The sequence below is a fragment of the Lithobates pipiens genome, unplaced genomic scaffold, assembly GCF_037356315.1.
Source record: "Lithobates pipiens isolate NorthernLeopardFrog02 unplaced genomic scaffold, aLitPip1_a1.2 Scaffold_10, whole genome shotgun sequence".
NCBI classification, from domain to species: Eukaryota; Metazoa; Chordata; class Amphibia; order Anura; family Ranidae; genus Lithobates; species Lithobates pipiens.
In genome coordinates, this window is record NW_027507686.1 from 81,460,070 (window position 1) to 81,581,965 (window position 121,896).

General features: G+C 44.0%; 2 protein-coding genes across 3 annotated transcripts; both read left to right on the forward strand.

Moving 5' to 3' along the window:
* Nucleotides 1-22,555: 22,555 nt before the first annotated feature.
* On the forward strand, nt 22,556-31,224 carry B4GAT1 (beta-1,4-glucuronyltransferase 1). The gene is made up of 2 exons (XM_077456239.1): nt 22,556-24,002; nt 29,910-31,224. The coding sequence occupies exons 1-2, from the start codon at nt 22,929-22,931 to the stop codon at nt 30,099-30,101; spliced, it is 1,266 nt and encodes a 421-aa protein (XP_077312365.1). The 5' UTR covers nt 22,556-22,928; the 3' UTR covers nt 30,102-31,224.
* A 28,809-nt stretch (nt 31,225-60,033) lies between these two features.
* On the forward strand, nt 60,034-121,212 carry BRMS1 (BRMS1 transcriptional repressor and anoikis regulator). Of its 2 annotated transcripts, XM_077456249.1 has the most exons (11): nt 60,035-60,183; nt 71,321-71,438; nt 77,273-77,363; nt 84,451-84,578; nt 89,923-90,002; nt 93,199-93,295; nt 96,617-96,709; nt 104,518-104,582; nt 119,330-119,369; nt 119,761-119,884; nt 120,730-121,212. In XM_077456249.1, the coding sequence occupies exons 1-11, from the start codon at nt 60,178-60,180 to the stop codon at nt 120,851-120,853; spliced, it is 966 nt and encodes a 321-aa protein (XP_077312375.1). In that variant the 5' UTR covers nt 60,035-60,177; the 3' UTR covers nt 120,854-121,212. The 2 variants fall into 2 exon arrangements, with proteins under 2 accessions (XP_077312383.1, XP_077312375.1); XM_077456257.1 differs by lacking the exon at nt 119,761-119,884 and having other exon boundaries at nt 60,034-60,183.
* Nucleotides 121,213-121,896: the final 684 nt, after the last annotated feature.

A 121,896-nucleotide genomic window follows, 5' to 3' on the forward strand; every position in this document is an offset into this window, starting at 1 on the left:
TTAGTAGGGGCATGTAATTACAATTTTTGATGCAATGCTTTGCAGCAGGGCTCATTCCTGCACTACAACTAGAGTATATGGGAGAGGTTGCAGTGTCGTGGCACCAGCACCAGTGCCACCAGCCCAATTTTTTAGCACCTGTTTAGCAGGGGCGTGTAATTACAATTTTTGATGCAATGCTTTGCAGCAGGGCTCATTCCTGCACTACAACTAGAGTATATGGGAGAGGTTGCAGTGTATAGGCCCAATTTTTCAGCCCGTTTAACAGGGGCATGTAATTACAATTTTTGATGCAATGCTTTGCAGCAGGGCTCATTACTGCACTCCAACTAGAGTATCTGGGAGAGGTTGCAGTGTTGTGGCACCAGCAAGCAGTGCCTAAGGCCCAATTTTTCAGCCCCTGTTCAACAGGGGCATGTAATTACAATTCTTGATATAATATTTCTCAGCAGGGCCCGTTCCTGCGCCCACCGAGAGTAACTGTGAGGACTTACAGTGTTGTGGCACCAGCACCACTACCACCACCACAACCACCAAAGGTCCTATTTTTCTACCACTGTTCAACAATGGCATGTAATTACAATTCTTGATATAATTGTTCACAGCAGGGCTCTCCAGCGCCCACCAAGAGTCATTTTGAGGGCTTATAGTGTTGTGGCAACACCAACACCTTAGGCCCACATTTATGCAGAGCATATAGGGCAGGCCCCTACTTTCAAAAATCCAACTTACAAACATCTTCTACTTGCAAACAGAAGGAGACAACAGGAAGTGAGATGAAAAAAGACGGACGGCAAAACAAATTATACAGGGGTGATAACCCTTCCCTATGTTTTCCAAAAAGCTTAAAAATTGATTTTTTGACTGGAGCTACACTTTAAAAATGTACCAGTTCAAAATTACAAACAGGTTCTTCTTAACACAAGAAACCTACACAGACCCTGTCTTGTTTGCACCGCTTGTATACTGCTGTTCTGAGTATATAGGGGCTGGGGGCCCCACCCCTTTCCTTTTTTTAATATGGGTATGGGGTTCCCCTTAATATCCATACAAGACCCAAAGGGGCAAGGGGCTGGTAATGGGCAAGGGGGCTACCCATGCAATTTTTCTCAATGATTTTCATCCATATTGCCAGAACCAGATATTACATTAAAACCGCAAGCAGTTTTAAATGACCTTTTTCCGTTAAATGTCATTTTTTGCAGTGACTGTTCTAAACACGGGAAACACGTGGCACTTCACAGGCATACTATAGACACCCCCAGGCACAATATTTAAAGGAATATTTCACTTTTTTTTCACTTTAATTGTCATTAAAATCAGTGCTCCCGAAAAAACTTCAGTTTTTCAAAACATTTTAGGCATTGACCCATGTCCCCTGGGGCAGGAGCCAGTTCCCCAAACCCTTTTTAGGACAATATCTTGCATATTAGTCATTAAAATTAGCACGAACGTTCGAGTCCCATAGACTTCAATGGGGTTCTAAAGTTCGCACAAATTTTTGGTCCGTTTGAAAGTTTTGGTGCGAGCCGAACCGGGGGGGTGTTTGGCTCATCCCTACTACAGATCAGAGAAATACAACTGTGAAGGTGGTCTGTCCTTTCTGATTTTGTGCTGCACGGCAGAAATGCACATCATTGAGATTTGTGAAATCTCTGCTCAGCAGTCCCACTATTGTTTTTTTTTTTTTTTTTTTTTTTATTCAGTACATTGTTTGGCTCTGCGTAACTTCTGCATACTTTCAGCTATTAAAACCATTCAACTTTTAAAATGTTGAGCTCTTTCAGCTAATGATGGGACTTCTTCAGCTTTTTCCCTACTATTTATACTTTTTAAAATATTAAGCTTTTTATCACTTTTTTTAACATTGAAGTGAATGAGAGCATGCTTCAAATCCTTAATCTTCTTCCGCTCCCAAAAGTTTCAGCTCCTTCATACTTTCACCTACAGACACCAAACTTTAAAATGTTAACAAAATATTCAGCTATCTTGCTATATCTTTTCAGTTTGATATCTTTTACAGTTTTTGTGAAAAAGCTGTTTAAGTTTAGTGATCATTTCAGGAAATTTAAATGAGGGCAACCAGGCTTTTGTTGCCATTGTTACCAAAGCTGCTTATACACAGTGATGGGCAGTGGGGGAGGTGGCTGGAGCATCTCAGCTCTGATTATAGGGCTCGGGGAGAGCACAGACACACCATGTACTGATTTATAATAGTGGAATATTATGGGGCAGTTTTGATGGTGGCAATATGATGGGGCAGTTTAGTTTTGATGGGGGCAATTCTGATGGTGGCAATATGATGGAGCAGTTTTAATGGAGGGCAGTTTTGATGGTGGCAATATGATGGGGCAGTCTTGATGGAGGCCGTTTTGATGGTGGAAATATGGGGCAGTTTTGATGGGAGAAGTTTGGTGGCAATATGATGGGGCAGTTTTGATGGGGGCCGTTTTGATGGTGGCAATATGATGGGGCAATCTTGATGGAGGCCGATATGATGGGGCAGTTTTGATGGGAGCAGTTTGGTGGCAATATGATGGGGCAGTTTTGATGGGGGGAATATGATGGGGCATTTTTGATGGGGGCAATAATATGGGGGCCGTTTTGATGGTGGCAATATGATGGGCAGTTTTGATGGGGGCAATATGTTGGGGGCCATTTTGATGGGGCAGTTTGGTGGCAATATGATGGGCAGTTTTGATGGGGGCCATTTTGATGGTGGCAATATGATGGGGAAGTTTTTTTTAATGACATGCCCACATTTTTAAGTTTAGCAACATAAATTTTACACCGATACGTTCACGAAGGTCGTGTGCCTCTAATGGTGAAGTCGCTGTTTCGATAGCTTGTACTGTTGTGGATTTATTAAGGCTTGTTTGAAGGATTCTCTCACGCTGTCTCTCACTCAGGCAGCTAGCAGATAGTGAGGAGATGTTTTTTACAGTGTGTTCAGGTGACAGGCAGCTAGCAGATAGGGAGATGCTATTCAGCATTCCCATGCTTTTTCTCCAGGAAATGCATTTTCTAGCTTTCATTTTTATTCCGCACGTTTTTGGCTCTGCGTACCTACTGCATACTTTCAGCTTTTAAAACCATTCAATTTTTAAAATGTTCAGCTAATGATGGGACTTCAACTTTTTTATACTATTTATACTTTTTAAAATATTAAGATTTTTAACACTTTTTTAACATTGAAGTGAATGAGAGCATGCTTCAAATCCTTAAAATCTTCTTCCGCTCCCATGTTTCAGCTCCTTCATACTTTCACCTACAGAAACCAAACTTTAAAATGTTCACAAAATATTCAGCTATCTGGCTATATCTTTTCAGTTTGATATCTTTTACAGTTTTTTGAAAACGCTGTTTAAGTTTAGTGATCATTTCAGGAAATTTAAATTAGGGCAACCAGGCTTTTGTTGCCATGGTTACCAAAGCTGCTTATACACAGTGATGGGCAGTGGGGGAGGCGGCTGGAGCATCTCAGATCTGATTACAGAGCCTGGGGAACAGCACAGACACACCATGTGCTGATTTATAATAGAGGCATATGATGGGGCAGTTTTGATGGTGGCAATATGATGGGCGCAGTTTTGATGGTGGCAATATGATGGCACAGTTTTGATGGGGGCAATTTTGATGAGAAAGTTTAGATGGTGCAACATGATGGGGCAGTTTTGACAGTGGCAGTTTTGATGGAGGCCATTTTGATGGGGCAATATGATGGGCAGTTTTGATGGAGCCAGTTTTGATGGTGGCAATATGATGGGGCAGTTTTGATGGGAGCAGTTTGATTGTGGCAATATGATGGAGCAGTTTTGATGGTGGCAATATAATGGGGCAGTTTTGATGGGAGTAGTTTTATTGTGGCAATATGATGGGGCAGTTTTGATGGGAGCAGATTTGATGGGGGCAATATGATGGTGGCATTTTTGATGGTGGCAGTTAGGACTGAGGCAATATGACTGAGGCAGTTTGATAGGGGCAATTTTTATGGGGCCGTTTTGTTATAAATTGTGGCTAGGGATGAGCTTGGTGTTCGAGTCGAACACATGTTGGACTCGAACACCGGCTGTTCACCCTTTCGTTGAAGCCAGAACTCTGTGGGCCGTTTGCGCCAAATTCTTGTGGCGCTCACGGCCCACAATGTATTGCTGGCTCATGATTGGCCAAGCATGCACTGTGACCCCCCATGCTTGGCCAATCACCGCGCCGGTAGCGAGGAGAGCCATAATTGCCTGTGGCCACAATCAAATTCGGACACGGAAGCGCTCACTCAGGTAAAACTACTGCTCGTAATCGATATAGCACATTCGTCACGCTGCAATGTTAAAAATTCTTTCATGAAGCGTATTCTCTTGTTCTTTACAATGCTGCAAGAACGAACTTCTTTTGATGCTCATAGTCACACACACTTCTCCCGAACGTATTTCTTCAGTCTTTTTTACTCATTTTAGCAATACAATATTTTAAATCGTCACATCTATATATCTCAGGGAGAGAAGTCTGATCCAGAAGTCCTAGAGATCAGGAAAAGCAGATGCCATCTATGTCCCCAGGACGTGGTTCTTCAAGAGGCTGCATCTTCTGTCAGACCAGACTGAACACAGGCCATCACTCTCTCGTCTTCCTTAGGCAATTCCCGCCAGGCTTCCTTCCAGGCTGTGGCTGGGCTCCTGTAGTTGGGGCAGGAGGAGGAGGAGGGCGATGGTCGACCTCCTGGCTGCCACTTGCCACAGCCTCCCCCCGGCTGAGGTCTTCCTGTGTATAAAAATGGGACATAGTTTTAGTTTTTTGCTCATCAATCACACCATTTTGTGCTCATGACTGTTGCAAATTGAATGTTACCAAATAGAACAGACTATCATTCTGAGCCCAGCATTTTTCATTCTTGGACCAATCATTTTTGATCACTACTGTCTACTGAGATGTAAACCACTTTGTTAAATCACAACTTACTAATCAATAATAATATCTAGTTAACATCACTATACCTTTCTCAAGCTGAGCCCCTCCACATGTTGTTGCCTGGAAGGCCCAGGTTGGACATCGGAAGCCTCAGCTGGGGGTGAAAGAAGCCTTGAAGGAAGACTGGAGAGTGGTGGCCTGGGTTCCCCCTGGTCTGCCAGAAAATGCAGCCTCTCATAGTACAACATCCTGGGGATATAAATGGCATCTGGATCTCCTGATCTCAGGGAATCCTGGAACTTCTTGCGCTCCCTGAGATAAGTGCACCTCAGGGCACCAATTTTGGCCATCACATAGGTCATGTCTGCCGTGGGGAGCATGATCTTAACCAAACCAAGCACTTTCTCCAGCGCTGCCTTCCTCTTTCTTGGGTCCTTAGAAAGGGGTTTCTTCATTTGCCACAGGCAGGGCAGCCCCCTGAGCATATCAATGATCATTTCTAGAAAATGAGGTTCCTTGAAGGGATCCATATTGTCTGCAAGACACAACACAAGACAAAACCTAATAATTTCAGGATAAACTCTCTATAATCTTGTGCCAATATAGGCCTCAATCTAGAAGCAGTATAGGCTAGTGATGTACCAAGTTAAAATTGTACCTTTGTTTGAACGATCCGAGTTTCAGTTCCTCCTTCCTCTACTCACAGATCGTACGTACGACACACGTGTGTTGCGTTTTATATACAGTGCGCATGCGTGAAACTCCGCCCGCCCCTGATGTTCTTTCTAGACTATTCCCCGTCCCTTTGCTTTCGGCGCAGTGGGGAGAGCACATGGCGGAGAGAAAACAGGTGCGCAATCAGAGTTCCACTAACGAGGAAAGCCCGGAGCCTGAAACGTCCCGATCCTGGAAGAGAAGATTTAAGGCCTCAAATATGTATTTTGGAGAGATGTTGGAGTAGGTGGACATATTGAAGAGGACCGACTATGATGGGAAGTATGGACCTTACCCAAACTCAAATATCAGAAATGCCAAGATCATGACTAAAGTTGTGAAGAGTCTTCAGAAGAATTTTGGGGTACGACGATCCAAGGATCAACTGAGAAAACGCTGGTCAGACCAGAAGACAAGTATTTGGCGCAAATCAAAGATATTAGGTTCCCACTTGAAAAAAAGGAGTCTATAAGGTTACATATGGTGAGTGCAGGGAATGCACTACTTTGTCCAGACCAAAAAAAGGAGGGAATAAATGTTCTTTAGTTCATGGAGAGGGGGTGGGGAAAAAGGGATGGGGAGGGGGGGATGGATCCGCATGCAGGGCTGCCACCTTAAAAGAGCTGAAACTTGAGCTCCTGGATTGCTGTAGATAAAGGAGAAAAAGGAGAGAAAGGGGCGCCTCTGGGTGCAGATTTTTTTAAAAGGTTTTATTTTCAGTGTAAAAAACATAAAATTTTGCACTCACATTTAGTAGGCAAAAAGTAAGCATTAAACACCAGGGGTCATCTGGTATATCTGATTTTTGGGACGTCAGCCAGTGGTCCGGTCCACATCTGTCATCTCATCGCGTTGTTCCTGTTCCTCTCACATGCTGTCCACTGCAGGTGTTTTGTATGAAGCAGCCGGCTTGTGGTGGACACGAGATGTGCGTGTCCCCAAACTTGAGGAACAAAATCGCACCCAGCAAATTAAAAACTCAATCCTTTTTTCCCAAAACCCTCCAACTGATACCTCTAACTGGGATGTATCAATGCCACAAAGCACTTTGCAAAACATGCAAATTTGTCAAACACGGACAAAAAGAATTTACCACCAAAGGCAAAACCTATGAACTAAAAGAATTTTACAACTGCTCATCCGATTTCGTAATATATGGTCTGAGTTGTCCCTGTGGTCTCATATATGTAGGGAGAACCATTAGGACTCTCAGACAACGTTTCGGTGAGCATCGTAGACTAATAGAAGGAGGCACAGACCCCCATAGCGTACCCAGACACTTCGCCCTCTGTCATAAGGGGTCCACTTCAGGTCTCAAGGTCTGGGTTATTGAGCAGATCCCCAACCATCTCCCTTCAGCGGAAAGGTTTAAAAAATTATGCTCCCGTGAAACCTTCTGGATCTACACTCTCGACGCACTCTCCCCAGGGGGAATCAACGAGTGTATCGAAATTGCCACAATCCTCTGATATAACCAACCCGTTATCATCTGTTGTAGAGCTCAAACTGCCCCATACCAGACACCCCTTGTCCATAGTGCGGTCTCTATCATACAACATGATTCCACAAAAAATATCCTTCCATCTATATAGATATCCTCTCAATCTATCCGCTTGCTCTAGCTACCGATATTTATGGAAAATATATTAGTATACATATTGTTTCCACCGTTACTGCATCTCTCAAGCGATTATACTCTCTCTTCTCCTTGCAAAGAATCATGCACTGATATTGGCTTGTATATGTACCCATGCATTTCTTTTAGAAAATTATTGTTATGATTTTGTATTTGTGTAATACTCCCATCCCCCCCTCGTCCACCCCCCCCCCTCTTTTTGCCGCCCCCCCCTCTCCCCAGGCCCCCCCCTCCCTCTCCCTTCCCCTTTTTTTCCCCCTTTTTTTCCCTTTCCCCCTCCCCCCCATTTTTATTTCCTCCCCTCCCCCCCCTCGTAATCCACTCCCTCGTACCCCTTTTTTTCCTATCTCCGCGCCCCACACTCATGTATGTGCTCACACACATACACACATGTGTCCATGTAGGCATATATGTGTGCTTTCCTGATTATACTTCTGTTTTTTAATTCTCATTTTATTGTATACAATACGCTTAGAATAACATTATTAATTACATTAAAACACTGATAAGCGTACGTATCTACACGTGTATGTGTATATGTGTCTATACACATACACTATTTTTATTTTTATTCCCTTATAACACATATGTCCTGCACGTCCAATCTCCAATATAATTATATCTACACACTCCATGTATGCTCCTCTCTTTTACTTTCCTTTCTAAGTTTTTTAAGCCTTTTTACCCATTTTTAATATATATTTTTTATCTTCCTTCCATCCCCCTTTGTTTACTCATTCTTCCATCCATTCTTTGATTTTTTCCAAATAGGATTTTATCCCATAGATATCTTTACCGACATGTACATAAGATTTCACCATAGATGTTGACTTCCTCCTTATACTAAGCCGCTCCAGCTCCCTCTCTCTCCCACTTCCCTCTCCCCTCATTACTCATCCCACTTCCCTCTCCCCTCATTACTCATTGTTTTCCTTCTCATACTCGATCGTAGCCATGCCCCTTCACTTGCTCCTAGTCCGCCTCCAGCCCCGCCCACTGCCCTTAGCCTGCCCCTATTTATATCCTGAGTCCCCTGCATTTTTTTCTGATTCTGCCTGATGAAAGAGCGCGGTCGTCCGACAATCTCGACCCGCACGCTCAAGAAACGCGTCGCATACCCGCTGACGTCACAGCCCCACGCCCTGGTCGTCTCTGCCTCCCAAGCCTCGTTTTGAAGACCGCACATCTCGTGTCCACCACAAGCCGGCTGCTTCATACAAAACACCTGCAGTGGACAGCATGTGAGAGGAACAGGAACAACGCGATGAGATGACAGATGTGGACCGGACCACTGGCTGACGTCCCAAAAATCAGATATACCAGATGACCCCTGGTGTTTAATGCTTACTTTTTGCCTACTAAATGTGAGTGCAAAATTTTATGTTTTTTACACTGAAAATAAAACCTTTTAAAAAAATCTGCACCCAGAGGCGCCCCTTTCTCTCCTTTTTCTCCTTTATCTATGGTCAGACCAGAAGCTGAGGGAGCACGATCAGTACAGAAGGATCAAGCGTGTTCTTCAAAAAAGTAAGTAGTTGTCCTGTGTTCATATGATTATTCTTGCTTGCATACTGCTCCATGTGCTTTGATTTCATGTTGTACAGTTTAAAATGCCCACTTTCAAGTTCATGGTTTCAATCGTTCGTAAGAAACATCGCTCTGCAGGTAAGTATTCCAGCTTAACAAAGTGTCCACAATAATGTTCTCATCTTTGAACTCGGCCAAAAAACACAACTGTACCACACTTCCAAGCAATGTTTCATATTCCTATTTCTGCCCTCTGTGTGCTAAGTATTCCTTTTTTACATTCTCATAGGGGAGAGAAGACTCGGGAAGTCTGAGGACACCAGGGAACCCACCCCTCCCAAAGAAGGCGAAATTCCAACACCAGAAGCAGAGGAGGAGGAGGGAGAGATTGTTGAAGTTGGACAAATTGTCACCACAACAGGTGAGTGTCGGAGACCACAGCTTCCGGTAAGCTCATCAATGTATGTCGGCATATTTATAATACATGGTGTGTTTTTTTGCTTTTTTTTGTAGGTGATGTGGAAGAAGAATCACATTTTACCAGTGAAAGTGCCCAGATCCTGATTGGGGAGATAATGGGGTGCAATCGGAATTTAGAAAATATACAGAAAAACATTGATGATGTTCAAAATAAAATGAAGAACATCATTGGTGTTTTGGGGAGAGTGTGAAACACCCCAAACTAGCTAGGGTTTTCTTTTTTTGTTTTGAACAACAACTTTACAAAAAAACAAATTTGGAAGATGCACAGAGTGTGTCAACATGCGCTATCTCCCATCATGGGGGATCAATGTACGTGTTTTGTGGAAAGTGGCTGAGTTGAAGGGGTTGCAGCCCCAAAACATCTACATTGATCCCCCATGATGGGAGATAGCACATGTTGACACACTGTGTGCATCTTCCAAATTTGGCTTTTCCAGGGGTGACACCCCATGTGATGAAGGCAATATCAGCCCAGTTTGTACATACTCATGTTTGATATTGTCTTCACTTTTCAAAGTTGAACTTTGTAAGTTCCTGTGTTCTGTATGTTACGCTTTGATACATGCCTGTTTATACAAAAACACCAAGTTACCCAAAAATGACCTTAAATGATGTTTTTGATACACCCAATATGTTGGTTTGTTGTAAAACCCTTTTATAAACGCACATGTGAATGTGCTTTGATTAAAAAGTTAAATTATCAACAATGTGTGGCTTTCATTTTTCAATGTGCAAAAGCAGTATTTGGAGAAAAAATTTTGTTTTCGGTGACAATGGGTGTTATTTACTAAAGGAAACTTCACTTTGCACTCCAAGTGCAGTTTCAGGTGCACTTTTGCAGTGCACTTGTAGTGCATAGTGGATGTGCCTTTAGTAAATAACACCCACAGTGATGTGTTCATTTTCACAATCATGCCATTTTCATGACCCCACATATTTCTGCCATGGTGCTGAAAATGAGCAAGATTTTGGTCAGTAATGCACTACATACATTAGTTAACAAAAACAAGGTGTGTGTGTAGCAGACCCACAACATAATAGGATTATCTGAAGAAGAGACTGTCACCTCATCTCGCTCAGAACTTGGGTTTGCACTGTTGTAGAAAAAGGCACAACAACAAAAATCAAAAATTTACCTAGGAGACACCTAAAACCAAGCCAAGCAGTAAATGAAAACAAAGATTATTGTAGTTTCAAAGAAAAATGTATTACAAAAATGCCTCTCAGACATTGTCTGGCATATCAATGGCCCCCCTACCCACAAAGTACTCCATGCATGCCAGGACGAGCAGCTTCAAGGGACGTGAGGTTCTCATTTTAAAGCAAGTCTGCATCTTGGCCAACTGAGACCACATAGTTTGCTGAATGTCTTTTTAAGAAATTGTGCAGAACACAGCAGGCAAGCACTATGTGATTTATTTTATATTTCGCCATGTGGATAGGCGTTAAAAAAAGGCGGAACCGGCTGGCCAGTATTCCAAAAGTGTTCTCCACCACTCTTCTGGCTCTGGCCAGCCGGAAATTAAAAATCCTCTGGTCCGAGGTGAGGGTCCTCATCGGGAAAGGCCGCATCAGATGGTTTGCCAGGGCAAACGCCTCATCCGTGACGAAGACGAACGGGAGTCCTTCCTGATTCTCCTCTGGGGGTGGCAAGCCCAGACTGCCACTCTGGAGACGCCGGTAGAATTCCGTCCGTGCGAACACTCTACCATCCGACATCCGGCCATTTTGCCCCACGTCCACATACAAGAAGTCATAGGTCGCTGACACCACCGCCAACATCACGATACTATTAAACCCCTTGTAGTTAAAATAGTACGACCCCGAGTTGGGGGGTGGGACGATGCGGACATGTTTCCCATCAATTGCACCTCCACAATTGGGAAAGTCTCAACGACTGGCAAAGTGGGAGGCCACAGTCTGCCATTCCTGTGGCGCTGAAGGAAACTGTGGAGTGAAACAAGACAAAAAATTTGTGATTTTGCACATCAACATTGCAAGCAGATTAGACACCAAAATTTTTGGCCAAGATCAGTATAACATTTTGGGAAATGAGTATTTAAAGCCTAAAGTATAAGGTCCCCTTATCAGAGTCATCACCCCCCCATCCCTCCCCCACCCCCCATCTGATGGGCCGTTGCAAAAAATGAGGGGGGGATGTTTTGGACAGGTAACCCTCTCCACTTGATTGAGAGCTGAATGCCTAAATAATGTGTGATAATTTGGGAAGCCCCTCCTTACTTACACTATTGGCAGCCCACCGGACAGGTAAGAAGTGTCATAATACCAAAAATTTTAAAAATTGGAAGCACATTTTGACATTCTGCTATTACATATCAAGATAATAAAAGGGGGGGGGGAAATGATAGCATTTGAAAGTATTGAGGCAGGCCCTTGCACTACATGCTTTGGTGAAGTCGTCCATAAATGTGACCATCAAAAAGGTAGGTAGAGTGTGTATTGGGTTTGGTAAAGTCAGCAGATAGAGGATTGCTATCAGCTGACCTAGCAGTTGGGGGGAGGGGGGTTCCTAATGAGTTTGGCATAACCAAAAAAAAAAAGTCACTCTGCATGAATTGAAGCACACACATAACATTTGTAGACATTTTAGGGGGTGTTTAGGGGAAAACAATACTATGGAGCTGACAAAAGATATCGGTAAGTTACTAGACTATAGTTTTATGGGCCAAGAAGAGCATGGTGGGGAAGTTAGTGAGGCAAATATGCATGAGAACAAAGGGGCGCAGAGCATATGAATTAGAGCATATTGCAATCATGGTAATTAGGGAAGGAGGAAAGAAATGCAAGACATTAGCAATCATTAAATACATAGAATGTGATGTTAAAGGATAAAACTTACCTTCATATAGTCCTTCTGCAGGACCTGAATGATGGCAGAACAGGTCTCTGGAATAATGATCCCCAGAGCCTGGGGGGAGATGCCTGTGGAGAACTTGAGGTCCTGAAGGCTTCTCCCTGTCGCCAAGTAGCGCAACGTGTCAATGAGCCTCTGCTCCGGAGTGATGGTTTGCCGCATGCAGGTATCCTGCCTGGTGATATAAGGGGACAGCAAAGCCAGCAAACGGTGAAAAACGGGGTCCGTCATCCAGAGATAATTCCTGAAATCATCAGGTTTATTCTCCCGGATCTCACGGAGCAAAGGCATGTGCGAGAACTGGTCACGCTAGCACAACCAATTCTTGGTCCACAAACGCCTCCCCTCCCTGTTCATGGACCGGGTTTGTGTCAAAGTAAGAACCCCAACACGAAGCCCCTGCACAGCACAAACTGTACGACGCGTACGTACACGAAACATGGTTTAAAACGGACGGCTGGTCAGAACGGACAACAGAAAGCACTGATAAACAGCAATGCCTGAAAGAACGACCTGAATAGCAGAAACAAGCAGACAATAAGAAAATGGTAATCAAAGCGTACTATACCAAGATATAGTCCACAATGAAAAACAAATACTTACTGACTGAACGCCCTGATAATCAGATATGCAAAGACAAGCAGAAACTGAAGAGCAGTAGCGAACTGAATCACAAATCTGAAAAGCGCGAATTGTCTCTCACCATACTTCTACTAACACGCGATAGACACGAGATCAGCAGAAGGAGGTGGTGCTGAACTTCCTTTTTCTAGTGCCGCTGTACGCGGCTTACGTCACTGCGTTCTTGGCAACCGGAAATTCCGACAACTGAGTCCGACCTTGTGTATGCAACATCACTTCCGGACCTCTTCCGGAATTAATCAGTCGGAATAACTCAGACGGATTTGGTTGTCGGAATCTCCGACCGTGTGTACAAGGGCTAAGATATATTTCCTGGCACTTGATCGTATACATTTTAACTTCAGAGGTGGAGTCTTCAATAAGCATTGATGTGAGTTGAGATGGATATTTAATTTACAGGCCACTTCACCACCTGGCCTAAATGAAGCATTCAACCTTAAAGAGGAAGTAAACCCTCTGTAAACCCTTTAAAAAAAAAAAAATAAACCTGCAAGACAAAAGCATAATGAGCTAGTATGCATAGCATACTAGCTCATTATGTATTACCTCAGATTGAAGTCCCCAAAGCTGTCCTCTTCTCCCTCTCCGGCCGCCGACATGTCACCCTGGGTTACTTCCGGGTATCGCGGCTCCGGCACTGTGATTGGCCGGAGTCGCGATGACGTCACTCCCGTGCATGTGCTCGGGGGATGCCGGTGACGGCATGCAGACTGATGCAGCGGCACATAGGTGCCATTGTGTTAGTTTGCTCTAGTGCGCATGTGCCGATGTCATCGGCACTTGCAGGGGACAGGGAATATCTCCTAAACCGTGCAGATTTAGGAGATATCCTGGTTAGCTACAGGTAAGCCTTAATTTACCTCTCACCTGTGGGTCTGTGAAGAGATCTAAAATACATGGACTGTGGGCATTTTGAGAACCAGAGTTCAGTAATCACCAACCTGTACAGTTCAGTAATTTGTCCCTGCTGAAGCCAGCTGTATACAATCTACGGCCAACTGTATAGTGTGGAATGTATAGCTGATGGGTTTATTATAACTTGGTGAGTAGTTCCCCTTCCACCACCTAGATTCTGTTTACATGACCCACACTCTGTGCTATCCTCCAATTTGCTTGCAATGTTTGTGTATTGAAAAACCTTGGTATCTGACGATTCATTGGAGAGCTCTAGATAACTCCAGGAATCCAGAGTGATCGGACGTCCACCTTGCCTTTCTCTACGGTGACCGAGAGGAGAAGCAGGACGTACGACGGTTTCCGGAACTTTTCGATCCAGGATGGTAACCTTCGAATGATCCGCATGTACTCATGCCCTCAGTACTGTGTCGGAACGGAATACACACAAAAGAACCCTGCAGAGGGCTGTCTGCCCGCACTAACGACTCCGTTGGTTTGGAGTCCACCCATTGCGGTAAGAGTCAAACCTTTTTCAGATCTGGACGCGTTAGTGGCAAAGTCAGGAAGGTTTCACCGAATTCGCGAAAAGGACTAATTTTCCTGTTCGTTGTTTTTAGTTGGAACTAAGATTTCTTAATTACAAGGACTCCCTTTTTCTTGATTGAATTTTTTACATGATGCTTTTTTGATTTATTTGTTTTTTCTATATAATTTGTACTGAGTTTTATTACTCTTTTCACTTTAGCTTTCACGTATATTCAGCGCAACTTTATGTATAATTTTTTCTGATTTGATCCATAGTTTGATATTTGATGGTTTTTAGATGCAGCTCTTAGGTTTGCCCCAAGCGCGATATTTTTGTTTGTTTTTTAATTTAGGCTTACCTGTAGCATAAAGTTTAAAAAAAGGGTTTACAACCACTTTAAGTCTTTCCTTCTGGGTTTTGTTTCAGGGGGCTGTGAATTAAACGTATAGCTTCCCTTTAACACCCTAATTTCAACTATATCTTAACTCTCTTGTTCTATGTTATATCATTTATACCATGGTTTCACAGACCCCTCAGCTATATAAATGCCCCTTCTGACAATATGGGATACTATGATTAGTGACACTATGGTTTACCTACACTGTGATGCATTTCTTATAACACAATCCTGTGATCGCATTATTGTCCTCATAATTGCAATGTATATAATATGGATTAATTATTTTTTCAAATTGTGTCTATTTGATAATTCAACCGCTGTGTCCTTCTACTTTCCCTTTTCAATCCTATTTTTACTTATTTATTTTTACTATTTCCATTCATTCATTTATTTCTTGGTTTTTGTTTGTTCTTTGTGATTATGATGTTTTGGCATTGTAAATGCGTTGACTGTCATTTTCCACTCGGTCCACTGGGTAGCACATGATGTGGTCCCTGAGCTGCCTTGTTCTTTCACACCACATAGCTGGTGGATGACAGGGATTCTCCTGTCTCCATACAGGCCATATGTGCGGGGAGGAGCTCCTTTCTGTTCCGCTGTGTCCACGACACAGACGGAGACTTCCTTTCGCCAGTGACACGCCAGCGCGTGACGTTATCACACCTAGAGGCGGGGCTATGCCGTGCGCCTCCACGTCAGGGAGACACACTGAATCTGGCCTTAGCTGTTTTTCATACAGCAAATGAGGCTGGACAACCAGCACCACCCTGGTGAGGCTTGGCTTCTTCATCAGCTGATTTCCTATATATCAATGCTTATACACTGCAGGCATGTCTCGGTCTGAGCACGGCCACTCTGATGTCTGTGATTCCACCCCTATACTGAAAGGAAATATGCTACTCAATTACAGGCAATTCTAGGCAATGTAGGCCTTAGTTTTGCTGCCACATGCACACTGGTTATGTATTAATTCTAAAACCCTGAATGACTTCCTTTCACTTTTATGGTTGTCTAGACAGTATTCTCTATCTTCTGGTGTAGCTATCAGGGTGTCTCCTGTGGATGTGAATCAGTGGCTGGCCTGGAATTGCATGCCTGTCCACCCATGTTGTCCGTGTGGTCTCTCTCAGCCAACGTTGAATCCTCACAATTGTTTTTATTATTTCCCTGTGTCCTTAAATGAACCCTGTATGTATCTCACTATGTAAAACTACTTGCCTTTTATGTACAGTAGTACAAATACTATGTAACTGTATCTATGGTGCAGATAAAGATAAAGTCATCCAAATGTAAATCTCCCCTGATGAAGGAAAAATATATACCAATAAACTGCCGAAACACGTCGGGATGTATGCTACAAATTTTAATGGACTGACCTCAGCTTGACTCTGGCAGTGCCTGGATTATTATCTTTGGGTTTGATATATGTATCTATGTATTAACTGGTTCATTGGTATACTTTGTATATTTTAATGTCACTGTTTATGTCTATAAAATTTATTACATATTATGTACTCAATAAAAGTGGCACTCTACTGCCTTTTTACCTACTCCATTACTCCTATTTCTGCCTTTAAAGGGGGCAGCCCCTGGTGCACTTGTTGCATGTTTCCTCTCTTATGTGAGACTTTTACACAGCTGGCCACATACAGAGGTCCAACATTCAGGGGCCACCATCAGGTGCTCTAGAGACATAAAATTACAAATCAAATTTCCTGACCTATCTCTTACACTTTTGTGAGGCACTAATGAGGCATGAGTGAGCACTGATGTGACATGAATGACCAGTGATGAGCACTGCTGTGTCACAGATGGACATGCATGTGGTACGGGTGAGTACTGCTACAGACTCCTTCCTCTCCTTGCAGGCTGTACCGATCGGTGTGTACAGCGTGTGAGGAGAGAGCTGAACCAGACATGCGCCAGTTTGTTGACAAGTGATCGCTCTGCCATTGGACGGGATCGATCACGTGGTAAAGGCTGTCATTGTTCCTTTACCCTGACTGGTGATGTGCCGGGTCTAAAGGACCCAACAGTCAAGGACATTCCCAGGTGTGCGCCCCGGGTGGATTCTGGGAGGATGTCATTTTACGACCTCCCATGATAACCTGACTGTGCTGTAGCCATCATTCGGCTATGGCCCGGTCGGCAAATGGGTAAAGCATTAAGATAAAAAACCTTCTGTGTGCAGCAGCAGCACTCCCTCAGCCCCTCTAATACTTACCTGAGCCCCTTCTAGATCCAACAATGTTGCAGGAGAGTCTCGGCTGCCTGGGACTCCCTTCCTCATTGGCTGAGATGGCAGTGCCGCGCCATTGGCTTCTGCTGCTGTCAATCAGTCAGTTAGACAATGAGGAGAGAAAGGGGGCTTTGGCTCAGCTCTGTTTCCCCTATAGCAAGCTGTTTTCTGTGGGGACACTCAAAAGAAGGGATGGGCCAGGAGCACTGAAGAGGAACTCAAAAAGAGGAGGATCTGGGCTGCTCTGTGCAAAACCACTTCACAGGGCAGGTAAGTAACATATTTGTTATTCTTAACGAAAAAAAGACTTTAGTATCCCTAATGCCGCGTACAAACGGAGGACTTTTTGATGGACTAGGTCCGACGGTCTTTCTGATGGACTTTTCGAATGAACGGACTTGGCCACACACAATCACACCAAAGTCCAACGCACAGGCAGCAGATGGCCATCAATGAGTACGTGTGTCTATAGCACCAGGACAGGGTCAGGGGAGCTTGTTTTTTTTCCCCACGCCAGTGGGCTATGATCAGGGATGCATGCACTGTCCTGTCACACTCTGAGGAGGCCACGAGGATGGTGAGCAGTGACAGTGCATGCATCAGTGACACTGTCCCTGTTGTCCACCTGTTGGAGCACACACTGCATTGAATAATGGACAGGGCACTTGAGGCAGAACAGAGGGAGGAAGAGGAGGACTACCTTGCCTCTCAAGGCCCCCTTTATCCAGACAGTGTTCCTGCTGGCCCGCCGATCACACAGGAAGAGGAGGAGGATTGTGTCAGCATGGAGGTGGAGCCTAGCACTCAGCTTCAGCAGCAGTCTTCAAGGGATCATTTACAGTCCCAAAAAACCCATGGACTTGTACGTGGCTGGGAGAAGGTGGCTGCGGATTATGTCGTCCTTAGTGACCCAGAGGACTCCCGACTGAATGCCTCAGCAAACTTATGCTGCATGGCCTCCCTGATCCTGCAAAGCCTGCAGTAGGATCCTCGTATTCGTGGTATCAAGGAGAGGGATCATTACTGGTTGGTAATCCTCCTTGATGCACGTTACAAGGGTAAGGTTGTGGGCCTTATCTTGCTGTATCTGTATCAACTAGAGTATCTGTGAGGGGTTGCAGTGTTGTGACACCAGCACCAGAGCCTAAGGCCCAATTTTTCTGCCCCCGTTTAACAGGGGAGTGTAATTACAATTTTTTATGCAATACTTTGCAGCAGTGCTCATTCCTGTGCTCCAACTAGAGTATCTATGAGGGGTTGCAGTGTTGTGGCACCAGTGGCTAAGGCCCAATTTGTCTGCCCCTGTTCAACAGGGACATGTAATTACAATTCTTTATCTAATATTTCACAGCAGGGCCCATCCCTGCGCCTACCAAGAGTAACTGTGTGGGCTTACAGTGTTGTGGCAACAGCACCACCAAAGGCCCAATTTTTCTGCCCCTGTTCAACAGGAGCATGTAATTACAATTCTTGATATAATATTTCACAGCAGGGGCCCGTTCCAGTGCCCACCAAGATTAACTGTGAGGACTTACAGTGTTGTGGCACCAGGACCACCACCAAAGGCCCAATTTTTCTACCACTGTTCAACAATGGCATGTAATTACAATTCTTGATATAATAATTTACAGCAGGGCGTTCCAGCGCCCACCAAGAGTAACTGTGAGGGCTTACAGTGTTGTGCAACACCAACACCTAAGGCCCAAATTTCTGCAGAGTATATAGGGCAGGCCCCTACTTTCAAACATCCAACTTGCAAACGACTCCTACATGCAAACTGAAGGAGACAACAGGAAGTGAGATGAAATCTACCCCTAGGAAGGGAAATTCTCTCCTGTAAGAGTTAATATGGAAAAAAACATGTCTCCTCTCCACTGATGCTTTATCACCAATCCTTGTTTCGCTAGAAAACCCAAATTTTCAAAAAACATTTGTCACTGGGACAGAAAGTGAAATTAAATCTTCTGAAGAGGTGCACAGACAGCAAAACAAATGTTATAGGGGTGATAACACTTCCCATGTTTTCCAAAAAGGTTAAAAATAGATTTTTTTGGCTGGAGCTACAATTTAAAAATGTACCAGTTCAAAATTACAAACAGAATCTACTTAACACAACAAACCTACACAGTCCCTGTCTTGTTTGCACCGCCTGTATACTGCTGTTCGAAGTATATAGGGCCTGGGGGCCCCACGTTTCCTTTTTTTAATTTGGGTCCTACCGCTGTAGCTCAGTTATAGGAGTGTTCCATGAGTGCTTTTACAAGATTGAAGTGATGTGAGTGCAATGATTGAGGATTTCGTTGTTTATTTTAATAAATAATTTAACGGTATCACACTATTGGAAGCACTTTTTTATTTCATGTTTACATGTGGAAATATCCTCTTTTTCTGTTGAACGCTGCTGGAATTTGAAAAGTGTGATTAACCCTGGTGGGCTTAAACAGCATTTATGAGAGTGCAAGGCAAATTCTTTTGGTGAGTGCAGTTTCAAAGAGAGTGGATCACAATTTGTGTGGTAAAAGGAAGTTTAGACATGTATAAGAAGATTTTTCACGAATCTAATTATGTGAAACACATACGCTCTAATTCAATTTTCAATATAAGTGGCAGTATGTACATGAGCGCAGTGATGGGACACTAAGTTTAGGTGCGTGGAACTTGTTGACCGTTATTTTAATAGATTCATTGAAAAATCCCCCCTGGCTGCTTAGACCACACATGCTGTTTTTAGCTGGACATTGAGCTGATTGGGAAGCAACGTATCAAGGTATGTGTATTTACTCCCTCTAGTGGAGACTTTAAGACATAACAAAATTTTACTCATGGAAGAAAAAACCATAGGTAGACTTTTTACAGTTCCTAGGCTTCTTCCCTTAACTTATCTTTGCTGCAGGATACTACTGTAACAGACAGATCCAAACTTCACCCATCACAGCAGGCTGTGTTAGCAAACCTTTGAGGAACGGGTCCCTTTTATAGGGGTTCCACTCCCTTGGACCTGTATTAGCACCCACCAGGAAAAACTTTAGGTAATGTAGGCATGACCAAAAAGCCCTGGGTCCCGGGGTCCAGCCCTGCAAAGAGAGGTGTTACAGCCAAAACCTTGTGCTTCATATGCGAGGCCCGGGTATCATCCACTTTGGCCTCAGTGGCACTTTGGATGGATCCGGTCTATTGAGGCTGTTTAAATCCAGCAAGGATCCCTCCAGTGGGGCTCTTCAGACCACATCTTCATTTGTGACTAGGGATGAGCCAAACACCCCCCGATTCGGTTTGCACCTGACCCTTCGATTGGACCGAAAATTCGTACAAACTTTAGAACCCCATTAAAGTCTAATGGACTCAAACGTTTGAAATCAAAAGTGCTAATTTTAAAGGCTAATATGGGAGTTATTGTCCTAAAAAGGGTTTGGGGACCCGGCTCCTGCCCCAGGGGACATGGATCAATGCGAAAAAAAATCCTTTAAATATCGTGCCTGGGGGGTCTATAGTATGACTGTGAAGTGGTACATGTTTCCCCTGTTTAGAACAGTCCCTGCACAAAATGACATTTAACGGAAAAAAAACTGCTAGCAGTTTTAATGTAATGTCTGGTTCCGGCAATATGAATGAAAATCAGTGAGAAAAATGGCATGGGTATCCCCCCTGCCCATTACCAGCCCCTTTGGGTCTTGTACGGATATTAAGGGGAACCCCGTACCCAAATTAAAGAAAGGAAAGGCGTGGGGCCCCCAGGCCCTATATACTACGAACAGCACTATACAGGCGGTGCAAACAAGACACGGACTGTGTAGATTTGTTGTCTTAAGTAGAACCTGTTTGTAATTTTGAAGTGGTATATTTTTAAAGTGTTTGTAAACCCTCCCCCACACCTTTGTCCCATGTAAATCAGCATAAAAAACCCTAATGAACACTGCTTGTAGATATCTCCTTATTTGCTTAGTATTGTTATAATCCTTGTTGTTCTGTAGAATGAAGTCACTGAGCATGCCCAGATCTCCCCTGATTTAAGGCACACTCTCTATGTCTTATCTATCTGTTATCAGGACTTCCTATGGCACAACACTGAACTCTGCTAATCACTCAGAGCTTCCTCCTACACCCCATGTGATCATGTGACATGACATACAGTCTAAACTTGGTCATTACTGCAGTCTTATCAGCTGATAAGACTGACAAAGGGAAACATTAGACATTGGCACAAGTAAATACTATGAAATAAACAAGTACGCTATGAACAGGGAAGCAGGGTTGCCATAGAAACATTGGATTGAGAAGGAGGCTTGGTTAACAGTACAGGAAGTGCTCAATGTAAGGGCGGAAATACACTCCACTGTGGACTCAGAAAACAATACTTAAGATGGTGCTGCCTATCCCCTGGAAACAAGTTTTTTAAAGTTTCTTTAAACAGTAAGTAATATGTGATTTGGGCTGGATTACAGTGGCTATAGTCTGATAATTACTTATTATAATGGACTAAATGAAAATAAGCATCAGAGTGGGAGAGTTTACTTCCTCTTTAACCTCCCTGACGATATTCCCGAGTCTGGCTCGGGGGTGGAATTTTTATGCCAAAATTGGTAACCCCGAGCCAGACTCGGGACCGCATCGCTGGATCCAGGAGGATGCTTACTTACCTTCTCCCTTGGATCCAGCGTTGTCCCCGCGTCGTCCTCCGCTCGATTCATCACATCGCCAATCTCCGTTCCCTGCGAGCGTTGCGACGCACGGGGACGGAGATCGGCGCCAAATTCAAAAAGTGAAACAAACAGTATACATAGAGTATAATGTAATCTTACAGATTACATTGCTGTATGTAATTATTTCACATCCCCTTTGTCCCTAGTGGTCTGCCCAGTGTCCTGCATGCAGTTTTATATTATAAAAACTGTTCTTTATGCCTGGAAACTGGAGATTGTCAAAAGCAACCTAAACTGTCACTTTACATCAAAAATTATTTTAGACCAGCTAGAAAACAGCAATAATAAATTTGAATCACTCGCAGAATTGAGCGATAGCGATTTGTGGGGAGATCCGTCATCAAATATTGAAAAGTAATGACAGTGACAATTCTGCAACTCAGCAAATTTCAGTGTTTTTGATTTGATTACATTATTGAATAATTTTTAGTATTGTTATATTATTATTTTTTTAATTGATGAATACAGTACTGATTAAATGAAAATTGTTTGTTGTGTTATTGTATGAGAAACATTTTTGTGCTTGTCACTTTGGATAATTTTGCATGAATTGTCATGATCAGCTTGTAAAAGCTGTGTATTAACGATCAGATTATCGGACGATTGCTCTGACAGCAGCATTTATCATCTGATTTTCTTATCATGTGTACTAGGCATTGGGGTGCAGGTACAATGCTTTGACAATATCTGTCTGCACCATTCCTTATGAATTCTAGAATATGTGACTGTACAACCCCTCAGAACACTGTACCCTATACAGACTAGTGTGCTCTTCATATACCAGAAGCCTGTTCAGACAGCTGTGCACAACTTCTATATCTCAACACACTATACGCCTGTTTTCCCCACTTTATCCCTCAGAGCTCATTTCCTTTCAGCCACGCTTCTATGTAGTACTGCAGTGCAGACAGCTCATCACTCCCACCCTGTAAACTTCGCCCGCTAGGAGGTGTCACTTCCGTCTCGTCTCTAACCCGGAAGCTATGTTTGTCTGATAGGTGTGGGCGGGACGGAGGGCTGGGCATCGTGAGGTCACCGGAAGTGCACGCAGTGGAGATGCAGGCTGTATCTTGTTGTGTAGCAGAGCGCTGAACGTTTCAGTTACAATGCCCCATAGACCGTGGTGTACAGTTCAGGCGTTGTATGTAGTGTATTATATGACGATACATTTCAGCTGTGGGTGAAGAAGGACGGCTGGTCGGATGTATTTTGATACACGTGTTTGTATATTATATGGCTGAAGCCAGTATTTCTCCTAGTAGAATGTTGGGATGAGTTAGGTCCAGTAGTGCTGTAGATCTTTATTTGGTGAGGACAGTAGTAGTACAGAAGAGCAGGAGCAGAGAACCCAGAAGGTACTAGAAGTCACTGATCAGGTCAGGCGATGCCAGGCGTAGTGCGTTGCTCTTTTTTCCGAGTGGTCCTGATAGCCCTTCTCCTTGTTGCTCTCCTTCAGCTCCTCTACCTCTCCCTCCTCTCTAATCTGCATGGACAGCAGCAGCAGAAATCAGCTCACCCAGTCCATGCTGGGGCAGCGAATACTGAGCCACAATGGCAGAGGGAGCAGAGAGATCACATGAAGGCGGTATTGGCTACTGGGGGCATTTTGGATGGCAGTGGACAGTACCGGATTTACCGTCACCTTTTGGCACGAGAAGAGAGGCCACCCAAAGCATTGGACCTGGCGCTAGCCTCCCATACTAGCCTTAACAATGTGTGGCATTTGCAGGATCTAGTTGAGCGTTGGGATGGGAAGATTTCCTTGGCTCTGTTTGCTTCTAGCTCTGCTCAAGCAAAAGTTGCCACAGTGTTATTGTTTACCATTGCTCAGTTGTGTCTGTCGGTGAGACAGAGGGTGTCCTTTCATCTGGTGTGCCAGTCTGGAGATCAGGCGGTCTTTCCAGAACTGGAAGACCAGGCTGAGTTTGCACAACTACGTACATGCCAAGCTGTTTTTGCAAAGGCAGCAAGCATGGGATCACATATAGTTAATTATGCAGGCAATGCTTCTTACCCTAACAACTTACTAAGGAATATTGCCAGGGCTGGTACTGGCAGCACCACCTTTGTTTTGGTAGTGGACATTGATATGGTGCCTAGTGAAGGACTAAGATCTAAATTTTTGGATTTGGTTGCTCAAGGTGTAGATACACATACAGTATTTGTGGTGCCTGCCTTTGAAATTAGACACACTCGGCGACTGCCTGGAACCAAAGAGGAACTGCTCCGACTTTACCAGGTGGGGGAAGTCCGAGCGTTTTATGAAGAATTATGTCCCCGATGTCAGGCACCTACTAACTACTCAGCATGGCTGAACTTGCCTGAGAGGTCTTCCAGACTGGCGATGGCTTATGTTGTGGAGTGGAGGGATCCTTGGGAACCGTTTTACATTGGGATTAAAGATGTGCCATCCTATGATGAGAGATTCAAGCAATATGGATTTAACAGAATTAGCCAGGTAAAGGATAAATGAACTAAAAACGAGAAGAGACTAGCTGCAGTGCACTTCTCATTCACTCAATAATATACAGTATATTTGCTGGTAACAGTGCAGTAGTGCAACCCGAATATCAATAACTTTTACTGTGTGTGTGTGACTACACACAGTAAAAGTTCTTGTTATTTGGGTTGCACTGTTGCCAGCAAAAATACTGTATAATATTGAGTGAATAAGAAGTGCACTTCAGATTTTTTTTGCCCATGTCACATCAAAACGGTGAGTCAGCTCTGCTCATTATTATGGAGGTTCTGCCGGGCTGTGATGTAACAAAGTATTGTTTGACTATTGCCAGTTTGATAGGGGTAGCAATTATTTGTTTATGCTGCACAAACATATTTCTAGTTTTTAACCAGTTCCCACCCAGGCCAATTCTGACTTTTCTCTCCTACATATACAGATTAGTATTGTTTTGCTAGTAAATTACTCAGAATTGTATATATATATATATATATATATATAGATAGATAGATAGACATAGATATATCATCACACCTCACATTTTTGTAAATATTTTATTATATCTTTTCATGTGAGAACACTGAAGAAATGCCACTTTGCTACAAAGTGTACAGCTTGTATAACCGTGTAAATTTGCTGTTCCCTCAAAATAACTCAAAACACAGTAGGGGTGCAACGGATCAAAAAACTCGAAAAAAGTTACAGATTGGATCATTTTTCGGATCAGCAAATAATAATTGAATTTGCAAAAACCTGTGAAAATTCCACCACTGTTTAGTCCCCACTGTAATATCCACGTCACCTCCCCCACTGTAATATTGGCTGAGCATGGCTGGGTATGGGCAGGGTATTGGCAGAGTATGGAGGGATGGCTGTGACTGCAATTGTCACAGAGCAGCGCGGCGGGCACTACAGATCCAGCCCACAGCGCTGTTGCCATTCGATCTCTCCCCACAGAGGGGAGAGAGGAACCGGCGTCGCCATGATGCTGGTTTCTTTACAAGTGATCGCTCCGTCGTTTGACGGCGCGATCACATTGTAAACGGCTGACAGGTGCACCAAGGTGGTCGCCACTCCGGAACTAGGCCGAAGCCGCAGCCTTTCCTAAGGCCGAGACCACGGGGCGCTCCACGAATGACCACAGGGCGCTTGATCCGAATGAGGTGACTCATTCGGATCACAGATCGGTGGCGATCCGTTGCACCCCTAACACACGGCCATTAACCGCTTCCCGACTGATGCACGGCAATGTACGTCGGCAGAATGGCACGGACAGGCAAATGGGCGTACCTATACGTCCCTTTAAATTTGCTGCCCTGCCATCGCGCGCCGGTCAAGACCTCCGTGAGTCGGATCGCAGGTCCTGCGGACTCGATACCCGCGATTGTTTCACGGAGAGGAAGAACGTAAACAAGCATCTCCCCTTTCTGCCTAGTGACAGTGTCACTGATCTCTGCTCCTTGTCATCAGGAGCAGAGATCAGTACCTACACCCCTACACTGCCCACCTAGTGGTTAACCCCTTCACTGCCAGTGTCATTTACACAGAAATCGGTGCATTGGTAAAGCACTGATTGCTGTATAAATGACAATGGTCCCAAAAATGTCCGATGTGTCCGCCATAACGTCGCAGTCCCGATAAAAATCGCTGATCACCACCATTACTAGTACAAAAACAAAATTATTAATAAAAATGCCATAAAACTATCCCCTATTTTGTAAATGCTATAACTTTTGCGCAAACCAATCAATAAACGCTTATTGCGTTTTTTTTTTGTTTTTGTTTTTTACCAAAAATATGTAGAAGAATACATAACAGCTTAAACTGAGGAAAAAAAAAATGTTTTTTTTATATATTTTTGGGGAATCTTTTTATTATAGCAAAATGTAAAAAAAAATAGAAACAGTGTGGTCCAATCTACCCGATGACACCATATAGATATAGGCACCTCATCTCCCAATTTATATGAAATTCTCAAGGCCAGGAAGGGGGGAAAAAAAGGGAAAAGCGAGAGGAGATTTTTAAACGGTGCAATTATAAATACTGTTGAGACACATTATAATAAAAAAAATTAATTTATTAATACACATAAAAAACACACTATATTGTTGTGTATAGTGTTATGAAGTACAAAATACAAAATGCGCATTTATTACTAGACTAAAGGGATCCCGGCAAGGCAAGTTGATGAGCCAATAGCACTCGTTCCCAACATGTTTCGCAACAAGCTTCTTCAGGGGAATATGCCACTAACAATAAACATAATATGAAATTAATATAAAATATAACATAAATCAACAATGTGTAAATACAACAATACATGAACACCATATATTTATACAACCCAGGAATGTGTGATCTTGAACAAAATGGCACTTACCACCCATCAATTGATAACCGCACAACCGGGGGCAACCACTAGATGTAATAACCAAGAATTAATAGAATTGGATGTAGCAGTACTCAAGGAGAAGATATTTGGTCGTACCTTTAGTGGTATTTAAAAGCTGAACCCAGTAAAATAATATCAGATTGGGAAATTATGAGAATTTCCCAATCTGATATTTTACTGGGTTCAGCTTTTAAATACCACTAAAGGTACGACCAAATATCTTCTCCTTGAGTACTGCTACATCCAATTCTATTAATTCTTGGTTATTATATTTATAACCTGCCATAGTTATTTTTGTTTTTTTAATCAGTATTAGAGAATATTATTGAAGTGAGGCTTTTTGCCCTATCCCTTCATTTCTTGGAGGCTAATTTATATATGATAATCATACAAGTATATTGCCTATATTGGTGTATTATTTTTCGGTTTCCTTTTGCTCATTCTGTAGTGCTGACTTACCTCCATCTGTGTCCTCCAAAAAGGCCAATTAGCTGCTGATTTGACCGACTGGTTGCACGCATTTTACATCTAGTGGTTGCCCCCGGTTGTGCGGTTATCAATTGATGGGTGGTAAGCGCCATTTTGTTTAAGATCACACATTCCTGGGTTGTATAAATATATGGTGTTCATGTATTGTTGTATTTACACATTGTTGATTTATGTTATATTTTATATTAATTTCATATTATGTTTATTGTTAGTGGCACATTCCCCTGAAGAAGCTTGTTGCGAAACATGTTGGGAACGAGTGCTATTGGCTCATCAACTTGCCTTGCCGGGATCCCATTAGTCTAGTAATAAATGCGCATTTTGTACTTTGTACTTCATAACACTATACACAACAATATAGTGTTTTTTTATGTGTATTAATAAATGAATTTTTTTATTATAATGTGTAAAAAAAAAAAAAAATGTTTTTTTTTTTCAAAATTGTCACCCTTTTTCTTTTTTGTTTATAGAGCAAAAAATAAAAACCGCAGGGGTGATCAAATACCACCAAAAGAAAGCTCTATTTGTGGGGAAAAAAAGACGTCAATTTTGTTTGGGAGCCACGTCGCACGACTGTGCATTTGTCAGTTAAAGAGACGCAGTGCCGAATTGCAAAAAGTGGTCTGGTCTTTGGCCAGCAGAATGGTCTGTGCCTTAAGTGGTTAATGGGTTAATGTCTAAAGCGCTAGCAACAAAAGTGAGTACACCCCTAAGGGAAAATGTCCAATTTGGGCCCAATTAGCCATTTTCCCTCTTTCCCCTTGTTGGTTTTACATGGTCGCAGGTGTGTTTTTATATATATATATATATATATATATATATATATATATATATATATATATATATATTACACACATATATATATACACAGTGCCTTGCGAAAGTATCCGGCCCCCCTTGAACTTTTCAACCTTTTGCCACATTTCAGGCTTCAAACATAAAGATATAACATTTTTATTTTTTGTGAAGAATCACCAACAAGTGGGACACAATTGTGAAGTGGAACGAAATCTATTGGATATTTTAAACTTTTTTAGCAAATAAAAAAACTGAAAAGTGATGTGTGCAAAATTATTCGGCCCCTTTACTTTCAGTGCAGCAAACTCACTCCAGAAGTTCAGCAAGGATCTCTGAATGATCCAATGTTGTCCTAAATGACTGATGGTGATAAATAGAATCCAACTGTGTGTAATCTTGATCTCTCTGTATAAATGCACCTGCTCTGTGATAGTCTCAGGGTTCTGTTGAAAGCGCAGAGAGCATCATGAAGACCAAGGAACACACCAGGCAGGTCCGTAATACTGTTGTGGAGAAGTTTAAAGCCGGATTTGGATACAAAAAGATTTCTCAAGCTTTAAACATCCCAAGGAGCACTGTGCAAGCGATCATTTTGAAATGGAAGGAGTATCAGACCACTGCAAATCTACCAAGACATGGCCGTCCCTCTAAACTTTCAGCTCAGACAAGGAGAAGACTGATCAGAGATGCAGCCAAGAGGCCCATGATCACTCTGGATGAAATGCAGAGAACTACAGCTGAGGTGGGAGAGTCTGTCCATAGGACAACAATCAGTCATACACTGCACAAATCTGGCCTTTATGGAAGAGTGGCAAGAAGAAAGCCATTTCTCAAAGATATCCATAAAAAGTTTGCCACAAGCCACCTGGGAGACACACCAAACATGTGGAAGAAGTTACTCTGGTCAGATGAAACCAAAATCAAACTTTTTGCCCACAATGCAAAACGATATGTTTGGCGTAAAAGCAACACAGCTCATCACCCTCAACACACTATCCCCACTGTCAAACATGGTGGTGGCAGCATCATGGTTTGGGCCTGCTTTTCTTCAGCAGGGACAGGGAAGATGGTTAAAATTGAGGGGAAGATGGATGCAGCCAAATACACGACCATTCTGGATGAAAACTTGTTGGAGTCTGCAAAAGACCTGAAACTGGGACGGAGATTTATCTTCCAACAAGACAATGATCCCAAACATACAGCAAAATCTACAAAGGAATGGTTCACAAATAAACGTATCCAGGTGTTAGAATGGCCAAGTCAAAGTCCAGACCTGAATCCAATCGAGAATCTGTGGAAAGAGCTGAAAACTGCTGTTCACAAACGCTCTCCATCCAACCTCACTGAGCTCGAGCTGTTTTGCAAGGAAGAATGGGCAAGAATTTCAGTCTCTCGATGTGCAAAACTGATAGAGACATACCCCAAGCGACTTGCAGCTGTAATCGCAGCAAAAGGTGGCTCTACAAAGTATTAACGCAAGGGGGCCGAATAATTTTGCACGCCCCACTTGTAATTTTTTTATTGGTTAAAAAAGTTTCAAAAATCCAATAGATTTCGTTCCACTTCACAATTGTGTCCCACTTGTTGGTGATTCTTCACAAAAAATAAAAATTTTATATCTTTATGTTTGAAGCCTGAAATGTGGCAAAAGGTTGAAAGGTTCAAGGGGGCCGAATACTTTCGCAAGGCACTCTATATATCAGGTGTGATCAATTTTTTTTTAGGATTTGCTCCACAGCTTGTAGGCTCTCTAACTTTCACATGGACCAAATAATATCCACTAATTTGGATTATTTTTACCAAAGAAACGTAGCAGTGTAAATTGTTGCCAAAATTTATGAAGAAAAATTTATAATTTACAAAAGTTTATCACAGAAACAAAGAACAATTTTTTTTTTTTTTTTTCAAAATTTTGGTCTTTTTTCATTTATAGCGCAAAAAATAAAACACTCAGAGGTGATCAAATACCACCAAAGGAAAGCTCTATTTGTATGGAAAGAAAGGACAAAAAATCATTTGGGTACAATATTACATTGTCATTCAAAGTGTGAGCGTGCTGAAATTGGGTCTGGGCAGGAGGGGGGTTTAAGTACCCAGTAGGCAAGTGGTTAATTTGTATAAACTTAGACACAGGGCAACATTTATTATTATTATTTTAATACAGTACATTGTAAACATTTTGTAGACCGGTGTACTTATCTAATTTACATATTTTCCCTTTTCCTAAGGCATGTGAACTGAATATAGCTGGCTATACATTTGCAGTCCTTGACTCTGCATTCCTGGTTCACAAAGGCCACAAGTTACCTGGGGATTTTCACAGTCAAAAAGATGCAGAAAACAAAAGAAACCGTCAGCTCTATAGAGGCTTCAAGGAAGAACTAAAGCTGAAATATCCAGATTCCACCAGACGCTGTTAACACAGCTTTACTGTATTATGAAATGGGACTCGTGTTTGGAGAATTACATCAGTCATTAGGTGTGTGATTTGTGGTCTTAGGACAGGATTTCTTAGGTGATTCTGCTGCTTTGGTGCATTACCTCTACATTTAGCAATTTTACGGAGTCCAATGAGATGTAACGTGTAATCCTATTTATTACGAGCCACTAATGGTAGACTGACACTGTATCCATCAGATGTGTTCATTATTTTGTGTTTTTTCTATCTTCTGATAAATTTTATGTTTGTAACATTGTTTATTGTTTGCTCATCTTGCATAACTTTTCCAAATCAAACATTTAAAGTGGATGTAAACCCACTCTCATCCTTTCTAAACGACTGCAATATTGGTTATCTAGAAGGATATGCATGCCTCCTGCATGTATACCTATCTGTCAAATGTCTCCCCTCTGTCTGCTATGAGACCCAAAAAACTGCAGATTTTGTGGGTGGGTCTGTTTTCCAGGGCTCAGTGGTTGGAGTCGTGATGTCAGTAAACTCCCCGCCCACTTCTACACTCCCCCTATCAATATGAAATATGGGTCTCCTGTGTATTTCTTACACTGAATTTCTGCTATGATCACTACCATCCAGTCAAAACCCAGAAAAGTCCCCACATGACTTCAGCATGCCAAATCATTCTGAAGCATGGAACAGCCAATCCTTGCAGAGTAGCAGAAGAAAGGAGTGGGAGGGAAGTAAAAAATAATGCATGTCGCTTATGCTAGTGCACAAGATATGTAAATTGCCTGTCACTCACAGTAAGGGGGAGGATTTTCTCTGTTTGTCAAGTTTTATCTCACTGAACAATAAGAGGATTGCTCGGAGCTGGATTAACTCTTTATGGCTCAAATGATAGGAAATCTTATACTCTACATTCTGATATAAAAAAATAAAATAATTCGGGTTTACATTCACTTTAAGTGATTTATCCTAAAATCTTCAGTGTCTATATTAAAAACCGTGTTTGTGTATAATAGGGAACTGTGCATCAAATGCATGTTGAATTCAGTCCTGTTTATAGTTGGTGTCATTTCAAATGAACCCAGGGAAGCAGCTAAAAAAAAAAGTTGAAACATATATATTTGAGCCATTTTACCTGCTATTTGTATTTGTATTTCTTTCCTAGAGTTCAGAAATATAAAAAACCCTACCAGGCAGCAGAGCCAGGTTGATATCTTGATTTTTCTATACTACAGTTAAGCAATAGTCCCCTCCCTGTGCTCATCCTGCGACAGGACAGTAAAGCAGCAGCAGCAGACAGATGAGTAATCCCTCTGCTCTTTTCTATTAGCAGGATACTTATATTAGAGCTGCCACGACGAGTCGACGTAATCGATTACGTCGACTACAAAAATACGTCTACGTGCGTGCAGGGCGTCGATGCGTCACAGTGCTCAGTATCTATGTCCCGCTTTCCTCCGAGCTGCCGTCTCCCTCTCTTCTCCCCCTCCGTGCATCTGTCCCCCTCCGCGCCGCCCCCTCCCCCTTCTTCTCCCCCTCCGTGCTGCCGCCCCCTCTCTTTTGTCTTCTCCCCCTTCGTGCCGCTCCCCTCTCTCTTCTCTCCCTCCATGCTGCCATCCCCCCTCTCCTTTCTCCCCCTCCGTGCTGCCGCCCCCCCTCGGTATCTCAGGATGGAGAGCGGAGGTAGGAGCCGGTAAACCCAGCTCCTTAGTTTTCAGAATGGACAGAGTCAGTAACCACTTGTCCATTCACATAACTGAAACATTGTAACCTCCTGTGATTACGATGTCTCAGTTAATGAATGGAGATGAACAGCTGTCTTCTCTCCATTCATTATCAGTGTAGCAGATGGGAGATGTCAGAGGTCTGTTAAGACCCCTGATATCTCACCATAGCCTCCCCAACAGGGCTGATAAAAAATTGCAATAAATAAAAATTGTAAAAAATAATAATAAACAAAACACACTGACACTCTCCCTAAATTTATAATTTATTTTTTGCAATGTTTTCTATTTTTAAGGGGGAGGGTGTGTGTGTGTGTGTGTGGGGGGGGGGGGGGGGGCGGCTATGGTGAGATATCAGGGGTCTTAACAGACCTCTGACATCTCCCATTTGAGACAGGGAAAGGGACTCGAGACAGATTCCCCAGTCCCTTTCTCTGCAGCCTCTGCTGCACTAATAATGAATGGAGAGAAGACAGCGGCTTCTCTCCATTCATTAACTGAGGCATCGTAATCACAGGAGGTTACAATGTGGTCAGTTATGTGAATGGACAGAGTCAGTGGTTACTGACTCTGTCCATTCTGAAAACAAAGGAGCCAGGTTTACAGGCTCCTACCTCTGCTCTCCATCCTGAGATACGGAGGGGGACACAGAGAAGAGAGAGGGGGACACAGAGAAGAGAGAGGGGGACACAGAGAAGAGAGAGGGGGCGGCAGCATGGAGGGGGAGAAGAGAGGGGGACGGCAGCACGGAGGGGAACAGATGCATGGGGGGGGGGGGTGGCTAGGGGTGCAACGGTTCAAAAAACTCAGGGATCGGATCGTTCCTCGGATCAGAGTCATGGATCGGATCATTTTTCAGATCAGCAAATAATATTTTAATTTGCAAAAACCTATGAAAATTCCACCACCATATAATCCCTACTGTAATATCCACAATCTCCCCCACTGTAATATTGGCTGAGTATGGGCTGGGGTACGGCAGAGTATTGGCAGGCAGGGTATAGCTGGGTTTGTCGGTATGAAGGGATGGCTGCTTCCATCCAATCCCCCCCCCCTTCCACTGTACAGATTAGTACAGAGAGGGGAAGAGAGGAACCGGCGTCATGACACCGGTTTGTTTACAAGTGATCGCTCCGTCTGAGCGATCACAGTGTAAACAGCCTGGGTGTAGAAAGATGGCCGCCGCGTCAGAGCTAGGCCGAAGCCGCGGACCGCGGCATGTGCCGATCCGAGCGTGCTGACCCGTTCGGAATGGTGATGATCCGTTGCACCCCTAGGGACGGCGGCACGGAGGGGGAGAATAGAGGGGGGCAGCGGCACAGAGGGGGAGAGGAGAGTGGGACGGCAGCATGGAGGAGAGCGGGAGATAATGAGAGATACTGACGCATTGACGCCCTGCACGCACGTCGACCTATTTTTGTAGTCGACGTAATCGATTACGTTGACTTGTCGTGGAAGCTCTAATCCTTACTGTTTGACCTTTTAGATCTTCCCTCCCAGTCTGAGTGCAGTTATGCAGGGGATTATGAGAGGCAGCTACCTAGTAAATACCTGTTAAAATAAGGTACTTAAACTAGTTGTATTTAAAAATGCATACAATTTTTTTTTTTCTTATAAACACTAGACTGTATTAATTGGTAGTAATATATCTGTCTTGAGTTCAGTTTTATTGTTGGAAGAACACAATGCAGATATGATAGCAGTGCTGTTGGCTATACTAATACAAATCTTATTCTGTCATTTGTTTGGAGTTTGACAAACCAAAATGCAAATGGTTTGTCAAACTTAAACTGTCCTTACTCTTAAAAAATTACAACATTAAATAATCTTTATATATGGAGTACCCAATCCTCCTCATCACTCTGGACATATGCGTATCTCAGATGCAGATTCTTAATCTATGGTGACTTGCAGCTTGGCTGCTAAATTGCACAACTTAAAGGATAAGTTGACCTTTCTAAAAATTTTACACCCGTATTAAGGGTGTAATATGTTGAGCATCCACCACCTCACCCCTGATCCATTCCCTCCCATTGAAAGTGGGCAGGGGACCTTCTCCCCGCACCTGCTGTCACAATGTAAACTACAGTTACCACCAGCCATTGCGGCTGACAGCTTGCAGTTATCGATGAACTGCAAGGGCCCTGGTGAGCGCTCTCATAGTCCATTGAGCTTTCTAGACTCTAGACCAGGTATCTCGAAACTACGGCCCTCCAGTTGTTGTGGAACTACACATCCCATGAGGCATTGTAAAACTCTGACATTTAAAGACATGACTAGGCATGATGAGAATTGTAGTTCCTGAACAACTGGAGGGCCATAGTTTGGAGACCCCTGCTCTAAGCAGTAACTGCCTGTCCCTATCGGAGGTATGGGCAGACAGTGTATGGACAGTCTGCAAGAACCCGACATTGCATCCATGCTCTGCTGATCGCTGGTATAATGCTTTTATAGGCTCCCAAGAAAAAAAATTGTAATTGCACATTTTATCACTTATAAGTTAGCAGCAGCATTGTTGCTTAGTCCCTCAATCTTTCCATTAATACATTTGGCGCTGTATTTCTTGATTTAATGCACATTTTTTACCTGCAAAAAATGCATTTACTATTTTTTTTTTAAAATGGTGAACATATCCTTTAACCACTTACAAGACCGGACCATTTTGCTGGTCAAAGACCAGACCACTTTTTGCGATTCAGCACTGCGTCGCTTTAACTGACAATTGCGCGGTTGTGCGACGTGGCTCCCAAACAAAATTGACGTCCTTTTTTTCCCACAAAGAGAGCTTTCTTTTGGCGGTATTTGATCACCCCTGCGGTTTTTATTTTTTGCGTTATAAACAAAAATAGAGTGACAATTTTGAAAAAGACACATTATTTTTTACTTTTTGTTATAATAAATATCCCCCAAAAATATATAAAAAAACATTTTTTTCCCTCAGTTTAGGCCGATACGTATTCTACATATTTTTGGTAAAAAAATTGCAATAAGCGATTATTGATTGGTTTGCGCAAAAGTAATAGCGTTTACAAAATAGGGATAGTTTTATGGCATTTTTATTAATAATTTTTTATTATTATTTTTTTTACTAGTAATGGCGGCGATCAGCGATTTTTATTGTGACTGCGACATTGTGGCGGACACATCGGACATTTTTGACACATTTTTGGGACCACTGTCATTTATACAGCAATCACTGCTATATAAATGCAGTGATTCCTGTGTAAATGACACTGGCAGTGAAGGGGTTAACCAGTGGATGGCAGTGTAGGGGTTAAGTGTTCCTAGGGGTGTGTTACTAACTGTGGGGGGGTTGGGCTTTCATTTAGTGAACACTGATCTCTGCTCCAATCACATGGAGCAGATATCAGCGTCACTAGTTGCTAGGCAGAATGGAGAAATGCTGTTTACATGGCATTTCCTCCATTCAGCCGTCCCGTGCGACGATTGCGGGTATGCCCGCGGCGATCGAGTCCGCGGGACCCGCGACCGGGCTCACGGGGGTCCTGACCGGCACGCGAGCGCGCTGCCGTGCTCGCGATGGCAGGGCGGCATTGAAGATTGGACATACCCGTACGCCAATATGCCTGCCCGTGCCATTCTGCCGACATACATCGGCGTGCGCTGGTCGGGAACCGGTTAAAGAGTAACTCCACTTTTGTTGCAAAAAAAATAACATTCCCCTCTGGGTGATCAATGTACAATGCAAGGATTTAAACAAACTTGATTCCTACCTTTTCTTATTTTGAAGAAATCCCTGTTTGTTTCTGTGTGCACATGGGCAAAGTGAGTCTGATGGGAGTATTTTTATAATTATCCCCCAGCTGCTGCACCTGCAGGCCACTAATGAGGAAAATTGCAGCGTCTGCATCCCTTTTAGACGTGTTTTCCTATTCGTGGTATCTCACCAAAAATGAAAGTTTTGTTGCAGGCGATGCAAAAAATCTGACTTTGTATCTTGAAGTGCAGACTTCTGGGAAAATCAGTGAGCCAATTAAAAAAGCAGGAAATGTTTCCGGTGGGGCGTTCTGTACACCTCAAGGTAGCCACATTGCATTGCATTTTACAGAAAATTACAGAGCTGCAGATTGAAAAGGAAAGGTCATTTTTAATAACATTCAATTACAATGATTTGTGTCACTGTATTATTTTTTTTTTTTATTATTTGCTTTTTTTTTTTTTTCCCCCAAAAAAGTGTAGTTAGCCTTTAACTCTATTCTCCCCTCCTACACAGGCTGTCGGCCAAATGAACTGGGGTGTGCCATCCACAGAGTGGATGCTCAGAACAGAGATTAGACTATATGGAGTAGCAGGGCACACGTGTGTCCTTTTTGTCAGTCTAAGCAGAAACTGTTGTAAAATTGTGCAGTGGAGCAAGCAGGCTACAGTTCACCTTACATTATGTATGCATCTGAGGTGTGTATAATATACTGTATGTCCAGTGAGATTAGTAAGGCTGGTAAATGCTAAGCTCTATATATATTGAAATTGTAACTGTTTTATCTAGGAGTGAGGAGAGAAACTATGCAGCAATTACAGTATATCTAATATTAGTAAGCTACAATTTATTAAATTTTTGTTTTTGGGTTTAAAATCTCTTTTTAACCTGGTCCTGAAGCAAAACAGAATGGATGAGCAATGGAAGAAACTATTCCTTCCTGTGTAGCGTAGTCTTATGGCATCATTATAATATCAAGTAAGGCCTTAAAATTACAGTTCTACTAGGTACCATCAGAAAATATTCTTAACCCACCAGTGTCCCTCTGTTGCTTGGTCCACCACTTCAGTAGTGTGAAATACCTGTGCAAATTCTAGTCTTCTTAAAGTTAGTATTTATGTATGCTTAGTAATATCGTGCACTCCTACCTCACTTTACTGGACTGGGTGTCTGGGGATCGGGCAGCATTCGAGATCCAGTGTTTCTCTTTTTGTTAAAACTGTTGTATTTTTGTGCAGATTTTCATTTGGATTTCTCTTGATACATGGAGGATGACATAAGTTAAACCAGTCTGTGCTGTATGCTGTGCTCTCTCTTCCCTTGGGCAGTTCTATTGAGAATCTTGATCTATTAGGATGGCCATAGCGAAAGGGAAAAATACATATCTCCCAGTTTTCTGAGATGGGATAGAGGGACACCTTTGTATGTAGGCAAATTACACACCCCTGCTGGATCGTGCTAGCTAGATCTTGAAATATGAATGTGCTGGAAATGAAGTGGAAATCCTTTTTACCATTATATTCTCCCTCTTAATGGCTGTGCAAAACAACAAATGTAGGAATTCACAGAAAGGTTTAGCGTACAATAGTTTTTAGTAGCTAAATAATATATTGTTTAAGGAGGTCTATGCTGCTAGACCAAAAAAACTGGACAAATAGTGAGGCAAGAGGGACAGAGAGATTTCATTTTAAAAAGGACAGTCCCTCGAGATTAGGGACAGTTGGGAGCTATGTAGAAGAGGATGTAACAATCATAAGACCAAAAAGATTCACAACTCTCCCTAACATTGCTGATAGAATCATGCGGTTTAAGGGAGGAGGAGAGGACTCACATAGTTATTAGAACTTATTCTTTACAGCACTGCGGTCCTTGATTTGAGTCCTGGTAAGGACACGATCTGCATGGAGTTTGCATGTTCTCCTTCTGCTTTTGTGGGTTTTTTCTGGGAACTCTGATTTCCTCCCAGGATCCAAAGACATGCTGTTAGTTTAATTTGCTCCTGTCCTACATTGGCCCTAGTATAATATTCTACTGAGTGTGCCCAGGATACCTGCCTCACTATTTGCTCCATGAACAGATAAAGTGCTTAAAGTCCTCAGGAAGAAAATTGCTGTGGAAATGTGAACTAAAAATGAATGATGTCGACGTGAAACCATAACAGACAAAGAGCGATCTGAACACCAGGTGGTGCACTTTTCTGTCTATTTTTTTCTGATGCTTAGGCTCTTCCTGCTTCATGTTTATCATATATATATATATATATATATATATATAATACATGTTGCTATTGTTTATATGTGTTGTAAGCATACAGGTGTAAGAATATGTGGGAAGAGAGATCACTTATGTCTGTGTTGTGTATTGACAGAAAAGCCCTTTTAGTTTGCTGTACTCTATAATCTCGCCATGATAAAAAAAAAAGATCACAACACCGTTTTGTCATTGGTAAACTTTTTATTTTGAGGAACCTGAAAATAAGTGATATAGTTCTAAAATCACCAGGCTTTTCTAGGATCTTCAGAATAATCAGAGAATCCAGAAATAATTGACTTATTCCATACCTAATAGAGGAGGTACATTTTAGAGAAATAAACAATTTCTATGTTCAACATAACCCATTATGAGAAAATGATGTTGGCTACCAATGCTGACCTCTCCTTGTGAAAGTATTAGTCTTCTGGCTGTCTTATACGATGGTTGCAATACTAAATCATTAATCCAGAATAAGTTATGCTGACTTTTTTGCATCTTTCAATTTCTGTATGTTTGTTCTTGGTCTGTGACTCAAAAGGGCAGAAATCAAACAGCCAGGCAACTGGTATTTACCCAAGTATAGACAAATATTATATATATATATATATATATATATATATATATATATATATATATAATTTCCCAAATGACAGGTGTGCTTTATGTTTATTGAAAGAAGTTTCCCTTTTTGCTTAAAGAGGTTCCTCACCCGAGAAAAAAAAAAAAAAGAAAAGTCAGCAGTTACAAATACTGTAGCTGCTAACTTTTAACATGAGGACACTTACCTGTCCAAAGATTCAGCGGTCTTCACCCCGGCTCGTTCTTCATTAGTTTCCCGCCACTGGCATCTTTAGTGTGGGAATCCAGCTGTGACCGCTTGTGGCGTCACATGCCTGAACCAAGCTGCACTTTGTGAATGGTCCCGCAGTCTTCTGGGCCCTGTGATGTGTCCCAAAAAGCTACAGGCAAAGAGAAAGGGGCTAAATCTCCACTAAGATTGGCAAAACTAGATACCCAATACCCTTCCCCAAAAAAATGACATGCTAAATGTTGTAGAGGCTTCAGTGGAGATCTTCCCTTTTAATGCCTAGTAGACACTGGCTGAATGTCGGGAGACATTGGCTGGTTCAATAAAAATCTGCTGAAATTTGGCCTGTGTGTATGTCAGCTAGTCCCACAGAAGGAAAACAAGCAGTGGACCGGCTCCCGACCAGAGTGTTCTGGTGGAGGGGCCGTCCCCCTGTCAGCACAATGATATCCCCAGCTGGGCTGTTTTGTTCTATCATTGGGCTGTTAGTTTCTAACCGGACCTGTCCCTTTTTTTTTTATTTCCATTTTTTCCTTCATCCCAGAAAAAAAAACTATTAGTGTGTACTAGGCTTTAGGGTGAAGTTCTGCATTAAAGACATGCACGTTCATAACAACCAATTTACTAAAGGAGTTGAAAATTTCACTGAAAAAAATTAGTGTAAATGTTGACTTCAGTTATCTAATCATGTTGAGAGTATATTCCTGATTACGTATGTGTGTGCAGATGCTTTTCACACAACTGGATAATTTAAAGTAGAATTTGGGACTATCACTAACTAATCTTAAAACTGCTGCCGCTCCTATACTAACAACCCTGTTTACAACCGCATGTCCATAGGAGTAAATGGACCTCCCAATCAAATCTGCTTGAAAAACTGATAGGAACCGCCATGTTAAAGAGGCCTAACTGAAAACAAAATACAAAAAACATTTGCAAACCAAGAAACCTTGCATGGTACTTGCACAGAGGATTGTAATGATATATAGTTTAAAATAAAGAAAGATGCATTAGCGGGAAAACATAATATGTAACTAAATGATTCACTAACTAAAAGCCAATGATCATGCAAAAGAACTAAAAATGGATTGTGGAGGTTACTCTTCTGCACCTTGGCACAAATAATGAAGGAGCATCATCACTTGTAATACTGTACAAATACTAAAAGCAGTCCATTACAAGTAGTTTCAATGAAAGCAACATGCTATTTATTGTAACAATCTATCATTACCAAAAAATAAAGAAAGAAAAGCATCTCTTACAATGTGTATATACAATCCATTTATGGAATTTTTTAATATAAATATAGTACAATTCCACCATCAAGTGAACTACATTGGGAGAAGAGAGCACACTTGGTAGTTCCCGATATCTCCTACAAGAGCACCAGGCTAGGCAGTACAATGGTGTCACTTCTCATTACTGAATGACATCTTGTATGTATTTCTATGGGACACCTAATCCTTTCCTTACTGTGGAGTTTCACTAACCAGAATTAATTCCTAAAGGAAACCTTTCCTGAGAGAAACATGCTGCCATTTCAAATTTCTCATTCTGCTAATGCTAGCTGTCATGCTGATCCAATAGTGCCTATGCTTTAAGTCACTAACCAAGAACAAGTATGTACATAACGTGTTCTGTCTCTGTGTTGCCTTTCCTGATCTGCATACTTATTTTGGGCAATTGACTTTGAAACTGATGTCATAGTATCAACATAACAGCCACAGTCTTCCCTTATTGATAACTATCGTTAACACTAAAAGTGGTTGTAAACCTCTGTCATGAAAAATGAACAAAACATATCCTTCTATAGCATGTATTTGCCTCAATCCAAAGCATAGAATATGAATTTTGTCTGCAGTCTGGTTCCTCTGCTAGACAGGCCTGTCAGACAGGCTGTGGGGACTCCAAGGGGCACAGCCTGTGATTAACCGCCTCAGCTGGGCATGATTGTGTGTGGGGGAGTTGTCCCTTCCTTCCACTCAGCTCCTTGAGTCCACTTTGAGATTTTCAGTGTGTGATATAAGATCCTTGTAAAGTGGGGAGCACCAGCAGTGCAGTACACCCAGATGAAAGGCCAAGTACAAGTATACAAGCAGTGCATTGTCATCAGTGGTCAAGGATCAGAGCCCATACTTGTATCTTGGAGGCACTTTGTAATCCTGTATGTACCTTCAAATTCAGAAGCACCTATAATCCCCTTATTTACAGTGCAGTCAGGCAGAAACCCAAAATTTTACACCCGTTCATTTTTTAAATGTATTTTTCATAGAATTTTTTTTTAAAAACAAATGTGCATCAGTGCAATCTTTCTGTTCAGAAGTATATCAACGGAAATCCCAGCTCCATTTATGTCCGTCAATTTGAGTGGAAACCTGTCACAGTTCAAGAACTTAAAGTGCTTCTTGGCTGCACACTAAATATGGGACTTACAAAAAAAATGAACAGCAGGCATATTGGTCTACACACCTCATATGCCACTTTATTCCTCCATTATGTCCAGGACATGCTATTAAATAATTACAGTATTTCTACACTTCAACGACAAATCCCTGCGCCCTCCCCGAAATCATCCCAAATAAAACAAGCTTTATAGAATTAGGCCACAGATAAATTATTATTTCTCTTACATTCACCAACTGACACAACTCCTTTCTTAGACCATTGGGTCATTACGCCACCTTCAGGAGAGGACTAGGCATAACATGTTAACGTGATAAAAAAAACTAGAACTTTCTAGTTCCGCCCAAGGGGCGGTCCCTTAGTTAACAACCCTGCAGCCTCAGTTTTTTTTCTGCCTAGTGAAGGAGAAGGACCTCAGAACTCTGCGGACCCATCGGTCCATGTTTTTTTTCTGCAGAAATGTTGCTTTTTGCGCAAGATTAAAGATCCTGTGATCTGCTATCTACAGCCAGCTGGGTGACAGGCTGGATACTCTTATCCTTGTAGTCTCCCCAGCCTGGCCAGCGAGCGCATGCAGACCAGAGCTCTGTGCTGGGTCGGCCATGACATGTTCCAGCTCCAGGGGTGGTCGGTGAGCGTAAATGCTCCGGGGCACACATATGACCGGGCTACTGATGTCTGCGTCACAGTGTGCCGGGCCAGCAGTCACCCTGTACTGATTGGAGAGTGGGTCTGTGATGGAATGTCTCCCAGCTCTTCAGGACTGGTAAGTACAGCTCTCCCTGTCTTGGTGGGGCTGAGCAGCTGGGCATTCCCTGGGAGGTCGATTCGGGGGTCCCTCACCTCCCTCTCTTTTCTCCCTTTCCCTATCTTCCCTCTCCCCCTTCCCTGTGGGGGATGCTGCATGGGCTGCTGAGCGGTGTGTGTGCCAGAGACGGGCGCTTCGGGGTGGCTCTCACCTGGAGGGGACTGCGCTGGATGGCTGTGCCCTGGAGGCTGTGTCTGTTGATCACTGTAGCGCTGTTTCACCGCCATTTCTCTGCCTGCTTTTTCACAGTCCCTCGTGGCATACAGTGCTCGGCGGACATTTTTGGTGTGACCAGGGAGCAGCATGCTTGGTCTCCATTTTCCTGTAGCCCGGTGGCCATTTTCTTGAAGCCTGAACACGTTTTTCAGCTTCAGCGCTATTCAAAACAGCTTAGCACAGCGTGGTTTGGTCTCTTATGCATCTGGGAGCTGACACAGGCACACCTAGCTGGATGGCGCAGAACTTGGTCAGGGTGGTGAGTCCTGCGGGAGGAGCCCCTCAGCCAGCAGCAGTTCGGAGGGTGGGACCATCACTGTCCCAAGTCCCCAACAGGTGGCAGACAGGGTAGGGTCAGCATGGCTTCAGAAACTGGTGTTTCTTCCCCCGAAATCCAGGCAGTCGCAACCGTTCATCTGCAGACAGTGCTGTGCCTCTGGATGCTTTGTGGCGGTCCTTAATCGAGCGTTGCCAAGATGGAGGCGGTGCGTGGGCGCAAGGTTGTAAAAAAACGGCCCCTGCCCCCCCATCTTCCGTGGTGAGCTCTGACACAGACATGGGCCCTGCTGAGGCTGGTGACCCCTGTTCTGTCTTTCAGATGACGCTGACCAGGACCGATAGGACAGTGTGGATGAGTCCCTGTCCGGGTCCGTGCGCGACAAAGCGCTAGATTAGGGATATGCAATTAGCGGACCTCCAGCTGTTGCAGAACTACAATTTCCATTAAGGCATAGCAAGACTCTTAGAGCCACAAGCATGACAGCCAGAGGCATGATGGGACTTGTAGTTTAGCAACAGCTGGAGGTTCGCTAATTGTATATCCCTGCGCTGGAACATTTATCACAGCTGTGCATGATACCCTGATAATTCAGGAGCCAGCAGATCCCTCTGCTGATGTGTAGCGGTCCCTTTTGGGTCCTGTAAGCCAGCCCATACACCTAAGGTGTTTCCGTATCTGACTTATTTCAATAAGTTCATTTACAGGAATGGGGGTGACCGCAACGGACGTTTTTAGGTACCAAAATGCATGGCGGTATGTCCCCCCCGCCCCCCCCCCCCCCCCCAGGAAAGGCTTCCTTTTATAAGGGTCGGCTCCTCAGGTCGCGGACCCCCCAATATCCTGGTTAAACAAGTAACCATGATCCCGGTAGAAGGGGTTCCTGTGTTAAGACCCCTCCTGCAGGAACTGAGGCAGTGGCCGTTCCTTATTTATGGTTTGGGGGTCAGCAATGCGCCCAGTACTGACCGCAGCACTTGTGTGGCAGACACTTACTGAATGGGCAATATTTTGCACCGCAAAATGGAGAAGCAGCAGGCTACACCCGTCTGCGTGGAACTAGCAGACCAGTTAGTGCACGGTCGTAAGCACGTTGTAAGGTGGCTCTGGATATGTGTCCTCTGTTATCCAGAGTTTCAGTGTCAGCAGTTGTGCTGAGGTGCTTGATTTGGCTGAAAGTCTGGTTGGCGGACCAGACATTTTAGGTAAAAGCCTTGACGGATTTACCTTTCCTTGGTGAGCGGCTCTTGATAGCCTCGTTGGATGACATTATTAAGAATGTCACAGAGGGGAAGTGTACCTGGCTCCCACAGACCAGGAAGACTGAGGAGCCATGCCGTAGCAAGAGCCCTAATTTTCTGTTCAAAGAGGTTTTTCCGTTAGTCCGGGATTTTGACAAAATGCTCCCAGTCCAGCAGGACGAACCTTGGGGACAGAAACGTCCCTGAATCCGCAAGGCTGACATGCCTACGAAGACGTGTTTCCGCTTGGTTTGCCCCCACACGTCATATGGGTGGGGAGGTCGCCTTCGGGAGTTGAAGCCTGGTGGATCTCTTGGCTACCTGGCCAATGGGTCTGATAACTGATTTCCTTGGCTGCAAGATAGTTAGGTGGCCAACAACAGATCTTCCCTTCCAGCACACCCTTACTCCCAGCTTGCTGGGAGGCCCCATGGGGGCAGTATGGGACCTGCTAAACCTTAGGGTGATAGCATCTGTTCCGGTGTCGGAAAGTTGCCAGGGGTTCTACTCCAATCTGTTTGTAGTCCCCAAAGAAGGAAGGGGTACGTCCAATCTTGGACCTAAGGAGCCTCAGTACCTTGTTATGTACAAAGGCTCAGTGTGAAATCAGTTTGCCCAGTTGTTGCTGCACTCCATCAGGGGGACTCCCTGGTGTCTTTGGACATCCAGGATGCGTACCCACACATACCCATATGCTTCTGGCATCAGGGGGTTCTGCAAAATGCAGTCTGGGTAGCCTACTACCAGTTGTGGATCCCCCTTTGTTGGGTTGACTTCAGCACCCCGAGTCCTTACCAAGGTATTGATTTCAATTTGGGCGTTGTTGAGACAACGCGGGATCGCAATCGTGAGCAACTAGGATGATCTCCTTCTGAGACCATCTTCCGCCTCAATTTGAGGATGTGGCGATCACCATGCAACCCTGCAGGTATTGGATGACTGTTGAACCTAAAAGGTCGGTGTTTTCACCATTCAGTGCCAGAGTGCCTAGGCTTATCGCTGGACTCCATGGAAACAAGAGTTTCTCCCTTCAGACAACTGTAGACTCTCAGAGCCGCAGTAAAGCTATCGCTGATCCGCAGGTGGTCATCGCTGCGTTTCTGCATGCGAGTTCTGGGCCTCATGGTGACCTGCTTTAAGACGTACTGCAAGCCCACGTTCTACCAGAGTCTTGCAGAAGAAGATATTGACACAATGGGACATATCTCCGTTACCCCTGGATCAGCAGATTCAGGTGAGCCAGTCAGTCAGGGACCCCCTGCTCTGGTGGCTGAGGTCCCCGGTACTTCAGTCCGGGAAGTCGTTCCTACCTCTACATTAGACTGTGATCACAACAGACTCCAACCTGACCGGCTGGGGTGGAGTACTGGGAGTACAGTCGACCCAGGGTCTCTGGTTGGGTGAGGAACCCAAGTTGCCGATCAATGTGCTCGAACTCCAAGCAATCAGGATCGCCTCTCCACATAGTCAATGAGACTACGAGGGTGTACAATCTGGATCCAGTCAGACAATGCCACGTTGGTGGCCTATGTCAACCATCAAGAAGGAACAAGTAGCTCGGCTGAAGCACGGGAGGTCACTCATGTCCTTCAGCGGACAGAGCGGCAGGTACCGGTCTTGTTGGCCAATTCATCCCGGGAGGAGGAATCTGGCAGGCGACTACCTAAGTCTTCAGATGATGCACCCAGGAGAATGGGCATTGCATCCAGACATATTCAGGCTAGGTGCCTGCGGTGGGCCACACCAAACGCGGATCTCCTGGCTCCTGTCTCTATTGGGGAGGGCCGAGATCGTATCCAGGATAAGAGATCCTTAAACAGAAGGTCAATCGCGCTGGTGTCTTCATGGGATCATTACCAGCTGATCTACGAATTTCCTCAGAAAAAGCTACTACCACATCTGCTCTGCAGAATGGAAGCTGAGGGGGTTCCAGTAATGTTAATACCCCAGAGGGTCTTGGTGTCTCTGATATGCTGACCTAGTATGCCTGGTTGCGAAGACTCCCTGGCGATTGTCGTTGCGATAGGATCTTTTGTGTCAAGGTCTGATTCTCCATCTTGGTTTTTACTATATCTGGGTTTTTGGTATGGCTGCTGTGAGCCAGGTGCTAAGTTACCGAGACCTATCGGAATTCTTCTTCTCTGAAGATATACCGTCATACCTGGAAGGCATACATCTGCTAGTCCAGTGGACACCAGGCACCCGACGCCGGCACTCCGAGGGTCCTTACTCCCGTGAGATGGCGGGACCAGGAGCTCCAGGAGTCCTCTCCCGCTGGAGATGCTGCTGGGGGTCAAAAGAAAAAAATAACCAATACCTAAGGTAAGCCTTACTCCCCTGCAGAGAGTGTAGCTTTCCCCTGGTTCAGGCACATGCTTCCTCCATGGAGGAAACACAATAACTGAAGCCATGGAGGAAGAGGAGGTGTTTTTAAAGTGGGCATGTGTTTCCTAATTACAAGGTGGAGCTACACTCTCTCCGGGGTTGTCCTGAAAGGCGATTTGAGAAAGTTGATGTACTCCTACATCATCGATTTATAAGTCCACAGAAGGGACTGTCACCTTCCTACACTATAAAGAGGAAATTGTAGTAATCCTTATACAGTATATCAAGAAGGTCCTGCGCCTGAACACCTTCATTCTGATGCAGTAAATAGGCCGCATGAAAGATACTTCCCCGATGTTATCCCTCCTACCAAAATAGGCCGTAACCCCCAAAAAAATGTTGTTTATGCACCAGTAACAGAATTAGGCATATTATCCCCCAATGTCCCTCCTAGCCTAGGCTCTGTATAGAAGACATGGATTATGTTCCTGCCTGCTGCCTGGAACAATCCTTTGGCTATTTGCTGACCATGTCTCTGCCCGCTGCCTTTACTGACCCTGGCCTATTTATGGACTATGTTCCTGCCTGCTGCCTTGACCACTTTGCATGTTTGCTGAACCCATCTCTGCCTGGCACCAGTACTGTCCCATTTGTACATCACACTGGCTATGTTCCTGCAAGACACCAGTGTCACCCATTCTCTACAGACAACTGCACTACTGAACCCGCAGGTACTCTTTTCTTTACCCTTTGTTCAGCCTCTTGTACTTCCAGGCCAGTGAACATAGCATTCTATTATGGGGGTAACCACATATCAGTAGGTTAGGCCTGTTTGGCTTTTAGGAACAGTGACTGCTGTAGGTGAAGCTATACTATGCTATATTCACTGACCACTCATACAGAGGTGACCATTACAGTACATTGTTTTCTATACAATGAAACATGTGCTTCATGTACGTTTGATACTCATAATGTTTCACCTAATAACGCTTGCAGTTGCTAGGTGGCAACATCATCAAAAAAAATTATTTTGGATAGCGTACAGGAGGGTTGTTGTTTGTGTTGTTTGTTCTGTTCTAGAAGGCGTACTCTTCCTCTTTCTGGAAATCACAATGGAGGCCATCTGAGCTGCTTCCTTATTCCAGATCCACATATATAGTGAAATCCTAGCGCTAGCCGTTTGGGGTGACAGATCCACTTACCAGGAATGGGATACAACGTTTGGATCTATGTAGTTTTTATGTTTACCTTACAGGAGTAAGGTAAGGGGCTATTTCACCTGGTGTGCTGTGAACACTTGAGAGGCACAGGATTACTAAGTCACCCAAACTTCACTGGAGAGGCACAAGATTAATAAGTCGCTGAATTTCACTCAACTCTATCCTGTCTATGAACCACTTGGTTGCACTGTGTGGTTCATGGACTCTATTGAATTTGCTGCTTTATTCCACTTGTTTTAATGCACTTGATCTGATTTTTTTTTTCTGCTACTTATTGCACTTTATTTTGCACCATGGATGCTGCTACTTTCAATATTTGATAATATTAGTAATATGGATTTTTGATTGCAACACGCAAGTTTTATTATAAGTCGACTTTATATTTATTGGCTTAACACATTGTGTGTGCTCTACCTTATATTTTATGCACTAGGCACTTTAATGTAGTTGCAATTACCATTTATGTTTGGAGTGCTACATTAATCATATATTTTTTCACCAATTATATTTAGGTGGGGTTTGCACCTCTGTCATTGGCCTTACATAGTGTATGTGGTTTACCTCATATTTTATGCACTAGGCACTCTAAAGCCCCATACACACTATCTGTTTTTCTGCTGAGTTTTTCCTTCAGATTTACCAAAACCATGTAGTAGAAGGGCCTGCCTGATTGCATACACATTGAAACTCATATTATATGGTTTTGGTAAATCTGAAGGAAAAACTCAGCAGACAATCTGATAGTGTGTATGGGGCTTTATTTAGTGGTAATGATTATTTATGCTTGGAGTGCAACACCAATCATTGATGTTTTTTTCGTACAGGAGGATTATACCCCTGTCATTTTTTTTATTGCCATCTGTTTCCCATTGGGGAGATTTTCTTCACTTCCTGTCCCACAGCCAAAACAGGAAGTGGGAGAAAATCACTCTAAAGTAAGGAAATTGTGGTGTGTCACCAGAACTGGTGTCTCCATTGGAAGATTTCCCCTCTATTACTGTCCTGATGTCAACCCAAAATTTGGCATTTTCCTATGCCTTCACTTTCAATGATAACATTAAACAGAATAAATAGAGGGGATGAATTTACCTAACAGTGGGGCAGACAAAAATAAAAAAATCTGACAAGAATAATAACCCCTTTCCACTTTATACAAAATTGAAAAATATTGTCTTTAGACCCCCTTTCACAGGCGCTTTCACACGAAAAAAGAACCTAAAAAGCTCATGAAAACCTATTTCCATTAAAATCAGTGAATGCTTTCACACTGGGGCAGTGGGCTGGCAGGGTGGTGAAAAATAGAAAAAAAAAACCGCCACTCTCAAATGTTTTTCTGGAAGTTTAGAAGCGTCTCAGTGTGAAAGGGGCCTTAGTGACACTTCAAGAATCCTCAGAGAGCTGCTAATGGTATAATAGTAACAATATAAGCTTAGGTAAAATGTTTGAAATTTTAATACATGTAAAAGGAATAATTAGCAGCAATAACAACAAGCACCTAAAGAACACAATGATTATGTCAGAGCCAGAAGATTTTATAAAGAAACTTGGTTCTGCGGACACCATTAAAGTCTATGGGGCGCGAACGTGAAAAATCAAAAGTGCTAATTTTAAAGGATTATATGTTAGTTATGGCTATAAAAAGTGTTTGGGGGACCCAGGTCCTGCCCCTGGGGACATGTATCAATGTAAAAAAAATGTCAAACAGGTGTGACCAGAACTGTGTGGACTGCAACAGAGTGAACCAAAACGTATGCAAGGTGAAAAAGTAATGTAATTTATTAAGATAAGTGAACACAGAAATAAACGCAATTCCAATACCAAACACTGTCAAAACAAATTAATGACCCACAAAGAACAACAATCTAAACTAGTATATACAGCAAACAGGGAATACCGTAATCGTAGCCAGGCCAGGGTCATAAACGGGAGATCAGCAGATGGGGGCAAGGAGTAGGACAGGACAGGGAGAAGGTGGAAGGGATCAGGCTGCAGGGCAGGGGTACAGGATAACAGGTACAAATACAGGTTTGCGTTCACAGGTCAGGGCTCAAGGACAATACCAAGGCAAGTGTGTGAGTGCTTGCCAGGTATAAATACATATCTGCAATTAGTCTTAGGTGATGCTTGATTGTAGGAGATGATGTTGACTTCAGATTGCTAGAAGATCGCTGGTGGATACCAGTACTACAGCCCAAAGATCTGACAATGCCACCAGGTGAAACCTTTCCCGACAAAAAGTTTTAAAAACACCCATTTTTTTCTGGAGCAGTGATTTTAATAATGCTTAAAGTGAAACAATAAAAATGAAATATTCCTTTAAGTATCGTGCCTTGGGAGGTCTTCCTTAGTCTGCATGTAAAGTAATGCATCTTTCTAATGTTTATAACAGTACCCCAGCAAAATTTAATTTCGAAAGGAAAAAAAATGTAATTTAAAACTGCTTGCGGTTGTAATGTATTGTCGGATCCCAGCAATATAGGTAAAAATCATTGGAAAAAAAAATGCAGTTGGATGTCTACCCTCCAAAAGCCACACCAGGCCCTTCAGGTCTGGTATGGATATTAAGGGGAACCCCACACCACAATGAAAAAAAAATGGCGTGGGAGGCCCCCCGGGCACTATATACTCTGAACAGCAGTGTATATACTATATGGCTTGCCCTATAAACTCTGCAGAAAAATTGGGCCTTAGGTATTAGTGGGGCCAGAACACTGTAACACCTCAGTTACTCTTGTGCACAGGAACTGGCCCTGCTGTGAAATATTATATCAAAAATTGTAATTACATGGCCAAGTTAAACAGGGGCAGAAAAACTGGGCCTTTGGTTTTGGTGGTGCCAGAAAACTGCAACTACCCACAGTTACTCCTGTTGGGTGCTAGGGATGAGCTCGGTGTTCGAGTCGAACGCATGTTCGACTTGAGCACCATCTGTTCGCCCGTTCAGCGAAGCCAGATCTCTGTGGGCCATTCACGCCATATTCGTGTGGCGCTCACGGCCCATGATTGGCCAAGCACACACTGTCACCCCGCATGCTTGTCCAATCACAGCGCCGGCAGCAAGGAGCGCCAATTATAGCTCAGGGGGGTTAGGTACACACCCCACATTATATAAGGCCGCCAGCTCGGCGGACTTGTGTAGTGTGTTCTGGTGGTCAGGGAAAGAGCAGGATAGGCAGGGACAGTGTCTTTGTGGCTTGAAAACCTAGCGCTATTAAAGTGGGTGTTGTGTGCCTCCAGCACAGTATACACCTGAAGATACCCCTTATTGCTGGTGTTGTTCTGTTTCTGTAACACAGGCAGGCAGTTGCAGTAATTACAGTCGATGTACTGTGTCATCTGCTCAGTGTGCACCTAAAGCTACCCAATTGCTGGTTTTCCCATCTCCCTGCAGGCCATTACTATGTCTGGAAGGCCAACAAGGAGAGGCAGACATTCACGAGCCAATAAAAGAGGGCAAGCAGGCTCCGTGTCTAGAGACAACAGTGCTGGTCGTGGACGCGGTGCATCGTCATCATAACGTGGGACACGCTTGTCCTTATTTTTGGCAGCTGGACGTGTTGAGCCGCATCATGCCGAAGACTTGGTAGAGTGGATCCTCAGCCCCCCTCATCCTCTCTCACCCAGGCTCAGGGTACTAGCAAAGCAGCTGCCAACTCGTCCTCTTCCCTCATCTCAATGTCATCAGTCACTCCTTCCCTAGACCCACCATGTCCTCCTGAGGAGTCCCCCAAACTGACCACAGTATTGGGTACATGTTCCAGGAGGATGCCCAGCGTTTTGAATGCTCGGATGATGATACCCAGCTAGAGAAAGGCAGTAGCGTGAGCGCAGAGAGGGGATGCTCAAGAAGGACAGCAATCTGGCAGTCATGTTCCACCAGCTGCAGCATACTGCCAGGTTTGCTCCAGTGATGAAGAGGGAGGAGATGATGAGGTCACTGACTCCACATGGGTGCCTGATAGGAGAGAGGAGGAGGAGGCACATCTCCAACGAGGCAGGATGCCCTCCGGCGGCCAGCTTAGGGGCAGCACACCAACTGAATCACATCGCAGAGCTCCGTCTGTGCAGGGCGCTGCCTCTGCGCGTTATTCCAAAAGTTTTTTGGTGTGGACTTTTTTGAGACAAGTGCATCAGATTGCACCGCTGTTATCTGCAACATATATCTCAAGCGTATCTCGCGTGGCCAAAACATCATCTGCCTGGGCACCACATGCTTGACCAGACATATGTTGACCTGCCATGCGGCTTGTTGGCAAGCATACCTTAAAGACCCACACCAAAAAACAAAGCGGACCTCTCCTTGCGCCTCATCAGCTGGGATCTCCAACCCCACTAGACCATCATTCCTCTCTGAAACCTGCACTGAGAGGAATGAAGGTGTAGAATTAGGTGTGTCACAGCCAAGTACTTGCGGACACTCTGCTAGCAGTACACCAACGTCCGATTGTACCAGGCAAATTTCTCTGCCCCAGCTGCTGGACCGTCAAAAGAAGTTCACTCCCAGCCATCCACATGCCCAGCGGGTGAATGCTAGCTTGGCTAAATTGCTAGCAATTCAACTGCTGCCTTTTCAGTTGGTAGACTCAACCCCCTTCCCTGAGTTTGTGCAATGTGCGTTTCCTCAGTGGCAGGTCCCCAAACACTTTTTCTCACGGAAGGCGATTCTGGCTCTCTACCGCCATGTGGAAGGCAATGTCCATGCCTCGCTGGACAGGGCGGTCAGTGGTAAGGTGCACATTACTGCTGACTCATGGTCCAGCAGGCATGGACAGGGACGTTACCTATCTTTCACGGCCCATTAGGTCACTCTTCTGGCAGCTGGGAAGGATGCAGGACAAGGTGCAGTAGTGTTGGAGGTTTTTCCACCTCCATGCCTTCAAAATGCTACTACTGGTTGTGACACACCTCTCTCCTTCACCCCCTCCTCCTCTTCTTCCTCCATGGCCTCTTCCAGTGCTTTGTCCTCAGAACCAGTGGTGCTCAGTAGGCGTTCAATGGGCTACGCAAGTACGCAGGAAAAAAGATGCCATGCCGTGCTTGCGCTAGTTTGTTTGGGGGACAGGAGCCACACTGGGGCAGATATTTTGCAGGGGCAGGCCAAGGGGTGGTTGACTCCATGCCAGCTTAAGCCAGGAATGGTGGTTTGCGACAATGGCACCAACCTCCTCTCCGCCCTCTGACAGGGATAACTGACCCATGTGCCCTGTGTGGCTCACATCCTTAACCTGGTGGTGCAGCGGTTCTTGGGCAGGTACCCAGGGATGCATGCAATGTCTTGTCACCATTTGAGGAGGCCACGAGGATGGTGAGCAGTGACAGTGCATGCATCAGTGACACTGTGTCAGGAACATTGTTGTTGCTTGGATCGCCTGCTGGTGTCACTGTTTCTTTTGCCATCAAAGGTTGCAGTTCTGGTGGTCACCAGCGGGTGTCTTCCAGCAAATGGACATTCTAGTGACCTAGCTGCACCTGAAGTGGAATTGCTTGGAAGTATATAAGCCCGCCCTTCACTGAGGCTCATTGCTTCAGAATTCCTTCCTGCAAGCCTTGTCCCTGCCTGATCTGATCCGTTGCCAGAAACCTGTTCCTGATTTGCTTCCTGCCCTGTCCTGGACTCTGTTTCCTATACCTGGTTCCTGAGACTTGTCCCCTGATTCCTGCCTTGGCTCCCCTTGCTTCTGCTTCCTCCACCTGGCCTCCTGTTCCCCTTGTCTCTCATCCCTGCCTTGTTATATATGTGTTCCCTTTCCATGTGTATATATAGTTAGTTAGTTAGTTTAGGGTTTTGGGGTTGCTGTGTATTATTTGTATTCTTGCTTGTTCATGGTTTGCTGTGTTTGGTTTGCACGTGTGTCTTTATCCTTAATAAATATATATATTTTCACTTACCTTTTGAGCCTGATTCCTTTAGTGCAGCCCATTGATCTGTTTACTCTGTGCTGGATGCCTCTGTTAGGCATCCCTCCCATGACACACTGTATATCTTGTCCACCTGTTGGAGCATACACTGCGTGGAATAATGGACAGGGCACTTGAGGCAGGAAGAGGAGGACTTCCTTACCTCTCAAGGCTCCCTTTACGCACCCATCACACAGGAAGTGGACGAGGAGGAGGAGGGTTGTGTCAGCATAGAGGTGGAGCCTGGCACTCAGCAGCAGCAGTCTTTTAGGGATGATTTACAGTCCCAAGAAACCCGTGGACTTATACGTGGCTGGGAGGAGGTGGCTGCGGATCATGTTATCCATAGTGACCCAGAAGACTCCGAACCGAATGCCTCAGCTAACCTACGCTGCATGGCCTCCCTGATCCTGCAAAGCGTGCGGAAGGATCCTCGTATTCTTCGGATCGAGAGGGACCATTACTGGCTGGCCACTCTCCTTGATCCACGGTACAAGGGTAAGGTTGCGGACCTTATCTTGCTGTCGCAGAGGGAGCAGAGTATGAGACATCTTCGGGAGACCTTGCAAAAAGGTCTGTGCAATGCGTTCCCAGAGACTGGGAGGTTACAAATTCCTGGTCCTGTACAATGTGTTGCTGAGGCTTCGGTCAGTCACAGAAGGAGTGGTGGAGAAGGTGGCCGTCTGACCGATGCGTTAAGACAATTTTTTAGTCCGCAGCCACAAGGTATGATCGGTTCCAGCAACCATCGCCAGCGTCTGATTTACATGGTGCAGGAATACCTAGGGGCAAGGTCAGAGTTGGACACCTTTCCCACCAAAAATCCTCTAGCTTACTGGATCTTGAGGATCACTGGCCAGAGCTTGCACAGTATGCAATTGAGCTACTGGCCTGTCCTGCATCCAGTGTTCTTTCGGAACGCACCTTCAGTGCTGCTGGAGGCTTTTTAACCTTCATAAATATGAATCAGTCTTGGATCGCCACCAGCTACCAAGCACCTGAAGCTGATGTAACCGAGTAATTTTTTTTTAAATGTCACATCCCTTCAAGACTGCCTATGCTGATACTGAGTGACTGTCCTGTTATGCTGACTGACTATCCTCTTCCTCCTCAATGATCCTGCTGATAGCTTGGAAGAACATTTTTGGTTCTGGGTGACGCCACCAGTGCCTAAGGCCCAATTTTTCAGCCCCTGTTTAACAGGGGCGTGTAATTACAATTTTTGATGCAATGCTTTGCAGCAGGGCTCATTCCTGCACTCTAACTAGAGTATATGGGAGAGGTTGCAGTGTCGTGGCACCAGTGCCTAAGGCCCAATTTTTCAGCCCCTGTTCAACAGGGGCATGTAATTAAAATTTTTGAATTAAAATTTTTGATGCAATGCTTTGCGGCAGGGCTCATTCCTGCACTCTAACAGGGGAATATAATTACATTTCTTGATATAATATTTCACAGCAGAGCCCGTTCCTACGCCCACTGAGAGTAACTGTGAGGACTTATAGTGTTATGGCACCAGCACCACCACCAAAGGCCCAATTTTTCTACCACTGTTCAACAATGGCATGTAATTACAATTCCTGATATAATTGTTCACAGCAGGGCACTCCAAGAGTCACTTTGACGGCTTACAGTGTTGTGGCAACACCAACACCTTAGGCCCACATTTCTGCAGAGCATATAGGGCAGGCCCCTACTTTCAAACATCCAACTTACAAACGTCTCCTACTTGCAAATGGAAGGAGACAACAGAAAGGCAGATGAAAAAAGATGGACGGCCAAAAAAAAATTTAACAGGGGTGATAACCCTTCCCTATGTTTTAAAAAAAGCTGAAAAATAGATTTTTTTGACTGGAGCTACACTTTAAAAATATACCAGTTCAAAATTACAAACAGATTCTACTTAACACAACAAACAGTCCCTGTCTTGTTTGCACCGCCTGTATACTGCTGTTCTGAATATATAGGGCCTGAGGCCTTTCTTTTTTTAAATTTAGGTACGGGGTTCCCCCTAATATCCATACAAGACCCAAAGGGGCTGGTAATGGGCAGGGAGGGCTACCCATGCCATTTTTCTCTCAATGATTTTCATCCGTATTGCCGGAACAGACATGACATGACAACCGCAAGACTTTTTTTCTGTTAAATGTCATTTTGTGCAGGGACTGTTCTAAACACGGGAAATACGTGCCACTTCACAGGCATACTATAGACACCCCACAGGCACAATATTTAAAGGAATATTTCACTTTTTTTCACTTTAATCGTCATTAAAATCAGTGCTTCTGAAAAAAACGGACGTTTTTAAAAAAATAAATTGCCATTGATCCATGTCCCCTGGGGCAGGAGCTGGGTCCTCAAACCCTTTTTAGGACAATATCGTGCATATTAGCCATTAAAATTAGCACTTTTTATTTCAAACATTCGAGTCCCATAGACTTCAATGGGGTTCTAAAGTTCGTACGAATTTTCGGTCTGTTCGAAAGTTCTGGTGTGAACCGAACCGGGGGGTGTTCGGCTCATCCCTATTGGGCACAGTATCAGGCCCTGCTTAACTATTATTTAAAAAAAACTGTAATTACATGCCCCCTGTTAAACAGGGTTAGAAAAATTGGGCCTTTGGTTTTGGTAGTGCCAGATCACTGTAACCTGTCAGTTAGTCTTGTTGTGCACAGGAACTGGTCCTGCTGTGAAATATTATATCAAAAATTGTAATTACATGTCCTGTTAAACAGGGGCAGAAAAATTGGGCTTTGGGTTGGTGGTGGTAGTGCCCTAAACCAAAAATATTATTCGAAGCTACCATCATCAAGATTGAGGAGGAATAGGTTAATCAGCATAGGCAGTCTTCAAGGGATCCCAAATCCAGAGCAAATTCAATTAGTTACATCAGCATCAGGTGCTTGATAGCTGCTGATCCAAGACTGATTCATTTTTATGAATGAAAGCTTATCAACGGAGTCTGTGGACAGGCGCACTCTCTGATCCGTTACAGCAGCACTGAATGTGCATTCAGAAAGCAAGCTGGATGCAGGACAGGCCAGTAGCTCAATTGCATATTGAGCAAGTTCTGGCCAGTGGTCCATGCTCAAGACCCAGTAACCCAGTGGATGCTCTGTTGGAAAGGTCTCCAAGTCTGCCATTGCCCCTAGATATTCCTGCACCATATAATGCAGATGCTGGCGATGGTTGCTTGAACCGATCAGACCTTGGCCTGAGGACTGAAAAATTGTTTAAAGGGATCGGTCAGCCGGCCACCTTCTCCACCACTCTTCCTCTGACTGAACGAAGCCTCAGCAACACTTTGTCCAGCACCAGGAAATGGTAACCTCCCAGGGTCTATAAATGCGTTACACAAACCTTTCTTCAAGGCCTCCTGAAGATGTTTCATCCTCTGCAATGGCAGGATGAGCTCTGCAACTTTACCCTTGTACCGTGGCTCAAGAAGGGTTGCCGGCCAGTAATGATCCCCCTCCTTGATACCACGAATCCTAGGGTCCTTTCGCAGACTTTGCAGAATCAGGGATGGATGGAGCATGTATGAGCCAGGGATGGATGGAGCACAGATTGAGCATGGATGAGCCAGGGATGGATGGAGCACAGATGAGCCATGGATGGATGGAGAATGGATGAGCACAGATGAGCCAGGGATGGATGAGCACAGATTGAGCACGGATTGAGCATGGATGAGCACGGATGGATGGATGGAGCATACATGAGCCAGGGTTGGATGGAGAATGGATGAGCACGGATGAGCCAGGGATGGATGAAGCATGGATGAGCACAGATAAATGGAGCATGAATGAGCCAGGAATGGATAGAGCATAGATGAGCATGGATGGAGCACGGATTGAGCATGAATGAGCCAGGGATGGATGGAGCATGGATTGAGCATGAATGAGCCAGGGATGGATGGCGCACAGATGAGCATGGGTGAGCCAGGGATGGATGGAGCACAGATGAGCCAGAGATGGAGGGAACATGGATGAGCCAGGGATGGATGAAGTATAGATGGGCACATATGGAGCATGGATGGGCACATATGAGGCATGTATGAGCACATATGGAGCATGGATGAGCCAGGGATGGATGTAGCATGGATGGGCACAGATCAGCACTGTGGACACTCCAGAGACAGCCCACAGTGCTGCACCCGGCTCCCTCCTCTCCTCACACACTGTACGGATCGGTGCAAGGAAAGGGCAGGAGCTGCACTGGACAAGTTTGGTTTGTTGACTAGTGATTGCTCCGTCATTGGACGGAGAGATCACGTGGTAAAGGGCCACTGTCATTGGCCCTTTATCCTGTTCTGTGACGCACCGGGTCTGGAGGAGCACGATTCTGTGAGGACATCCATGAACACCATCCCAGAATAAGACAACCATGCTGTAGCCGTCTTTAGGGGATGGGGGGTATGCTTTGCCCAGTTTTTCTCTTTCTCCCTGCAAAAACAAAAAAGGGATGTGTGTGTGTGTGTATGTGTTTTCCCATCTCTCTCCTCTTATTTCTTTCTTCGTTGCCATGCAGTCCACTTTGCACCTTTCGGTTCTTCTACCAGCATGAGCCTAAGGCTGCTTTCACACTGAGGTGCTTTACAGGCACTATAGCGCTAAAAATAGAGACTGCATAGCGCCTGTAAAGAGCCTTTCCTCTCACTCCAGTGTCAAAGCCCAAGTGCTTTCACACTAGAGCGGTGCGTTGGCAGGACGCCAAAAAAAAGTCCTACAAGCTGCATCTTTGCAGCGCTGTAGGAGCGGTGTATACACTACTCCTAATGCGCCCCTGCCCATTAAAATCAGTGGGCAGCATATAGTAGAAAAAAAGCAGATAATCACTACTGGAAGGGGTTCATTTTGTTACTGTAACATTGTAACAGTGAAAGTAATATTTACAGTAGCGATTATTTGCTCTTTTTGTACTATAAAGGGCTCATTTTAGTTTTTTTTTTAACCCCATTTTGTTACTGGCCGATTAATCGATTATGAAAATAGTAATCGATTAATTTCATAATCGATTAGTTGTTTCAGCCCTAATACAGCGACAAGGTGGGACGCACAGTCAATCCGTCTTGAGAGGTGGAACCGATCATGAGATCAGCACAACAATATTTCCCAAATTTGAGGGCCATATATTTTCCAAGCTGTCTGAACTTGAAACCGAAACACCTATCCAGACTATTCAAGGATCCAAAGAATGGTCCCTTCACCCAGAAGTGTTCAAACAGATCACCCACAAGTGGGGGTATCCACAACTGGATCTTTTTGGCTCATCAACTAACTGCAAGGTGAGGCGGTTCCTCCCACGCTATCCTCATCCATTAGCGGAGGGTATGGACGCCTTGACCCATCCTTGGTTTGCGAAACTGGCCTATGCCTTCCCTCCAATTTCTTTAATCCTGAAATTCCTGAGGAGGTTGTTGACAGAGAATTTGACAGTCATTGCAGTATTACCTTATTGGCCTCGCAGACCATGACCGCTACGCCTTGTGCATTACTTATGTTTGACCCCTGCACTTTGTACATTACTTACTCCTGCACTCTGTGTAACCTGCTTCTGACCCCCTTACTCCTTGCATTAAATTACTCCTTCTGACCCCCATACTCTGTACATTACTTGCTCCAGACCCCCACAATCTGTGCATAACTGACCCCTGCACTCAGTGTGTTACTTATTCCTGATGCCTACACTCTGTGTATTACTTACTCCTGATCCCTGCACGTTGTGTGTTACTCACTCCTTACCATTGCATTTGTGTTGGGCTCTATCCGTTACACATTCCTGACCCCTGGACTCTATCCATTACACACTCCTGACCCCTGGACTCTATCCATTACACACTCCTGACCCCTGGACTCTATACATTACACACCCCTGCCCCCTGGACCCTATCCATTACACACTCCTGACCCCTGGACTCTATACATTACACACTCCTGACCCCTGGACTCTATACATTACATACTCCTGCCCCCTGGACTCTATACATAACACATTCCTGCCCCCTGGACTCTATACATTACACACCCCTGCCCCCTGGACTCTATCCATTACACACTCCTGACCCCTGGACTCTATCCAGTACACACTCCTGACCCCTGGACTCTATCCAGTACACACTCCTGACCCCTGGACTCTATCCAGTACACACTCCTGACCCCTGGACTCTATCCATTACACACTCCTGACCCCTGGACTCTATCCATTACACACTCCTGACCCCTGGACTCTATACATTACACACCCCTGCCCCCTGGACTCTATACATTACACACCCCTGCCCCCTATACATTACACACCCCTGCCCCCTGGACTCTATACATCACACACCCCTGCCCCCTGGACTCTATCCATTACACACTCCTGACTCCTGGAATCTATACATCACACACTCCTGACCCCTGGACTCTATACATCACACACTCCTGACCCCTGGACTCTATACATCACACACTCCTGCCCCCTGGACTCTATACATTACACACCCCTGCCCCCTGGACTCTATACATTACACATTCCTGACCCCTGGACTCTATACATTACACACTCCTTCCCCCTGGACTCTATCCATTACACATTCCTGACCCCTGGACTCTATTCATTACACATTCCTGACCCCTGGACTCTATCCATTACACATTCCTGACCCCTGAACGCTGTGCGTTACTTATTCCTGGCCCCTGAACTCTACACACTGCTGACCCCTGCACTCTATGCCTTATATACCGTCTTAGTCCAGAGCAGGACAGGCTCATGTTGTATTTTACCACAGCCTTTAAACTTCTTTTCTCTACTAGTGCATACGTATTTGTTTTTTAAAGGTGGACGAGTTTTTTTTTTTTTTTAACGCTAGAATTCTTCTCCCCACTGACAACTTCTCACAAGAAAGAGTTCTTTTTTTTTTTTTTTTTGCTAACATAAACCACTCACATCTTTTTTTCCTCCTTCCACCCCCCCCCCCAAAAAATATAGTGAAGACATGCGCAATTCGAGTTTTCCGTCACAATTGGGCAGAGCTTGCGGCTGTAGACGGCGGCATTTTTCAGCACACGGAGACTTTGTCCGTGAAAAACTTTATTAGTCTTCAAGAAAATGTCGGCTTAACTTGACGGCCGCTTTGTCTTTCGCCATCTTTCGGTGGATAAAGTTAGAGACAGTCTCCGCTGCCATTTTGTTGTAGCCTCTTTGCAGAGCGGCCTGGAGAGTTATGAAGGTGAGCGATTGGGGGCTGGAGCCAGACGGGGGGGGGGGGGGGATTTAGGTGAGGGGGCGAGAAGGTGAGAATTAGGGGGTGACGGAAACGGGGGCAGTTTTGTTGGAGTGTTTTTTTTTATTTTGGAGGAGGAGAAGAAGGAAGAAGTATGTGAGAGACCTGCTACCGGGGAGGAGAGAGTGTGTGTGTGTGTCGTATGTTATGGAGGGGAAGACTTACCTGCACTGCCCCCTCCATACACTACAACCTCCTTCCATAGCCTGTCCTGTGTGCAACGTGCTGGGCATTGCCTGAACTGCACTGCGCTGTATTCCATGGTATATAGATGTATATACAAAGTCTTCGGTTAAAGAACTTTGTACATTTATTTGGAATTGCAACATCTCACCCATCAGTGTTATTAAAGCACTACTTCACCAAAAAGGGGGCATTCTGCTTCTTTGCATCCCCGCTCCCCCTTTAATTATTGGCATTTTTTGGGGGGAGCAGGTACCTGTTGTGTTTTTGTTTTTGTTTTTTTTGCTAACATAAACCATACCCACTTCCATTTCCGGTTAGATCGCCGTGGCGATTTGAGCAGAAGTCCCCAGCCCCCCCTCCCCTTCCCCGCAGATTTCTGGGACACATCACAGGTCCCAATAGGGACCATTCACTAAGTGACCTTACATTAAATATTGGCGCCTGGACCCCAAAGCCGTTTAACATATCGGCTTGGGCAAGGACGTGACGGAATCCCTGGATAGGCAAGTGCCCTTATATTAACCCCTTGGAGCTGGTGCCTCCCAGCCCTTTAAGGGGGTCACAGATGCCTGGCGATGGGGCTGGGTTTATGATCACGTGACTGCAGAGATTAGCAACTGGTAAGTGTGCAGGGCACATGCTGTCGGCACAGCTGTGTGTGCAAATTGGTGCAGAGAGGCCGTATGTTTTCATATAACGTCAGTGCCTAGGGGTTAAAAGTCAGCAGCTACAGTATTTGTAGCTGCTGAATCTTGATTTTTCTGGTATGGTACCTAAACATGCATTACGTGTTGTGCAGCAACCTTGGCAAACAGATGACACTAGACATCTGAAAAAACATAGTCATGCTCACGTGGCATAAGACTAAGTCACCAAAAGATTTCAACCAATATTAGTCTGCCCTCCAAAAATACAATTCCAGCCTCCTCACTGCCCAGCAGACCTATTTCATCACTCTCATTAACAACTTATCATCCCGTCCCCGTCACCTCTTCTCTACTTTCAACTCTCTACTTTGTCCTCCACCCACTAACTCACTCACTGCCCAGGAAATTGCCAATCACTTCAGTCAGAAGATCGATATAATTCATGAGGAGATTTCTGCTCTTACGCTACCCCCCATGCTTTACACTCCATGCCCACATGTACAATCATTACTTCCCTCTTTCAAACCCCACTACTATAGACAAGGTTGCTAAACTACTTGCTAACATCCAGCTAACCACCTGCCCTCTGGATCCTATTCCCTTGCAAATACTGCATTCACCCTCTGGCTCTAGTCTACACTCTCTAACCCACATCTTCCTCAACTCTCTAAAACATGCGCTAGTCAGCCCCATACTTAAAAACCCCTCACTGGACCCAACCAATCTTAAAAACCTATGCCCCATCTCTTTGTTCCCCTTCATCTGGTGTACAACTGAGTGAGCGACCACCTTGCTGAGAATAGCCTTCAGTCTGGATTTCTTCCTCAACACTCCACAGACACTGCTCTCCTAAAACTAACAAATGATCTACTAACAGCCAAAACCAATGGACACTATTCTGTACTCCTACTCCTGGACCCTTCTGCTGCCTTTGATATGGTTGACCATCCCCTCCTCCTCAAAAAACTCCATGCCTTTGGTCTCCATGACTGTACTTTTCGCTGGTTCTCTTCCTACTTATCCAACCGCACCTTTAGCATTACTTACAATTCTACTTCCTCCTTCTCCTCTTCCTTTCTCTGTTGGTATCCCCCAAGGTTCTTTTCTTAGACCTCTCCTATTTTCAATCTATACCTCCTCCCTGGGTCAGCTGATGGCCTCCCATGGCCTCCAATACTATTGCTACGTTGACTACACCCAAAAACTGTTTCTCTACCCCTCAGCTCACTCCCTTGGTCTCCTCACATATCACTAATTTTCTATCAGATATACAAGTCTGGATGTCACACCACTTCCTCAAACTCAATCTATCCAAAACCAAACTTTTATCATTTTTCTTTCCCCCAAGTGCCCCATCCCTGATTTCTCTGTCAAAATCGATGGCACAACTATAAGCCCATCCCCGCATGCCAAGGTCCTGGGTTAAGTCCTGGACTCTGAACTCTCCTTTAAGTCCCACGTCCATTCACTGTCCAAATCTTGCCGCCTCAACCTCCACAACATCTCCAAAATATGTCCCTTTCTAACCAATGACACAACAAAGCTCATAATTCACTCGCTGGTCATCTCTCGCCTCGAATACTGCAACTCCCTTCTCATTGGCTTACCTCTACACAGGCTATTGCCCCTTCAATCCATCGTGAATGCTGCTGCCAGACTCCTCCACCTTACCAATCGCTCTGTGTCTTCTGCTACTCCTCTCTGTCAATCCCTCCACTGACCTTACTTTCACCCAACAAATTTAATTCAAAATACTAACAATTACTTACAAAGCCATCCACAACTTATCCCCCAGCTACATCACTAGCCTAGTTTCAAAATACCAACCTAATCGTTCTCTTCTTTCCTCTCAAGATCTCCTGCTCTAGCTCCCTGGTCACCTCAACACATGCTCACCTCCAGGACTTTTTCAGAGCCACTCCAATCCTGTGGAACTCCTTACCCCAATCTGTCCGATTATTTCCTACTCTTGTCTTTTAGACGATCCCTAAAAACCCTCCTCTTCAGAGATGCCTATCCTACCCACACCTAACAACTGTATTTTCATTTTCTCCATCATCTCATCACCCATAGTTATTACCTTTTTGTTTCACTTGACCCTCCCTTCTAGTTTGTAAGCTCTAATGAGCAGGGCCCTCTGATTCCTCTTGTACTGTAACTGTACTGTCTGCCCCCATGTTGTAAAGTGCTGCGCAAACTGTTTCGCTATATAAATCCTGTATAATAATAATAATATAAATGCCAATAGGGTTGCACCGATACCTTTTTTACTGGCGAGTACAAGTACCAAAAAGTTCAGTGAAGTACTTGCCGATAACGGAGTACCAATACATTTATGCTGTGATTTGAGCCCATGTAAAATAAATGTGCTAAAATTGCACTGCGAAGAATCGCATACAAATTGAACAGGAATGTGTTGTGATTTATGTCCGAATCACATACAGTTTCCTGCACCGCTCCTGTGGAAACCCAGGCTGAAATCACTATGACAAGCCTGAGTTCACACAGGCGTGGTGTGGAAAACCGTATGGGATTTGCACAGGATTCATACCGCATTCCTGTTCAAATCGCATGCAATTCTTTGAAGTGTGATTTGAGCTCATTCATTTTATATGGACTCAAATTGCAGCACAAAAGTATCGATTTCAGGTTCTGGGGTTCATGAGTATTCGTGAAAAAACGTACCGGTGCAACCCTGAATGCCAATGTATGCATTGTGATGATAATGTGAACTGGGCAGTGGTGTGAGAAGAGAGTCTTCTCACACCACTGCCCAATTCACATTATCATCACAATGCACACATTGGCATTTCTCACAAGACAGGGCAGCCATGTTGTTTTAAAATTCATAAGTCAGGCACTCCATTTGTTTTAGAACAGGAGACACCAGATCCAGCTTATCACAGCCTGTGACCCCCTCCGAGAACATGACTCAGGAATGCACAACTTTTCCAGTAAGGCCATACAATCTACTTAGCCTAGAGCTGTTATTAGCTAAATCTGTAAATATCTAATTGATTGCCTTAACAAGGGTCTGGAAACTTCAAAAGAACTGCTATTTCCACTCAGGAATAACTATTAACCATTCTGCTGTAATAATAATTAGCAAACAACTAATAAACAGGGATTGGCTAAGCTGTAAATAACCAATTGAATGCTTTAGAAGAAGATCTGGAATGAAGGCCAAGGTGTTGCTTTATTTTAGTCCTTGTTCACACTGGTGCGTCTTGTCATGCGATTTGACAGGCTAAATTGCATGACAAGTCGCACCCTTTTGTCAGGCAATGGAACTGTTCAAATCGCTGCAACACCGACTTTGTGGTGCTGTCAAAATCCACACCTAATCCATGAAAGCAGACATGACAAAGCTACGTTACCATTGATAATTTATTTGAATATGCAAGAAAATACTGACTGGATCAAGATCACACATGACTAGGCTTTTGCATCTAAAAGGTGGGATAGCTGTCTCCCATCTCCTGGGTGACAGGCCTATATGTGGGATATCATTTGTGCTGTATCTGAAATGGAAATTGCATGCTGTACAATAAAGTAGGTGGGTTACCAGATTATAACCCATGGGGTATACTCAAAATATTAATACATTTAAAGTGGTTCTAAATGCTCAAAGTTTTTTATCTTCATGCTCTCTATGCACGAAGGTAAAAAACCTCTATGCAGCAGCCCCCCGAATACTTACCTGAGCCCCATTGCAATCCAGCGATGTGCATGAAAGTCTCGGCTCTCTGGGGACTCTCCTTCCTCACAGCCAGTGAGCCAATGAGAAGAGAGAGGGGCCGAGCCGAGCCATGGCTCCACATCTGAATGAACGTGAAGAGCAGCGGCTCGGGAGCAAGCCTTCTCAGCTGTCCCTACAGCCAGCATTTTGCTGTGGGTGCACTTGACATGATAGCGGAGCGATGATCACTGGCAGGGGACCCAAGAAGAGGAGGATCAGGGCTGTTCTGTGCAAAATCACTACACAGAGCAGGTAAGTATGACAAGTTTTTATTCTTTTAAAAATAACAATATAACTCCAAAGAGTAACTACAGTCTGCTCACATAATTTCAAATAAAAACATCTTTGCCATTCTGAAGCTTCTCTCCAACCACTTTGCATATTATTTTATATATACAGTGATTCTTTACTTGCCAAATATGCTGCAGACTTCTCCCTCCACTGAGTCTGGCTGCAATCATTTTAACTGTGGGCAGCTGAAGCTGCTGCCTGTTCACTTCCTGGATTTACACAGACACATAGTTGTACACATCCAGCTCTGCAGCTCTCATTGGCCCTCATGACTCATCCCCTCTCCCTTACTGGCAAACTCTCATGAGAGTGAGAAAGAGCTGTGCATGATTTCATAACCCTAGGCATTTTACCAGGCAAGAAACAGGAAGTGGGCTGTATTTACTGGCAGAAAAAAATGTTTTACTATCCATAGTTAAAATAAGGGCAGAAGATTTAATAGATGGAAAGATGAAAAAAAGGACTGAAGGTCCTCTTTAATATCACTATAACTATTTGATGACCAGCAGTACATTGCTGGACTTCAGGTAGTTACACCGGAATGATGCCTGCAGGTGCAGGCATCAGCCCGGTTTTGTTTTTTAGACACAGGTAGCAATGACCAGGACCCTATATCACTTCCAGTTTACCCAGATGTAAACAGTGCCATATTTAAAAATGAAAAGCATTTCATCACATCGATCTTGGTGTGATCAAATGCTTTTAAGTGTAGAGGAGGGACCCCAGATCTCTCCTTAAAAAGTACCCATCACGTGCCTATTGCTCTAACAAGGGATGTTTATGTTCCTTGTGACAGCAGATAAAAGTGATAATAAAAAAAAAAAATGAAAGCGACTGTAAAAATTAAAAAATAAATAAATCATTTAAAGTATTTTTTCTCTTTCGTTCACTGACGGACACAGCCCCATTAATCTTGACCCTAGGGTTATTACGCCACCTTCAGGAGAGGACTAGGTAGAACATGTACTACATGAAAAAACAACAGAACTTTATAGTTCTGCCCAAGGGGCAGTCCCTCTGGTAATAACCCCTCAGCCTGCTTCCTGCAGCTCAGTTTTTTTTGCCTATTGAAGGAGAAAGACCTAGGCTCCCTGCGGGACCATCAATCTTGGGATTTTTTGCTGAATGTTTGCCTTTTGTGCAAGATTCTGTGATCTGCAATCAACAGCCGGCTGGGTGACAGGCTGGATGATATAGATCCTTGTAGTCTCCCCAGCCTGGCCATCGAGTGCGTGCAGACCCTAGCTACGCGCTGGGTCAGCCACGACATGCCCCTCATGCTCCAGGGGCAGCCGGTGAGTGCAACGCTCCGGGGGAAAACACACATGACCGATGCTGCATGATGGGCTGCTGAGCGGTGTGTGTACCTATAGCCAGGGGTCCCCTGGGGGCTGTGCTGGGTGTCTGTGGTCTCCCCGATGGGTGTCTGGAGGTCTGCATGTGCTGATCGCCATAGTGCTGTTTTGCCACCATTATCTCTGTCCTTGTTTGTCGGCCATTTTTGGTTTGCCTCAGTGTAAAGCATGGTCAGGGGCCATTTTTTTTCTGTAGCTCGGTGGCCGTTTTCTTTGTGATTATGTCCCAGGGCGGCCGGCAGCCAATTTGTTGTAGCCCAGCATAGTTTTTTATCCTCAATGCTGGTCCCTGCTGCTCAGAACATTGTGTTTTTTTTTGCAGCTGTGCATGATACCCTGAAAATTCAGGATACAGCAGGTTCCTCTGCTGAAGTATCAGTCCCTTTTGGGTCCCGTAAGCCAGCCCATACACCTAAGGTGTTTCCGTATCTCACTTATTTCCATAAGTTCATATACAAGGAATGGGGAAGCCCGCAATGGACCTTCTTGGTCCCTAAAAGAATGGCGGTGCGCTACCCGTTTGAGGAGAGCCTTCTTAAAAAATGGTTGTCTCCTCCGGTCATGGACCCCCCAGTATCCAGGTTAAACAAAGTAACAACGATCCCGCTAGTGGGGACTCCTGCATTTAAGGACCCTACTGACAGGAAGGCCGAGGCAGTGGTCCATTCCTTGTTTACGGTTGTGGGGTCAGCAATACGACCAGTACTGGCTACAGCACTTGTGTCGCAGACACTTACTTACTGAATGGGCAAAACTTTTGCGCTGCAAATTGGAGAAGCAGCAGGCTACTCCTGTCTGTGCAGAACTAGCAGACCAGTTAGTGCACGGCCTTAAGTATGTTTGTGACTCGACCCTGGATACGCTTCCTTTGCTCTCCAGGGCTTCAGTGTCAGCAGTGGTGCTGCGGTGCCTGATTTGGCTAAAATGCTGGTCTGTGGACCAAGCATCTAAAAAAGCCTTGATAGATCTACCCTTCCTTGGTCAGCGGCTCTTTGCAGCCTCGTTGGATGACATTATTAAGAATGTCACAGGCGGGAAGAGTACCTTGCTCCCACAGGCCAGGAAGACTAAAGAGCCACACCGCAGGCAAGGGCCCTAATTTTTCCGCTTAAAAGAGGCTTTTTCGTCCGTCCGGGACTTCGGCTAAACGCTCCCAGTCCGACAGGTTGACCTCTGAGGGACAAAAGTCTCCCGGGAGCCGCAAGCCTAACAAGCCTGCGAGCAAAAGTGCTACCGCATGAAGGTTTGCCCCGTCCGTCTCTCGGGTGGGGGGTCGCCTTTGGGAGTTTGCAGCCGCGTGGCCCTCTCGGCTGTCCAACCAATGGGCCTGCAAACTGATTTCCTCTGGCTACAAGATAGTTTTTCTCTTGGTCACCAAACAGAGTCTTCCCCTCCAGCATACCCTTACTCCCGGCTCACCGGGAGGCCCTATTGGGGGCAGTAAGGGACCTGCTAAACCGCGGGGTGATGGTGCCTGTTCCAGAATCGGAAAGGTTTCAGGGGTTCTACTCCAATCTGTTTGTAGTCCCCAAAAAGGAAGGTGAACGTCCAGTCTTGGACCAAAAAGCCCTCAATTGCTTTGTAAAAGTACAGAGGTTCAGAATGGAATCGGTTCGCTCAGTAGTCACTGCACTCCATCAAGGGGACTCCCTGGTGTCTTTGGACATCCAGGATGTGTACCTGCACATACCCATATGCCTCAGGCATGAGAGGTTTCTGCGATTTGCAGTAGGGGCAGCCCACTATCAGTGTTTGGCTCTTCCCTTTTGGCTTGGCATCAGCACCCCCCGAGTCTTTACCAAGGTATTGGCTCCAGTTTTGGTGTTGTTGCGACAACGCGGGGTGGCAATCGTAGGTTACCTAGACAATCTCCTGAGAGCAGCTTCCGCCTCAGAATTAAAGGAGGATGTGGCGATCACCATGCAAACCCTGCAGGTATTTGGGTGGCTGTTGAACCTCAAAGTCGTTGCTTATACTGACTTAGCGCTTGGAGTACCTAGGCTTACTGCTGGACTCCATGGAAGCGAGAGTGTGTTTTCTCCCTTCAGACAAAACTGCAGACTCTCAGAGCCGTGGTAAGACTATTGATGAACCGCAGGTGGTTGTCGCTGAGCTTCTGCATGCGAGGCGGTACCGTACGCCCAGTTTCACACCAGAGTCTTGCAGAAGGAGATATTGACAAAATGGGACAAATCTCTGTTATCCCTGGATCGGCAGATTCTGGTGAGCCAGTCAGTCAGGGACTCCCTGCTCTGGTGGCTGAGATCCCTGGCACTTCAGGGAGGGAAGTCGTTCCTATCTCTGCATGGGACAGTGATCACAACGGACGCCAGCCTGACCGGCTGGGGTGGAGTACTGGGAGTACAGTCGCCCCAGGGCCTCTGGTTGGGGGAGGAATCCAAGTTGCTGATCAATGTGCTCGAGCTCCGAGCGATCAGGCTATGCCTCTCCACATGATCGAGACTAAGAGGGCATCCGATCAGGATCTAGTCAGACAAAGCCACGGCGGTGGCATATGTCAACCATCGAGGAACAAGAAGCTCGGCTGCAGCACAGGCGGTTGCTCACACCCTTCAGTGGGCAGAGCGACATGTACCGGCCTTGTTGGCCATTTACATCCTGGGAGTAGAAAACTGGCAGGCGGACTCAGGGCCGCCTTTAAGGCAGGGCAAAAGGGACAGCTGCCCTGGGCCCTGTCATTGTTGTGGGGCCCAAAACAGCTGCCTCATACTTGCCAACTATCCAGGTTTAAATTCCCTTGCCCCTTGAAGTTTTATTCCTGTGATGTGTCCCAATATCTCAGTGTGAAGTGCTGGTACTAATGCTGCCCAGCTCTGCCCTATTGTTGTGTGCAGATGACTCACCTGCAGACCCTGTGTTTACATGTAAATAACCGGTATTAGTATGTAAATAGGGGCGACAATACTAAGTAAATGTTGCAGCTGACAGCATTCCTATGTATATCATGCTCCCCTGCTGTGAGAATGTGATGTGCTGTAACCTCTAGCAACTAATCAGTGAGCCGTAATGTGTGCTGTAACCTCTAGCAACTAGTCAGTAAGCAGTAATGATATGCTGTAACTGCTGGAAACCAATCGCAAATTGCTGCCTGATCTGATACAGAAAACTGATTTTAAGTCTTTTTTACAAACCAATAAATACACGCTTATTGACGTTTTTTTACTAAAGACATGTGGCTGAATACATTTTGGCCTAAATGTATGACTAAAATTTAGTTTATTCGATTTTTCTTATAACAAAAAGTATAAAATCTTTTTTTTTTTTTCAAAATTTTCAGTCTTTTTCCTTTTATATCATAAAAAAATAAAAATCACAGAGACAATCAAATACCATCAAAAGAAAGCTCTATTTGTGGGAAGAAAATGACGCAAATTTCGTTTGGGTACAACATTGCATGACTGCACAATTACCAGTTAAAGCAGTGCAGTGCGAAATTGTAAAAAGACCTCTGGTCCTTAGGCTGACAATTGGTCCGGGGCTTAAGTGGTTAAAAACAAAACATTTTAATATATATATATATATATATATATATATATATATATATATATATATATATATATATTATATATATATATATTTTTTTTAATACTGTTGCTTTAAAAAAAAAAAAAAAACATTTCATCACTTTTATTGCTGTCAAAAGGAATGCAAACATCCCTTGTGACAGCAATAGCAGTGACAGGTACCCTTTATGGGCTCCCTTGCAGCCGATCAGACACAGTTCGGTCTGATCGGCTGCTTCACAAAGTAAACAAAGAGCTAGAACAAGAAGTGATGAAAAGTCCATCGCTTCCAGGTTCTGACGTCACACAGTGGCTCAGTTCCTCTCACTGAGAGTTCGGGGCTGAATGCCGCCGGCCGCATCATTGCTGGGCTTCCCGGTCGCTCAGGAGAGAGTCGGTAAAGGCGGTGGCGGGAGGAAGGTGGGACCCTCATTCCCCAACCTGTAAAAGTATTTCAGCAGCTGCCCAATCACTTGGATCACTTTTACATGAGAGAATCACTGGCTTGAAAAAATGATACCGTGATCATGGTTATAGCTTCAACCATGATCCTGGTATAACTGCATTCATACAGCAATGTATATATGCTGTGGCCAGCCCAGTAGGGAAGCAGTTACAAAAATAATTCAATTCAATAATTCAAAATCATTAACATTGTCTGTAATGCACTATGACAGAACTTAATTAGAGTGAAAGTTCACCTAAACGAACTCTAAATCTGCTGGCAGCCACATAGATTAATTTTATCTAGTCCTGCAAGGAAGAAATCACTATACTTACTTTTTATGCAGCTGATTCGATCCAGTTTCCAGCGTTGGAAGCTGTGTGCAGGAGAGAACCGACAACAGCTGGGAAGTGACGTCACCCATAGTTAATATGGGGCTTCTGTTGTTGGCTGCCTCTCCTACACTTGCCTACACACTGAAGCCACCATTGACAGCTCAGCGTGGGGCCAGACCGGCTGCAGAAAAGGTATGTATAGCAATTTCTAGTTTACAGGGCTAGATAGGTTTTGGGTGAAATTATACCTTAACCACTTCCCGTCCGCCATATGGCAGAATGACGGCCAGAAAGTGGTTGTATTATCCTGACTGGACGTCATATGTCCAGCAGGATAAGCTGCTAGCATGGCGATCGGTGATGTGGTGTGTCAGTCTGTAATACCGCCTCTCCGATCTTGGTAAAGAGCCTATCGCAGCTGATCACATGGTAACCAGGAAGTGCCATTTATAGGCTTTTCCTCTACTCGCGCTGACAGGTGCAAATAGAGGAGAGCTCTTCTGATGGAATAAATAATACATTTGGAATAATATATATATATTTTTTTTTTTCTAAAATCAGGTATCCTCCACAATGGAGGCTGAAGCAGATTCAGCTACAGAAATGAATGGTCAGGAAGAAGCTGACAGCGATGGGGAAGATAGTGCTAGCCAGACAGAGACTGAGGAAGAGAGTTCTGGTTTGTATCTCCTATATGTTTACTATAATATCTAAGAGCCAGTTCAAACCACAATTTCTGTGCTTTTACACTTGTGATTTTGTATGTGTTTTGATGCATTTTTGTTGCGTTCTGGTGCATTTTTCCCCTCCCTTAATTTTTTTTTAATCACGGATCCACACATGGAGTAGCGCTCTAGCAGGACCCAATCTCTCAGACCATGAGGGATATGCCAACCCACTAATCTAGTTAAATGGTGGGCCTTGTAGTACAATTGGATGTCTGGGGGCCAATTCCACCCTTGCTTTTAGGCAGGGAGAGAGTGGTAAGGCTAATCTTTGGTGTGTTTTTTTTTTTTATATATAATATATATATATATATATTCTCTCATAATATAATAAACACTGAAAAGCTTTCACAAAGCAGGTATTTTGTTTGGAATCGCTTGAAATGGGTACAGTAACTTTGGGAAAATTGTTAATTTCTCTTATATTCATGACTGCCACAGCTCCTCTCTTAGCCATTGGGTTGTTACATCACCTTTAGGAGAAGACTAATGAAGAAGGACCCAGGAACCCCACAGGCCCATCAGTCCATGTTTTTTTCTGCAGAAACTTTGCTTTTTGCGCAAGACTAAAGATCCTGGGATCTGCTATCAACAGCCGGCTGAGTGACAGGCTGGATACCCTTATCCTTGTAGTCTCCCAAGCCTGGCCAGTGAGCGTGTGCAGACCAGAGCTACATGCTGGGTCGGCCATGACGTACCTCAGCTCCAGAGGTGATCGTGAGCTTTAATGCTCCGGGGCACACATATGACTGGGCTACTGATGTCTGTGTCACAGTGTGCCATGGCCAGCAGCCACCCCATACTGATCGGAGAGTGGGTCTGTGATGGAATGTCTCCCAGCTCTGGAGGACTGTTAAGTACAGCTCTCCCTGCCTCGGTGGGGCTGAGCAGCTGGGCATTCCCTGGGAGGTCGATCCGGGGGTCCCTCACCCCCCTCTACTCTCCCTGTCCCTATCTTCCCCCTCCCCCATGGGGGATGCTGCATGTGGCTGCTGAACGGTGTGTGTGTCATGTTCAGGGGATTTCCGGGGGGGGGGGGGGGGGGGGCTGCACTGGCTAGCTGCTCCCTGATTTGGTTAAAATGCTCGTCTGCTGACCAGGCATCCAAAAAAGTCCTGACGGATCTTCCTGCTGGTCTGCTGACCAGGCATCCAAAAAAGCCCTGATGGATCTTCCCTTCCTTGGCGACCAACTCTTCGGAGCCTCTTTGGATGACATTAAAAATGCCACAGGTGGTAAGAGTACTCTACTCCCACAGGCCAGGAAGGCTAAGGAGCCATGCCGTAGGCAAGGGCCCTCATTTTCTGCTCACAAACAGCTTTTTCCTCCACCCGGAGCTTCAACCAAACGTCCCTACAGTACGACCACTGAAGGACCAAAGCGTCCCTGGAACCGCAAGCCTGCGAGCAAAAGTGCTACCGCATGAAGGTTTGCCCCCGCCCTCAACACGGTTTGGGGCGCCTTCGGGAGTTTGCAGCCCGGTGGACCTCTTGGCTGTCCGACCAATGGGTCTGTGATCTGATTTCCTCCAGCTACAAGATAGAGTTCCTCTCTTCCCCTCCAGCATACCCATACTCCCGGCTCGCTGGGAGGCCCTCTTGGTCGCGGTAAGGGACCTGCTGAGTCGTGGGGAGATAGTACCTGTTCCGGAATCGGAACGTTTCCAGGGGTTGTACTTGAACCTGTTTGTAGTCCCCAAGAAGAAAGGGGTACGTCCAATCTTGGATCTAAAAGCCCTTAATTACTTTGTGAAAGTACAGAGGTTCAGAATGGAATCAGTTCGCTCAGTAGTCGCTGCACTCCATCAAAGGGACTCCCTAGCGTCCTTAGACATCCAGGATATGTACCTGCACATACCCATATGCCTCCGGCATCAGAAGTTTCTGCGATTTGCAGTTGGGGAAGCCCACTACCAGTTTGTGGCTCTCCCTTTTGGTTTGGCATCAGCCCCCCGAGTCTTTACCAAGGTATTGGCCCCTGTTTTGATCGCGATCGTGGGATACCTAGACAATCTCCTCCTGAGAGCATCTTCCACCTCAGAGTTGGAGGAGGATGTGGCGATCACCATGCAGACCCTGCAGGAATTTGGGTGGCTGTTGAACCTAAAAAAAAGTTGGAGGCTTACCTAGGCTTGCTGCTGGACTCCATGAAAGCGAGAGTGTTTCTCCCTTCAGACAAGCTGCAGACTCTCAGAGCTACGGTGAAACTGCTGCTAAACCGCAAGTGGTCGTCGCTACACTTCTGCATGCGAGTCCTGTGACTCATGGTGGCCTCCTTCAAGGCAGTACCATATGCCCAGTTCCACACTAGAGTCCTGCAGAAGGAGATTTTGACAAAATGGGACAAATCTCCATTGTCCCTGGACCGACAGATTCAGGCGAGCCAGTTGGTCAGGGATTCCCTGATCTGGTAGCTGAGGTCCCCGGTACTTCAGTCCAGGAAATCTCTCCTACCTCTGAAATGGACGGTGATCACAACATATGCCAGCCTATCCAGCTGGGATGGAGTAATGGGAGTTCAGTCGACCCAGGGCCCCTGGTCGGCAGAGGAATCCAGGTTGCCGATCAATCTGCTCAATCTGAGAGTGATCAGGCTATGCTTCTCCACATGGTCGATGAGACTTTGAGGGCGTCTGATCAGGATCCAGCCAGACAACACCATGGCTGTGGCATAAGTCAATCACCAAGGAGGAACAAGAAGCTCGGCTGCCGCACAGGAGGTCGCTCACATCCTTCGGTGGGCAGAGAGACATGTACCGGCCCTGTCGGCCATTTACATCCTGGGAGTGGAGAACTGGCAGGCGAACTATCTAAGTCGCCAGATGTTGGACCCAGGAGAATGGGCGTTGCATCCGGAGGTGTTCAGGCTACTGTGCCTGCGGTGGGGCAGACCAGAAGTACCAGCTGATCTATGCCTTTCCTCCGCTGAAGCTGTTACCACGTCTACTCTGCAGATTGGAGGCCGAGGGAATTCCAGTAATTCTGATTGCCCCATATTGGCCCCAGCGTCTTTGGTACGCAGACCTGGTGGCAGACGCCCCCTGGCGACTGCCGTTACGAGAAGACCTTCTGTTTCACCCGATTCTCCATCCTGCTTTACCATTGCTGGTTTTAACGGCATGGTTATTGAGAGCCAGGTGTTGGGATCCAAAAGACCCTGGTTCCTCAACTATCCTGACAGCACGGAAATCTTCTTCTCGGAAGATATATCATCATACCTAGAAGGCCTACATCTCCATCTGTGAGGAGAAAGGATGGCATCCGCTCTTTTTCTATATCCAGGATCCTGCTGTTTCTTCAGCAAGGAGTAGACCAGAAATTGGCTTTGAGCACCATTAAAAGGACAAATTTCAGCTTTGGCTGTCCTTCTTTTTTTTTTTTTTTTTTTTCAGCAACCTCTTTCCTCTTGACTCTCTTTCCCAGAAAGTGGTCTTTCTAGTGGCCATCACATTGGCCAGGAGGGTTTCGGAACTGGCGGCCTTGTCCTGCAAGTCGCCCTATCTGGTTATCCACAAGGATAAGGCGGTGTTGCGTCCGCAACCTTCTTTTCTGCCGGAGGTGGTCTCGGCGTTTCACATCAATGAAGACGTGTTACCATCTGTGTCCTAAGCCAGCACATCCTAAGAGGGTGGCCCTCCATTCCCTGGATGTGGTTCGGGCTCTGAGGGTATATTTGTCTGCCACGGCTCCCTTCCGTAAGTCAGACTTTGTTTGTTTCGGTGGCTGGTCCAAAGAAAGGCACGGCGGTCTCGTCGCCCACCATTTCCAGGTGGATCAGACAGATTGTAGTACAAGCCTACGCCTTGAAAGGGCAGGTGCCCCCCTTTCTGGTCATGGCTCACTCCACAAGGGCAATCGGAACGTCTTGGGCCTTTCCGACATCAAGCGTCTGTCGCTCAAGTGTGTAAAGCGGCGACCTGGTCGTCTGTTCACATCTTCACAAAATTCTACAAGGTAGATGTCAATGCATCGGCTGATGCCTGTTTTGGCCACAAAGTTTTCCAGGCGGCTGTATAGTTGCAATTGCATATACAATTTTTCCTTTTTGGGTAAAACTGCAGTACCTTTTAAGTTAATGCACTGTTGCATTTTTACTGCAGTTTTGGTGCGGCTTGAGGGTAGTGTCTCTCTGTTGAGGAGCACCCTGTGTTTGTTGTGGTTTATCCACACACTGTCATTTTTGTGGGTAAAGTTTATACTAGTTCCCACATGCCATGGTGGATGAAGTTTTTTTTTTTATGTTGTTTTCCCACCCCTCGTTTTGGCACTGCATGGGGACGTCCCAATGGCTAAGAGAGGAAGTCGTGAATATAAGAGAAAATAGGATTTTTTGTACTCACCATAAAATCCTTTTCTCTGTAATTCACTGACTGACACAGCACCCACCCCTCCTATTTTTCTTTACGTTATACTGCTTGTTGACGTACTGAGGCTGCATGGCAGACTGGGGGGTTGTTACCTAAGGGACCGCCCCTAGGGCGGAACTTAAAGTTCCGTGTTTTTCATAACATGTTATGCCTAGTCTTCTCCTAAAGGTGGCGTAACAACCCAATGGCTAAGAGAGGAGCTTTGTCAGTCGGTGAATTACAGAGAAAAGGATTTTACGGTGAGTACAAATAATCCTATTTTTCAGGATCAAGGTTCTCCCAAACCATGAGAAGCATGTTTTTTTCCAGCATGGTTTTTTCCAGCATTTAAGGTCCTGTTGTATGTTATGACGTAAGGAAAAGTGGTTACGAGAGTAAAGTGTACCTAGGTTGGAAGGTAATTGAATCCCTAAGTACGTAATTTTCCAGACTAAGGGGAGTTCTTGTCCACCGCGGCACACCAAATCTGATGAGAGTCACATTCAGCGAATATGATTTATTGTCATTTATCTTTAGGTTTAAGGTTTGATCAAAGCTGTCCAATTCTTTCCATAAGTTTGGGATTGTGTTTTTTAATTATTTTTTAAATTTCTTTTTTAATAAATCAGGAGTGCTTTATTGAAAAACAAGACAATACAGCGTAGAGTACAGTGCCATACACAAGTAACAATTAAATGCAAGTCAACAACTTGACTGCACTTCCATTCTTTACCCTTCTCTGTGATGTCAGAAACTGGAGGCGATGGAGATTTTGTCACTTCCACTTTTGGTTTGTTGACAAGCCGTTACCAGCTTCTAAAGTAGACAATTACACAGATTTTGGTTTAATAGGCTTCTTTGGAGGGCATAGGAGAGATCTGAGGTCTAATAGACCCCATACCTCTCATTAAAATGGCCCTGCCACTGCCCATGCTATCACAAGAGATGTTGTTCATCCTTTGTGATAGCAATAAAGTTCAGTAAAAAAAAAAAATGAAAGTGACTGTAAGATATAAAATAAATATTAGAATATAAAAAAATGAAAGCGCTCCCTCCCCCTGTACGGAAAATTACCTGTTAATGCTGCCATAATTCTAGAGAGGTCTTCCCTTCCTGACTGAGATTACAGTGTTGCCTCATCTACACTGAAATGCCTAGAAGTGTTGCCAGCCTTGCCCGGATCTCAGGGCATCTCCCCCATAAGTCGTGTAGATGGGGGGGGGGGGGGGGGGGTGGTTTGTAATCCAGCATGGAAAAACTTAGGCAAACCTGACATTGCTGCCTAGGATTTTAGTACAACAGAGGCACTGTGTGTTCGGCTCAAACAGGAATTTTGAAACGCTCTGATTTTTGTCAGGATCATCAGTTATTTTTCAACAATGGCAGTAATTGTAAAGAGGCAAAAGTGTGCAATAAAAGACAATCTATACATTTTTTTGGCAGACATGGATGATATGGATTGTGAACGACGCAGAAACGAGTGTATTGATGAGATGTGTCAATTAGAAAAGCAATTCTCAGAGCTTAAAGAAAAGTAAGTGTTACAGTCGCTGCATCTGCCCATATCTAGTATTTACAGGTAATCCACACTTGTCCTTTTGATGTATTGGAAGAACTTGCTGGTAAGTGGATTTCTTTATTGAATTTTCTCTTGTTTACTCTTCATGGAAATGATTTTCAAAGCATTATGCATGCCACGTTTGAAAAAAGGTCTCATGCTTATTTTTGTGAGTTTCAGTAATATTAATCATGGCATTATTTGTACAGGAAATGTCTCCTCTCTCAGTATTAGAATGTTGTTTTCACAAATTTAGGTTTGGTTTAGTCTTGAAGCATTAAAGTGTTTTTTACCCTAAATAAAAAAAAAAAAAAGATCCTGTCCCTTTAAAGCATGAATAACAGCACAGTGCTTGTGCTATGTCATTTTAGCCCCTTGTATCACCTGAAATACCTGGTTGATCCTGCCTGGTTCTACCCTCCCCCGTAAACTGACCACGGTTTATCATGGCTGCTGAGCCCTGACACCATGGTCAGTTTACAGGCCGCTGTTATCTCTCTCCAGCAATGTTCACGCTGTCTGGGACACTCCTCTTGGATCAGACACAGCAGTGGTGCCATTGGCTCCCGCGGCTGTCAGTCAGCCAATCAGGGGAGAGAGGGGGCCGGGTCTGGGCTCCGTGTCTGAATGGACACAGTGAGCCGTGACTCAGCTCCAGTGCCCCCATAGGACACTGCTGACTGTGGGGGCACGCAATAGAAGGGAGGGGCCAGGAGCAGCAAAGAGGAACCGGAGAAGAGGTGGACCTGGGCTGCTCTGTGCAAAACCAACTGCACAGAGGAGGCAAGTATAATATGTATGTATGTGTGTATATATATATATATATATATATATATACACACAAACAAACAAACAAATATATATATACACACACACACACACACACACACACACACACACACACACACACACACACACATATATATATATATATATATATATATATATATATATATATATATATATATATATATATATATATATATATATATATATATATATATTTAAACAAGACTTTACAATCACTTTAAGCCTCGTACACACTACGGGTTGAATCCAATCCAATGTTGGTACAGCGATCTTCCTTGCTGAGCTATTGTGTTCTGACAGGGCCCCCCGCTAGAACATTTCGGTCAGCGCTCTCAGCTATTGGTTGAGAGCGTTGATCAGGATTCGGTCGGCAGACCTTATTTTGGTCATGCCACTTTGACAGAAGCCAGCTTCTGCAGACCGGCTGCTATACACACAGGCCGGATGCTGGACGGTTTCTGTTGAACCAGCCGATGCTGTCCGACATTTGGCATATTTGTATTCGGCTTTATCTAGGTGGATGCAGCATCGGTCTGATGCTCCATCTGTCCCCTGCCGGCTCTGACTGAGAACCGAGTGATCAAACACAGCTGATAACTCAGTTCTCCATGCTCCATGAGCAGAAAGCTGTTGACTGTCAGTCACTGGCTCTAGGCTGTGGAGGGGGCGGGAGCGGCTGGCTAAGGCTTTCAGGGGGTCACGGAGAGGCTGAGCTTGCTGCCAGTCCAGGTTCCTGGGTGGATCCCGACCATATGGTTGCTATCTTCCTTTATCGTACTTCATGGGACACAGAGCCTTAATTAATAACTTAATGGGTTATAGGCCACCTTCAGGTGATGGACACTGGCACACCCTAAACAGGAAGTATCCTCTCTATATAACCCCTCCTCCTACCGGGAGTAACTCAGTGTTTTTGCCAGTGTCTAAGGTTGGTCACGAGTGAAGATGTGCTCTGAAAGAGCCCCACCATAGTCCGATTCCATCCAAAGTACCATTAAGGCCAAGCTGGATAGTACCCAGGTTTCGTTTAAGAAGATTGAGGTTTTGCTTGTAATGCCTCTCCTTGAGCCCTGGACCCCAGGACCGAGGACTTTTTGGTCATGTTACATTACCTAAAGTTTACCTGAGGGGTGCTATAAAGCACTGGGGGCAGGTTTAGGGATGCATGGCATTTCTAGTACAGGAAACAACAAATTATCAGTGTGGTTAATCCTTACCTAGTTTTCTCTTATCAGGGAGCAGAATGAGTGTGTGATTACACCAGTCTCTCTCCACCGCTCTGATAAACAACTAAATCTGAACTTTATTGGCATTTTCTTTTGCTAAATATTTTGCTCAGCAAGTGTGCAAGTCACTACAATGTCTAGTTTACATTGTCTTGTTTACTTAAAGTGCCTCTGTTTTTTGTGCTCAGCACTATGGCTTTCAAAAAAGACACCCCAAAGGTACCAAAAGTTCCACCCCCAGGCTGGGAATTTCAGTCTTGTGTGCACACTGCCATCCTCGCCTGAGTTACCAGATATGGCAAGCCAAGGTGAGTCATTGGGACCAATTTGGTGGTGCAACTGCTTCTCACATTTCAGCCCCTATATAAGTGACTGAAAATGTGTTTTCTTCCGCCCTGCAGGGCTTAGAAGGAAGATTAGTGACTTTAATCACATCCACTATCCAAAAGGGTAAGAAGCGGGTTAGATCCCCCTCCCCCACCTTAGATCCCTTATCAAGGGAACAGTGGGTAGAGGATGATGAGGAGATAAGGAAGAAAGGCAAACTGATTACTCCTCTGTGGAGGAAACACCGATAGATGAACCTTTTTCAGGCTTGCAATCTGAGAGATTGCTGGTTTAATCTCTTACAGAGATGGTTCGCGCCTCTTTTCAAGCTACCTCTAGCAGAGTCAGCTGATAGTTTTGTTTCTTCTTAGGTTCCTTAAAACCTTCACAGCTTTTTTATGCATTTCCTGTACATGCTTTATTAGAAAAGCTTATTTATACTGAATGGGATCACCCAGATAAACATTTTTTTTCCCTCCAAAGAGATTCACATCACTCTATCCCATGGAGGATAAATTCACCAAAGCTGGAAGCTACCAGCAGTTGACGCTGCGATTTCCAGTGTGAATAATAGTCTAACTAGTAGACAATGCATAAATGCTTAAAAAGATCCAACTGATTAACAATTGGAATTTCTGTTAAAATCCTCCTTTTCTTTGGCAGGCACGGTTACTCAGCCTGCAGTTGCAGCTATAGGCATCTATCAGTCCCTAAGGGACCAGTTTCGACAGGCCCTTAAAGAGGTCCCTGCACACAGGCCCGCGATTTGGCCGAATTGCCAAGGGAGCTATGTTTTGTCATAGATGCAATGAAAGACTCTATTCACCAGGCTTCCCTCATTGTGCTTGTGCTGGTACACATGCATAGGACCCTGTGGTTAAAAAATAAATAAATACATTTTTTGGTCAGCTGAGGCACCTTGCAAAAGGCTTCTGACAAGTTTCCCTTTTCATAGGGATTGACTATTTGGGGAGGATTTGGTCAAATACATCCAAATTATTTTTTAGTGGGAAATGTGCTCTTTTTTTTGCCCAAAAGAAAGTATAAACATCCTTCATTTAAACTGACTCCTTCCCCTGCGCCAGGGGCATCCGCCTCTAGGTAGTAGCGACTGCTTCCACCGTCACTCTAGAGGAAAGCCTCGGTCAGGCCCAGGCACAGAAAATTCAGCCCCTGTATCCATGACTGAAAATGCATTTTCCTCCACCCTGCAGGGCCTAAAATTAGTGACTTTAATCGCATCCGCTGTCCAATGGGATAGGAAACATGTTAGATCCCCCTCCCCCACCTTAGACCCCTTATCAAGGGAACAGTGGGTAGAAGAAGAGGGGCTACCCCCAGGTGATCAGGAAGAAAGGCAAACCGATTACTCCTCTGTGGAGGAAACACTGGTAGATTAACCTTTTTTAAGCCTCGCAATCTGAGAGATTTGCTGGTACACTCTCTTACAGAGATGGTTCGTACCTCTTCAAGCTACCTCTAGCAGAGTCACCTTCACATTCTTTTAATGCGTTTCCTGTACATGCACAGATCCACACAGAAAAGCAAGGTTTGGGGTTTTATTAAACAGACCCATTCTAGATCTAAAGAATCAAAATCAGTTCCTGAAGATCCACTCCTTTCAATGGAGTTGATCAAATCAGTAGTTTCTATCCTACAAAGAGAAGAACTTCTGGCGTCTATCGACATCAGGGATGCATATCTGCATGCCTCTGTATTTCACCAAAGGTTTCTGCAGTTCGAAGTAGAACAGCAGCATTTCAGTTCTTAGCCTTGCCCTTTAGGCCAGCTACAGCACCCAGGCAGTGTCAAAATATTGCTAATAGACCAACTGGAGCAAAGTGTACGCATTACAACCAGTTAGGTGCAAAGTCTGGGTTGGGTTCTCAACCTAAAGAAGTCTTCCTTAAAAAAGCTGGAGTATTTGGGTCTGATCATAGATACAGCCCAGAAAAAAGTGTTTTTGCCTCAGGCAAAATCAAATCCATAAGAGCGTTGGTGTGGATTGTCAGGTCGAAAGGAGATCCCTCCATTCGCCTTCACATGAGGTTGTTAGGAAAGATGGTGGCTTCATTCAAAGCAGTTCCCTGAAGGCCTGGACTTCTGTTCTCTGCTCTGCTCTGAAGGCCTGGACTTCCAGGTTACGAGATTGTCCTGTCAGGATCCATTTCGACAATGCCACAGCGGTGGCCTTTATCAGTCACCAAGAGTCTTGCATGCAGACAGAGGGGAACCATATTCTAACATGGGCAGAAAGGAATATTCCGTGCCTATCAGCAGTCTTCATTCTGGGAATAGAGAATTGGCAGGCGGACTACTGAGTTGCCAGCAGTTATTCCCAGGGGAATGGTCTCTTCACCTTAACATTTTTTGGGCTGTTTGTCAAGGATGGGGGACTCTGGACGTAGATCTTCTAGCCTTCAAGATTCAACATGAAGTGTGTCAACTTTGTGTCCAGGACAAGTGATCCATTCTCATGTGGAACAGATGTATTGGTGACCCCATGGGATCAATTCTCACTGATCTATGCATTCCTTCCTATTCAATTGCTGCTTGGACTTCTTACCAGGATCATGCTGGAAAGAAAGCCAGTAATTCTGGTAGCACCAGCATGGCCCAGATGGTCATGGTATACAGAAATCGTAAAGATGGCAGTGGAGGATCCATGGTCCCTTCCACTATGGCCAGAACTGTTTTCACAGGGGCCGATATTCCATCCTACCTTACGAATGCTAATGGCTGGGGTATTGAAACCCACATTCTGGAAAAACGTGGGCTTTTCGGACCAGTTATCTCTACTTTAATGCAAGAAAGCCAGCTTTCAGAACTATATATTATAGAGTCTGGAGGGCTTATGTTTCCTGGTGTGAATCCAAGGGTTGGCACTCTTGGAGATATATCATAGGCAGAATTCTTACCTTTCTACAATAAAGGGTAGAAATGAAGTTGGCATTGAGGACTATTAACCTCCCTGGCCGTAATCCCGAGTCTGGCTCGGGCTGCAATTTCAGTACCACGAGCGGTAACCCTGAGCCAGACTCGGGATCGCATCGCTGGATACAGGGAGAGGTTACTTACCTTGTCCCCTGGATCCATCGATGTCCCCCCGCTGTGTGTGCGAGCTCCTCTGCTCAATTCACACAGTGCCGCCGAGCTCCGTTCCCTGTGACGTTATGACGCACGGGACCGGAGATCGGCGCCAAATTCAAAAAAGTAAAAATACACATACAGTACTGTAATCTTACAGATTACAGTACTGTATAAAAAAAATACACACCCCCTTTGTCCCTAGTGGTCTGTCCAGTGCCCTGCATGCACATTTATATTATAAATACTGTTTGTTTTCTGCCTGGAATTTGGAGATTGTCCATAGCAACCAAAAAGTGTCCCTTTATGTCAAGAGTGATTTTAGACCAACTAGAAAACAGCGATAATAAATTAGAATCACTTGCGCAATTGAGCGATAGCGATTTGTGGGAAAATTCGTCATCAAACACTAAATCTAATGACTGCGACTTTTCTGCAAATGAGCAAATTTCAGTGTTTTTGGATTTGATTACATTATTGAATAATTTTTATTATTTATCGTTATTTATCATAACTGGGATGTCTACTAGACTCTTGTTTGAACAGATTTAAGAGAGTTATTCCTAAGAATTTCAGGCCTACACTATAAAACGCCAAATTTCCATGCAAAATAATTGTACCACTTTCAGCACCTAAAATCAGAAATAATCATACCTCCAGGCAGGTTAAAGGCCAAGTCTCAGCTTTATCAGTCTTATTTCAAAGACCGCTTGCTAGACATTCTTTAGTCCAGGGTTTTATCCAAGGGGTGAGGCAGATTAATCTGCCAGTTAGATCACCTTTGAACTCTTGGGACTTGAACTTAGTTTTGTCAGTGTTACAAAAAGAGCCATTTGAACCGATACAGCATGTTCCATTAGTCCTTCTGACAAGGAAGCTGGTGTTCTTGGTTGCTATATCCTCAGCAAGGAGGGTTTCGGAATTGGCTGCTCTTTCATGATTATTCATGAGGACAGAGTGCGGTTACGCCCTCGTCCAGATTTTTTGCCAAAAGTGGTCTCAACTTTTCACCTGAACCAAGATATTGTCCTACTATCGTTTTCTTCTAAAACCATGTTCCAGGGAAAAAAAGTCACTACATTGTCTTGATGTGGCTTCATGGAACACCGAGGTCCCACTCCTCCTCTTTTCTGGGGTATATGTATACTTGTATTGCTTTGCTACAAAAACAGTTACTCCTGGTAGGAGGAGGCAACTTCCTGTTTAGGGTATGCCAGTGTCCATCACCTGAAGGTGGCCTATAACCCATTAAGTTATTACTTAAGGCTCTGTGTCCCATGATGTACTCCAAGAAAAGGATTTTACAGGTAAGCTGTAATAAAAATCATATTTTTCCCAGCCTGGACCGGCTCTGTGATGTCAGCTGTCAGCCTGCTGTTTGCTGAAAATGGGACACAGGAGTGCAGAACGGACTGCACATCATGTGATCCACAAGAGAAGTACAGTCAAAGCCATACTTCTCCTTTAATTATTTCTAAGAAAAAAGTTAAATTCCCATCTTACACGTGAACAATGGCAATTACATGTCTAAGTTATACTTGGAAAACGTGGAGTTAAAATAAGTTATCCATCCTATTGAATTGGGCTCATTGTCTCTGCATATAATGCTGTAGGTTATTCAAGGAAAGACTGAACCAGCTTAAAGCCAAATTGGAAGAGGTGTCTTCTGGTAGAGCTATGGAGTATATTAACCCTTTGGCTGACCTACAGAAAAACATGAAAATTCGCATTGAAGTTGCAGGTAAATCCTTTAAATTGTAGCTTCTCTGTCACAAAATGAGTTAATGATGCACAAAGGACCCGAGGGTCTTAAAATATAAATTTTCATATATTTAGTGGAGTGTTTGCAGAGCTTTATGCTCACATAATCTCTTGTAATAAGACCTAGACCTCCAGCCTAATCGTACTGTAATATTGTTTTTATCAAATTATTTAACGCTTCATCCGTTAACTAATGAATGGTAAAATTTGTTTGTTTAGGTATGTAACTGCACTTTGCACATCATATTTGCATTTTGCTGTTCCTTTTTAAAAGAAGCTCTGTGCTTATGGTGTCTAGCTGTAATTATATTAGAAAATGGCACCATACCTTCTAGCCAGAACTTTTTATTTATTTGAATCCCTTTTCTTTGCAGAAAGGAGCCGTTTGTGCTCCTTATCCTATTGGTTGAAGCATTTCCTCCTGCACTAGTTCTCATTATCTCTCTGATTTCAATTTTATATGCAATTATTGTAAGCAATATTCGTATTGAATAACTTCCTAAAATCAGACCCTATATGGTCACTCTGTTTGTAGATTAACAGTTATGTCTGCTTTATCTGGTTGAGTTCATTAAAAATGTTTATAACACTAGAATAAGACATTTGTAATGCTAAAATACCATGTTAATGCCAGGAGTGTTATATTTCCTCCAACAGTATTTATGTAAATGCAGAAAATCCAACTTAAAAATCAGTCAGAAGCTCTTCTTCCATGGAAATTACAACCACCAGTAGAGGTTACTGTCAGATTTGGTTGTTTTGTACCATGTCAGGGTCTTGTTACAAAACATGATTTATTTTTAGTCCATTGAGGGACACAGGAAGTCTTTCGGGTTATACTAAACGAAAAATTAAATGATGCGCTGTCCCTTTTTAAGGAAATCAATTGTCTTGGTGAAAATACACCAATAATAAATTATAATGTTGATATGCTCATGGGAAACTACTAAATTGTATGACCATCAAAATTTCCCCAAAAAATTGTGACATATACATATAAACAAAGTTACATTGGTATCTTTAAATAAGAGTTCTTTCAATGTCAAATTGAGTGTCCAGAAAACATTTGTGACTTTTTTGTGTGCTCTAATAACGTGAACAACAAATATATTCCACGCCAAACAATTTTCCATACGAATATTCTTATTCACATGTGACCTGCCCAAAGCCTTCAATCCACCATTATATTCAATGCCTGTTCACCTTAGAATTTGACCTGATATTATAGTGCTTTAGCTTAAGGGTCACTTCATATATGGTCCCTTTAAGCCCTTGTACACACGGTCGGACATTCCGATGGACAATGTCCGATAGGACCGTGTTGTCGGATAATCCGACAGTGTGTGGGCTCCATCGGACTGTTTCAAGTCAAGTTTTCCAGCTGGGCTATAAAATTTTCCGACAACATGATCCCATCAGACTTTGTCCGATCATGTGTAGAGAATTCCGATTGGACAAAGTGCCACGCATGCTCAGATCAAATTCGTAGACCAAAGCTTTTGGCTACTAGCCTGAACGTAGTCCAGTCCTAACAAAAAAATGTCATCACCTTAAGTACGATCAGATTTTCTGACAACTTTGTCCGACTGTGTGTATGCAACAGTTTCGGACAAAATCAGACGGATTTGGTTGTCGGAATGTCTGACCGTGTGTACAAGGGCTTAGAGACTGATGCTCAGTGTCTTCAATACAGGTGTAGCTCAAAAGAAGGGAAGAATCTCGTACAACACCATATAAATAAATAAAACAGTTTTTATTGCCAAATATTGCACTGACAGGATGAAAAAAACACAGAGCAGCGTTCTTTTAAAATTAAGTCACCCCATCTCACCCCAAGCAGAAGTGACCTCACTGGCACCACCCGACGCATTTCGTCACTGGTCTTGCTTTTCTGATTTGCAGCCATCCTCAGCCTGGCTTTTGGAGTGCCATTCCCAGACCTGACTGGACATTGCAGGGATAGCTTTAAAATGACCTTCACACTCTGAATTCCATGTAGGGTGCTTTCCAGACTCTGCTCTGATAAAAAGTTAGCTTCCAGGTTTAAAGTCCCTGGCATTGCCTTAGAGCTTGCACTGTCTCTGGAGACTCACTTTGTGAGTGGGGCAGTCAGGTTGAGCACTGAGGGCCACCTCAAGAACTTGCAGTACTGTGCAAAAGATTTAGGCAAGTGTGAAGAATTGCAGTAAATTAGGAATGCTTTCAGAAATAGAAATTTTAAGAATTTTATTTTTCGGGCAGCACAGTGGTGTAGTGGTTAGCACTCTCACCTAGCAGTAAGAAGGGTTGCTGGTTCGAATCCCAACCACGACACTACCTGCCTGGCGTTTGCATGTTCTCCCTGTGCCTGCGTTTCCTCCGGGTACTCCGGTTTCCTCCCACAATCAAGACATGCAGGTAGGTTAATTGGTTTCTGTCCAAAATTTGCCCTAGTATATGAATGGGGACCTTGGATTGTGGACTCATTGAGGGTAGGGACCGATGTGAGTGTGCAATGTACAGGGATAGGGACAATTGTAGACACACACTCAGGTTGAACTGGATGGACTAGTGTCTTTATTCAACCTTACTATGAAACAATTTTTTTTATCAATTAATAAAATGTACAGTAAATGTAAGTAAATGAACAGAAGAGAAATCAAAGCAGTTTTTTACAAACTGCCTTTTGCTACAGCCAAACAATTCAAATTTAGCTCATCAATCCAGAGCACCTGCTGCCATTTTTCTGCACCCCACTTCCTATGTTTTCGTACATAGGACATGGAAACGAGGCTAAGCGGCTCAACTATGAGTGAAAACATAGGAACTAGGGTGCAGAAAAATGGCAGCAGGAGTTCTGGATTGATGAGCCAAATTTGAAATATTTGGCTGTAGCAAATGGCAGTTTGTTTGCAAAAGGTTGGAGTGCGGTACAATGAGTGTCTGTAGGCAACAGTGAAGCAACGGTTCCTTGCAAGTTTAGGGCTGCATTTCTGCAAATGGAGTTGAATATTTGGTCAGGATCAATGGTGTCCTTAATGCTGAGAAATACATGCAGATACTTATCCATCATGCCAAACCATCATGGAGACGTTTTATTGGCCCCAAACTTATTCTGCAGCAGGACGATGACCACAAACATGCAGGGCAATGTCATTAACCACTTGCCACCCGTCCTATAACAAATAGACGGTGGCAAAGTGGTTGCATAATCCTGATCGGACGTCATATGACGTGATCAGGATTATGAGCCGCTGCGCGCCCCCGGGGGCGCGCATCGCGGTGATCGTTGTTGCGGGGTGTCAGTCTGACACCCGGCAACTACGATCTCGGTAAAGAGTCTCCGACTGAGACTCTTTACCACGTGATCAACCGTGTCCAATCACGGCTGATCACAGTGTAAATAGGAAAAGCCGGTGATCGGCTTTTCCTCACTCGCGTCTGTCCCCACAACTTGGAAAATGTTATCAAGGGGTCACGACACTAGAAGGTTGAGAACCACTGTTTCTACAACTTGATTGGAGTCAACCTGTGGTAAATTGTTGATTGAACATGATTTGGAAAGGCACGCACCTGTCTATACAAAGTTCCACAGTTAACAGTACATGTCAGAGCACAAACGAAGCCATGAAGTTCAAGAAATTGTTTGTAGACCTCAGACAGGATTGTATCAATGCACAGATCTGAGGAAGGGTACAGAAAAATGTCTGCAGCATTGAAGGTCCCAATGAGCACAGTGGCCTCCATCATTCCTAAATGGAAGAAGTTTGGAACCACCAGGACTCCCAGAGCGAGACGCCCAGCCAAACTGAGTGATCGGGGGAGAAGGGCCTTAGTCAGGGAGGTGACCCAGAGCTCCAGCATTTCTCTGTGATGAGAGGAGAACCTTCCAGAAGAACAACTATCTCTACAGCACTCCACCAATAAGCCCTGTATGGTAGAGTGGCCAGGCGGAAGACATTTCTTGGTAAAGGGCACAGCCTGTCTGGAGTTTGACAAAAGGCACCTGAAGGACTCTCAGACCATGAAAAACAAAATTCTCTGGTCTGATGAAACAAAGATTGATTTCTTTTTGGTGTGAATGACAAGCATCATGTCTGGAGGAAACCAGGCACCGCTTGTCACCTGGCCAATACCATCTCTACAATAAAGCATGGTGGTGGGATCTGAATCTGGTTAATGCTGTGCTTCATAATGCACCATTTAAACCCATAAGACGCATTCCCCTTCAGACTCAGAACTTTCCTCTTGACTAAAGTAGATTCTGCCCTTTACTTCAACCAGGACATTGTTTTTCCTTTCTGTAAGGCTCCATTTCACCATAAATAAAATTTCCCTCCATTGTCTGGATTTTTTTCAAGGAGTAAAGGGGGCCATAGATGGAGTGATTTTCTTTCCTGCAATTCCCTCATCATCCTGTGGAGCCACTGTGTTCTCCTGGGGAGTCCTTTCTTCCGGGAGAACAGAGTGATTACTGCTAGCCTCTATGATGGCAATTATGGCATGTAAAATCTGACAGGCTGGTTGTACCCAAGTTGATCGATCGATGAACTTGGGTACATTCAGCCTGCCCATAAGATATTTTGAACCGTCTATGGCCAACTTAAAGTGTTACTAAACTCAAAACACTAAAATCAGTCTGTATACTGTAAAACATGCTTATTATACTTACTCTTCCCTTGGGGGCAAGCTGCACATGCTCAGTTTGATGTGTATTGCTAGAGTGTGTGTTTTTTTTTTTTTTCTCTTGGGAGAATGCATGTGATTAGCACAGGGCCAATCGGCACTATCCAGACAGGTCAGGGGTCCTGCAACCTCATAGGACAATCAGGGGGATAATGAAAACTCCTCCTACAAGCTTTAACCAGACACTGATAGAAGTCACAAGACTGCTGATGAGAAAAGGCATTTAGCAGTTTATTTTTACTCATCAGACCAATATCGACTTTTGGTCTCAAGATCAGGTCCCACCCTTTCATGTCAAGTTGCACTCTACTACATTTGTGAATGCTTGTTGAGGTTTTTGGCATCAAGCAACTGTTTCCCAAATTTGAAAGGCTGCCAGTTGGTGTTCTGTCAATAAATTCATAAGGTCCTTTAGGTAGTTCTTTGAGCTGTAGGCAATACCCAGTTTCCTCCTTTTTTTTTTTTTTTTTTTTTTTTTCTTGTGCCTGTTGGCATTTGTTTGCTGTGTTGCTCATCCCTCAGTAGGACAACTTTTGGATGTTCTGAAGGTAAAAGACTTCCTATATCTCTGAATAGACTCCAATAAACAGATTTTATGGTGAATACAAGAATCCTATTTAGCATTACAGAAATGTAAAGATACTATATTTTCCTTTTAGGGATTTATAAGGGATTTTGCCTGGATGTTATAAAACACCGATATGAATGTGAGCTTCAGGGAGCTAAGCAGCATTTAGAGGCAAGTGGCTTTAATTGTATGCTATTATAAATGTTTTCTGCATTTTTCCTTTTTATGCAAAGTTTGAATTTTACTGTGTATCTGTTTATTTAAATGCTTGGTGTCATTTTTCTTAGCTAGAAATGACATCTACCAATTGATCTTTATGATGTAATTTCTTTTTTTTTTTTTTTTTTTTTGGGCTGGCGTTGACGGGAAGATGTTATATGAGACCTGTTTGTCCTCAAAACAATGTCTGTGCAGCAACACATAGTAGAACAGGCACCATTAATTCCGTGCAATAGGCACCGGTTTGATGAACCATGAAAGGATATGTATTCCCTTTTCCTCACAGATTGATCATAAGGGCCTTCCAGTGTGGAAAATCTGCTCTTTGAGACAGTCATGACGCATTCAGTAGGTGTTCCCTGTATCTAAAATCAGCTGTTGCGAGGCTAGCTGTGCCCGTAGAAAATGATAGACTTTATGGATGGATGTTGAATACACATTACTGACAGGAAAAACGACTTATGCAACTTTGGACCCTAGAGTTGCATGACTAGTCGCACCTCATGTTTCCCAATGAGTACTGTTCATATCTGTGCGACTTAAAGTCGCAGTGATTTTAAAGTAGTTCCTGCACTACTTTGGTCTGACTTTCATGCGACTTGAGGGTCATAGATTTCAATGTAAACCCTCAAAAGTCACATGAAAGTCACAGCTTGTGTGTGAAAAGAATACCGGCAATGAAAGATAAACAAAAAAAACAGCATGGGGTCCCCCCCCCCATCTATACTAGGCCCTTCGGGTCTGGGATGAATTTTAAGGGGAACCTCATGGCAGTTTTTATATATATATATATATATATATATATATATATATATATATATATATATATATATATATATATATATATATATATATATATATATATATAGCATGCGTGGGGTCCCCCCAAAATCCATACCAGACCCTTATCCGAGCATGGAACCTGGCAGGTCAGGAAGGGTGGGAGTGAATGAGAGCCCCCCCTCACCTCCTGAACCATTTCAGACCACATGCCTTCAACATAGACGGGTGCTTTGGGGCAGGGGGGCTCTGCCCCCCCAAGCACCTTGTGCCTATGTTGATGGGAACAAGAGCCAGGGTTGTGAGGGTCTGCAGGCGGGGGCTTATCGGAATTTGGAAGCTCACTTTAACAAGGGGGCCTCCAGATACATAGTACCCCTACTCATTCACCAAAAAAAAGTAGTGTAAAAAAATTAGTGGGCAGTTTTTGACAATTCCTTTATTTAAAATACTCAGCATGCCCTCGGTCAATGATGTCACCAGGGGGCAGTGCGGGGGGAGGGCCCAGATCTGGGGTCCCCCTTGTTGGGGGGCTTCCAGATTCTGATAACCCCCCCCCCCCCGCTCGCAGACCCAACAACCACCGGCCACAGTTGTGGGGAAGAGGCCCTTGTCCACATCAACATGCTTTTGGGGGGGGGGGGGGGGCATATTGCCTGGTATGGTTCAGGAGGGGGAAAGAGTGAACGGCCAGTCTACATGGTCTGGTATGGATTTTGGGGGGCCCACACCATTTTTAATTTGAAGAGCCTGGCATGGATAGGGCGGAGGGGACCCCTTTTGTTTACTTTCAGCTGTCAGCTAATGAGTCATTGGTTGTTAAGGACTCGACAGCCAGCTTCCCGGCCCACTTCTTAACCAGCTATTTTTTTTACACAGAATTTGAATCGGTCAGTCAATTTTTGATCGATTCAGATTCAAAATTGTTCTAAAAAATTTGGAATTCATTAGAAAACAAGGAAACCAAACAAATCAAATTTTTCCTTTCTGCACATATCTAATGAGCACAAACAAAACAATCACATTGGTCAAAGCCAAAGTCACAACAAAGTCCACTCATCCAAAGTCGTATCAAAATGCCATCAAGTTGCATGGTAAAGTCACAATGGGAATCGCACGAAGTGTGAATGGACACTAATAAAGAACTTTTCTCATTTGCACCCTTTTGGTCTGTTAACAATGCCATTGGAAGCATTCTGTTATATCTGTTGGATAGGTGCAGAAAACCCTGTTGAGCTTTTCAGAGTTTTCCCGTGTCCTCAGCATACAACCTGTGTTTCTTCAAAGGGTCTATTTAGCCCTCCTAGTTGTTGTCTTGGTCTACAGAGTGATTAGCTAAAGCCCAGTACACACTGTAAGTTTTTTTTTTTTTTTTTTTTTCCTTCAGCCCGAGAAAAAACCTGATATATCACCATACCAACACAAGCAATGTAGGTGCTGTGGTCCTCCCTGCTGCATTATTGTATTCTGACAGGGGGACGCCACACATCCATCACCCCCCCAAAATACAGTGATCAGTGCCTCATAGCAATTGGCTGCAAACACTGATCGATGGCTGGTTTTCCAGCATGTCTCTTTGACAAACGCCGGTCATCAGACCGATCTCTGTCGGACAGACTGACTGGAAATGTGCCAGTTTCTGTTGAAACGGACGATTTTTGCAGTGTGTACACAGCAGTATGTTGTAGCCATCAGAGAGTGGGAGTGGTTGAGTAGTTTAGCAAAAGACTGGGCAGGACTGACAACACTTTGTCCACATAAAATTGTGTGTGTAATCGGTCCACAACATGTTTTAATAGCTGAATGCATTTCTGCCACATCAACAAGTGTTTATTTGTACTTGCAGAGTCTTTAACCACTTGAGGTCCGGGCAATAGCCAAATGACGGCTACAGCGCGGACCTCAATTTCCGGGAGGCCGTCATAGGATGTCTTCCCCTGTGCATGCGCCCCGCAGGGCGTGCGCTGTGATCACCGAGTCACGGAGACTCAGCTGATCACCATTCCTAGTAAGGGGCCGATCCCGGCCCCTTACCATGTGATCAGCTGTCAGCCAATGACAATTTTTTTTTTTTAACAAAAAATAAAAACCGCAGAGGTGATCAAATGCCACCAAAAGAAAGCTCTATTTGTGGGGAAAAAAAATGATAAAAATGTAATTTGAGTACAGTGTTGGATGACCGCGCAATTGTCATTCAAAGTACGACAGTGTTGAAAATTGGTCTGGACAGGAGTGGGTTTAAGTGCCTAGTAAGCAACTGGTTAAAATAATAAATCGAGGGGAAACCTGCAGAGATGTACGTTTTTTTTTAATATTTTGCTTCATCATATACTTTTTAAAGTTTTTTACTCTGGTTTCTTGTTTACAGAGTGAGAAGGTTCTCTTATTTGACAACATGCAATGTGAACTATTAGAGCGAATCCAACGACTTGAGGAAGATCGTCAAAGCATAGATATCTCCTCAGGTATGCGGTAAATTCTTCCCATTCAAGGGGCTGCAGAGCTTGGCAGGTAAGCAGCTGGATGTCAATCGGTCTGTGGTGCTTGAGGATGCAGAGACCGGCAGGAAAACATCTGGTGTACTCGGACTGTCAGCAATCCTGGGATCTCAGACACACTGCAGATATCACAAGAAAAACAGATATGGAAGCGCGCACACCTAGTGCATTACCATAGATAATTTTAATAATAAAAATGTTTTATATAAAAGTGGATACTCACAAAATGCAACTGACAAAAGGCCATAAAAACAATGCATGGACATGCACAGAACAAGGGGTACAGCACCCCCTTCCTCAGAGCTAAGCTAGTCTTGTACACCATGGGCAAGCGCATTTATAGGGAATGGTGGAATTGAAAATTGTGTGTCAAAAAGAGCCATGCACTTATATATATATATATATATATATATATATATATATATATATACACATACAAATAGTTGCACCAATGAAAAAACAACAAAAATCTCCATCATAAATGCACAAATTAATAAATAAATCATTTGAATCCATGATATAGTGCATATTCATTTATATTTAGTCAGATGAATACAAGTGTAGGAACAAATAAGCGAATGCAGGATTGATAATTGCGCCAATCCATATCTCACCTCTACATGCCTAAAGTGGCTGGGGGGGGGGGGGGATTGGGCACTCAGAGGTGTCCAAAAAAAAAAAAAAACACACACTAGGATCACCTGATGTGAAGCTGCAGAATTGCCAGAAACGGGGGGGAAAAAACCCAGACAGACACTAACGGGATCATCCCCGCTGTAGTGCGCCAATCAGTGAACACCTGGTGTCGCACAAGAACCTTACCAGACCCCAGGGAACCTGCTCAATACCAAAGGGAATCCACTTCCTGTAAACTCAGGAAGACTCCTGATGACACGTGACATCACTTCCGGGACGGGAGCAGTACAACGGTGTCCTCATAGACATGAATGGGCAAAGATAGATGGAAGAAAAACAAAACATGACCACTAAGGAATAGTATATTATTAAAAACAAAATAAAAATACATTTAATAAAATATATAATTTATGAAAAAAAAATGGTTTATTGCGATGAAATTTGCACAGCGATAATTTTCAATTCCACCTTTCCCTATAAAAGCACTTGCCCATGGTGTACGAAACTAGCCTAGCTCTGAGGAAGGTACCCCGCGTTCTGTGCATGTCCATGTATTGTTTTTATGGCCTTTTGTCAGTTGCATTTTGTGAGTACCCACTTTTATATAAAACATTTTTATTATTAAATTATATTTGGTAATGCACTAGGTGTGCGCGCCTTCCATTTGTATTTCTTGTAGTTCCTTTCGTATTGCCCCATCTGAGGAAGGCAGCATACACCCAGTTTTGGATACCATTGTATTTGACATCTGTTACTCCACACCTTGGAAGACCTATTAGCACTGGAAGTGACTGTGTTTTTTGTATCTACACTGCAGATTTCAGCAGAAGGGGACTGGTGCTGGCAGGGTGATGCTGGGCAGCAGCCAATCTGTCAGAGGTGCTAGGAGCTGGAGCGTAAGCTGTGTGGCGGCTTCTGGGTACTGTCGCCATGCTCAACTGTGCTCAGCTCTGCTCACTCCCTTCGGTGATACAGAACGCCATCACCGACAGGAGCGAGCGCAGCTGAGCAAAGTAACAGTACCCAGAAGCCACCACACAGCTTGCCGAGGCTAGCCATTTATGACAAAATGTATAGTCAGTCCAAGAATGAGTGGAAAGAAAAATCCATAAAAATCCAGGAATCTGAACTTTTTCTTGCAACTTAACCTAACCACTGGCCCTAACCACTTATGGTCAACCACACTGATCCCAGTGCACCAAACTGTGTTTTTTTTTTTTTTTTTTTTTTTTTTTTTTTTTTTTTTTTTTTTTTGTCCGAATGTTATTGAAATGTCAAAGTGACATTTTGTGAAATTCTTTTCACACAATGGCGTTGTAATGTGGTAGTTTGTGTTGTAACCTGCTGCACTGAAAAAAGGACTGCATGCAGTTTATTTATTTTTTTCCATGTATGCCATTGCAACACAGTGATGTGAACTACTCCATAAGAAAAAAAGGCTTTTTTCTATGTCTTGTGCTGGGACTGCACTGGGCAAGCCCGCCAAGAACCAGTACACTTTTGCAGTCTTCCCACAACACAAAGCTTTTTTTTTTCTTATGGAATGGTTCACTATCTATGGTATACCCAGCAGAAATTACCTGAATGCAGTTTAAATCATCTGGCTTATTCTGATCTCCATATTGTCAGATATAACAGAACATCTGGTGCTACAGGTGCCGGGCACTCTCTGCACATTCATTCTAGTACAATAGGACTTTGTATGTCTATGGAAGTGTTGAAGAAAGCTGAGCTATTTAGAAATTTAAATGTTAAAGTGATTGTTACAACAACATTTCATGTTCCTGAAGTGCCTATTGTACCATGTACTTGTAGTAAAAAGTGCCCTGTTTTTCTTGTATTGCTTCCTTTTGTGTGATATACCTGGTGACCCTGCTAGTTCTTCTGCTTTGCTCTTTCAAACTGACCACATTGGGCATAGAAGCACATCCTTCCCAGTGTGGTCAGTTTCCTGTATGTCCTCCAATGGCCAATACATGTGCTGGTAGGCACTCCTGCAGAGCTCTTCACGGAAAAGATCAGTGTATGGCTGTGTTTCTGCCTCTTGCTGACTCACCCCCCCCCCCCCCCCCTCCCCACCATTCCTACCTCTCTAAGCCCCTATTCAGCTGAGAAAAGAGGTTACACACACACACACACACACACACACACACACACACACACACACACGTTTTGCCTTGCATTTATATTTTAATCTGAATTGGTTGTTTTAAAGGGTTAGGTGTTTACATATACTTTCATGTCCCAATGATAGCAGACCACTTTAACATTTGTACAGACAGACACCAAGAATGTATATCAGTTACTGATCAGGGAATATAAAGCACCAGTTTATTATGGACATTTGTTTGTGTATACATGCATTACCATTTATTGCAATAAAACTGTGTGTGTGTGTGTGTGTGTGTGTGTGTGTGTGTGTGGTTTTTTTCTCTTCTTCTTCTTCTTCTTCTTCTTCTTCTTCTTCTTCTTCTTCTTCTTCTTCTTCTTCTTCTTCTTATGGAAATGCACCAGATTGAAAAGTAGATATGTGAAAGTGTGTAGCCTTAAACTCACCCCTGCTTAGCAAGACCATAGGGCACCTGCTGGTACCATTCATTTTCTCCTCTTTCTTTTGTCTAACTTCCCCATTCTTTCTTTTTCTTTCATCAGAATGGTGGGATGAAGAATTGAGATCTAAACGAAGTAGAAAAAAGTGGGATCCATTTCGTTCAGAAAAGAAGCGGAGAGTTCCATTGGTTTCTGGTATCCTTTTGTTAAAGACAGACTTTGTATGCCAAATGACTGTAACATATCTTACTATCTCACCATGTTGTGATTTGTGCCTGAGAACTAAAATGTTATTATCGTCTACATTTAAAAAAATAAATAAAATTATCTGCTCAGAGAATGTATCCAAACTACAGTTACGGTGTTCATAATAGAAATCTGCTGCCTGTAAAGGCATATAGAAAGTTTAGCGTAGCTACATTCCTCCTGCAAACAATAAAAGTTGTATCAGGAATAAGGATGAGCTCAGGTGTGTTCGCAACCTGCACATGCAGAGCCCCCCAGGAAGTAATCACAGGCAGTGAGACATTTCTTGAACTCTGCAGCCGCGGATTGGAAAAATGCTTCCCTGCCCACTTTTAGCACTGTGCCAACTTCCTGGCGGGCTCTGTACGTGAGGGTTGTGAACACACCTAAGCTCATCCTTAATGAGGAAGTACACTTGCAGTTTCAGGTTTAGAGGTGCACTGCAGTTAACACTGAAAAGTAAACTTTGACATGCATATGGGGAATGCATCCCCACTGCTCACTACTGCAAAATTTCACCCATGCATTGCTGTAGTTCAGTAGTCTGGTGATCAAAATACCCCTGCTTGTGATAGAGGGGAGAGAGAGTCCCAAACACCACCAATGCAAATGCAGTTTTGCTGCTGTAAGTTGCATGAAAAAGCTTGATGTAAAAAACATAGATAGTAAGAAATTGTTTTCAACCACTCGCCTGATTCAGTCGTACCTTGGAAGTTTGTTATTGATGATACCGGAAGCTAAGTGCGAGGTGGCCTCACAACACACACTAAGTGTCTTTAACGCAGGGCAAATGGGGCATCTGCCCAGAGCAACATTCATTGTTGGAGGGCCCCAAATGCTGATAAGTCAAGTGCATTCGTTTTCTCCACCTTTTTATCCAGCTCGGCACGGGTTAAGTGACGTCACGTCCTCAGTGTCTCTTCTACTGGCCTGCCCCTTCCCCTTATCTCAGTCTGAGTGGACTGAGTCCCTTCCCCAGCAACATGCTGCATTCTGCCCTTCCCTCCTCTGCAGCTCTGCACAATGAGTAGATTGTCCCCCTCTGAGACACTGTGTGCTGTCCTGAGCTGGGCTCCCCCTCCCACCAACTCTGATAAATTTGCAGGGAGTCTCAGCTACTGCAGAACTTCTTGGGGGAGTGTAGAGCTGCTGTGTGTTGTAGTGCAGGGCAGTGATTGGCTACTGCTGCAGAACTTCTTGGAGGGAGAGCAGGGCTGCTGGGTGTTGTAGTGCAAGACAGTGATTGGCTGCTGCTGCAGAACTTCTTGGAGGGTAGGGCAGGGCTGCTGGGTGTTGTAGTGCAGGGCAGTGACTGACAGCTGTTGGCTCAACAATAACCCCCCTCCTCGACTCTCTATCCTCAGCAATAACCCCCCTCCCTACTTCTCCACCCTCAACAATAACACCCCCTTCCCTGCTTCTCCACCCTCAATAATAACCCCCCTCTCCACGTCTCCACCCTCAATAAAATCCCTCCTCCCTGCTTCTCCACCTTAAACAATAACCCCTCTCCCTGTCTCTCCACCTCCAACAATAACCCCAATACCTGCCCCCCCATAACCCCCCTTCCAGATTCTCCACCCTCAATAATAACCCCCTTCCTGCTTCTCCACCCTCAATAATAACCCCCTTCCTGCTTCTCCACCCTCAATAATAACCCCCTTCCAGCTTTTCCACCCTCAATAATACCCCCCTCCCTGCTTCTCCACCCTCAATAATAACCCCACTCCCTGCTTCTCCATACTCAATAATAACCCCCTCTCCACCCTCAATAATAAACCCCCCCCCCCCCCCGCTTCTCCACCCTAAACAATAACCCCTCTCCCTGCTTCTCCAACCTCAGCAGGGGGGGGGGGGGTCTTGTAATGATGGGGATATTTTGGGGGACGGATTCTGGATTCTGTGTAATAATGGGGGGGTAGTATAGGGGAGGGGGCCTGTGTAGTGATGGGCATAGCATGGGGGAGGGGGTCCTGTAATTATGGAGGAAGCATGGGGATCCTATGTAGTGATTTGGGTAGTATGGGAGAGGGATTCCTGTGTAATGATGGGGAGGGGAGACGAAATTGCCTTGGGGGCCCAGGAAAATGTTTGCTCAGGGTCCAATCAATAGTAAAGACGGCACTGTGCACACTTGAAGAACACTTTTAGTGAGCTACTTGGGATATTGCACTGAAATCAGATTATGGCGAGTTGGTTTACTGGATAATATTAGAAGTTTTCTGATCCTCGGTTTCAATCCTAATGACATTGTGTTTTTTGGATGCAAAGAGGAGCAGCAGAGTTCAATAACATTTCAGCCAGAGGCTGTTTAGGGTTGCCACCTCATCCCTTTAAAACCCAAACACGTATGAATTACATTAGGTTCTGAGGCTAATTTAATGCAGATAACTGTCCTCTCAGCAGTTCTGCTCACCCCTACCAGTAGTAGTTTGGAAGCCTTCCAGCCTTTTAACACCTAATGTAAATGAAAAGCAGGAGCTTTAGGAATGGTTATGGGGTGGACTGAGCTGCCTGTGAGAAGGACTTGATCAGGTTTAGCACTTCTGCTGTAAACTTTGAGGATGAATTGATTCACAGTGTCTGCAGCTGCAAGGCTTAATGATGACCTGTTTTTTAAAGCTTATTCACTGCTTGTTTAGATTATGTAAATGTTAACTTTATAGCCTGGCCACAGGTTTGGTTTAACAGTTTGCCTTCGGGTTTGTGATCTCGACACCTCACAAACAAACACTTGGCTTGCAGAACCATGCATGCACAGTTTTGCGCTCTCTCACACTCACAAAGCACTGCGCTCAGCTGCTGCTGCTGTGAGAGAGAGAGAGAGAGAGCAGACTGCACATACATTGTTAGGCAAGCCAAGCTTTTGTGTTGGGGTTGTACAAACAACTTCAGGATGGAAAGTGGGAAGCCCACAGTAGAATCACCTCCCAAGTAAGGATAATTTTTAAAGTGGTTATGTGTAGCGCTATATCAAAGTGTCAAGGAAAAATGTGTCAGCATGCATGTATCTGGAACCGTCTAAATAACTAGATATTACAGGCTATTGCATGGGCACATGAAATGTGAAATACACTAAAATAAAAATGTATGTAAAAAAAACGCTCACATTTTGAAGGAATCAAAACGGCACATTCGGTATAAAAGATGCAAGTGATGTCTGTAAAGGACTCCTTTACAGACATCGCTTGCATCTTTTATACCGGATGTGCCGTTTTGATTCCCTGAAAATGTGAGTATTTTTTTACGCGCTTTATCGATTAAAACGTTTTCTTTTTTTTTTTTTTGACAATATTACGCTATGCCGGATTCTTATTTTTTATGGTTTCATATACAATACCGTGACCTTATCCCCTACTGAGTAACAACGCATCATCGTTAAATTGACGCTGTGGTGTGAGCCAAATCTGCTGAACATCTACACCTGTTGAGCTGATTTCCAGCTATAAGACTTGGGGGGCATAAACCCAACTAAGTCCAAGTCCTTTGGTAAGCCTCGTTCTCACGGTGGTGGTGCTGGTGTTGTATGCATAAAGAATTCAACTTAAAGTTTTACTTGAAGCTTTCCCTGATTTTTTTTTTTTTTTTTTTTTTTTTTTTCTTTTTATAATTTGACACTGGTTTTGGACTTTGTGGGACTTATTTAATATTCACACCTTCCATGCAAGAGGGTGCGATAGACTATATTGCAACAAATAGTTTGTTTTTTCACGTATATTTTCTTTCACATATATTTATATAGATTTTGCATACATTTTTATTTTAGTGTATTTCACATTTCATGTGCCCATGCAATAGCCTGTAATATCTAGTTATTTAGACGGTTCCAGATACGTGCATGCTGACACATTTTTCCTTGACACTTTGACATAGCGCTACACATAATTGTATGTCCTTGTTTTTCACGCTTTTGTCTAGAAGCTGTGTTGGCAGCTTTATAAAAGTCCCCGTCACAGCGCAGTATACACCGATATATACTCTTTCAAATTTTTAAAGTTGAACTAAACTGTATCTGAGCAAAAACTGAAAATGCTGTGTAATTCAATTTTAATTTTCACAGCAAACTCTCCTTTCCTGACAGATTCCATGGCAGCATACAAATCTTTGGTCCAGCGGCTGTGTTCCTTTTTTGTGGTCGTCCTAAGTACTGATTTGGCTATTGGTCTGCCTGAAGTTTTTTCTCTCCGTGATCAAGACCTGACAGCGACGAGCACTGGGAAGACAGGTCGCAATACTCAGATAAGCCCTGGCTATTAGCAGGGTATGGCGCAAGCTTAACGGAAGATACTCCAATAAGCCCTAGCTGTTAGCAGGGCATGGAGTGGGCAAATGAAGGAGGCGCTGGAAGAGCTAAAGCCTGGCCATTGGCAGGCAATTGCCAGATAGCCCAGCTGTTTAGTGGGTGGCCCTATCTGCCCCAAGCCCAGTGTGATCAACCTACCTGGCTGGTCTGATTGTGGAAGCAGGATTGAAGTTGCCGTGACTTTGACAAAGTGGATGCTCGTGAAACATGTTAGTCACAGCAACCTAAGTTTGCAGTTTACCACCACCTCACACGTCTTTCATTTCCCTTACTTCCGGGTGCAGTCCTGACGTCATCCAGCGCGCCCCCCACTCTTGTGTCTGTGTTAAGCTCCCCCGGCTCCAACTTCAGCTGTGGATGAGACAGGCCATTGCCTGCAACTTGGCATGGTTATTCCCTGCGACCCGCCACAGCTGTCAACAGCAGACGGCAGAGCATCCTCCTGCCATTGCGGCTCCCATCCTTGACACCAGCAGAGCCTGGCCTCCAGTGTGCTGTTTTTCAATGATTCCCTACTGGGCTGTCACCGCTCTCCATGTGGTTCAGGTAGTTCATTCCCTATGTTCCACCAGCCACATGGATGATATTAACCCCCTCCCATCTGGATTTCAGTGTGGTACCATTTTTTTTCTTTTTTTTTTTTAATCATCCTAATTGTTGCATACCTTCATGTTCTGATGACTGATTACTGCATTCATCCCAATATCTTACAGGTTACATAGACTTTTGCAGTGTTTGTTCATCTCAGTGCAATAAACTAATTTCATTCATCCATTGGTTCAGGTATACTTACTGCCTGCCCTGCCTTTTTGTTTTTTTGCTCTTTATCCCCCATTTTCCAGTAGTTGGCAGCTGCACTGAGTTATTGTCCCTCTTATACCTCCAGGGGTTCCACATCCACAAATTTGACTAATTGCTTTAGCGTTTAAGGAACTTAGTGTGTGTGTGTGCGGTGATTGTATACTTTTATATTAGCTATTCCATGGCAGCAGTTTGTGTGTTTGTTTGTCTGTTTCTTCTCTGGCTCTAGTGTCTTCTAATCTATGGCAGCTGGAGCGCATTTGCGTTCCAAACTGCTGCTTTCTCTTCCAGCTGGACATCCCTGGGTTGTGCCCGCCCAGCGCATGCGCACTGCGGGCGGTGGTGGCATAATTTCAGTGGAGAAATTCAATCGGCGGTCAGTACTGTTGATGTAAGGATTTCTCTGTAGGCAGCTTGCAGCAGTTTCCCAAAGTGCTATATGCAATTATCACAGGGTATGCTTTGCAGTAACACCCTTGTATGCTGTCTCTGTGTGATAGTGTAGCAGGTATGAGAGGATGGGTTTAACCCTTTCCTTTCTGACCTGGGTACTCTTTGTGGGTTCTTTAACCATTTCCTTTCTATCCTATTTTGCTTTTGTGATTCTTTCTAGGTCAGGTTGATAATACACGGCACGAGATTATAAAGACATCATAACAACATTTTTCTTGATGTATTTGTCATAGGTCACCGTCAAGGCCCAGCCTTTATAGCAGAAGCTCTGAATCCTCTACGCACCCACCACTATAACAGCTGTTCCAAGGAGGGAGCCTGCTGGGGATGCGGTACTGTGGTGCCAGATGGCAAGTCAATGTGTGAGCCATGCTAAGCCCAGGCGGTGGCGTTTTCCAGCAAATGGAATCCCTAGTGAGGCACATGTGTGGGATACAAGCCACACACGAAGTCCAAAAGCCACTGCAGTGTGTTCTTCCACTAGGATGACCAGGAAGCATTGGAACTGTCCCAACCAAGGTAGGGTCTACTGCAAAGCAAGAGGAAGTTCTGTAAGCACCTTTGGGATCAGATTCCACTAATGCGACTTGTTATGCGACTTTGGACACATGGGGTCGCATGGCGGGTCCCAATCCATTGAGATCAATGGCACGTGTTCCAAGCTATGCAACTTAATGTTGCAGTGACTTTGAGAGGTTCCTGCGCTAATTTGATGCAACTTTGATCCAGTGACTGTAAATTTGAATCGGGGCTGCACTCGGAGTCGGATCAGGGTCGCACTCGCAATCTCACAACTTGGAGACATAGCCGTAGAGGGAGTGTTATAAATTTTCATTTTTAACAGAACTAGGCGACAACATTTTGGATAAGTGGTGCAAAAGAACATGAGACGTCCCTCCCTTCTAAGCCAGATGGCCAAGCTATATCCATTCAGAGGTAAGGATGTGAAGCTGCCTCTCTAAAGAGCATGTCGCTCTTCCTTGGAAGATGCAGCAAATAACCCAAAAGTCAGCCTGGGCTCTTGTGACCATATCAAAAAGGATGGAAATGTGGATAGAGAATGTTGATGCAGTATGCAGGAGCGTTTTCAGAAACTCTGGAGTTCAGGAGTCAGAGCTGGTGTCGGTTTCCATGATAAGGCTCCAAATGACATCAGACACATAGTGGCACGAGTGATGCTCTCGTCAGTTAAAGCAAAGTGAGTGCTATGGCTGGGGCCTGGGCTTGCTGTTCCCGCCTCTAATGGGCGTAGCGTAGCATTCCCTTTTAGGGAGCTTCATTTTTAGGCAAGCTGGATAGCACCGGAACCCGGGCCACAGTTGGCATTAGTTCATGTTGATTAAGAGAGTTTAGTTCCGCTTTAAAAAAGGACAGCATTTTATTGTACACTCAAAGCTGTAATTCATATAGAATTTAAAAAAAATTTCAGTAACCCCTTCCCGCCAAGCATACATATGTGGATCATGAAAGTATGTGTGTTTGTGCTGGGAGCTCACTGCTAGCACAGAAACCGAGCTGTCACTGAGAGCTCCAGGTTTCATAATAATGACCAGGAGGACTGGCTCTTGATTGCGTGATCACTGTAACAGCCTGTGATTGGCTCTCATGCTGATCATTCACTGCATAGCCTGCCCCTGTAATCTGTCTTCCCTTGAATGGAGAAAAATATTCAGAATATTGTTTCCCTTTTCCTTGCTAGAGAAGTTGTAAACAAAACAATGTTGGGGGAAAAAAAAATTGGGGTAAAATAGGTAGACTAAGGTTTGATCAAAGTCTTGGTTAAGGGGCAAAGGTCAGTGAGCGTGTTTTAGGATTATTTTTATATATATATATATATATATATATATATATATATATATATATATATATATATATATATATATATATATATATATATATATATAAAAAATTTTTTTTTTTTTTTTTACTATTTCGGGACAGTTTTCTTTTGATAATAAAAAAAAAAAATCAGACATCCATTACTATTTACCAGCAAATGAAAGCCTAATTTGTCATTTGTCAAAAAAAGGGATAATTCACCCGTATGCACTAAGTAGTTGTAATGATATCCTTAGTTTTATTAGCACATGCCAAAGTTGGAAAACTGGGTTCTAGATTTATTTTACTATTGATCATGAAAGTGAACTAACCCTTTAATAAACTATTGTTAGTCTTCAGTTCTCCTTGACAGAACGGATAGGTCCATATATTGTTTATATGTTACGGGACTTGGATATCCTAGAGGACTGGACTGCTATCAAAAAGGTATTTTGAAAAGTTATTTCTTTTCTTTTCTTCTGCAACACTTTTTTTTGCCTCCAGATAAAAAAAGGGGGTATTTTTTAATCTAGTTCACATTTTATATTTTAACCCAAAAAGTATATATATTTATTGAATGGCAGTTACTACTAAGCACTAATTTTTGCCGGTACTTTATTGATCTATTTATGCTCTTAGCACATTTACCACTTGTCTACCAGTGCCATTTTTTTTTTTTTTTTTTTGGACACCAGTTTAAAATGCTAATTTTATGCCTAAATATTAGTTAAATTCCCAAACAGTATATATTTTCTGAAAGCAGTTGCACCCTGGCAAATAAGGTGGTGGTAGTTCCATTTTTGGATGTCACATGATATCGGCTCACATGATTTTTATTTATTTTTTTTTTAAACTCATCTTTATCATAAGTTTTTCAAAGTATAAAGTTGAACAGTAGCTCGACGGATGAGCAATCACATAAATAACATATACATGGCTAGAATGAGCTTAGTAAATTTAGTCAATCATAAGTGATGTTCTATGGGTTGCAAAGTGTTAGCAAAGAGGTGGCAGATTGGGTATGAAAGGTCTCAGCACTTTTGGAAGATAGGAATTTGTAGGCGAGATTTGGCATACATATACTTCATCAAACAGTGGTTGTTCCGAACCACTATCAATTCCGAGCTGGAAGGGGGGTGGGGTCTTTCCAATTTCTGGCAATGGCTAGACAACACATGGAAGATGACTGTGTGGGAGGACTGGAGCCAGGTTTTCATGTCCGGACCCAGTAGTACCATTTGTGGTGATAGAGCTATAGGAGTTGGTGAGATGGAAAAGAGGAGCTTAGAGAGCATAGTCCAGAATTTAGTGAGGGACGGGCAGTTCCACCAGATATGCAATGAAGGCCCTGGGTTTCCACAATTTCTCCAGCAGAGATTTGTGGAAGATTGGTAAATGTGGGCGAGTTTAGTTGGGGTAAGGTACCAACTGTGGTATATTTTTTGAACAGCCTCCTAGTGTAGTATACAGCGTGAGGTTCTCAAGGGTGTTTGGAGCGAGCGGTACCATTGTTGGGAGGTGTAGAAACATTGTAGTAGTTGTTCCCATTGTAACATCGCTCGGATCTTTGAATTGTGGCAGGTATTGGTGAGGAGTTTGTAGATATAAGAAATTCCTTGTTGGGGGGAGTTTTGGGTAAAGAACTTTTATGTGCCAGAGTGTCAGGTCTTCTGACCATTTCACCCTGGATAGGGCTGAGCGTATCCTGAGGTATTTAAAATCCTTAGCGGTAATATGCCAAGTAGACTGTAGCTGTTGAAAGCACATGGGTGTAGAGTCCTTATATACAGTGCCTTGCGAAAGTATTCGGCCCCCTTGAACTTTTCAACCTTTTGCCACATTTCAGGCTTCAAACGTAAAGATATAAAATTTAAATTTTTTGTGAAGAATCACCAACAGGTGGGACACAATTGTGAAGTGGAACGAAATCTATTGGATATTTTAAACTTTTTTTAGCAAATAAAAAACTGAAAAGTGGGGCGTGCAAAATTATTCGACCCCCTTGCGTTAATACTTTGTAGAGCCACCTTTTGCTGCGATTACAGCTGCAAGTCGCTTGGGGTATGTGTCTATCAGTTTTGCACATCGAGAGACTGAAATTCTTGCCCATTCTTCCTTGCAAAACAGCTCGAGCTCAGTGAGGTTGGATGGAGAGCGTTTGTGAACAGCAGTTTTCAGCTCTTTCCACAGATTCTCGATTGGATTCAGGTCTGGACTTTGACTTGGCCATTCTAACACCTGGATACGTTTATTTGTGAACCATTCCTTTGTAGATTTTGCTGTATGTTTGGGATCATTGTCTTGTTGGAAGATAAATCTCTGTCCCAGTTTCAGGTCTTTTGCAGATTCCAACAGGTTTTCATCCAGAATGGTCCTGTATTTGGCTGCATCCACCTTCCCCTCAATTTTAACCATCTTCCCTGTCCCTGCTGAAGAAAAGCAGGCCCAAACCATGATGCTGCCACCACCATGTTTGACAGTGGGGATGGTGTGTTGAGGGTGATGAGCTGTGTTGCTTTTACGCCAAACATATCGTTTTGCATTGTGGGCAAAAAGTTTGATTTTGGTTTCATCTGACCAGTGCACCTTCTTCCACATGTTTGGTGTGTCTCCCAGGTGGCTTGTGGCAAACTTTAGACAGACTTTTTATGGATATCTTTGAGAAATGGCTTTCTTCTTGCCACTCTTCCATAAAGGCCAGATTTGTGCAGCGTACAACTGATTGTTGTCCTATGGACAGACTCTCCCACCTCAGCTGTAGTTCTCTGCAGTTCATCCAGAGTGATCATGGGCCTCTTGGCTGCATCTCTGATCAGTCTTCTCCTTGTCTGAGCTGAAAGTTTAGAGGGACGGCCAGGTCTTTGTAGATTTGCAGTGGTTTGATACTCCCATTTCAAAATGATCGCTTGCACAGTGCTCCTTGGGATGTTTAAAGCTTGGGAAATCTTTTTGTATCCAAATCCGGCTTTAAACTTCTCCACAACAGTATTACGGACCTGCCTGGTGTGTTCCTTGGTCTTCATGATGCTCTCTGCGCTTTCAACAGAACCCTGAGACTATCACAGAGCAGGTGCATTTATACAGAGACTTGATTACACACAGGTGGATTCTATTTATCACCATCAGTCATTTAGGACAACATTGGATCATTCAGAGATCCTCGCTGAACTTCTGGAGTGAGTTTGCTGCACTGAAAGTAAAGGGGCCGAATAATTTTGCATGCACCACTTTTCAGTTTTTTATTTGCTAAAAAAGTTTAAAATATCCAATAGATTTCGTTCCACTTCAAAATTGTGTCCCACTTGTTGGTGATTCTTCACAAAAAATAAAAATTTTATATCTATGTTTGAAGCCTGAAATGTGGCAAAAGGTTGAAAAGTTCAAGGGGGCCGAATACTTTCGCAAGGCACTGTAAGTGACAGACCGCGATAATGCCTGCGGTGGTCCATTTGGAGAAGGTAATGTCAGGTGTGACAGTATGAAGCACCGTTGGAGGTTTGGTTGAGAGCAGACAGTGCGGGATGCCCTTATTGCGTTAGAGTGGCTTTACATGTTTTATGGTAGTGTGGATGGTATCAAGGTATGTGTGAATCCCTTGGTGTTGTAGTAGGAGGTCACTGAGAACCTGCTTGAGTTGAGAAACTAATACTGCTCTTTCTATCTGGAACCAGGTGGTTTGTTGTGTGGGGGTTCCACCAGAGCTTGGCAAGAGTGGTTGCTTTGTAAAATGCTGGAATGTCTGGTGCACCCATTCCTCCAGAAGAAACAGGTGTGCAGAGAATGTTGCATTAGAGACTGGAGTGTTTTCCACTCTATATAAAAGTGGTTGTGATAGACTGGAGTTTCAATAGTTGTTTTTGAAGTAAGGGTATTTGAATAGTTTGGAACATATATAGGATGTGTGGAAGTAGGTACATCTTGGTAAGGGCGATTTTACCTGCCCATGAGGTTTGAGTGTGCTGCTGAAGATCGTGGACAACCTTCTGGAGTTTAGATACAAGATTATTAAAGTTGACACACAATCTGAAGGAGGGAGTGATCAATTGAATACCCAAATACGTGAGGATTGAGTTAGGGCTCCACAAGAAAGATGTGTGGGCAACAATGTCGTTTTTGATGTGTTGGTCAAGACCAATACCTAGCATGCTAGATTTTGAATAGTTAATTTTATACGGGGGACAGGTGAGGCTGCACTCGGGCACAGGTGAGGCTGCACTCGGGCACAGGTGAGGCTGCACTCGGGCACAGGTGAGGCTGCACTCGGGCACAGGTGAGGCTGCACTCGGGCACAGGTGAGGCTGCACTCAGGGGCACAGGTGAGGCTGCACTCAGGGGCACAGGTGAGGCTGCACTCAGGGGCACAGGTGAGGCTGCACGGCCTGCACTGAGGGGCACAGGTGAGGCTGCACTGAGGGGCACAGGTGAGGCTACACGGCCTGCACTGAGGGGCACAGGTGAGGGTGCACTGAGAAACACAGGCGAGGCTGTATTGAGGGGCACAGGGGCGACTTTTCATGGCGCAAACTTTACATGACCTAAATTGCATATGAATTTTTTGCTGAAAAAGGATGCAAAGTCTGCTACTTGGTGGAAATCTGCCCACAATATAGATTCATTTGAATTATTTTTGTCTTGTCAAATTATGTTGAATATAAGTGGGAAAAATTACTAGGTAAAACTGGGAGACAAGATATTTCCAATTGTAATATAATAGGGTATCATTGTCTGTCTTTCATTAATAAGCCACTCAGTATGATGCTAAGACAAGGATTTTGAAGTTGTCTTTTAAAAAAAAAAAAAAAAATAGTCATAATGTGACCCTGCATAGAGTTGGGTTTAGAATTGCATGGGGTTGATTTATTAAACCTGGTGAGTGCAAAATCTGGTGCAGGTCTGCATAGAAACAAATCAGCTTCCAGGATTTGTCGAGCTTAATTGAACAACCTGAAGCTGATTGGCTACTATGCAGATCTACACCAGATTTTGCATTTAGCTTCTAACTTCAGGTTGTTCAATGACGAATCCTGGAAGCTGATTAGTTACAATGCAGACCTGCATAAGATTTTGCACTCACCAGGTTTAGTAAATCAACCCCAATGTCATCAAATGTTTTTCTGTATGCAAGTGAGGTCCTTGGAAAGACTGAGGATCATATCTAACAGTTGTCAGTTGTCATGCTTTGCAATCTCTTATTAATAGCATGTACAAAAAACCCGAACTACTATTTGAAAGACTTTACTGGTACTCACTCATAAGATAAAATGTCAAAAAAGTTTATTTGTAGAAAAATTTAAATAAGTCAATAACATTGATCATATTACAAAATTATAACATTATATATCATTCATCACCCTACTGCAGCTGGGTGGTGATTTAGTTTGCAACTTCAATTGAACGCAGGTGCATTTCACAGGTACAAAAGCCAGCTTCTTCAGGAAAAATGGAATTGCAACACAAATTCTAAAACAGAAGGTATAGAGGCATGTCAGTCAGTGTAACCATTTAACCAGGTATGTCATCCCTTGATAGGGAATGAATACATACCTAAACATATGTGAAGTAAAAACATAACAATGATCATCTCACGACACATATCTTGCAGCTTCCTCGTACGTGCGCTTCATTGGCGATTCTCGCTCGCTGTTGCAGGGTAGGGTTCCTACCTTTTCGTTCATACGCAATGTTACAATTCTATATGTTTCCTATCCTGCATCCCTTTCATTCTTGGCTGCCCCCAAGTTGTTGTCAGTCGTGTCCCGACATCATTCAGCACAGGTGTAGTAGATTTGTATGTTTCCTCGGCCTTGCTTGTCATCCCATGCCACAAACATACGTTTTCATTTGTAGATCCGAGCCACTGCCGGTCATGGTCCAATATTCACTCGATACAGGCTTTGTTGCTCATAGGATTCACAGTCTATGGGGGGGCCGCCTCATCCATTTGGAGATGAGCATGTATTGTTTGCATGGGTTCTGTGGCTGATTAAGGTGATAATTAAACCACCTGGTGCCTTGTCTGCACTTAATTAGCCTAGGGGGTTGGGTAGTTGGTATGGGTTCCATTTAGAGTAAGGGGTGGCATACACTCTGCAACCAATTCGTATCACTTTCACTTCATACTTTTCAACCAATTTCATTTACCCTACTACCGATTTGTATCAGATACGTTGAATACCTACCACAGTCCGATTCTAACCTAGTCGTGTCAGTGGCACAACGGTTTGCATCAGACACATCCTGCACCGATTCATACCGCTCACCCTCATACCCTACAAAAGAGTCGCTGTTATGTCATCTTACCGATTCCGATCACTTTCATGCCATACGCATCACTCCGATTCGAGCCTAGTTGCCTTTGGCGGCACAACGCTTCACATCAACCCCACCCCACACACCGATTCTTAGTGATTTGTACCATACCCTACAATTCGTTATTCATATCATTGCTTTGACCGATTCGGATCTTGTCAGCAGCTTCGTACATCACACTCCAAACCGAACCTAGTCGCACCAGCAGCACAACGGTTCACACCACATGCACTGATTCGTAGCAGTTTGTACCATACCCCACGATTTGTTACTCATATCATTGCTCTGACCGATTCGGAATGTGTCAGCCCTACATGCATTACGCTCCGATCCGAACCTAGGCGGATCAGTGGCACTATGGTTCGCACTGGACCAGGGGCGGACTGACAACTCATGGGGGACATTTTGGGGCCCCCCAGCAAGCTGCTTGCTGTGAGGGCACTCCATAGGAGGGAGAGGCCAGGAGCAGCGAACTGCACAGAGGAGGTAAGTATGACATGTATGTTATTTAAAAATAAATAAAAAAACAAGACTTTACAATCCCTTTAATTAAAACCAGCAACTGTTGGGACAACGCCTTGGTCAGGTCTATGTACAGTATAATGTACACAGTACGTGGGTCAGGAGTAAGTAAAAAACAAAACGACATATAGAGTACAGCAGTTGGGATGAGCGCCACGCTCACATCAGAGTCCCCCCTACACCAAATTCCCAACATTCTCCTTATAATCACATTCCACAGAGTCAGTCCCCCTTTACATCAGAATCTCCCCTTACGGCAGAGTCCCCAGAGTGTCCCCTTTTATCGGTGTCCCTTTGCACACACCTTTGCACCTTAGTGCTTGGTGTGGTAGGCAGCTGGCTGGAAAAAGCTTTAAAAAAAAAAAAACACTTGTTGCAGGCTCTGAACTGCGCAAGTCAGTCATGGAGCCAGCTGAATAGTGAACTGCTATGTTTGGCCACAGATTGGGCATTGAGGCATGTGAATAAAAGCCATGCTTGATGTGTGCCATGTCACTGCACAGGTTTGTACCCAGACCTGCTACCGGATCCGACGCCGAATTCAGCAGTTCACCAATCAGATGGCATCAAGTGCATTTTTCATGGGCACGGGATTGTTAGAGCGATTTCTGTTGAGCGGCAGTGGGCACACATTGATCACACAGTATACAGACACACACACAGTATACAGATGCAGTATACAGACACAGACATACACACAGTATACAGACTCGGAAACACACACAGTATACAGACACAATATACAAACACGGACACACACAGACACATGCACAGTATACAGACAGTATACAGACACAGTATACACACACACACAGTATACACACACACACACACACACAGTATACACACACAGTATACACACACACACACTATACACAGAGACTTGCACAGTATACAGACACACAGTATACACACAGTATACAGACATGCAGTGTACACACAGATACGCACAGTATACAGACACCGTACACACACAGTAGACACACGCACAGTATACACACACACACACACACACACACACACACACACAGTATACAGACACAGTATACACACAGACACGCACAGTATACAGACACACAGTATACACAGAGACATGCACAGTATACAGACATACAGTATACACATAGACAAACACACAGTATACACACAGACACGCACACACAGTATACAGACAAACACACAGTATACACACAGACACGCACACACAGTATACAGACATGCAGTGTACACACAGATACGCACAGTATACAGACACCGTACACACACAGTATACATACGCACAGTATACACACGGTATACAGACACACACACACAGTATACACACAGACATGCACAGTATACACACAGTATACACAAAGACATGCACAGTATACAGACATACAGTATACACATAGACACACACACAGTATACAGACACAGTATACACACAGACACGCACACACAGTATACAGACATGCAGTGTACACACAGATACGCACAGTATACAGACACCGTACACACAGAGTAGACACGCACAGTATACACATGGTATACACACACACACACACACAGACACGCACAGTATACAGACACACAGTATACACAGAGACACATGCACAGTATACAGACACGCACAGTATACACACAGATACACACACACACACACACACACACACACACACACACTATACAAACAAGTGTACACACACACAGTATACATACACATAGTATACACACACCAGCACTTTTCATCTAGAAATCAGCCTAACACACTGCTGCTGCCCCCATCTCCTGGCATGCTGGTACTTGTAGTGCCCCAGCAGCTCACGGACACATTCATTGGTAATACAGGAGAGGAGGATGATGTGTCTGTGTAGAGGTGGGCAGGTTATCAGTAGGGAGGTGTAGCAGAGATTGGGGGAGAACTTTAGAACATCCTTCCCCCAGGAGAAGTGCACTTCTCACACACAGAAAAACAATCTAACAGCCTCAGAGACAGGAGCTCTGCTAGAGGAAAAACAGCCTCCTCCTCCTTCTGCTCGCCAGATAAAGCACTGATAAAACCACATTTAACGCAGCCAAGTTAGTCAGCTTATCTTGTATCAGCCTGAAGTCCATTCCACACTGTAGCTGTGTCCCTGCCTCCCTCTCCTCCCCTCCAGATGTCGGCATATCCTGCTCTGTATTCAAAGAAGCTGCGCGGGGGAAGGGGGCGTGTACAATGTGTTCCCATTGGCTGAGGAGGTAGTGGAGGGGTGGGGCAGCTATAGCCTCCGAAATTTTACATCAAAATTATGTCTGTGTCAGACATTTGAGGGACAGATGTAAAAATACAGATTTTTACAATCAGTCCCTGGTTTTACTAAGGCTGGCAACCCTGATGGGGCCCTCGGTCAGTGCCCGAATGGTCAGTCCGCCCCTGCATTGGATACATCCCGCACCGAGTCATACCGCTTATCCTCATACCCTACAAGCGATTTGTTATGTCATCTATCACTTTCGCGCCACACATCACTACGATTCGAGCTTAATTGCCATGGCAGCACAACGCTGCGCATCAGTCGCATCCCAGACACCAATTCGTAGTGGTTCGTGCCATACTCTACGATTCATTATTCATATAATTTTCTGACTGATTCGGATCACATCGGCAGCTACATGCATCACAATCCAAACCCAACCTAGTCGCATCAGTGGCACAATGGTTCGCATCCCACACACCAATTCGTAGCGTTTTGTACCATACCCTACGATTCGTTATTCATATCATTGTACTGACCGATTCGGATCATGTCAGCAGCTATGTACATCACACTCCAAATCGAACCTAGTCGCATCAGCGGCACAACGGTTCGCATCACGGGTATTCCACACTCAATTCATTACACTCCCTATCATGAGTCTACGATTCATTACGTATGCCATTTTTACAATTCGTTCCTACAAATACAATTTCCGCTATCCTTTTCTTTTTCAACCTATCAGTAGGATACCTTTCTTGTAAACTCTGCAAAAATACCCGTCTTGCAATCGCTGCCAAAACACGCATCTCAGCATATACCCATTGCATTCGCTACAAACCTGCATCTCAGCATAAACTCCTTGTAATCACTGCAAATGCATGCATCCCAGCAATTGCTGCAAGTACATGCATCTCCGCACTACCCATTTGTAATCGCTGCAAATACATGCATCTAGGCATTTACCCATTTGCAATTGTTGCAAAACATGCATCTCAGCGTAAACTCCTTGCTTTTACTGCAAGCACACTCAGTAGCACTCACACAGCCACACTTCATTTTAGTGACACTTAATTGGCCGCACATCTCCAGTGGCATTCATACAAGCGGCTCATTATTTTTTCATTTGCCTTTCTCCCTCAGGTCAGTCGAGTTCAGGTTCCATCCTGTACCTGGTTGGACGTATCCCCCCCCCCCCCCCCCCCAAAAAAAAATACGATTGCATCTTCACCAGGGCCAGTCGCATGCAAGGGGGACAAACAAATAGGGAAAAAAAGGGGGGGGGGGAGTAAGAAGTCTTGTTGCACTTATGTCACCCCTACTACAGGTGTTCTTGGTCAACCTAGTTCGAGCTTAATCAGTACCTCACTACTAGAGTATCGGTCAGGTGCATAGTTGATGGGTTTCTCTATCACATCATTCTGCAGCACCCTTTCATTATACCGTTACTTCACATACATCATTGGACGTGCTCTCCAGGAGTTTGTTTCTGTCACATATGTCTATACATGAAACACTCTTTTTGAAGGGCGACCCTTCAGACAAGGTCGCTTAACAGTAGGCTTGCTGGCAGTGCAAGTGTTCGCAGGCCGAGCATACGTCACCCACTACAGACTGCAACTTTCCTACGTAGACCGTACCAGGCTTCAGTTTGATGCTCCAGTGCACCCTGTGGTTCTGGTCTTTAGGTTTGTGCTTGTCACAAACAGGCACCCAAGCAATCGGTTATCTGGCCAGTCACCTCCTGGTGACTGGCCTACCTCGGTCTTCTTGCACTCTTCTGTGTTTTATAAATTCTCATTCTATATAGTTCTGCCACAACAGAACACGGTCAGCTTCTGTCTACGCCTATCATTCCTTTTCCTATTCTTCTCCCCTTTTTTCCTCCTCTGAGTTTTCACTTTATCACACCGCTCTCTATCCCATGGCTATGACTCCTCTTAACATGAGCATCTCCGCCTAGCCGGAGCCATGCCGCAGGCTGGCAGCGAGCACTTCACACCTGCCCCTCTGTCACCCTCCGCAGGCTCAGAGCATGGCAACGTACAGTACCTCAGGGGATGGACCATCCCTGAACGCATTTCTGAGCGGAGAAGCAGGGATATTCCCTTTCCTGCTATGGCCAGGAAGACAGCTGTTCTGGCCCAGCACCAGCAGACATCCCTGCAATCCATCTCTGGACCATTTCCCCGGCTGCATTCTTTGGTCTCCTGCTTAACCATAACAGTTCGGACATCCAGACCAGAGTCAAACTTTGGTAAGTTCGCCCACCCTCACATCTCCCTGACCCGGTCTTGGTCCCGATGACAGCGTCTCCTTCTGCAGGTACACCATGGGGACGTCTCAGTGCTTGTCAAGTCGAATTACCCCAGGTTGTCGGATTCTGTCAGCCACCATGTTCGCCCTGATCTTCGAGATGTTCAGAGATGTCCTTTTGTTCAGCCTTCCCCAGCAGGAGGGAGGAGCTGGACTTATACCTTCATGCAGTGTTTAGTCTTGCTTACAAATCTGGTGCTTTCGCCTTTTACGACTACCATCAGTCATTCTTAGCAGCAGCAAGACTCGCCCAGTCCCAGATTAGTACTGACTGGAGCGTCACAGAAACACAACTGTTTTGTTGCCACTTTGCTGTTCTTCATCCACCACTGTGTAGATGAATTTGCCAATCTTCCACCCACACAACAAATTGGTGCACTCAGGCAACAACAAAACGCCTCTTCATAGTCTATGACTTGCCTGCACCTCATTTCCCACATATCCCTAGTCTGAAGTCCCTGACCCCTTCTGAGGCATTTTCTCTCAAATACGCATCAGTCAACCTGGCCACCCAGGCCATCATTAAGATGGGCACCGGTGCCTGGCTATCCAAAGCGGATATCGCAGATGCATTCTAGCACCTGCCTATTGAGCCACCCCTCTGGCATGAAGCAGATGGATTCCTACTATTTTTTTCACCAAACTAACTGACATTTGGGTCTAATGACAGCCCACAGCGGTTTGGCATTTTCGCACAGTCCCTCACTTGGATCCTATCACACCAGGCCCAGTGCCACAGGGTTATCCATTATATCAATGACTTTCTGCTAGACATACTCTCTGTACCAACGGCAAACACGTACCCATCACAAGGGCTATCTTCAGGGGCATGTCCAAAATCCTCACATGTTCCCCTTTGGGCTCTTGCCCGGCCCTGTCATCCAGGCAGCCATCTACCTGGCCTTTCTACAGCTTCCTACGACCTAGCGAGTTCACCTCTGGTAGTATCAGTCAGTAGTCAGGTACTGTACAGACACCTGCTGACTCTTCCCAAACCATTCCATGTCCTTTATCTCCAAAACGCAACAAACTGGACCCGCAGTAGATATCAACTTCTTCAGGACTAGCAATGCCTGGTGCCCAGTAACGATCCTTGACCGTCTGCTCTCTCACGTACCCAGCCAGCCAGTTTCCAGCCACTTACTGCCTTTTCCGGTCAAACCCCTGACTGGCAGTCAAATTATCAAACATATTAGGGTCCTACTGCTAAACTTAGGCCTAGACCCCGGGTGATATTCTGGAAATTACTTCCAAATCGGCGCAGCCTCTCAGTACCGAGTACCAGACCATGTGATCAAGTAGCTAGGCAGATGGAAGTCCGCCTGCATCGTCAGATATATTCCAAACCCTCAAGTGAAGATAGCCCTACCTGCTTATTTTTGGCCCCTTTTCTTGGCTTACCTACCAGATGACCAAAAGCCACACCTCAGGTCTATTTATGTTGTAAGGGAGAACTGCGCTTAAAGGGGTTGTAAAGGTAATTTTTTTATTTTCTACATAGGTTCCTTTGAGCTAGTGCATTGTTGGTTCACTTACCTTTTCCTTTGATTTCCCTTCTAAATGTTTTTTTGCTTTGTCTGAATATCTCACTTCCTGTTTCTCCTCAGTAAACTTCTCACCATCATCCGAGCTGGTGGTTAGTCAGCCAGAACAGCTTACTGAACAGCTTACTGAGGAGGAACAGGAAGTGAGAAATTCAGACAAAGAAAACAAAGAAAAAAAAACATTTAGAAGGGAAATCGAAGGAAAAGATAAGTGAACCAACAATGCACTAGCTTAAAGGAAGCTATGTAGAAAATAAAAAATTTACCTTTACAACCCCTTTAACCTCAAAATCCCAGAGTGAACAGGATGTGTGTATGTATAAGAACAAAAGTACAAAACCTAAAAGTAATGCCTATGAAATCACCTCCTAGTATGGCACATATATATGCATGTGCATCAGTGTACAACACTACTCCCCTCAAGTGAAATACAATAACATAATATTAATGTGACAAAAAAGAGAGAAAAAAACACTATATAGAAAGACAATAAAAAAGCCAATAATCAAAGGACATAAAAGAAAATTAAAAATAAATGTTGGTCCCAAAAAACAAATTATGTACCTAATATTGCAAATACATAATAATAGAGCAATACTTTAAACACCAATGATTTAAACAATACTGACACTAAATAGCATCCATGTGATCATATATCCTATTGTTAAAGTGACATTTCCAAATAATTCAACACCAGTGAAAGATCTTCATAAAGAGAAGCTTGATTAAAGCACACTATCCCTTCCTTCTCCGGAAACAATGTGCGTTTTCCCGTCACCAGATATATAGAATGGCTCCTTACCAGCTAGAGGCGACCCCCCGTTACAGAGGGTCACAACAGGCGAGACAAGTTTAGATGGACATCCAGGTTGCTGCACCCTTTGGTCGGTCCCAGATCATCCACAGGATAAAGTTTTATAGCTGAACGCGGACAGGGCAAACCCGAGTAGTCTGTAAAGGGATTGGCTTCCTTTTGACTGGCAAATTGACTTTTAAGCAAGCGAGCTTTAAACGTACTAATAACCTCTGTGCCAGAGAATTGTGGGGAGTGTAACATGGAGTGACGATAGGCATTACTTTTAGGTTTTTGTACTTGCACACATCCTGTTCACTCTGGGATTTTGAGGTTAAGCGCAGTTCTCCCTTTTTTTCTTATGTTCATTGGTGTATTTTTTGGTATACATTAGAATTGCAGCTGCCGACCATTTTTTTATTTTTGAACATCCCGTAGCGCAGTTTTCCCTCCTTTTTTTTTTTTTTTTGCTATTTATGTTGCAAGTCTTGTCGCATGTTTATGTGATCCACATCTGTGCTTTGGTCTTAGGGCCACGGGTGTATATATGTGTGTAAATATATATATATATATATATATATATAATTTTTTTTTTTTTTTTTGTGCACTGTTGGTTTTTAACCAAGTACATACTCCATAATCAATCCCATTGATTTTAGGATTACCAGTATAATTTTTTTTTCTTGTAAATTATTGTTTGTTTGAACATTTGCTTTGATACTATCGGACCAATAGGAACTTATGTGGACCATTGTATGTAAGAAGGAAGTTAGTGTTAGCTAATTGTGGGATGACCATTGTTATGTTTTTACTTCACATATGTTTAGGTATGTATTTATTCCCTATCAAGGGGGTCACATACCTGGTAAAACAGTTACATTGACTGACAGGTCTATAACTTCTGTTCTAGAATATGCGCTGTAATTCTATTTTTCCTGAGTAAACAGGCTTTTGTACCCGTGAAATGCACCTGTGTTGAATTGAAGTTGCAGCGAGCTAAATCGCCACCCGCTGCAGTAGGGTGATGAATGATTCATAATGTTATTGTAATATGATCAAAGTTATTGACTTGTTTTTGAATTTTTGCACAGATAATGTTTTTTGACATTTTATCTTACGTGTACCAGTAAAGTCCTTCAAATAGTAGTTAGGGTTTTTTTGTACATAATGTTATATTAGGATGTGGTATTAGGATTGAAAAACAAAAGGAATAGGGAGGAGGGACAGATGGGGAAAAAATCCCTCTAAAAGAAAGGACATGTAGGTACATAGATGTCCTTTCTTTTAGAGGGAATTTTTCCATCTGTCCCACCTGCCTATTCCTTTTTGTTTTTCAATTTCTTATTATCAGCAACCTGTTCGCAGGCAAACGGGAGTCTAAGATGGTCTCCTAAACTTTCCGCCCATGTACTTGCATTGTACTAAAACTTATGATAGCTATTCTGAAATATCTTGCTTTTTTTTTTTTTTTATCATTTCGGATTATTACAGGCTAAAGCAGCAGTTTCTCCCCAGAAGAGGAAATCGGACAGTGAGTTCTTAGGCAAATTATTTTGACTTGCATTAGTTTGTACCTTGTACTTTAGGGCCTGGGTCAATGGGCTTTGTTTGCTTCAGGCAGGTTTTGAACTCCTATACAAATCTATTCTGCTTGAAGCAGGTTAAATCCACTTCAGAAGGAGACCAACTTCAGGTCATATTCATCTGTCAGTGAATTCTGAATACTGTACATTAGGAGCTTCTCAAACTGATGTCAATCTGATGTCAATGACACAATTCCAAAGTCTGTCAACACAGGCCCTTTCAATAATGATATTGTTGATGCTGTTGAGCCACTTTCCTAATGTCGTACTTACTCCCTGGATTACTGTTTTTAAATATTATTTACCATTTTCTTTTTGCTGTTTTTCTCATGCCTTTAGGTGTGAAGGTTGAGAAGCAGCATTTTAGTGCTCGTTGTGAAGATGGTTGCCTATATTATGAAGGAGAGAGCTTCACCAAAGGGGAAGCCATTATTCTTGACATAAAAGATGAACCCCCATCACAGTAAGAATAATGTTACCTTTGGACACTTTTTCTTTGGCTCCAGTCCATAGTTAATGGGTATTCATAAGATGAGCCTTGAAGTAACCATCTTCCTTGACAGTCAGCATTTGTGTATGTGACTAGCTTGAGGGAACAGAAATGTTTGTGAAATATGTTCAGTGCTGGCCCTTTGCTGGTGTAGCACAGATGCTACTATCTAGGTAATAGTCTTGCTGTTTTAGTAGAATAGGGTATATAAAGACTGGTCAGGCCACAAGAGTTAAGTCGGCCATACATATATCGAAATTTGGCTGGTTCAGCGGGGACAGGCTGAATTTCAATCCACGTATTGGCACCCTGGTTGTACACAAGTCAGTCTATCGTTCAACTTGTGTACAACCAGCCTGTTGGGTTTTTCCTGGACAATTAGTGCCACCGGATATAGCTGGAAACACTAATCTGTGTGTTTTGCCAGCAATGAAGTCTCCCCACCGGCAGAACAAAATAGCATGCTGTAAGAGGGATTCCCCCCATCAACATTGTGTTGTTGGGGGAATCAAGCAAATTTCTTTCCTTCCACCCGTTGTGGAAGGAAAGAAAATGTCACCATTTATGGCCTGCCTTAAACTTACGCTGATGCATTCACATTGATTAATACGAGGAAGGAAAGCAATTCAAAAGCAGGCATATGTACAAACATCCTTAATCTATTACCATAAACATTCACTATAGACCACTCAGGCCAGACTGTCCCCAAGCCAAGTGCAACTAGCCCTCCACTGCTGTAGACAAAATGTTGAATTTTGTTAGCTGGGCTTTGCAGGGATTAACATTTTTATTTTGTTTATTTCTTGATCTTTTTTTAGGGCTGTGATCACTGCAGTAAGCACAGGAGAAGTTTGGCTAAGGCGAGGAGACAGCAGCAAGACAAAGATATATGTATCTCAGCTACAGAAAGGCAAATACTCGGTGAGAAGAGCAGGAAAATAAGAAAAGTAATCCTTCCTCCTCCATGAAATCTGGGAGGATAACATCTGCAAAATATTGATTTGGGTATTTAGGATAGAGAAAAATGCTTTAGGGTACTGTGTGTGTGTGTGTGTGTTTGTGTGTGACAATATTGCAGCAGATAGGGTGCTGTATGTAGATATTGTAAATAAAATGAATTTTGTATGTATGGCAAGCTGTAGCAAGAACCACTTTTCCAGAGTAGGGCTGGTGTTTAGTGTATGGTGCTGAGCTGTTTCCAAAAATAGTTATTTTCCTATATTTACATTTTTGCTAAAATTTTAATGTATTTTTATAACCAATTAATTTAGAAAGCAATAAACTATTGTCTTAAAGCTAAATCATGTTGTTTGTGTATTCTTACTACCAGTGGTTCTTGTGGTTCCAGTGTCATACAGCCTTGGACATGCAAGCAGTCAGCCCTTTACTGTATTATCCCAATGTACTATGAGGGATTGTAATTTCGAAGGACAACAGACAGACAACGGGGGTTCATTTACTAAAACTGAAGAGTGCAAAATGTGGTGCAGCTGTGAATGGTAGCTAATCGGCTTCTAATTTCAGCTTGTCAGCTTTGACATAAAAAAAATGGATTGGTTTCTATGCAAAGCTGCACCACCTTTTGCACTCTATAGTTTTAGTAAATCGACCACAATGTTTCTCTTGGACATTTTGAAAAATGAGATAGGGTGTCAAGGTTTTTTTGTGCCATTAATATAAAAAACTGGTCACCAGTGTTGCTTTTATCTCCCTACAGCTGATTGTTTCCCCTTTACTGACTTATATCTTGTTCTATACTGTGTCTCTATAGGAGGCAGCCATCTTGTTAGAGGCAGAGCTTTGCTTCCTCATGTCAGTGCATTCCGCAAGGAAAAGAGTGAGCAGCAAAATGGTGAAATTACTAAATCTAATTTCAGATCTTCTGAGGCTAGAGTGGCAGTGCCTTAGAACTCACACTGAAGATTTACAGTTATGATGCAGAGGCAGAGAAAGCATTGCCTAAGCATATTTACATACCAGGAAGT

What these genes read in the sequence shown, in the direction of transcription:
- B4GAT1 (XM_077456239.1), top strand. Translation starts at nt 22,929, where the DNA reads ATGCCAGGCGTAGTGCGTTGCTCTTTTTTCCGAGTGGTCCTGATAGCC. An exon ending in GATTTAACAGAATTAGCCAG is followed by an intron (nt 24,003 to 29,909) that starts GTAAAGGATAAA and finishes CCTTTTCCTAAG; the next exon opens with GCATGTGAACTGAATATAGC.
- BRMS1 (XM_077456249.1), top strand. An exon ending in ACTGGACTGCTATCAAAAAG is followed by an intron (nt 104,583 to 119,329) that starts GTATTTTGAAAA and finishes GGATTATTACAG; the next exon opens with GCTAAAGCAGCAGTTTCTCC. An exon ending in CCAGAAGAGGAAATCGGACA is followed by an intron (nt 119,370 to 119,760) that starts GTGAGTTCTTAG and finishes TCATGCCTTTAG; the next exon opens with GTGTGAAGGTTGAGAAGCAG.